This window comes from Equus quagga, chromosome 13 (assembly GCF_021613505.1).
Source record: "Equus quagga isolate Etosha38 chromosome 13, UCLA_HA_Equagga_1.0, whole genome shotgun sequence".
NCBI classification, from domain to species: domain Eukaryota; kingdom Metazoa; phylum Chordata; class Mammalia; order Perissodactyla; family Equidae; genus Equus; species Equus quagga.
Window position 1 is genome coordinate 25689107 of NC_060279.1, and position 140164 is coordinate 25829270.

Sequence of the window (140164 nt, forward strand, 5' to 3'; positions counted from 1 at the left end):
AGAGCAGAAGCCCCCAGATGGCAGCTCCTGTGGGGGGGGGGGGGTTATATGGCTCATATAATTAAAATTATAAAAAAATTTGTCACAAACATAAAAAGTTGGAAGATTTTACATAAAAATCTAGATTTCCCAGTGGCATAACTGGGACTGTCTCTGTCCAGCAACCCTCAGCCAGAACTTAGTGGCTGCTTCCTTTAAAATGAAAGCATGCTCTCCAGGTAGCCATGGTCCTCAGCATTCCCGGACACTCTTACCTCATTCAACTTTAAACAATATTTTTTGGAGCTGGCCCAGTGGCGCAGTGGTTAAGTTCGCATATTCTGCTTCGGCGGCCTGGCGTTCGCTGGTTCGGATCCCGGGTGTGGACATGGCACCTCTTGGCTAAGCCATGCTGTGGTAGGCATCCCACATATAAAGTAGAGGAAGATGGGCATGGATGTTAGCTCAGGGCCAGTCTTCCTCAGCAAAAAGAGTAGGATCGGCAGGAGATGTTAGCTCAGGGATAATCTTCTTCTTCAAAAAAACCCCCAATAATTTCGTTTATTTGTTTGTTTACCTAAAACCTTTCCATGCTCCCTTACTGTAAAAAAGAGAAAGTCTGGCTCTTCAGTATGACATTCATGGCCTTCCAGATCTGTTCCTGGCCTGTATCCCTACAAATGCTACACTCCAGCTAATTGCAGTTTCCTGACTATTCCACGTGGTACCTCTGAACTTTTGTAATGCTATTCTCTTTGCCTGAAATGTCTTTTGCTTCCATTTTTCTATCCAGAAAATTGCTATTGACCTTTAGAGGTCATCTTAAACACCCCACTCCTCCTTTGTGAAGACTTCCTGTGAGGAAGTGCCCAGAAGGCCACATGGTCTAGAAACCCCCAAAGATGCAAATGGTCCCCTTGAGAACAAAGAGCCATCAATTGTTCTACACCTCATAGTTGGTCCCAGGGTCTTTCCAACTGGTGATAATTTGTAAAAGCTCCTCAGCTTTCCCAATAAATGGGGACAAAATATAAACATTAATGAGATAATGTCTGTAAATAAAATTAGATTATACATAAAAAACACATTTGAATGGAGTTATTGATGTTAATAAGTAGTAGGTATTATTCCAGTTGTTATTATTGTTAAGGAAAATATGTTCAGGGAAGAAGAATATATTAGGGCCATAGGGTAGTGGAAGGTAAGAGACGTGGTTGGAAAAGCTGGCTACGGCCGGAAAGGGGCCTTCCAACTGGTCTCCTTGCTTGGGCCTTTTCTCTCTTCTCAAACACAGCAGCCAGAGCAATCCTACAAAACAAGTCACCATATGTTACTCTTCTGCTCAAAAGCCCCTAGTGGTTCCCTATTATTCCCAGAGGAAAAGCTAGTCATTATCTCTCAGACCTCACATCCCAACACCCACCCCTCACTCCTCACTCTGCTCCAGCCGCTGAGCCTCATTCTGAACTCCTTGCTCGTCCTTTAACAGGCAAGGATGCTCTCGCCTCAGCCTCAGGGCCTTTTCACTTGCCAGCCCCTCTTTCTGGAAGGGTCTCCCCTCTGCTATACACAGGCCTCCCTCCATCACTTTTGTTGACCTTAAACCAACAGATATCAGTTATTTCTCCAGCAAAATATGAGTGTATTCAGGAGCAGCAAAGAATTGCACTTCAGGGTCTTCAACCACGGCGAGTCACATCCATGTGAGTCCTGCAGCAGCAAGGGAGGAGAAACTGATGGGGGGAACAGGGAGTTGGGAGGGCTATTGTAAACACAGAGGTCAAAGTGTAGCGGCTTTTCATTGGCTGAGTTGCGACAGTCTCTCATTGGCTGAGCTTCTTGTCCATCAAGAAGACAAGTCTTTTTTCTGTTGGGCTCCGCTATGGAGGTAGAGTGTGAGAACTACCCCTTTTGGTCTCTTGACTCCATTTTAACGAGGTTTCGGTTTATTAGTTTCTACAGTTTCTGAGATCCCTATTCAAACGTCCTCTTCTCCCTGGTGAGTCTAAAATGTTACTTCCCCTCTACCTCTCCCTTTCCTAACTTCCTTCTACTGCCTTGCTGTTCTCCTTAGAACTGAGCACCAACTAACATGCTTCTTTTACTTTTATCTTTTTTATGGTCCGTCTCCTCCGCTAGAATATAAGCGCCATGCGAGGAGAAGTTTGTATCTGTCTGTTTTGCTCACTACTGTATCCCCAGCACCTAGAACAGAGCATGGCACACAGTAGGTACACAGTATACATCTGTTGGATAAGTCAATAAAGTTGCTTGATTCAATGAACATTAAAATCACAGAATGTGTGAATGGATCAGAGTCACTGACGGCTGTAGGATACATTAGAATAGGGCTGGAAGCTGGGGGATAGAGGGTAGTCACAATAGTAGAAGGATGCGTGAGTGAAAGTTTAAACAGAGGACTTTGGTAGGAGTAGAAGACGACAATAGGAAGCTGTAAGTTTCATGAGGACAGGGGTTTTGTCTGGCATATAGTAGGCGTTCAATAAATATTTACTGAACAGTGCTCTGGTCTGGGTCTGTCTTAGAAAACACCTGAACTCTTTTTGCTCCTGACTCCGGGGTTTTCCTGGCCAGGGGTTACATGAGATCAACACTGAGCTCCTGCATTTGAATGTACAGCTTCCCTTCCTTCCTTGATTTGGCTTACCCTCCATGGCGTTTAGTCACCTTTTAGTCCTCGGCTTAGCTCAGACAAAGCTGGAGTTCAGGCTGTAAGAACTGAGGTGGGGTTTGAGCTGTAGCTATCTAGGGGCAGAGATGAGAGTGAGTGACCTTTCTGAATACTATACAACTAAAGTTTTAGACACTGTGAAGAAATTAGTGTAGAAGGGAGCCCAAAGGACTTCCCTTGCCAGTCCAGAGCCACTCAAGAGTAGAAATCCTTACCTTTTCTGCAGAACCATAGGTTATTGGGTCAGAGGCTAATCTAGGTTGAGGCTGGGTATGTGGTGGAGGGGTGGAGGGGTGGGGCTGCTGCTCAGTCAAAGAACCACACTCATTTATACCCTCCCTTGTCTGCCCTTTAGTTAGCCACATCTCCTCAAAGGAATTATTCACTAGGCTCTGAGAGCCACACTTAGGGGATCCCCACAATTAGGGGACCTTGCCCCTAATCCAATTAACAGAAGTGAGATGCTTCGTATCCTCCCTACCCCAAGAAGAAATATATAGTAACCCATTTCTGAATTCTGCAGATTTTTACTGAGTGAATGCCAGGTGCCTAGAACTGTGTCAGATCCTTGCCTAAAGATGGGAGGGTGCAGCAGTGGAGAAAAATAAGATTGGCTGAGACTGATTGTTGCTTCATTTATTTCATTTACTCTAGTCAATCTTGTGAAACAGGGAGTATCCTCATGCACGAGATGAGTAAACTGAGGTCCAGCTAGCTCATACAACTAGGAAATGAGAGAAAGGAAATTTGAGACGTTTTGACTCATTCCAAAGCACAGGCTGTTTTTCCGAGGACATCAGTGCTGCCTCTAAAATTTAAGCATAGAATTAGGAATTGTTACAACTAGAAGGTGATTATGGCATTTGCACAGCTCCTTCAGATAAAGGGGTCCAGGCTCAGATACCAGTGGGGACAAGCTCTGTTGTCACAGAGTGCCAAAGAAAGGTCTGACACTAAGATATCCCAACTTCCAAGTGCTCTTTCCTCAAAAAAAAGTAATGATAATAATAACATTTTTTCTTAAATATTATGTATATCTGCTTTAGAATCAAATAGTACTGAAAGCTTTATAACCAAAACATCAGCCCTCCCCACTCCTTATTTTTGTTGAAGTAATATTTCATCTCCTAATGTTTTTGTTGAAATCCCTCATCCCTTCTTTTCTTCCCTCCCATGCCTTTTGTCCTCTCTTAACCTTGTGAGTTAATATCTTCTTCAATTCCTTCATTATCATTGTACTGGGTGGTCGGGGGAGGGAGAAGAGAGAAAACACATTTGGTCAATCAGTCTCATTGAAAAGAAGTCCAGTTTCTTACTACACTGTCCCCAGAAGATTCTGTATCCCCAGACAAGTCATTCTTCTGAAGTCCACACATTGGCCGGTGCTCATGTAGTTTACCCTGAGCCTAGCCCTGTGCTAGGAGCTCCCGGCTTACAAGTGTTCCTGTCTGGCCTGTGCCTTGCTGCCCTCAGGGACTTGACTGAGGGCTGGAGAGAATGATCTACATGAGGAAACAAAGAGCAGACAGCCGCAGTGATGATCCCTCCTGCCCACAAACCACTTGACCAATTTCAGAGAGCTTTCTCATCCACCATCTCACTTCACAGCAGCCTATGATCACCAAGGTTGTTTGGTGCTGCCCATGAAGTCAAAATCAGGACTCTGCTCTGTCCCAACAGGGCAGCACATTTGAACTCAGAACTGTGAACCCTCACATTCATGGTAGTTGTACTTTCTTATTTGGTTCTTTTGTCGGCAGGGCCAATGGAAGCTTCCTTTGCCAGGTGAGATGGAAGTGGACTCTCAGATTGGCACTGAAAAGGAAGAAGAATGGAGGGGGGGGTCCCAGGGGGGCCACTTACTTCCCAGTGATTTTCTGGGCCTTTTTCCTCCTCCTCTTCCTCCCAAGTTTCGAATAAAGACAGTTTCTTCTTTGAGAACGCTTACCAGTGCTCAGCTTGGTTCAAGGATAAAAAGAGAGTCAGAAATGAATAATTCTGAATACTTTACTGTGGAATTCTCCTAATGTCCCAAACTGAAGTCTGTTTCGTTGCCTGGGTTGGAAAGTAAGATTCATTATGAATTTATTTCTCCCGCAACTTCTGGGGCAGAAATCTCCATGATTCTAGGATTTGGATGCATTCTAGGATGCAGTCTATGCAGGGTAAAGGGACAGAGGAAGGGACAACAAGCAATGCATGTTACAATTTAGGCTATAGTTTAGGCCATGTGTTAGACTCATCTGTAGCTCCAGTACCTTGAAATACTTAGATGGACCCAGAGATAAATCAGAGTGGAGAAAGGATTTGGAGTAACTAGATGGCTCCAAAATGCCTCCCAGAAGGCTGATTGGAGTCTGAGTTCCTCTCAGACAGCACAGAATTGGATTGTTTAACTTGATGTCCCCACCCCCTCTTCAGCAGCCCCACCAACATGCAGCCCAGTCTTGGAGATTATCATCACTGACTCCAAGCACACTAAGCTCTCCACTGTACCGAGCCATTGGGAGAATTCCCAGTTGTCCTGCCCTCTGCTCTGCCAAGAAGAGAGTGGAGTTTGGGTCACACGGCTTTATTGTCACATGTCTGATATTCAGAGGCAAAAGCCTCTGGGTGGTGGAAAAGACCCCTCCTCACCAGGTCAGAGCTGCCTGGGAGCAGGAGAGGGAATTCCCTGATGCCCTGTCGTCGTGAATCAGGGCCCCTGTGCTGAAACATACATCCCACTGCCTGAAACTCAGACTCACAAGTGAGTCAGCAATGCCCCACCTGAGCAGGGATGGAAGGCAAAACAATGGGAACAGCACAGGCCCAAGCCACTCTGGGGAGGTCTGAATCCTGAGAAAGCTCATCTGAGAACACAGAACTGATTCCTCCAGAGCCCTTGGAGGGACTCCCAGGACGTTCTTATTCCCCAGACCAAGCAGATGAGGTGTGTCTCAAGCAAAGAAGAACTCAGGGTGGCCTATTGCCACGTCTCATCGTTTGAAGAACTAGGAAGTTCCTCCTGATCTCTACCTTAATCCCTCTTGCTTTGTCCCCTTTTATTGATTCTTCAGTAGAGTGACACAAGAATTGCGACTTTGTTTGTTCACCATCGTATCAACAGTGCCTTAAATACATGGGTGATTTTTTCTTTCTTTTTTTTTTTTAATATTTAATAACCAGGGCAGCACCAGCCAGAATAGACTCTGGCTGGGGTGCTGAGCAGGGTCCAAATGGAAAGAGTCCTGCGCTTAGGTTCTCTTCTTGACTTTGGGCTAATTTGCTATGGGACCTTGAGCAAATCACTTGACCTCCTTGAGCCTCGGTCTTGTCACCTACAAAAAGGGGGAATTTGGACTAGAGGTTGCAAACTCATATGCCTACAGGGTCAGGCAATTAAAGTAAATGAGTGAATCCAATAGGGTGGGGTTGTCCTGACTGTTACACATAGATTCCCTCTAAATGGGCAGCAGTTGCCAGATGGAACTGCTGACCCAGGCTGTCCAGAGCATTTAACTCTTCGAGAGATGCCGAGGATCTGGATGTCTATGTGAAATCTTCTGGTGTTTAAAATACTGCGTGGGTCAAACAAACATCTCTAAGCCAGTTTCACCCCTAGACTAGAGGATCTGAAGGGCCTGCCCAGCTCAAATTTTCTGATTCTAAAACATGTGTCTTCTGAAGAAGATCCTTAACAAATCACCTTAGTTATCGGGATTTCAGCTAGTGCTAAAGTGAATGCCTGTGTGTGGGCTCATACTTGTATGCCATTGGGCTTTTGGCTCTCCTCAAATGACACTCTCCTGGTGGTCTTCCCGCATCCCTCACACACCTGCAGTGGACTGTTTGCTCGGTCTCAGGAGCCCAGCCCTGGGCCAGATGGAAAATGCTGCTTGTCCAATGAGCTCATCAGCAGTAAAGAGCTGGCTGTGCTGATGAGATAGCCCTTTCCCTGTGTGAAGGGAAGAGTGGCCACAGGCAGTGGCTGAGACAGAGGCTGGCAGAGTTAGGCTCAGGAACTTGCTGCCTTCCCAGGACTTTGCTGGCTATGTTCCTAAGCTGAATTGGAACTAGGAATCAAGTCCACATTATTACCAATGTGGAGCTCTCCAACCTACCTGTATTAGTTTGCTAGGGCCACCAGAACAAGGTACCACAGCCTGGGTGGCTTAAGCAACAGAAATTTATTGTCTCACAGTTCTGGAGGCCAGAAGTCCAAAATCAAGGTGTCTGTAAGATTGATTCCTTCTGAGGACTTTTGGGGCAGGATCTGTTCCAGGTCTTTCTGCTTGGCTTGTAGATGGCCACTTTTTCCCTGTATCTCTTGGCATCATCTTCCCTCTATGCCTGTCTGTCTCTGTGTCCAGCTTTCCCCTTTTTTATAAGGACACTAGCCATATGTGATTAGGGCCCGTCCTAATGACTTCACTTTAACTTGATCAACTTTATAAAGATTATTCCTCCAAGTAAGGTCACATTCTGAGATACCGGATGTGGTAAGACTTCAACATCTGAATTTAGGGGGGATACAATTCAACCCACACCACCTCTCTTCCATGGTCTCTCACTCATTGTTTTAAACTCCAAAACCCAAGGACCCTGCTTATGCCCTTTCTTACTTGTGACAGCTCAGTGCTTCAGGGTCTCATATACAGGCACACAGCTGGCCGTAAGCATGTACTCTACATGGACTGGGGTTCATGCAGAGGGAAAGGTGAGGGAACTCTCATCAAGAACCTTTTAAGGGACCTACAGACCTTGAATTTCAGGTAATAAGAGGAGATATCTTATTCTGTGAGACACTGTCTATATTGGGACTTTTTACCGCGACACCAGTAAAAATTGGACGAATTTATACAACACTTGATAGGCCAAATACTGTTCCAAGCACTTTATATGAGGTAATTTACTGAATCCTCACAACACCCCTTTGAGGTGGATACTATTATTAACCTCATTCAACAGATAAACCGAGGACCAGAGAGCTTAAGAAACTTCCTCAAGTCTATAGTAACTGATGGAGTTGGGGTTTGAATCCTGATAGTTGGCCTCCCGATGAAAACGAGGGAACTATTATTCTCATTGTGTAGATGAGGAAACCGAAATCAAGAAGCTAAGTAATTCACACAGGGTCACACAGGTGAGAGGCAGGATAAAGGCAGAATTCCTGCCCTGGAAGCCACAGGGCTTCCCCCACTGGGGACCAAGTGTCCTGAGTCTCTTCCCCATATCCCACTCCACTCACGCACACCCCCGGGTAGTAGGGCCAATCCAGAATCTCTAAGCCCTTATTTGTGGTTAACTGTCTCCATACCGCAGGGTAATTATGTGGCGTGAAGGAAGGAAGCCACCCTCCCAATTTAGATCCGCCCAGTCGCTTCCAGGTCCCAAGACCACTAGCCCCAGGCTTAATAAGGTCTAGGCCAGAGTCTGGGAATTTTCTGAGCCCGGTTTAGAAGCGAGCGAGGGCGGTGGGGAACAGGATGGGCGGGGCTGGGCCGCTCGGGAACACAGAGTATCAGATTTCCCGCAACTTGCCAATCCGGAGCACGGGAGGGCGTGTCCACACCTGGGAGGCGTGGCCGGGCGGCGGAGGGGGCTGCGGCGTCCTGGGGCGAGGCGCTGACGTGAGCTCGGCACACCTGGGCCCGGCAGGTAAGGGCCGACGCGGGGCTGGGAGCGAAGCCCGCAGTCCCGACCTGCGCAGAGCCAGGTGTTGCTTGCCCAGCCGGTCGAGGAGCGCGGTGGCGACGGGTGATCTTAACTGGGGACTTGGTTCGGAGGGACGTCCGCTTCTGGTAGCCGGATTGAGGAAAGGTGGGGACGCCAACTTCTGGAACCTCACTTGAGGGAGGCGGGACACGCCCGCTGGTGGAGAAGGGTCCGCTCCAGAGTTTGTGGGGTTAGGAAAGCTTGCTTGGGGACATCTGTTTGCTTGGGGATACACTCTGGGGCTGGGTGCCTGTCGCCCTGCTGCAGGTAGCTTTTGGGCGGTCCTGGTCCCGGAGCGTGGGACCCCTCCCGACCCCGCACTTCTGTCGACTCCCTTTCCTTCCCTGCCCAAAGGGAATGTGCTGCTCTCGGCCCCTACCCACCCACCGTGGGATAGAGCTAAGGCGCCCCCACTCCTTCGGTCTTACCAGCTCGCTGGGCCGCGGACCCCTGTGTCCCAAAAAGGGGACTTCCCAGGCCCGCCGGGCCTTGGTCCCGGTGGGTGTTTTGGGACACTGAGGGTGGGGGCGGCCAGGAACTTTAGCCAGTTTGTTTGTTTTCTCTCCTTGAATGTGTTTAGCACAGTCAGGCCCCTCGCCCTGGGCCTGGGAGACACCCATGGATTTCCAGGTAGTCAAGCTAGGTGCTGGGGAGGGTGGCGCCGGGCGTGGTTGCTCTGGGGATGAGGCTCTTTTCGCCTGAAGGGGCTGGAGGGCGGGTGTGGAGAAAAGAGGAAAGTGTCTCAGGACTTGACTGGAAGGGAGGTCCTGGGTGCCCTCTTTACAGGGAGCCTGCCTTGTGGTGAAGGAGCCATCCCTGCCCCCACCCTGCTCCTTGTGGATGTCAAAAGTGGAAGCCAGGGAAGGGAGAGGGAAAAGGCGCTTGAGTTAGGGGTTGGTGAAGGCTAGTGCTGACCCAGGAGAGCAGTTTAGGGTTAGATGTATGTATAATGCATGACAGCAGCACTCAATACCCTGCAGCTCCCTCTCACCAGCCCCCAACTTCGATCCAGCGGGGAGGAAGGGGGTGAGAATTATGGCTAGAGGCCCAGAATTTACCCCTAAGCAGGGTTAACCTACATGGAGGACAGACTGGAAACTTGGAGGATGGCATTTCAGTTCCCTCCAAGGAGGAAGGGAAAAAGCAGGATCACCACAAAGGCCTGTCTGCCAGAAATGGAGGATGTGCTTTACTCTGAGCAAAACCATTGACAACTGAATCTCGGCTGTAGGGTAGCAGTGCCCCTGGAAACTAGTCTAGGCAGGGGCTGCAGAGGTGGCAGTGGGAGTGTTGTAGAGGACCTGCTCGCTGGAATAGGGGTGTGAGAGAGGACAGTTAGTGCCTTGGGGAGGTTGAAAGTGTCCTTGCTCAGTGCCCAGTGTAAGGGGAGTGGATGGGATGGCATCTTTGTTCTTTGGCTGCTTAAATACCTGTTGGAGACACAGGCCTTGATTTCGCTGATAACCAGAGCGGAGTTCGACCAGGCTAAGGTTGTTCTGTGGGCATTGGGATTTGGGTGGTAAGAAGGTTTTGAAAGAGAACTCTGATTTAGGTGTGCTTGAGGGTGGGTGTCGTGCAGTTTCTTCCCTAACCACTTCATTTGTCCTCCATGCTGCTGGGATCTTTGCGGATGTTTTGGTTTACTCTCTTAGTGTCTAGAAGAAAGGAGGGACTTGGAAGGCAGAGTGCAGTGGCAGGAAGCAGTTCGGCACTCTGACTCTGGAGTGTTGGTCTAGGCCTCAGATAAAGCACTTAACTTTTCTGTGCCTCAGTTAACCCAGCTGTAAAATAGAGATGATGATAATAACATTGCCAGATTATGAGGATGAAATCAGATACGTTTAGCAAAACTGCATGTAAAAACTATAAAGCCTATGTAGATACAAAGGGTTGTTGTTATCATGGTCTCATCAGCTGAAGGCCATCTTTTATCACCAAGAAATGTCATAGCTCCCTGTGGCTAAAAAAATACTTGTAGGGTTTTTTTTTTTTTACATTATAAATTGAAACATATCATTGTATGAAAATGTGAACTATATGTAAAAGTATATAGGCAAGTATAAAATTCACCCATAATCCTATCACCAGGTAACCATTATGAATATCTTGTTGCAGCATTGGTATATTATTTCTTTCCCTTTTTAAATTCTGTGTATGTGCCTATGTACTCAAGTGCAGGTTACGTTACGAGATGGAGGTGCTGCTATACAGTCAATACTGTACGCTGCATTTCCCCCCTTTATATTGTAAATGTTTCCCAAAGTCCAATAAAAATTCTTCAGACGCCCCGTTGTTAATGGCCGCCTAATACTGCGGCCTGTGAATGTGTAATTAGCCATTTTCCTCTGTTATTTCGGTTGCTTCCCATTTTTCCCTCTCTGCCTGTTTTTGGAGTCTTCGTTACTGAGTGGCGGGGGCGAGGGGGAGATCTTGGCTTACTTTCAGAAGGTGGAGAGGGTTAGCAGTGATGGAGGTGGGGAGTGGAGGAGGTCAGGCTGGGGCGGGGTTGCTCTTGGGTAGTGCCATCTTGGGAGAACGCCAAGAGCCCAGGTCTCTAGATCCTAATCATCCATCTCTATGGGTGGCTGCTTCTCCTTCCCCATCACTATGTGCAGTTCCTTATATTGACCTGGTTGCTTTAATTTTTTTTTGTTGGGCTATGGATCAACTAGAATAAGCCGTTTTCTTCAAAGTCCACGATCCGTCAAAAGGTGAATTTCACGTGTCTGACAGGCCCAGACACAGGACTTAGCAGTAGAAATTCACGAAAGCCCCTCGCTAGGTTGATGGGTTTGCTGCTTATTTCCCTATTCTCTTCGTCCTCCCCTTGGCCCATCCCCCTTCCAGTATGCTAGGACTGAGGAGGAGAAGGTAGAACTCGCCCTTGGGACAATATGCATTCCCTCCTCCATATAAGGTAAACGTTCTCTGTGGTTTGGTGGTTTGACGTGCTGCCCTACAAAACAACCTAAACCAAGGCCAAGAGCGTGGGGGTGGGGGGTGCGCTTGAATGCTGCATGCCAACCTCACCTGCCCACTGTGAGCTGTGCTCCCAGGGGGAAGGTTTCAGTTGCAGGACTTGGTAATTGGGTCAGAAGGCTCAGGTGAGAGCAGGTCCTGCCTTGCTCTTAAAGTGCCAGAGGCTGAAGTGGGTTTGGGTTTTCCCATCTTTTGGGAATCCGGCTGGGGAAAGAAGAGGTGTTGGGGCCCACCCACTCAGTGAAGCTCCTCCGAGTGGGAGCCTTTGGCTGACTCAACTGGTTTGGTTTCTGAACCACCATCCAGGTGGGGATCTTTCTGGGTGTGAAAGTGACTTTATCATTCTTTCCTCCTAAGGCCATTGTGGGGCTTGAGCAGTTCCAATGTGGATTTCTTCAGGGAGTCTGATGAAAACATTGAGCTTTCGCGTTTAGTAACTAACATAGTGCTTGACACACAGTAGCGATGAACAAATATTTGTTGAAAGAATGCTATTTTGCTGGTGTCCCTTCTCACCTTAAGTAAAAACAAGAGATAAGAACACCAAAAAATCTAAACACAACATCTCAGGCAGACAATTCTCCAGTGACTAGTTTTTCCTTCAGGCACCCAATCTGGGCAGGCCTTTGTCTCCTGCTGTGAGTGCTGGCTGCTGCCTAATGTTACCTGCTATGCCCGTGTATTTTTATGAGGATCAATTGCAGACTTTACCCAGGCTGGCTCCTGCAACCAATCAGTTCACTCCAGCCTCTGTGGGGAGATAAACAGACCTAGGTGAGGAGGCTGTCCTAGCAGTAGAGGACATGTCTTATGGCTCTTTTTAGGACTCTAGGGCTAGGAACTGTGGTATTTAATTATTCTAGGGCTTCTGAGCTTTACTAGACTCAGTTGCAGCCAAGGGTTCTCAGAGCCTTTGTCTCCAGTGTTACCAGCCTTCTCCGAGACCCTGGATTGTCCTGTGGATAACCAGCTCAGACCCACTTTTCTTGGTACAGAATCTTTGGGTGGCCCAGAGAGAGGAAAGCTGACTGAAGGCCCAGCTGTTCAGATCCCTGTGGATATACTGCCTGCTCATCTATGTAAGTGAACACTTTGGAACCAAACTCACCCTTGGCCTACTTCTCTCACCAGGGTGGTGTCATTTCTTGCTAACATATTCCCATTTGCCTTTAGTTGTCTATATAAAGAAAGCGTGCTTCAAGTTCTTGCCTGTATCCTTGCTGTTTCCGTAACTTTTTTTTCTTCTCTCTGCTGAGATGAGATTGAAAAGAGCAATTTCCCTTCTCTTCCAAAGCCCTTGGTACTTCAGGAAGGACTGTGTTCCAGCAGGGATGACATCATCTTTTTACTTTTCTGCTTCAGGATTTAAATAGAAGAAATGTGATCTACTTACATGATAAGTCTGATTTGGCTAGAGCATGAAGTATAAATGGCTTTGGACTAGGAATCTAAAGAACCTTTTAACCTCTTCTTTTTTTTCCCCACCTGGCACAGTTTATTCCCATATTTAGTTTCTTTGCTGTAATCTAATGAAACTGTAGCTCTATCATACGGGAACAGTGGCTGGGAAAAGTTCCCAGCGGCTGGCCTAATTCTCCTGTTCTCCTCACTTCTCCTCCCTCCCCCCAACCCAGATCATGGCCCTCCACCCCCGCAGAGTTCGGCTGAAGCCCTGGCTGGTGGCCCAGGTGGATAGTGGCCTGTATCCTGGGCTCATCTGGCTACACAGGGACTCCAAACGCTTCCAGATTCCCTGGAAGCATGCCACCCGGCACAGCCCCCAACAAGAGGAGGAAAATACCATTTTCAAGGTAAAGGAATTCTTCACCATCTGACTTGAAATGTTTTCCAATTCTCTCAGACCTTTTTGGTTTTTTGTTCTGTTTTCTGTTTTGGCATGAGAAGTATACTCGATCCAAAATGCTGATGCAACTGAGAGAATGTTTATGATGGGGGTGCCCAAACTTAGCAGGCATAGTAATCTCTCTTGTGCTGGCATGTTTCTATAATGGTTGAGGCCATTTATTCTTCCCCATTGGTTGAAGGTACTCAACTCACATCCCAAAGGATCCCAGGTGTGGTTTGCTGAACTCTTGTAAGTGATTGTCTTGATGTGGTTCCAAAAGCTCCCAAGGGTCAGTGTCAACTCTTTCTCTTCATTCACTCCAGGCTCTTGCTGTGAAGAGAGGTGCTTGGGCCTGGGAATGGCTATCTAGACCAGGACGAAACCATGGAGTGTTAGCAGGCTCCTAAAATAGCCTGTTGGTTGGGTATAAAGGGCACTCCACAAGTGTTTCTTTTTATGTTAAAATTGTTTTCCCTATTCATAACCACTGCTTAGAAATTAAAGGAGATTTAATTACCAGTTTTTATTCTATAAATACGTTTTCTTAAATAAAAAATAGCTTTCAGTTATTTTACTTAACTGAAAACAAGATTTAATCACATGGCATTGTGCAAAATGTAAGTGAAACCAAAACTTGACTTAAGACAGAAGTAGGTGGGAAGCTGGTTGCGGGAAGGGGTGTTGTGTGGTTTGTAACTCCGGAGCCTGGGCCTCTGCGCCAGACCAACTTCTCTGTGCTGCTCAGTCTTCCATCTCATGAAGAGCTTTAGTTCCTGCGCCCCCAAGACACAGAAGTGAGTTTATCCTTTTCTTCCCTGACTATAAGCTGGAAGTCAGAAGTGAAATCCAGTCCCTACCCTGGGCATCTCAAGATTGATGCCCCACGTTCTTGCTGAGTTTGGATCAGGAAAGGTGGGCTCACTCCTCAAAGGAGAGCCACCCTCGAGATGTTTCCCACTCAACTCAGTTAAGTCAGGTGTAGAGACAAGAGGTGGAGAGAAAATTGGCCTCAGAGTACATAGAAAGAAAGTAAATGCACTTTTAATTTAAAAACTAAGTAATGATATAAAAGTGATAAGAGAAACATCTGAAAACCACCAATTATGGGAGTTGGCATTCAGTGGGGGATGAGCCTGTCTTGGGCCAGCTGGCCTCTTGTGTGGCCTTGGTCTGAAACAGGACTTGATGTTGAAGTGTTGGTGGTGGCTGGCCATGGGGAAGAGGCTGGTTCCTGAAAGCCCCACTCACCAGAGCGATCTGTTTGCTTAGGGCTTGAGGAAAAGCTGGCTGTGAGAAGCTGCTTTGTCGTATTTATATCTGTATATCCATTTGCAGAATGCTAAGGGAGGGCCTTGGAAGTCAGGAGAAGAGTGACGGTGCTCTCACAGATCCCAAGCTCTGACAGGCCTTTGGCAGGATATGCGGGGTGGGGGAAACAGCACTAGCCTTAAATGGGTGCCTGCTCCATAGCCTAAGTCCATTATCTCATTTAATTCTCAACAGCTCTGTAAGGGAGGTGTTACCTTATGATGTAGATGCAGAAACAGTCTTAGAGGAGCTAAGTAACTTGCCAAAAATCACATAGCCTATAAGTGGTGGGACCAGGATTCAAACCCAGGCCTATCTGCTCCCTTATTATCATGCTGCCCCTCTGACCGGGAATTGGAAGACCTGGCTTCAAATCCTACTACCATCAATTGCATGTGTGGTTTTGGGCAAGTCACATAATCTCTTTGGGCTTTAGCTTCCCCTAGTAAAATGAGGATGAAAGCAGTCTTGCCTGCCTCATAGGACTGTTGTGAGAATTGAGCGAAATAATGAATGAAAAGGGACTTGTACCACAAAAATGCAGAAGTTATTTCCATTTAGGAAGACAAATAAGGACCTGCACAATGACCAGAATCTTTCAGAAGCAAGACTCAGAATGGCTTTGAACAAGTAATGTTTATAAATTACAATGATTGCCATGTCGTGGGTACTGTCCTCTGTGCCGCCTGACTCGGCCCTGGGTAAGGGCTGTGTGATAAGCAGAAAGGTGGGGCTGTGGTTCTGGGTTAGTCTGGTTGCTTTCCTTTGAAGGGCAGGGATTTAGGGAGCCACAGAAATTTGCAGACCTCTGCCAAAGTCAGCATAGCCGAAGCCGGCTGGGTGGGGCCAGAGTGGAGTGGGTGCAGAGGATCAAACAAAAGAAGGGAAAATGTGGCGAGGCAGCAGCCAGGTACTACTAAGTAACTGGAGATGTGCCTCTCAGATGCTAGGGACCAGTGAAGTTGACATCCCCTATAGGGGGTTAGATGGAATGAAGCCTGCTAAGCCACCTAGGGCAGCACAGCTTTGTCTAAGCTCTTCATTCCACACTGAAACAAATAGAGGAACCAAGTCTGAGAAGATGGTAAGAAGTGAATCTGAATTGGATGAGAAGGATTTAGATTAGCTATGGAAGAAACTTCCTCATGATTGTGAGGCTTTGCAGGGAGTGACTGAGGGAGATCAGAAATCTCAAAGAAGGGGCAGAAAAATTCCATTTCAGCTTGAGGAAGAAGTCTATGGTCAGGAGCAGAGGCAGGAGCAGAGGCATGTGATATGCCCTCTTGGCTTGAACAAGTTGGTGTCTGCTTCCTGATCTTGAGTACTCCATTAATGATATGCCCCCTTTTTGCATCAGAACATACATCACACTCTTGAAGAAAGCTTAGAGGTCTGAGAATTTGTTAGCACTGAGGGAGAATGGATATCTGGTGAGCAGAGACAGAAGTGCCTGTTAGACCTGGAAGTCGGGCTGGGTTTCTACTCCCTCCTCTATTGCTGAGGACCTTGTCTACCATTGGAGCAGCCTGGGTTGTCCTTTTCCTCATTGGGGAAGCTACGTTGTTCCCCTTGTCTGGGAAAGCACCGTGAGTTTCCATAAGTGAAAACCAGAGAGGAGCATACAAAGTGGTTTTAGCCCATCCATCAGCCACTGATGTTTCCAGCAGAATGTTTCTAATCAAGTGGGAGTTTGACGAAATAGGGAAAGGAAGGGGGTCTGGGTTTATAAGGAGGTTTATATGAGGCCCTCAGCCAGTGGGGCAAGCTGAACCCTCAGAGTGTGCTTCCTATCGTCCTACAGGCTGTTACTCTTTTTTTATGCATCGGATTAAAGACTGAAGCGGGTAGGGAACAGCAAGGCCAAAATCTTTATATCATATGTCATTTCCCTTTCTCTTATTATTATATAAGTAACTCATGTCAAAAACAAGTAAGCCAAAAAAAAAAAATTTTTTTTACCCAAAATCATGCTATCCAGAGTTACCATTAGCATTTTGGTGTGTATTTTTTCCAGACTTTTCTTTATTTTCACCCCTTCATTATAGCCTTTGTAGTCTTGACAGGTGGTGCTGGTACCTCTTGAGATAAAGCTCCTCTTTTCAAAAGATTGTGTTTGCATATGGCTTAATTTCCCTCAGGCTCTGCCTTGCCTGGTCCTACAGGCAGTGTTTCCTGCTACAGTCTCTGTAAATTGGAGTTGGGATGGTGGGGCCGTCAGACAAGGGTGTGTGTATATGTCCATCCATATGAGAGAGGGTGAGCACACTTTGCAGTTTCTGGGCAACAGCAGGCACTCACTGTAATTTCCTATTCCTCAGGCCTGGGCTGTGGAGACAGGGAAGTACCAGGAAGGGGTGGATGACCCTGACCCAGCTAAATGGAAGGCCCAGCTCCGTTGTGCTCTCAACAAGAGCAGGGAATTCAACCTGATGTACGATGGCACCAAGGAGGTGCCCATGAACCCAGTGAAGATATATCAAGTGTGTGATATCCCCCAGCCTCAGGGGTCGATCATTAACCCAGGTGAGGCCCCAGCTGCTCGGGAGAAGGTGGATGGTCTGTCAGGTTGTAGGCTGGACTCTTAAAGATAAGATAGTCGACTTGAAAATCGTTTGGCTTACAAAGACTGGTGAAACAAGTAAGCCTTTCGCTAAGAAGGACCCAGAGAACAGAAGCTGTAGACTTGGCAAAATCATCTTGCTTACTTAGGGGAATAGTTACTAGCTTGATCGCTTAAAGCATTAGAAAGTGTAGAATTCTACTGTAAAAATTGCTTCCCTCAAGACTCAACACTGAGAGGAGAGGCTGGGTGGTTTAGAAGAAGGAGGAATTAAAACTTAGAGTGTTTGAGTTCTAAACCTGGCTCTTATCACTTCACTACTTGTGGAACATTGAATCAAGTTATTTGACCTCTTGAGCCTCAGTGTCTTCAACTGTAAAATCTGGGCTCTCATCTTTCCTATTTCAAAGGCTATTGTAAGATCAATTGACATGATATGTAAAAGCTATTAAGTTCTCTTTATAAAACGTTGGGTGGGTGATCATTTAGTTTGAAGGATACCTGTGCTAAGAGAATACCACCTGATCCTCCTAGTTACCCAGGGCTTAACAAGTACCAACTAAGAGCCGGATAATTTAGACTTGTCCTCCAGTGAATCCAGTGAGGCCTTGCCATGAGGGAAGCATCTCCTCACATTAAGCTTACAAGGAGAAAAGTTGGTGTCCTTGAGTCCTTGAAAGGGACGCTAATGTGTAGGAAGAGCTTTAGAGTGGGAATTAAGAGATTTCTAGGAGAAGAAAGTCAGGTCTGCAGCTCCTGGATAGGGGAGGTGAAGACAGCTTACATTAGGGCTCTGTAAGAGGAATTAGAACCAGAAGTTAATACACCCTGGGTTCCCACTCTGATTGGCTAGGGTGTTGAGGGTGCAAACTGCATCTGAGAGGCCTCTGTGCTAACAGTCCCCACTTTGTATACTGGGACACCTAGAGGGATGACAGAGCAACCTGAGCAGCTCATGTGCAGGCTTGTGTGTTGGTTTCTCGGGTAGGATCCACTGGGTCTGCTCCTTGGGATGAGAAGGATAATGATGTGGATGAAGAAGATGAGGAAGATGAGCTTGATCAGTCACAGCACCATGTTCCCATCCAGGACACCTTCCCCTTCTTGAACATCAATGGTGAGTGGGAGCAGTGGGTATAGAAGGATGAGGAGTATGTAAGGGGCTTTGATCTTGCAACTGCTGACCCCTCAGCCACGACTGCACTGGGAGTAGTGACCAGGCCATGTGGCCAGGCTGCTGGTCTATTAGCAAGTAGGGGTCATAGGCAAGGGAATTCTGCTGGCCCAGTTATCCCAGTGGGGTGGCTTTTAGGCATAGAGAGCATCTTCTAAATCTTATGTGATAATTTAGAGAAATTAAAATTTAAATTCATTCTCAGTCCCACATACAGATACATTGGCTGTTATAAATTTTGCTGATTTCCTTCAGGCCACATGCAGACATCATTTTCATGAATTGTAGGCCAACTCTTCTGCTATTTCCCTTGGTATAAATTTATTGTGTCATTTTCTTAACAGAGCCTACTCTGCTAAGGCTGTATCATGGGAAACTTGTGGTTTCTATAGCTCTAAATACTCTGCTAGAATTTATCTGCAAGAGACTATTCTTTAATAACTTTTTGAAGTCAGTTTCCCAGGAAAAATGAGTTTAGAGGTTAGAAGGTCACTGTGGGCCAGAGCATGTCCTGAATCTCCCATTGTACATTCTGAGGATGCCCAAACCCAAGGTGAATGCTCTTCTGCAGCATCTTCACTTGACCTGCCACTGAAATGCTCCTAGTCAAATGACATGCATTCAGTTGAGCAACTTTTCACTTGCCCTTCTATTTCTATCTGGTTGCTATTGGCCAAATGAGATACTTGTGCCACATAGAAAATTTTAGTATATCAAGATGATTCTTTAGGATTTTGGAGTACTCTACTCTAGTTGGTGCGCTCACCTTCGAGAATCAGGAAATGACATTTATCATCTGTCCAGTTGCCCTCCTTCACTTACCCTGCCATTTATGTCTTTGCAACTAAGTGATGAGTAAAGAAAAATACAGAGTTCTTTCAGGTCAATATTGCCACATGTTACATTCCCACTGAGTGAAATTTTAAGAATTAGACATCTGGAAATGTGGGATCCTTTCCCAAATCCTTGGCTGAATCATTCTGTTATTCTCACCTCTTGAAAGGATGCAGCCTATTTGCAGATCCTGATTTCCTGTTTCTGTTCATATTATTAAACCTAGTGTTGTGTGGCCTTATGTTATGGGCCACCATGGATCCTTTTTGGAAAGATGTGGGACATATATTAAAAACAAAAATGTGAAATAGGGTACATAGACTTAACCAGACTTATACACAGGGGTCAAAGAAACAACCTCTGTGATTTCAGAGCTGTTGCGGCAGAGAAAGAATTGTTGAAAAATAGATGCTTAAGATGTGAGGCCAGGAGGAGAGATCTGTAGACTTTGGAGCAAGTCAACTTTGACAATAGCAAGGAAATAGGATGGGTTTTTCACTCTTTTATTTTTATTTATTTATTTATTTACTTTTGGTGAGGAAGATTGGCCCTGAGCTAACATCTGTGCCAATCTCCCTCCACTCTGTATGTGGGACACTGCTACAGCATGGCTTGCCAATCAGTGTGTAGGTCTGTGTCTGAGATCCAAGCATGTGAACCCAACCACTGTGCCACTGGGTGGCCCCATTCACTCTCGTTTTTCAAAGCTTTAATTGGATACTTTTGAAGAAACAATACTCGAATGTGGTTTAAAATTCATAATGGTACAAAACAGTAATCAGTTGAAAAGTTTTCCTTCCATCCTGTCTCTGAACCTCCCAGTTGCTTCCCTGGAGGAAACAGATCGTTCCAGGTTCTTGAGTATCCTTCTAGATGTTTTATGCATGTAAAAGTATTTGTTTTTAATGAAATTTCTATACATTAACACTTACTTGAAGCTAATTAAGTAATTCACTTGAGTTCATTTTATGGAAGACAACTAGCTTCCATTTAATTGCTTGGCTCAAATTTTGCAACTGGGAACCTTTTATTCGTGCTCATTCTAATTTAACCCCAGAGAAAACTCACTCGTCTATCTGTTAATCTTCTGCAAATGCAGGTTTTTCAGAACTGGGAGTTTATGGGAGAACTAATATGATTAGGAAGCAGAAGCAGGGGAACCTTATTTCTTATTGTGTTAGTTGTGGGAATCTTGGATGGGTTGCCATGCTGAGTCATGGTCCAGTGTTTGACTAACATCTATTGACTCTGTTAGGTTTTAGAGCCTCAGACCAAGAGCTGTGCATATGTGGTGCCCCCACCTGCTCACCCACATCCTTCTGTTCTAGGTTCTCCCATGGCACCAGCCAGTGTGGGCAACTGCAGTGTGGGCAACTGCAGCCCTGAAGCAGTGTGGCCCAAAACTGAACCCCTGGAGATGGAAGTACCCCAGACACCTATACAGCCCTTCTATAGCTCTCCAGAGCTGTGGATCAGCTCTCTCCCAAGTAAGTGAGACTTGAACTTTCCAGCTGGGTCTTCAGCTCCTATTATAGTCACTTTCCTGCTCCACCTTCTGCTTCCATTTCTTTGTCACATATAGAAATGACCTGTCCTACAGGCGGCTTCCGTGTCTGGTTCCTGGCTGGCTGATGAGTCACCAGGCAAAAATAAAGAAACATTAGCCTATACCTACTTGCCCATGGGGATACTCTGATTGGTTGCAGCTCTAGGTTACTCATCTCTTGGGTGGGTGGAAGGCCTGGGTTTATCAGTTTGAGTAGGGGATTTGGGGACAAGGTCAGTTGTCAGAAAGGGAGGTTAATGGCTATGGATTTGGTCATGGAGGCTCTTGGATTTCGAGGGGCTTGAGGACCGAGAGAAAATCTCTTTCTGAATTGGGGACAAATTGATGTCAATGAAGAATCAATGTCATTGCCCCATCTCCCTTTCTTCCCATCTTCCCATACTACACATGGTGGGGGGTATGAGTGCTAGAATTTTGTCCAAGAGGCTAAAAGCTTTGATAAGACCTATAGGATTCAATGGAGACTTGCTGAGTGAAAATTTACTTTGCTATGAACTATGTTCTTTAATGATATATTATTAGAACAGGTCCACAGTATGTGCTCATGTGTGTAATTTTCAGAAAGATGATTTGATATTTCTTGTTCCTCTGGTTTCTTCAAACAGTGCTCCAAAAATGAGACATAAACGATATACCTTAGTTTTTAGCTTCTTTCAATGAATATTGATGTGAAGACTCAGCCAGTACGAAATGAGGAGAGCAGGACCCAGAAGTTTGCTTGGAGAAATTCTAGCCTTAGGGTGTGGTGATTGAGTAGAGATAGTATAGATAGACCTTGAACTGTTTGCTTCATGGCAGCCTTTTGAGTGAATGTTCCAGGGCTATGTTGATGTCTCCCTTTATTACAGGAAGGATAACTATGGCAGTAGCCTTCCTGAATGCTGGTTGAAAGGTGGCTTGATCTTGATGGAATTGCGTGAGTCTTAGGGATGGACAGGCAGAGGAACAGAGAAGGACTCTCACTATCTTCTCTCACTTGCAGTGACTGACCTGGACATCAAGTTTCAGTATCGTGGGAAGGAGTATGGGCAGACCATGACTGTGAGCAACCCTCAGGGCTGCCGGCTCTTCTATGGGGACCTAGGTCCCATGCCTGACCAGGAGGAGCTCTTTGGTCCCGTCAGCCTGGAGCAGGTCAAGTTCCCAGGTCCAGAGCATATCACCAATGAGAAGCAGAAGCTGTTCACCAGCAAGCTGCTAGATGTCATGGACAGAGGACTGATCCTGGAGGTCAGCGGTCACGCCATTTATGCCATCAGGCTGTGCCAGTGCAAGGTGTATTGGTCTGGGCCATGTGCCCCATCGCTTGTTGCCCCCAACCTGATTGAGAGACAAAAGAAGGTCAAACTATTCTGTCTGGAAACATTCCTTAGTGGTGAGTCTTTTTTCAGAAGGTTGATGGTGGGAACTGCTCCTTCGAAGTACGTCTTCCTCCTTTTCTGTCTTTGCAAAGATCTTAACCAAAAAACTTCTTGAAGTCAAGATGGAAGAGAACCTTGGTTCTGAAAAATGAAAGTGACCTGGGTAACAAAAAAAGTTGTTCTGCTCCGAAGCCATGTACTTGGAAGCCATTTTTAAGTTGGCTTTGACTCCTTTAGTGGCAGAAGAGGGAGACAGTCTTGTCATTACCCTTCACATGCTACCAGCTTATCCTTAACTTTGGAAAGTGACCTTGTTCATCATAATCAGCAACATATATACTTTTCCCATCTGGGAAATATCTGAGTGGTGAATTCAAGCAGACAGATTTAGGGAGAGCACTGAGATGTGAATTTTACAATGTGGTTTAAACCCCAAGTCTTGTTCAATGATGTCCAATAGAATCCTCTGAAAAGATGAAAATTTTCTATATTTGCATTGTCTAGTATGGTAGCCACTAGCCACAGGTGGCTATTGAGCATGTAAATGTGACTAAGGAACTATTTAATTTTAATTAATTTAAATTTAATGGCCACGTGTTGTGGTTAGTGGCTACCATATTGGACAGCATAGACGATGATATTTAGTGAGTGGATATGGAATAACTCAGTACACCAAACTTACTCTTCCACCTTCTGCAGATCTCATTGCCCACCAGAAAGGACAGATAGAGAAGCAGCCACCATTTGAGATCTACTTATGCTTTGGAGAAGAATGGCCAGATGGGAAACCCCTGGAAAGGAAACTCATCTTGGTTCAGGTGAGGAGCTAAGGATGTGTCAGCGACTCTTTGCCTTTTTACCAGTGCTTTAGCCACTAGTTCTGGGGTTGAGCCATGAGTGAGGACCCATCAGCCTGTGTGGATTTTAATCCCATTAGATGGAGTAACAGACTCAAGCTTTGTACACTCTTTACAGCAAGACCATGATGGAGAATATAAGCTCTTCAAGTGGGTGACTGATGTAATGGGGACCTTATCTTTCATTTTCTTACTGACATTAGAATCTTCCTGAAACCTAACAGGATATGATCCTTTCTAGCTCTTTTAGAAAAACCCTTTGAGTTTCTTTTAAGAACCTAACCTTATGCTAGGAAATGGCAGCAAGACCACTGGGTTTGGCCCCTGGATTTGTGCAACGACAGGCAATAGATGAAATTTGGGTAAAAGTCTTGTAGAGTGAACCTTGGTAGAATTGTCCAGAAAGATGAAGGCATATCCTATATCTAGACATTAGAGTAGGGGGCTTCCCCAGGGCCTCAATGGTCCTTCCTTTAATCTTGTGTCCTTCCCGCTGTTTAAAAATACCTTGTCTTCAGTGCATACCTGTGTGCTCTGTGTCCTGAACAGGTCATTCCAGTGGTGGCTCGGATGATCTACGAGATGTTTTCTGGCGATTTCACACGATCCTTTGACAGTGGCAGTGTCCGCCTGCAGATCTCAACTCCAGACATCAAAGATAACATTGTTGCCCAGCTGAAGCAACTGTACCGCATCCTCCAAACCCAGGAAAGCTGGCAGCCCATGCAGCCCACCCCCAGCATGCAGCTGCCCCCTGCCCTGCCGGCCCAGTAGTTGTCAATGCCGTCTTCCTTCTCTTTTTTTACAGTATTGTACATATGGTTATTTTTTATTACTCAGATTTAACCAGCTTTAGGACCTCTCTTCCTTCTAACAATGTTAGTAGTCTGACTCTCCAAATATGCCTAGCTTTTAAAGTTGATTTAATTTATGGAGAAATCGCCCTTTGTACTTTCCCTTTTTTAAACCTCCCAACACTAGTCTAATGTAGTAGAAGGAGATTTGGCCTGGGAGTTTGGACACCAGGGTTCTAGCAGCAGCTTGGCTTCCAATAGTGTGACCTTGAGCCAAGTCATTTAACCTCTGGGCTTCAGATTCATCACTGTGAAGTGAAGGGGTTGGAATGATGCCCGAAATTGCATCCAGCTTTAAAACTCTGATTTGATGACTACATTCTACTTGTATAAGGCAAAACCGCCTGGAACAGAACCCTTCTGCATTGTTCTTGTACCACATTTTTTTCTTGGCTTTCATTAAAGTTCCCTCAAGCACTGATTTGTCCAGGATTGATCTCCGTTTGACCTGTTTTGCTAGTATAGTAAGTTGGCTCCCTGATGGGGGAAGTGAGAGGGAGGAGAGCTGGCTGGTTGCTTAGGAACCAAGCCAGATATCTAAATAGAAATAGGTGCCAAAGTCTGAAAGTCACCTGGCCTGTGGAGTAAAAGCTCATAAATTGAGCTTCTAATGGGAAGCTGTTGACATAGAAGGCCTAGGGATTCTGTAGAAGAATTGGCTGTCAGGTGTTTACCTTGCCACCACTCAGATAACCACTGTGTGTGTGTGGTAGATGAGGGTATATGACTCCGTAGTAGCCTTCAGAGAGGATAGAGCTCTCTTCTTATTTTCTTCTCTGAGGAAGACCTGAGAGTCAGCTGGGCATCTAAGATAAACACCTCTAAAAGGGACAGTTCTTCCTGGTTTGGAGACTTTTACAGTCTTGCTGTCATTTAGATTTTTTGCAGTTGGGACAAATGGGATATTGAGTGTGTTAAGGCCAAGGTAAGGAAGGGCTGGGCAGTGCTTTTCTGGAAAAGGCTCACCTAGTACAAACCTGCTTGTCTCCCTTCCTAGTGGAGGGTATGAACAATTAAGGTGAAGAGTGGTGTAGAACATTGCAGGTATAGCTGCTATGAACTGGTCTTCTCTATTAACTTTTGCTTGGTGCCTGACTCTTTTGCCCCCCCCCCCCCCTTATTTTTTAAAGACGAAATTATACATAATTTAAACTCCAAGACCTAAATGGAAAACAAGATGCTGATCTCTGGTTGCAAGCCCCAATCCTCTTGAGAACTGATGCCTATTTGTGCCAGGCCATATTACGAAAGTGCATATCTAGTCTGATACCCTTAAACCAAACCACCTTCTACTTGCTACTGAAGTTGGTCTAGCTTTATTTCAAAAACTATAGCTCAGCTCAGTCACAGGCAGCAGTGGGACTTATTTATTTAGAATGCTTAAGACATGGTTTTAGTGTCTTTAAGGGACCTGGTGGAATCTGCTGTTACTAAAGTATGACCAAGAGAAATCTGAGTAAAGGTCAGGTGCTCAGCTCTGAGCAGAAGTTGGGCTTTATAAACCAGAAAACATGCAAGGTATAGAAACTTGACGTTTTTTGGTCATTTTGTTGAGTGGGTGAAGTGAGGGATTTGGTTTTGATGTTTGGCTGTCTCTGTCTGTATCTGCATAGCTCAAAGTTAAAAAGAACCCACTGTAGATAAATTGGGAGGGCAACTGTTGGATCTGGGCTGGTCCCTCTCCCTTATTCTGTAAGATGCTAACAACCAGGCTGTCCATCTGGATGGGGGCCTAGATAATGGGAGCTGGCAAAGCGTGTTGAAAATAGCATTCTGAATGCCAAGAAGGATCAAACTTTTAGTATATGACTTTTAGTGAAAAGTTTATGAACACATTGCAGGAAGGGATGAGTGATTTTACGCGGTCTTAACTAGATAACAGTTTCTTGTTTTTTTAATCTTTCAGAACTCTGGGAGAGTGCATGCAGGGCTCTCCACTGATAGCCATCAGTGCTCCTTCTCTGGTTTTGATGGGTAGACACCAGGTGTCCTTTCTTGGAGACTCAGCCTGCTATCTCCTTTGGTGGCTACAACACTCACTCTCTTGGTGTCTTCTACTTCCTTGCCTTCACCTTGCTTAACACTGGGAAGGGAGTTAGTTGGTGTCACTGGCTCTTCTTTTTCTTCTCTGTCCACCCCACCAAACTAGATTAGCTCAAAATTAAAAAGAAGCTACTGTAGGTAAATTGGGAGGGCAAGTGTTGGATATGGGCTGGTCCCTTCCCCACATAATTAAGTCCCTGGTTATATGTTCCCATAACACCCTATACTTCTTTCAGAATAATCAATTCTCTTGTAATTACTCAGCATCTGTGTCCTGTTTGACTACAAATTTGCTGAAGGTAGGGACTGTTTGTCTAGACTTTGCTTCCAGCTTTTAGTACAGTGTCTGGTACATAGTATGTTCTCAAATATTTTTTAGAATGAGCTAAATAAGTCTTTCATTTTAGGGATTTATTGCTAACCACCCTGGGAAAATCAAATAAATAAATATGGGCAAGTATAAAATTAGTTTCTAGTCTCTGTTTCTCTCTCTGAGCTAAGAACCAACGTTAGACTGGAAGTCCCTACAAGCTGGTCCTCCTTCCAGGCTGGCCCCATCTTTACTCCACAGTTGTCTCCTTTCACAGTCTGAAGATATCACCAACATAGAGCCAGGAGTGAAACCTCCGGGGTAGCTGCCCACAGTTCCCTAAGCCTCTGCCCTGCCCATGTATCAGGAAATTTGGGCCATTTCCTTAGATATGAGTTTTCTCAAATTCTTTCCCTTCGTAGTCATATGGCTGGTAGTTAAAGACGTGTTAACCTTTCAGTGAAATAACGCTTGTTTGTCTCAGTGACCTGATTGAAAAGCCTTTGCATTTCTGCTTCTCATTTCTCATCTGAAGTCAGCACACTGAATTCCCAGAACTTGAGCTCCACGAAGATGGGGTTTTTGTTTTGCACGCTGCAATACTTCCAGCGCCTAGAAGCATGTCTAGCACACATTTGTTCAGAGTGCACACTCATGCCCTTCGCACTCTGCTTAGAGGTGACAAACCGCGGCCAGGACAGCACTTGTCCACCCACTTCCCTTCTGAGAATTAAGCCCCTCAAATTTAGGATTCAGGGAGGTCAAAGTCTACAAAAAAAGAAAACTTTGTAGCACCACCCGGAAGTGAGGACATTCTGCAAAACACATCGTTTGTCTTGAGATAAGTTTTGTCTGGAGGGGAAAGGGCACTCCTCTAGACACAAACGGTGTTTTTGCGCTGTGTACTCTGTCCTGACTTCCTGGTCAACTAGGACACCAGACTTAGTAACATACAGGCGCTGCAGGGTGACGACAGCGGCAGGCGCCGCCTTTCGTCCACTTCCGCCCCTCCGCGCTCCTACGCAAGCGGAGAGTGCCGGCGTCTGTCTGGCCGGAAGGGGCCGGGCCGCCGGCATCCACACTTCCGGCACGCGGCGGGGCGGCCTTGCCGGGGGTTCTAACGCGAGGCGCGCGAGCGGACTGTCTGACGTCACGGAGGGCGGCGGGGAGGGGGTTGGGTTGGGCATGCGCAATAGGCTGACTTCTCCGACCCGGAGCCGAGCGGGCGGGGTTTCCAGCGCTGCGGTGGAATGCTGGGGGTTCGCTGCTTTGCCGGCGGTGGGCAGGAATCTGGAAGGGGTTCCTGCGTCTGCCAACCTGCAGCGGAAGAAGAACGTACGTGTGTGATAGAGGGACCTCAGCCTTATTTAACAAGTCACGATAATATGCTCAGGAGAGGGTGTGGGGACTGGGGTGACCCCATCTGCCGAGGGCCCGTGGGTGTCGGCCAGAAGCGGGAGGCGATGCCAGCAGAAGTTAAGATACAGCCCTCCTGCAATTGTAACATTTCCTTTATTTACTTTTATGTCCCAGGGTAAGATGGTTATTAGTCCACATTCTAGTGTATATTAGTTTAATCAGATTGCTAGTCTTGCAACTGTGCTTGGCGGGGAGAGAAGGGGAAGTTGGCCGTGGAAAGAGTGTATTTGGAACCTGGAAGTCTGTCTCAGAAGGGCGGTTTTAGGTGGCGTGCTCTGAATTTTGCCAGAGACTGCCCTGCCTCTTTTCTGCTCCAAACTCCTTAAGTTTTGAATCAGAGAAAGTAAATTACAGCAGGTAAAATTAGAATAGAAGCCAGAGGATGTAAATCTAGCCGTAAGGCCGGAAAGACCATGAATTTGGGACTAAGGGAGACTAAGTCAACCACAGAAATCTGGTAGTGTTGGTGACCCTGTCTTGTCTGGGCTAGGTTAGCATTCCAAAGCAGGGGGAGGGTTGGAATGACGTTTGGAAGATGTAAGACTTAGGGGAAAGCTATTGGCAGCTTTCTTGGTATGTCACTGGCTGGTGTTAGTAATTCCCTGCTACTGCTTTGTTTTTAGGCCCTTCCTCAATTCTCTGGAGCTCAGAGATGTGGCCCAGGGGAGGGGACTGTGGCTAGTTAAGGAGGCCATGCTTGATGTTGCTTCCAGGTCCCATGTCAACACCAAGTCCTCAGCTGCTGGTGGCAGCTGCTCAGCAGACCTTGGGCATGGGAAAGAAACGGAGTCCGCCGCGAGCTGCCTGCCTTCACCTAGCAGGAGAGGTGCTGGCTGTGGCCCGGGGATTGAAGCCAGCTCTGCTCTATGATTGCAACTGTGCAGGGGCATCAGAGCTCCAGAGCTATCTGGAGGAGCTGCTGGGCCTGGGCTTCCTGTCTCAGAGACTTCACATCCTTGAGATTGGAGAAAACAGCCTGATTGTCAGTCTTGAGCACGTATGTCAACACTTGGAGCAGGTGTTGCTTGGTACTATAGCCTTTGTGGATGTTTCCAGCTCCCAACCTCATCCTTCTATCTGCTTCCTGGACCAGCTTCAAGACTTGAAGGCCCGCGTGGCTGAGATTATCATGCATTTGCAGGGGCTACAGAGGGACCCATCCCTGGCCGTCTCCTCCAGCAGGCTCTGTTCCTCAGATTGGAATCTCTGTACTGTGTTTGGGATCCTCCTGGGCTATCCCGTCTCCTATACCTTTCACCTGAACCAGGGAGATGACAACTGCTTAGCCCTGACCCCATTACGGGTGTTCACTGCCCGGATCTCATGGATGCTCGGTCAACCCCCAGTCTTGCTCTATTCCTTTAGTGTCCCAGAGAGCTTGTTCCCAGCCCTCAGGGACATTCTAAATACTTGGGAGAAGGACCTTAGAACTCGATGTGGGACTCAGAGTGACATTGCTGACCTCAGCATTTCCTCTGAGATAGTCACACTGCCGGCCGTGGCCCTCTGACTTTAACTCTTTTCCCATGTAGAAGTTACTGAAGAAATGATTAGCTTTAGGTCAGGGATGGTAAATAGGAGTCATCTCAAGTGGTAATTCTGAGCATCTTGAGAACATGAGGGAAGAATGCTATAATCAGTTGGCCACATCTGCAGTGGGCATGGGAATACATGGCAGTGGCGGTAGCATTGGTAGGACATATTTGCTGTTTCTATACTATGGAGTCCTCTTAGCTGAGTTGTCTATTTTTCACTGGATAGGAGATAGAAGGAAAGAGGTTGTGGAGAAGAAGAAGGGTGCTGGAGGACAAGTAGCTCACCCTTGTATGGTAGTGCTTAAATATACCTGCTGGATGTGGGTAGTGTCTGCTAGAAAGTAGAAGGACTGGGCTTCACTGAGTGTTTATAGTCCTCCAACTGAATTGGACTGGGGAGAGTAGACCAGGATGTTGAAGTGTCTTTTTTGTGATGTGATGTCATTCGGAAATAAACTGAGAGTTCTGAGGAAAAGAGACTGTCAGGTGAAGTTTGTTTATTTATTTTGCAGTAGGGTAAAAAAAATAAAGTCAGAAATGTCAGTCGAGTTGGGAAGATCCACACTTTAAAGTACCCAAACCTTATGAGTTTTTTCTTGAGTTTCTTGCTTCCGTTTTCACCCATGGCAGCTGTCACAATTATTTAGATCATGATGCTGTCCTTGTTGGCCAGGAACACTGCCAGTGCTATAGCAATCATCATCATCAGCATGGGGAGCCATTGGCTGCATTGCCTCTGTGAGGACGGAGAGGGAGAAAAGAGAAAGAGGCCATGGTTGGTTGGAGAAGATATAGGCAGAAACAATCTTCCTTCTTCCCATTCTAGCCCAATGGAAAACCTTGGGTTGGTGGAGGAGAAAAAGCTTTTTACATCACACTCTCTCACTTTGTCACCTCCCGTGGGATAAAACCACTTTACCGGTGGTCACGGGCCCGTAAGCCAGGATCACTGGCCCAGGGAAGGAGGGGGCCAGATACCTAAATACTGATTTGAATAATCAAGGCTGGAAAGTAACTCAGCAAAATTATATTATCCTCTGTTCATATTCCTCAGTACTTTTGCTCTCCTCTCTCTGTCCTTGCCACCATGCTCATAGTAGGCTAAAAGAACACCATTTCCTACTTTAACTGATAGTAAGTCTTTCCCTTCAGGCTCAAGAGTTCCATGAAAATTAGGCTTGGATGCATGAGCCAGTGTTTCTTTCCACTGTTGCTATACTGTCAGTATAGTATAAACCAAGCTGAATGGGACAGGCTGGCCGCATGTCGGCAAGGGCTGATAAAGTTTATCTGCAAGATTTGGCTAAAGGAGGAATTGCCCCATCATCGCCCAGGGCTGTACAGGAGGAGAAACCCTCTTACTCTGCGAGGCTGCTGCTGGCTCTGGTTCAGTTCTTCTCGACAGTGCTGCAGCTTACGCAGGCAGGAGAGGTACTCGTCACTGAGGTTGTCTAACTCCGAATGCAGTTCTCTGCACTGCGGGGGAGAATACCACCAGGGTCATCACCACCAGTTCTGTCTGGGACAGAGCCCAGGGAGGGGAGAAGGCCCTGTGTCAGCTACCCCTTCATTCGTTTGGAATATTTCCCACCATCCTCCCTTCCCAGCCTTTCTTGGAGATTTCACTTTGCTTTTTGTATGTCTCACCTAGTTTGTCTGGAGTGTATTCATTTAAATGATTGCTTATAATGCACATTATAATGTATGTTATACGTGTAAGTGCTTTGATGTGACAGTGTATGTGCAAGAGCTTTGTAAATGAGGACACAAAAAATGAAGTTCTTATAGCACAAAAGACCTGGAAGTGATCTTAGTCCAAGTCTTTCCCAGGAGCTAGTTGCATGCAGATACTTCTGGGCATAGGTATGTTTGTGAATATGTCGGTAGGAAGAGTCTTGTTATTTAAAAGGCACTATATAAAGTTTTAAGATACTCAGTGTAGGACAAAGTTTGGGGAGTTAATATGTTTATTGAATGTGTTTGAGTTTAGATTGACTTTCCAAAAGGTAGCTATTTAAAACCTTGAAATAGGGGTCTGTATAAATAAGGAAGGGAAAAGATTGACAAGTTAACCCGAAAGCAGAGACATTTATGTGGGCAAATGAATAAGTGCGGGCATCCAGTCGCAATTTAAATGTTGAAATCCCTGCTTTCTGGCTGCCTCCTGGCAGTTCCCCTGCCACTGTGGGATGAGCCCCTCACTATCTGAGGTCACCGTCTCACCTCCTTTTCCTTGGCCTGGAGCTGCAAAGTCTTCTTTTGCAGCTCATCTCTGGAATCCCAGTCTTTCTCCTTCCCTGTACCCTCAGGCTCCGCTTCGTTACTGGAGGGCTTTGGACTCCACACAGGCAGAGCCTGATCTAAAAAAGCAGCCAGATTCTCAGTGATAGTGAGGCCCACACCTCTGAGGAAGGGCCCTGCCACTGAGAGAACCCCTAGGAATGAGGAAAAGGGAGGGGAGGGAACAAGAGAGGGCCTGTCCCTGGCTGGACTGCATGGAGAGGAATTCTCTGATCTTTAAAGAACTCCCCTGGGGACCCTGCTCAACCTGGACAGAGAGCTGGCATTCGAGCCCCTTTAGGGCAAGGTGGGCATCTTTTCTTTGTATCCCTAGTCCTCTCTAATGCCGGATACTTCTAGAGAACATTTATTAATCCAGTTTCTTTGGCTGTATGTCGTATCCTCTCTAGTTAGTTTGGTAGGTTTGCTAAATGCTTTGTTATAACCCTTTTTCCCTTCTGTCCTCATTTCAAAGTCTTGAGAATGGCAGTCATATCCTAGAATTCTTCTTTATATGGTTAAAGATGGTTTCTCAGCCACCTGGTAGTCTTAGCCTTGGTAAAGAGAGCACTGGACCAGGAGTCGGAAATTCTGAATTGTTGTCGTAGCTGTGTCCTTAGTTTGTATGACCATAGACCTTCATTTTCTTATCCATACTATGTGGGCATAATGATTTCTGCTTTATATTTTACCCAGTGATTGTGCTAAGAAAACAAAAGGCCATGTGTAGTGGATCAGTGAGGAGCGTTTGCCCCCTTCAGATGCGTGATAGATTCTTCTTAGGACCCTAAGGCAGCAGATACTTAAGGGTTAAGAGTGAGGTGAGTGTTGCATGCAACATGGTTTAGACTTGGGGAGTTGGATGTGATTTGGAAAGCCAAGTGTAAAAATTGACATGAAATACTGAGTTCAAAATCAATTTATTGAAATGTTCAACACAAACATGTTTTCAGAGGGAGTAGAAATCCTTTTCACAGTTTATATACCTCTCAGGATAGGAAGCTAACTAGTTCAAGTGTTCTCAGAGCCACTGATCAGTCCTTTAAAAGCTCCCCCAGGTCCCTAACCTAACACAGTTCCAGAACTGGATGGGACTCCGAGAGGTCATGTAGTTCATCCCCCTGCCTCTAGCCAGCAAGGAAAGAGCACTATCTTAGAATTTGTGGAAGTAAATTTGCTGACCTTTCTTTGTTAAGAGTTTCTCCTGTTCTTGAAGCTGTAAGGATTGATTCTGAAGCAGACCTGTAGGGAAACACAAGGACCTTGTCTGTGCTGGCGTATTTACTGCAAAGAGTGTCTTTTCAGAACTTTGCTTAGAACCTTAATTATTAAAGATGTTCCCATCTGTTATAGGTTGAATTGTGGCCCCCCAAATTCATGTTAAAGTCCTAACTCCCAGCACTTCAGATTGTGACCTTTTTTGGAGAGAGGTTCTTTACAGGGATAATCAAGGTAAAATAGGACATTAGGGTGGACCCTAGTCTAATATGACTGGCGTCCTTTTAAGAAGGGGAAATTTGGACACAGACATGCATAGATGGAAGATGTGAAGAGGCATCGGGAGAAGATGGCCATCTCGAGGCCCAGGAGAGAGGCCAGGAACAGATCCTTCTCACAGATCCTCAGAAGGAAGCAACCCTGCCAACACTTTGATTTTTGGACTTCTAGCCCTCAGAACTGTGAGAAAATAAATTTCTGTTTTTTAAGTCACCCAGTCTGTTGTACTTTGTTACGAATATACCATCCTTATGTCTCTTCCTACCATGTCTTTACCTTTGTCTCTTCTTAAATGTTACCTTAGAAGAAAGACTTTCCCAGATGACCTTGTATAAAATAGCACCTCTTTTCCCTTTAACCTGCTCTGTTTTTCTCCATAGCAGTTATTACTACCTAACACATATTTATTTGTTCATAGAAACTCCGTACTCCACTCTAGAGCTTACTTAGAATGTCAGCTTCATTAGGGAAGGAACCGTGTCAGTTCTGTTCATTATTGTATCCTCAGTGCCGGGTCTACAATGCCGGGCAGTTGGTAGGATCTCAATAAACATGTGTTGAGTAAATGAAGGCACGGTTGTGAAATGACTTCTCGCCCATTCAGCTTCTGCTCTGTAGGTTAAGGTGGTGGGCAACCAGCAGAGCCATTAATTGAATCGGCTTCTCTAGCTTTTCAGAAATTGCCTACTCTTCTGAAAAGCCCCTTTTCCTCTTGTATGTAGTTTTCAAGTGAACTGAGGCATATGTAGTGTGGGCTTATTTTCTGAACCATTCCCAGTGACAAAGGTTTATGTGACATATTTATGTACATAATAAGTTAGAATATATAGAATAAGAACAGCCTTAGAAAACCCAGCACTTGGAAATCTGCAATTCTGGGGGACATGCAGGTGGTTGTCATTGGCATGGAAGGAGAAAAGTAGAAAAGAAAAAAAAGAACAGAGGCTAATCTGTAACTTGTGAAGAGCTATGTAAATGACCTCACTTCCAAGAGGGTCTGAAAGTGCTCAGAGGAAATGCCGAAGACTGGGCCCCCGATCTCTACTCTGGATGCCTTTTGTGAGGCAGGAACTCCAGGAACCCCAAAAAGCCACCTGTACTCCTTTCCGAATCTCGAAAAGAAACTTACTCTGCAACTGCTGTACTTTGGTCACCAGGGCGAGTTTCTCCTCCTCTGACCTCTTTAGTTGATCTGAAAATGAAATAATGCAAACCAAAATGGAAGAACCGACCTCAGACTTAATGAACTGGACACCTGAGATGGAAATCAGTCATAGGGGCTGTTTTGTGCATGCCCTCTGATAGGTGTCAGTGGAAGTTGCTCTTCCTTCTACTTGTCCCCAGTGCCTTGGATTTCATCTGCCTCAACCATGTCGGGTTGAATTAAGGGTTGTATTTGCACACATTTTGGTCCTGACAGAAGCTGTGACTGGGAAACCTTCACTCTGCTTTGTGTTTCAACTGACCTTGCCTTTTTCAAGTTAGAAATGTGGCCTTGACACCTGTGACTGATGAGGGAGCAGCTGTGATCTGGCCCAAAGGGATGGGCTGGAAAAGAGAGCTGATCCTACAAGATCCTTGCATGCATTGAAATTAATTAATTTTCAGCCTTGGATGATTAAAACAGCCCTGCCTTTCCCTCAAGGTAAAATGAAACCACAAAGCCAACCAAGCAAACAATGAAAGACTGAAGCCTGTCTCTCCACCCGGGTTTTTTCCTCTGGGCTCGCTCAGCCAGAGGCCTCCAGGGAGAGGGGTACCTTGTAGGTGTTGGGTGTCTGAGCTGCACAGGTCTCTGTCCCCCTGCAGGCATTCAATCTTGGCCTGCAGTTCCTGGTGCTCATTCTCCAAAAGTCGCAGAGCCTGGTTCATCTGTAAGTCTCTACTGTCTGCTCCCTGTGAGGAGGAGGAGCCGACACAAGCAGGTCAGTGCTGGGGTGGACGTTGGGGCACTTCCCATGGAAGAGGAAAATTGTAGAAAATTGTAGAGCTTTAGAAATAGAAGGAGTATTAGAGAAATAGAAAAATAGGGAAACTTTTTTTTTTTTTAATTCTTGCTCTACTTCTCACACTTATAACAAACAATGCTTTAGATTTTTGGTCGTCACAAGGACTCATTTGGGTAAATGCCCAGATTAAGGAACACCAAATCATCACTTGTCTAGATGTCTTCACTTTGTTTTTACTTTTCATTCTAATACTATCAGTTTTTTTTTTTTTGGGGTAAGGTCATTTTTCACAAAGAATTAAGATTAAAAAGAAAAAGACCATAACAGTTGCCTTGTAGGTGATGTGAGGAAGAGAACAGCAGAGGTTGAGATGTGGATGCGATGCAGTGGGCAGCTGGCTTCGTCCTTTGATAAGACTCACATACCCTGTCTCTTATCAAATGGGCTGTTCGGATCCCTGCTTCAGTAAAATTACAGACTTTTGAGGTGGGTTCTCAAAATTCCAAACCAAGTAAGTAAGCATTGTGCTAAGTGCTCTGCCCAGATTACCTCACTCATTCTTATAACAGTCCTATGATGTCGGCATTGTTATCCTCACTTTAGAAATGGGGAAACTGAGGCTTAGGAGGTTAGTTAACTTCTCCGAGGTAACACAGATGGGAAATGATGGAACCCTTGAGAACGCCAGGGTCTACTGTCATTGCTTTAAAAATACGTCAGCAGGATGTGTTAGTTAATACTTAACCTATAAGTAAATTAGTGACATTTTTTATGTGCCAGTAGTGGGCACTTCTGAACTGGATGCTCTACTGGGCTGGGGTGCAGAGAGTGGGTTGGGGTAAGACAGAAGGCTGATGAATGTTCCAGCCTGGCCTTTTGCGTTTGGAGGGTGACCTTCAAGTGAACACTTAGTTCATTTGCATGAGCAGTGCAGATATCCTTGCTAAACTCAAAATTAGATTTCAGAGCCAAAACAGAGTCTGGTACAAAGTGGGCAGTGAGTGAGGAACTGAAAGTCAGATGCTCTCAGCTGCCTTTGGGGCCCCAACTCAACAGTAGCTTCTCTCATCACTGCTATCATTGCCCCCCTCCCATGACCCTGCCTCCTCTCCCTACTCTCTACCCCCAGGGCCTGGTACCTGCAGTTTGGACTGAAGGACATGGAGTTGGCTCTCCAGCTCTCTGTACTGGGTCCCCAGTGTCTTCCAGTCCTCCTTCAGAGCTTCGTATTGGCTCCTCCACTCTTCACACTTCTGCTCCGCCAGAGCCAGAGACCGCTGAGAGAGATCAGAGGAGAGGGTGGTGTCTTGGAGGTTCCATAAGAGTTGTGCAGCTGGCTCCTTTGTTGCCTAGAGCTGCCCAGGGGTTGCCAGCCCCAAGGATTCTGCAGCATCCCCCTACCTGCGTGCTCTGCAGTTGCTGCTCTGCACTCATTTTCTCCTCCAGCACTTTCTGCAGTGACTCCTTGGCCTTCTGCTCATAGCTGTTTTTCTGGTCTTCCATCTCCAGTAGCACCTTTTTCATTCCCCAAGGGGAGTATTTCTGTAAATGTGATGCAATTCAACAAATATACATTGAGCGTCTGTGTGTCAAAACCTGAGCTGGGATACAGAAATGAAAAGAATTTGGTCCTTGCCTCCAGGGCAGAGATAACAAGTAATCTGGTGGACCTTCTTCCAGGCTAGGGGTGGGCAGAGAGAGTCCTTCAGGTGATGTGAGAGGTGAGTGGGGATACTAAGCTGCCCTAGGAATGCTGGGCCTTCCGCAGGTACTTGAAATTCAGTATTTCCAATGGGAAATCGTCTTTCTAAGCCTGCTTCTTTCTCCTGGGCTTCCTCACTCTGACCAGCATCGTCACCCACCCAGTCTCCCAAGCCCTCAACCAGGCAGTCATCCTTGGCTTCTCTCTCACTTTCTCCCAGTAATCAGTTGGTCCTCAAGCTTTTCAAGTCAACCTCCTTAATAGCTTGTACCTGTCTCCTCTCTGTCCCTACTGCCACTTCCTAGTTCAGACTAATAATACCATTATATGGATCAATGTGACAGTTTCCCTGTCTTCAAGCCTTGCAGCTAGGGAGTTCTTTCTAAAGTGTAAATCTGATCACATCACTCCCTGCTTAAATCTCTCAGTGGAGTGGCTGGCCCTGTGGCTGAGAGGTTGAGTTCGAGTTCGTTCACTCCACTTTGGTGGCCCAAGGTTTTGCTGGTTCAAATCCTGGGTACGGACCTAGCACCACTCATCAGGCCATGCTGAGGTGGCATCCCACACAGCACAACCAGAAGGCTCTACAACTAGAATATACAACTATGTACTGGGGGGCTTTGGGGAGAAGAAGAAGAAGAAAAAGACTGACAACAGATGTTAGTTCAGGGCCAATCTTAAAACAATAAATGAATAAGATTAAAAATAAATAAAATAAAAAAAATAAATCTGTCAATGGATGCTCAGTGTCCTAAGGATCAGGTCCAAACTTGTTGGCATGGCTCCTACTTATAAGCCCAGACTTTCATTCCATGCTATCTCTACCCATGCTGAACTGCTTGCATGTTCCCTAAGCACTGTGCTTTTTGGCCTCTGCTGCTTCTGCCTAGAGCATCTTTACTCACCCTTTTCACCTGGTTAAATTCTACTCATGCTCAAGATTCAGCTCAAGAACCATGTAAATTCTGATAAATCTTGACTAACCATCCCATCCCTCAACTCTTTATGGATTAAGTAGCTTTTCTTAGTGTTCACTTAGTATCTCCTGCATGTTTCCCTCTCTCCAATCTCTTGACTCATCTGTCTCTCTATGGGCTTGTAAACTCCTTCAGGACAGAGAGTATTTAAAAAAAAAATCTTTGTAGCCTCAGGGATCTGAGCAATCCCCCAGTAAACTAAATTAATGTTTTAAAATTAACACATTTTCATTTTTAGAATCCCTTCTGGCTTCAGGATCAAGAGAAACACACAAGAGCAGCTTTGCAAATTCACTAGGGGTCTTACCCTCCCCATGCCTTTCATCTTTATACCCTGTGATTTTGGAGAAGGCAGGAAGCTTTTACTGTCAATTCTAGATTACCCACTGGGTAAGCAGTAGTCTAGACAACACAAATTTAAGGATCAATATGGAATAATTTCCATTTAGCTTTGGAATCATCTGAAAATTTGCATTTAAATGTGAGTGGTCCTGTGTTCTTAGAACAGTCATTAGAAACCAGATACAGGAGTTATTGGTTGAGGTCATACATTAGTATGTCCCAGTTATTGGACTTAACCATGCTGGTCACTGGCCAGCTTTATCCCTCATTAAAAATAAATAGACTGACATACTGGATTATATGTTGGTCTCTTATGAGCTTAGTTGGCGTTATTTAGTTCATAAGAGTCTGACAAAGCAGCTCATACTGAAAATATGAAAATAAAAGCCGTGGATCAGTAAACCAATAGGCTATGTAAATTCTGTTCCCCTGAAAGACCCCACCCGTGCCAGGTCCACTTTATCTCCCTAACTTCAAATGCCTCACCTCAGTCTCTTATTTGACAACTCACCGCCTGTCAGAAATCCATCCTCAAATGTGAAAGCTGATTTCTTTCTATCTCTTGCAGAGATCGTTACTAGATAAAAGTTACCCATGGAATGAAAATCATTTTGCAAGGCTTCATTATAATATCCAACTCATCTGTTCAAAGATTGGACCTGTGAAGTTCTGTCTGGGTGGTATGAATTTTTACCAACCTCCAGGTATCCTCAAGGTTCCCCTGGAGCTGGCAAAGTGCTTGGTGCCAGGGTTCCTTCCCAGGGTGCAAAAGGAAGGACACCAGGAAAAAGGGAGAGGAGGATGGAAATAGTGTTGTGGTGAATTGGGGACCAAAGTGAAAATGGCAAAACCAGAACTTGGTGAGTAGGAATGGGTGCATCAATCTGTCAGGTGGCATTTCTAGGGAGTAGGATTGAGGTTCAAGCATCCTTTAATCAATGATTCTGGGTTATTTTAATTATAAATTACTTTAATTCTAGATTTCTTGGCTGGAAGTGTCCTCCAGAATGCTTACCTGGGTACAGGTATACAGCTGGTTTTCTAAGGATCTCAGTTTGCCTTTCAATTTGTCTTCATTAAGCTGGCCCTGGAGCAAATGGGATGAGTTAATGAGTTTGGGTCAAAATATAGCATGTAAAGAGTTTTGTTCTGAATTCCCAGCCTATTGCCTAGAACATCGTCTGTGCTCAAACAACGTTTGTGGAACTGAACTCTTTCAGGAGGTAGGGAGGAGAAAGGTGACAAAAGATGTTTGGGTAGGAGAGGATCTTTTCCTCTTTCTCTGGAATAGGAGAAGGAAGAATCAGTCTGGCCCTCTATGTCCTCTCTGTACCTTGAGGCTCTCTATCAAATGGCTCAGGGTATCACAGCAGGAGTCCATTTGAAGGAAAGCTTCTCAGCTCTCCTTTTCCTCCCTCATTACCTCTCTCCCCTGTCTGTCTAGGCACTTCTGTACTCCTCATCTCCTCTCAGTCTTGTGCATGGACCTTTACCTCTAAAGTATAGGCCAAGAAGACTAAAGGGGTCTCTTCTCCTAGGGGGCATATACATTCCCTCTCTTACCCCTGTTATAGGCTGAATTGTGTTCTCCCCACCCCCCCCCCCCCCCCCATTCATATATTGACATCCTAACCCCCAGTACCTCAGATAGGGTATTTAAAGAGGTAATTAAGTTAAAATGAGGTCATTAGTGTGGGCCCTAAGCCAGTATGACTGGTTTCCTTATAAGAAGAGGAGATTAGGACATCAGGATACACAGAGAAAAGACCACGTAAAGACACACAGAGAAGATGGCCACCAAGGAGAGGCCTCAGAAGAAACCAACCCTGTCAACACCTTGATCTCAGACTTCTAGCCTCCAGAATTGCGAGAAAATAAATTTCTGTTGGTTAAGCCACCTGGTCTGTGGTATTTTCTTACAGCAGCCTTAGCAAGCTAATACACTCCCCTCCTCGCCAAACATACACACACACACACACACACACACACACAGGACTCAAGATGAGAAATTCTTTAGAAAAGAAAGAGATGGAGGAGAGATATTAAGGTAGTGTGTGGGTGGGGTAGGGGTGGGGGTAAGAGGACTTCGCAGAAAGCCATATTCTATTTATTCATAAATTGGGTCTGTCTAAAGGCATTTTGGACATTCCAAGAGGAATGCTAATGTCAAGGGTGAGGGTGGAGAAAGGCAGACAGGAAGGGTCATTATCTCTTTCTCAGTTTTTCAGTATTTCAGCTGAATAGGTAGCTAACCACTTCCTTGCTGCTTTGTTCATCCCTCCACCTGTAGACTTCCCCCTTTTTCTCAGGTAGGGGTTTTGATCTTCCAGCCCTGAGTTTGATCTAGGGATGTGTATCTGAGGGGGTAGGGGAGAGGGGAGGGTACCATGGATGGGAGCTGATTTCTCAGGAAAAGGCTGTAGATCTCTTTACTGGTAACTGGTATTCATATCCTTTTTCTGGCACCTTCTAACCAGGCCCTTTGGGACACTTATAAGGTCTGGAAATTACATTTCTGCTCAGGCCTGAGACGCCATGGCCCCGCTCAGTCAGGAGGCTTGGACGTTTCCAACCCTCATGAGGTTTCCGGTCTATAACGGCCTGGGGGCAGAGGAGGGGACTCAGTTTTGAGGTCTGTCTCCCTCCCTGAGTTTCAGGGCACCTGGGGGAGGCAGGAAGTGGTATCTCAAGGCTCCTGTTTTGATCTTGTTTGGCTGATTCTTCTCATCATGAGAGCCAGGGGGCGCCTCCACCCTTTCTGCTTCCTGTATTACTCAGCCAAGCCTTGCAAAAGCAAAAGGCTTTGCCAAAAATAATTTTTCCGAGTGCCTCCTGCTATTAATGTTTTCCATAATGTCTCGTGTGAGAGCTGAGACTCAGGGATTTGGCATTTACAGTAACCACAGGCTTTGGGTCAGATAAAAGAGATGGACAAAGACTTCCACTGTTCTGGGCTTTACAGTAACCGGTCAAAGGGCTGCATTCCCCTGAGTGGGCTGTTTATTGTCAATCCACAGGTCCTGAAATCAACTCCCTCCGCACCCCCACCTCCTGGTTCAGATTTCTTTCCAACTCTGCGCATTGTTTCCTCTGCCTAAACTCTTACTATGCAGAGTGCAATCAAACCCACTGAGTTTAAGGTTTATCTTGCTGTAGTTTGGAAAGAAAACAGACAAGCCCAAGGCAGTATTCTTACATTTCCCCAGTCTCCTACCCTTTTTGGGTAGCTCCTGTCTCCTTCCTTAGTATGGTCTAAATCCAGTATTTTGCGTCTTCCAACTGTTTTTGTATTTTAGCTGCACCCCAGATTACTTTTCCATTCATCTTGCAATCGAAGACAATTCAGGATGGCCCCTTCAGTGGGGTTGAAGGACCACCCAAGTCTGGGACTGGAAAATATCTCATCCCTAGTTCTGCCTTCCCAGACTACCCAAGGCAGGCAGGAAAATTTCAGCCAAGTTGTTGCAAATGGGGCATGTAGTTTCCTGGTCTGAGCCCCAGCTCTCCCCACATGAGGCCAGTGTACAGTATGGGGGAAGAAGCAGTTTTTACAGTCCTATTGTGGACTTTTTCGGGCAATCACACCCCAGGATCCCAGAGTTCAGAGAGCACAGTACCCTCCGTTGGAAAAGAGAGCAAAGGGGAGGCCATACACACCTGGTGCTGGTCTGAGGGCTTCGGCTCCTGCTTCTGCTTGGCTTTACCCTGCCTCTGATCTGTTCTCCAGAAACACTACCACCTCACCACAAAAGCACCAGCCCACAGCTCCTCTCTGCTCTAGCAGAGGCTGCTTAGGGCTTGCAGCCAATCCCCCGCTGTGCTGTCATCTCAAGATCTCATTTCCACTTTGCAGAGCTTAAAACCCAAGTGTGCCCTGCTCCTGTCTTTGTATTACTTGATATCGAGAGCTCGAGTTCTCCGCTGCCTGAGTTGTTTCTGCTCTGAAGGTTGGATCCAGCTCAGGAGTCTCAGCAGCCCCAGGGCCTGCTGTATCCAGAAGGCCTAGAGTCAGTTTGGAGCTGGAGGCAATGGAGGGAGCTGATCCTTGGGGTTCTAGCAGAGTTTGCGGTGAGCTTCTCTGCATACGAAGTTAAAGATTCCAATCACAGAGGCGAAATGGAAAAAATAAAGGCCTGAACTGGGCTGAATGTCAGAGACCCAGTTCTGGCCACGTTCTTCCAATTACTTTTCCCAAACAACACAGACTGGGGCTGTGCTTCCATTGAAGTTGACGCATCCACGGGAGGGATAGAGGGTTGAATTGTCTTGTTTTGGGGGAAGCAAGATCTCTTAACTGAGAAATCTGAAACTATTTTTCTTAAAAACAGGAAGCTGGGGGTTGGTGGGGAGGAGGAAGAAAAGAAGGGTGAGTATTGGGAGGGGTGGGAAGAAGGGGGACAGAACCATGGCCAGAGGAACTTGTGCCGGAGTACAGAGGGAAACTGCCCCTCAGAGTCCACCGTGGAAATGGCTCTTAATACATCCTCCCCGTTCCCACCAAGCTTGCTCTGATTCAAACTCTGATAGTGTCTTACCTGGGATATTAGGAGTTTTCATCACCCCACCCCCACCCCTAGCAGGGGTGCTCATTCTTGTCAGAGAACCTTTTAAAACACAGATCTCATCACTCACTTTCAATTCAATTCCAGGCTATTGATTGAGCTTCTTCTGAGGATGCGCCAGACTGTAGGATTTTAACCCCAAATAAAGCATAGCTCTGTTGTTAGCCTGCTTACTGCCTGTAGCAGTGTTTCTCAAACTGGGGACAGCATGCGTTCTCATGGATCTGAGATACATACGTTTTTCATTTAAAAGAGAGTCCATACATTATTTAAGTTTGAGATACCCCGTTCAACAGAAAAAGTTTAAGCACCATAATTCAGAGACTTGTCTGAGGCCCTCCCTGATCTTATCTTTGGTACTTCTCTGACATGATCCCTTCATTTCAGCCACGCTCTGCTACACCCAATGCTTTGTTACACCTTGGCCTGTAATCATTTTGATTCCTTTACCTTAAACATTCTTTTCCTTTCTGCCTTTTTTCCCCCACCATCATTCCTATTTCTGTACTAGTAAACTCTTATTCATCCTTCAGGACCCAGCTAAAGCGGTCCCTGTCCTTTGGAGCCTACCCTACTCCAGCTCAGGCAGAATAATTGCTCCCTTCTCTTTTCCTTGCATCACTTTGTAGACACTGCTATTATACTTTCTCACACTGTATTGGAGTTAGTTATTACATGTCTCCCTCTTTCTGGCTGACATGTGGGCTCCTCAAGAGCAAGGGCCCTACTTCTTTTTGTCCCCATAGCACAGGGCCCAGCACACAGTTGGAACTGATCAAATGTCTGTGGAATAACCAAGTGAGATGATCTCAGTTTAGTTCAGCACCGGAAAACACCTGGCATGCACAGCTCTCTGTCCTAGGCTCCTTGGCCAATGGAAATGACTTCCTTAACAATTAGGAGCCCGGAACATAGACACTTGAATCCAGGGCCAATGACTGACGTGAGGAGGGAGGGAAGTCTCTTTCACATCACTGCAAACTTCTCAGTTTTGCTCCACGCCCTTCTGTTCTCTCCCTCTGTCTAGTACAAGCCATCTACGTGGCAGGGTTAGATGCTCATGGAGGCCTGTGAAGTTGTGCGTTCTCTCTTGCACCTGGCGCTTTATGCTCTGGTGGCACCAAACTGCTTGTCGCTCCCTGGAGTTACTAGTCTAGGGGTTTCATTGAGGAGTCCAAGAACCCCTGGGCAACCCTGAGACACCCTTTCAAGGGATCTGCAAGTTCTTCCTTTTTCCAACTACATATCTGTATGAGGCTACATTTTCCTCATATGCTTCAACCAAAACAATGTATTGGAGCATATTGAATGCAGAAGCAAATATAAGAATCTAGCCGTCAGGGCTGGCCTGGTGGCCGAGTGGTTAAGTTGGCGCGCTTCGCTTTGGCGGCCCGGGGTTTCGCTGGTTTGGATCCTGGGCGCAGACATGGCGCTGCTCATGAGGTGTCCCACATAGCACAGCCAGAAGGACCTACAACTAGAATATACAGCTATGTACTGGGGGGATTTGGGGAGAAAAAAGCAGGAAAAAAAAAAAAAGAATCTAGCTGTCTTCTGTTTAGCCAGACATTAAAAAGATTTTCAAAAGTGTAAAACAATGCTACTCCCTCACTATTTTTTGAAAAATATACTTATTTTTCATAAAAATATGTAATTTAGGTTCACATGGAATGGATTGACTATGGTTATTTTAAAATGAACACGTATTTTAAGACGTTTAAATTTCTAATATGTAAATTCTGATATGGTACATATAAAAAGTTCTTTGGGGTTTTCAATAACTTTTTTTGAGAGTATAAAGGGATCCCGAGATGAAAAAGTTGGAGACCCATTGCACCAGACTGTATCATGCCTCTGGGTCTTTGTGCTTGTCCCCTGCCCAGAACACAGTTACTGCTTCCACATTTGCCAGGCAAATACTTACATAACTATAAACATTTCCCTGGCTCCCTCCTTCCCTGGAGTCATTCATTCTTTCTGGTGTTCTACTATATCCTGAAAACATTTCTTTTATTTCTCATATCTTGGCATTGTTTAGGCATCTGTCTCTGTTACAATACCATAAACCCCCAAAAACCTGTCTAATTAATCTCATTATTTCCAGTGCTCAGTACAGAAATCATGATCTATGAATATTTGTTGAAGGAATGGACCAAAATCAGAAGGTCTGAATTTCAGTTCCAGTTCTGCCTCTAACTAGCAGTGTGACTTTGGGCAACTCACTGGACCTCTCTGACACTCAGTTTCCTCATTGGCAAAATGAGAGAATGAGACTAGGTGACCTCTAAGGACCCAAACCATTCAGACATTCACATCTGGGCTGAGTAGTGGGTGCATGCTGGCTTGGAGTTAATATTGGTGTGAATCCCATACGAAAATAGTTGACGTTTACCACAGTCAGTAATATTAGCTGTATTGGGGTGTTCTTTGTTTCCTTCTAACAAATTAAAAATAGGAATTCTTCCCCCTTTTGGTTCTGGGTCTTCCCTGGGTATGTGGCACATTGGCCCTCAGTTGATGACCCTAGATTTAGCAGAACCCTGCCATATATTTACTGTGTTTTACTGTTTGATTTCTAGGACTTAGCACCATTCCCCATCACCTGCCTCTTCCCACCTCACTCTTCAGTAGTGAGAAAACCTCTTCTTTTGCTAGAAGGATATGGAAAGAAGAATGAGATTGGCACACATAGAAGCCCATGAGCTTTGTTCAAAGATTGCATCCCCTTACCTTCCAAGAGCTATCAGAAGCCCGAATCAGGGTGGACAGTAGGTCTTGAAGAATCACCATTTTCTGTTTTAGAACCAGCTCCCTTTGTAGGGCCTCCTGGGGGGAAAAATGCAAGAGGGTAAGATTAACGTAGAAGAGGAGGGAGAAGATGGATGGAGGAGCCTAGGGGAGAGTTCACATGTTACTTACTTTGAGGTACTCGGAAAGCTGGATGATCTCCTAGAAAGAAAAAGGGCATTCAAGAAGACTCTAGGAGCAGGGGCCAGAGCCAGGGCTGGCTTGTGTTGAGTAAACCTTCTGCCTTGGCTCAGACAGAGTCCCTCCAGCCCCCCATGTCTGTGGTCAGTGCCCCCTTGCCATCTAGGAGAAAAGTGTTCCTCCATCCCAGCCTGAGTTTACCATGGAATTCCAGATGTCGGAGGAGGACATCTGGAGGAGCTTAGATACCATCTGATTCAACCTCTTCAAGGTGAGGATTTTCTTACCTTATCTAAAACTGCAACTCCATAACTGGGAAGAGAAGAAACAAACACAGAAAGCAATGGTTCAGAGAAACAAGCACGTCAGGAGGCAGTGGGTTGATTCCTTCTCTGATCTCTTCTGAAGAGCCAGAAGGGTGGGAAAGGTCTTTCTCTTTCTTAATTAAGGTAGACATTGAAATTCATTGTGTTCCCTCTCCAGATACTTGGTGAGGGTACTCAAGTAAAAGCTTAGAAGAGAGGAATGGATGGGATGTGAGGGAGTCGGGGTGAGGAACATGAAAGGTACTCACTTGGTTTGTTGACTGGCATCATTCTTGATTGTTGGCTGTGTTTCTTCTGCCTTTGTCTGAGTGCCTGAGATGGAGGATGAGGTGACTCAGAACCCACGGGGAGGAGTGGCGGAAGTGGGGAGGGACAGGGACTCTCCCCTGCCAGGTAGCTGGGACTGCTGTGGCAGATTCTCTGTAGGCCCCAGTGAGGGAGGGGGGCTCTGCTCTTACCACGGTGGTATTTGGCTGGCTTCTTGACAGAAGAGTCCTGTGGTGGAAGGCCCCCAGCCTGAGAGGGGAGGTTGTCAGCCAGATCCCTCTGGACACCTGAGGGAGGATGATGCTGGGTTGGAAAGACCTCAGACCTGGTCCCTGCCACCTGGAAAGAAGTGGGAGATCTTGAAAGCCTAGAGCCTCTTAGAAAAAGATTCTCCAGCTGATTGCAGAAAGATGAACCAATGATCAAGTTTTAGGTCCAGAAAATCAAAGCAACCCATTCAAGCCTTCAAAGCTACAAGGTTATCCCTGCTCCTGCCCTCCCTTGTCCTGGCAGGTGGGAATGGCCCTCTTCAGGCCAGGCAAAGGGGGAGCTGGGCTTACCCCCAATTACTCGCTCCAGAACCCCTGTTCTGCCTTGTTTGGTCTCGGCCACTTGCACAGCCAGCGTGGTGATATGGACAGAGCTGAGTCAGGAGTGAGGGGTCTGCCTTTTCTAGGTCTCAGTCTCCTGTCTGTGTAATGAGTTGGAGAAGACGATCACCAAGGTCCCTTCCATCTTCTAGAGAGGCCTTCCTTCCCATTATTAACAGCTGGACTATCGCTGAGCTTTGTGTGAAGAGAAGGTAAAGTAGGGAGTTGTAGGGAGGCGTGCGGTAGTAGTTGTCACAATTTAACCTGCTCTTTTTTATATTTTCTTCTTACTGACTCAAAAATCCCATGCTTGTAACATAACACTTAAAGGCTAGGAAATATCCAATCATGTGGACTAACTCAGTCTCAATAGATAACTGATAGGCTCAGTTATCTATTCTTTAGTTAATTGTGTTTTCTGTTCTTTTTCTCCTTAAATTTTTCTTTCAACAAAAAGCATTCAGAAACCTTGCCTTAGAAAGCGCACAGTTGGTTTTATTTTACCAGTGGGCTCAAGGGTCATTTTTCTGAACAGCACCTCCTATGGTGGACAAAAATACACTAGTTAAGAAGCCCTGGCCGAGCAGCAACTCTGGGTAGGGTTCAATGCCAGGCACTTCCAGGGAATACAGCAGACCCATCCCTGCGGTCAACATGTGCACAACGTGGAACGGAAGACACAGATGGTTTGGCGGCTGAGGTCATTTCGACATGCCCTGATTTTTGCCAAGACTGCTCCTTCCCAGGCCAGACTAATGGGCCCTCTAAGAGTTACACAATCTTAGAGGATTTATAACCTCATAAGGACCACACAGGACAGAGGTGGCCTGAGAAGCCAGGGAAGGCTTCCTGGACCAGATGAGGGCCTTCGCTGAGTGAATTTAATAGCATTGGAACAGCCTAAGAGAAAAAGAGAAGGTGGCTTGGTGCAATAGCCTCACAGAAGAATAAAGGAGAGAAATGTGTGTGGGCACGTGTTTTGAGAGAGGGCATCAAGGGAATTGGCCTGCGTACCTGGCATCCAGTAAGCACTCAGTAAATATTTGTTAAATGATGGATAAATGAATGCTGTGGAAGATATGTATGGATTGCCTAAATTTGAACTGATACTAGGAATTAACTATGGAATTGTTTTTAACATTATTTTTTTCTCCTAAAAGGCAAGTACAAAACAAAAAATAGCTAAACAAACAAACAACACAACAACAGAAATCTCTGAATGAGTAAGTGGCTAAGAAAGACTTTAATATGGCTGAGGAAGAAGGGACTTCATTTAAGCCACTTTTTAGTGACTTTGAGCCCCCCATCCCCCTAGTATCCCTCCACCACATATTCAGAGCAGTGTCCCTCGACATGGCCCACCTGCTGTCTGGAGGAAGAGATCCTCTTGGCCCAAGACAAAGGTTCCTTGAGGTCAGTTGCCTGGCCTGTCCTCCTGGAGGGACCGTGCTCCCTGGCCTGGGAGCTCCGTGCCTTGCCTTCCTCCTCCACCTCCAGGTTCCTTCTTCTGAAGAACTGCTGTTGTCGAGCTCTCTGGAGCTGTTCTCTTTGCTGGGTCCTCAGCGCCTTCTCCACCTGGCGGCAAGTGGTCACGTTGGGGCGGCGGCGGCGGCCTTCACGGGTCTCCTGCCGGCGCTCACACTTGGCCTCGTAGCTCTCAGCCCGGCGGGCCAAGCCCGGGGAAGGCCTGGGGTCTGGGCTGATCATGATGACCTCTTGAACACCTGTTGTGCTTGGTGTCCAGTTCCTGGAATAGCTGCCTGGGTCTGCCAAATGCCAAGAGGGAGGAGAAGGGGAGGGGTCAGGAGACGGGCAGAAAAATGATGATCTCCATGGACAAGAGGGCAGAAATAGCACGGAGTCCCATACATGTGGGTTGAAAACTGAGGAGGTGACAGTGTCAAACTGGGAGTCAGGACTCCTGGGTCCAGTCTCTATGCTAATTTCTGCTTTTCTCTAGCCTGTGTCTCCCCCTCTTTAAAGTAGAAAGGTCTTCCTGGCTGCCACTTCTTCCTTGACCAAACATCTTACTCTGCCTCTAAGTCAGAGGCAGAAGAGAAATAATTGATACAAATCATCATGAGCTTGTAACCTTTTGGATGGCAGAGATGTGTTCATTTTCCAGGGACTTCTAGAGAACAAGTTACTTGGCTCGCTGTTCCCCAATCTAAAAGAAAAGCCAGCATCTTTACTGCTTTCTTGGCCCGGGTTGTTACTAAAATAGGTAAACAACTCTTCCTAAGGCCTGGAGGGATAACTAGACCACCCAAGGTGTGGCCAGCACTGTGACTAGATCTCACTCCTTTCTTCTTAGCCCCTAGCAAGTGGCTTGTGAGCCTGGTCCTGGGCATGGTTCAGGAGAGAAATCCCATCCTAATTCCTCCCATCATAAAGTCCTGATGTTGGCCCATTGGCACCCCACTTCTGGCCTAGGACCGGGTTCTGACTCTTAGGTACAGATCGTCTCAAATCAGTATTGGCCAAGCACCTGCTGCATGCCCAGTGCTGGCCAAAATCCATTTCAGAGCTTCCAGTTCAATAACTCTCCTAGCTGAGGGTTCCATTTTTTGGAATCACCTCCCTGTCAGGACTAAGTATGGTGCCAAGTCTGCTTTCCTTAGCCCAGACACAAAATGTGCATTGAAACCAGCAACCACGTGGATCATACCTCAATGAGGTTATTACAAACAAAAGTGAAACAAACAAACAAAAACCAAACAAAAACAGTAATGGAAAGTCCTCAGGGAACCAGGCTTGGTGTCAAGGCCACACTTGCTGCCCCTTTACATGGCCTTACCTGCTACACACATAACCCCCAAACCCTAATCCCTTCTTCCTTCTCTGTGCCCTTCTTTCACTTTCCTACTCTCCCTTACCTACCTTCTGCAGATTTGTTTATTCTCCTACAACCCTCTGGTAGCTTGGCTGAGTTGGGGCTGGACTTGGCTGAGCTGGATCCTGAGCACCAGAAATTCTGTGCCCTGCTTCCACTGACCACTGGAGTCAGCCCAGTGACTCATGAAGGAAAAGGGACTCCCCATAACAGCTGCCACTTGTCCTCTCTGTCCCGCAACCTCACTACCCACCACCCTGGAAACCTAGTTCCTGGGGAGGTCAGAGAAGGGTATCTCAGCTTCACCAGCCAGCAGGCATTTGCCAGCTCTAGCCCCTTGGGTTTATTTAAGGCCAAACACACTCAACAGGTACCAACCTATCTGCACCTTCATTGGAACTTCACTGCCCATCCTGGCTCAGTCTGGAATTCTCTGCAGGATTCTTACTCTCTCTCTGATGGTACCACCCATTCCCTGGGCTCATGGGTGGGGCAGTCTCACTCCCTGAGAGGGGTCTTACATGGTCAAGCCCTGCATGCTCTCAATTGCCTGACTCTTGAGGTTTCCAGGGGCGTACTTTGGTTTCGGGCAGTGCTGATCCCAAGCAGAACGGTGAGGTTGTCAATGCTTGTCCTCTCATCCCATCCCTGGGTGGTTCTCCCCTTTCTTTAGGCCTTTCTCCTCACTCCTACTCTGTAGGGGTCCCCTAACTTCCCACCTGTTACTTTCTTTTTTCTTTTTTTCTTACAAACTGGGAAACATTAAGTTTGCGAAAAGTAGTATCAGCCGTATAAAGCGTATGCAAATCATTAAGAACAACACTTTGAACTGACATTTAACAAAAGATGCAAGGCAAACCATCAGCAAGTTCAACTATTTTAGAGTTCAACCTAAGGAGCCAGACCCGTGGTCAAATGGTTAAGTTCGAGTCTTCTGCTTCGGCGGCTCTGGGTTCACTGGTTTGGATCCTGGGCGTGGACCAAGAACTGCTCATCAAGTCATGCCATGGTGGCATCCCACACAGAAGAACTAGAATGACCAACAGCTAGGAAATACAACTATGTACTGGGGCTTTGGGGAGAAAAAAAAGAAAGAGGAAGATTGGCAATAGATGTCGGCTCAGGGCCGATCTTCTTCACCAAAAAAAAAAAAAAAAAAGGTGGGGGGAGCTTCTTTCAAAAAGAAGAAAGTTCAACCTAACATGAAATCAATCCAATTTAAATTTACAACAGCAAAGGCATATTAATTACTCTCTCCAAAATTGACAAAGATAATTAAAATTATCATGTTCTATACTGATTAGGTTAGGATTAGTTAGATACTCAAAATTGTTGAAGTTGAGGTTTCATTTTGGTGTATCTTTTCTGGTAATAATTTGGCAGTTATTGCCAATTGTACATAAATCTCTGTACCTAAAAATCTCAGCAGACTCCTGGCATCCCTGGTGTTAAGATCTCTCAGCACCATAGTTAGGACTCCAGTGACTTCTAGCTCCACCGATGACATGTCCATGTTACGAGTCTGAGAAGTATTCTCTTAATCTGTCTGACTTACCTTACTTATCACAATACCACTGCTTTCTTTACTTAAAAACTTAGAAAAGGATCTGAGAGGCCCACCCACATTAAATTATAAATACTGGGTGGAGGGGACTCAGTATCACGTGCAGGTGAGCTCCATGTCCAGAATCTACCCTTGGGGTATCCAAGCCATAGCTCCTGGCTCTTCTGCCATAGATGGGGGAGGAGAGGGAGCCCTGGCTCTGGACTCAGACTGTGCGGATACATGTCCTGGCTCTGTTACCTACTACCTATGTGCTTTCAAACAAGCTATTAAACATCTCTAAGCCTCAGTCTCCTCATCTCTAAAATGGGAAACTACCTCCCAAGGTTATGAGGATTAAAGAGAAAGTGCACATCCAGCATCTCGCACATGGCATACAATAAATGTTAGCTTTCTGTAATAACATATGTAAGCCATGATTATTATTACCCCTGTCCTGCTGATCCTGGATATTGAAGACTCGGTGCTGTAAGACGAAGGCCCCAGGCTAACCTAGCACTTCCAGGACTGAGAACGCTGCATCCTCTAATTCCCCCACCCCCTTTCTCTTTGAAGGGGTACTGTTTACCACATGGAGGGGATGCTGGCCCTGGGTTGAAATCATATTTACTGTTCTGGTTCATCTGACCTCTGGGTGTGGGCTACAAGGAGAAAGAACTTCTCTGTGGTCTGGACACAACCACCGTCTCCATTAGTCCCAGCAGAAAGGCAAAGAGACGGGAGTGAAGAATTGGTGTCCAGCCTGCCAGAATCCCACCATGGAAATGTGGGGCGTTAGGTCCCCACCCTGTTTGGCTCCAGGTAATCCTCAGGCTTTCTAGAGGAGGCAGATGCTCTGATTACGGAGAATCTTCCTGCCTTCCTGCCATGAAGAAGAAAGGCTTGTGGCGGAGGAGATGGACCCTGATAGAAGTTCTCTCGGGGCTCTCTACCAGGCTGTCTATACCAGTCCACTGAAACACGGCTGCCCTGCTTTGCTTCCTGAGAGGCAGACGTTGGGACTTATTACCCAAGTAGGGAGTTGGAGTAGAAATGGCTCCTTAGGAAAGGGAGCCGTCTCAGACCCCCAGACCCTCACACCTGGTAGGATTTGATGCGGCACAGCTGAACGGAATCGCACCCAGCACTCCGGGATGTCTTGACTTTCCGATTTGCTTAAACACAAGAAGCCACGTGGGATGGCTGACTGATGGGGATGGGCTATAGAAGAAAAAGGAACTGGTCCCTGTGTGGTTCAAAGAAAGGTCACTGGGCCGCTGCCCAGGCTTTCTGGCATCTGTGGGGTGCCCCTTGGCAGCACGAGAGAGCCCAACTGGAGCTCCGGGGTGAGGTAGGACTGGCTGGGGGAAGCTCTCCTCACTGCCTCAGGGAGAGATCGGAACACTACCCTTCACCTGACAGTGGTTTTTGTCACCTCTCCAAGACTCTGTTCCTACTTTCTGGCTGTGTTTGCAATGAATGGCTTCCTGCACAGGTCTGGGCTTTGGGATCTCGAGCTCTCAGTGTGAGCTGAGGAGAGAAAGACTTGTACAGTTGCTGGAAAGGCAGCTTCATGTTATGGCGTCCCTGCTTTGAAGCGAACTATGAAAGGTCATTTAATTTATGACTTGGTCATCGGGTAGCCTGAACTCTAAGTCATTTGACTCACCTCTAATCTGATCTAAGGGATGGAGGAGAGAGCAATGGAGGCTGAGCCCCGCGCCTTGGCTAGTGTCCCTGGAAACCAAAGCAGAACGCTGTCTTGGTTACCGAACCCCAAACACTCTTAAACTACACCATTCACTCCTGTGTCTCCCTGTTCAGCCCAGGGAAGCTTGGATGACAGAGTCTTATGCCCCACCCCAGAGTCAGAGATTCCAAACCTGGACATAAAAGCAATCCTCCTCAGTTACCTCGGGTCCCAGGCTCCAACCCAAGCAGCTCAGGAAAGCATTCCAGCTCCTGGGCAGATCTTGGCTCTGGTCTCAGATGGGGCAAGACGGCAGCTGAGTAAAGTTCAAGCTCTCAATTCATGGCTCTGGGCCCCCCTAGCATTTCCCTTCTTGGTACCGTCTTTTTTTTCGGCAGCAGCCTTGCTGAAACAGGAAACAGAGAAAGCCACAATGCTTGCTCACCCTAGTTCCTCTCTTTTGCTCTCTGACATGGTCTGAGTGGGCCCCTGCACCCTTGAGGCCTCCAGGGCTGGGCTCAGGAGCTCCTCCCATCAGTGGGCACCCCAGCCACCCTTCCTCTTGTTATTGGATTGGTCTGAGCTTGTGAACAGTTTCAAGTCAAGATTCCTTTCCAGGAGTGGACAAGGATGGGCCTTGCAGTTTCTATGAGGGGAAAAATGCCTTTTTGACCTTGAAGAGTTGTTCCCTGTATAGATTTTCATCTGTGTCAGGTAGCTCTCTTTGTAAGAATTTTCTTTCCTTTAGTTACTTCTTCCCAATTCTGGTACTGTGAAGACTTTCTACTCTTCTAAGGTACCTGGTGTCTTTTTCAGAATTCTGGAGTGAGGCCAGCTCTGAATTTGCTCCTTTCTGAAGCAATGAGGGTGTGTGGTGGTGGTGGTGGTGTGAAAAGGTGGCCGGGGAACGAAGGGAGCAACAGCAGGCAGAATGTTATAAGAAAAAGTTTCCTAGTCAATTGGACTAGGAAATTTGGGGAAAAACTAAAAGGAACTGATCTGTGTGCATTAAAAGGAAACCATTACAAATGATGTTGTCAGGAAATTCCCAAGAAGTTCGGAATAAGATAGTGCAGAGAGAATTGGACTGGGGCAAGTTAACTGGGTAGCTTTGTAACCTTGTATGATTCATCTTGTCTGCATGGTGCACCGAATGTGGGGGTTAGATGATTTATATGGCTCCCATGAATTCTAAGACTTGACATATGTGAGGCTCGTAACGAGACTTTTAAATAGCTGTGGTAGGATAATATTTACTAACACGTGGGAGTATGTCACAATCTTCTTCATTGCTTGCTACTTCCCCCATTCTCTGAGGAGAAGAGGAAAAGCAGCAGGCAGGGAAAAGCACAGAGGACGGATTCTCAAGCACTAGAGAGCACCTCGTCTGCACGGTGCACTGAATATGGTGGTTAGATGATTTATATGGCAAATGACATTCGCTTAGGAGGAAAGACAGTAGCCCGAGGTCCTGTCTCTGGAACTTGACATGTGGAGATGGGAATGAGTAGAAGACAGAGGGGTTGGGGAGCCCAAGACGGAGAATAAGAGCATTTTATTGGCTTTAGAAGACTAGGGAGAGGGTCCTGGAGTTTAGGGCACCAGAGCATAGGAGAGGACAGGAGATTATAACAGGAGTAACTATGGACCAACTATTTGGACTCGATTAAAAATTAAAAAAAAAATGTGTACGAAGATCAAAATCCCTTTTGGGGCTATTCATTCAGTGGGATACCACAACCACTTTAACTGGGGTTTGGAGAGGTTAACAATGTGCTGAAGACAACACAGCAAGTGGGGCTGGCCCAGTGGTGTGGTAGTTAAGTTCATGCACTCTGCTTCAGTGGCCTGGGGTTCACTGGTTCACATCCCGGGTGCTTGACAAGCCATACTGTGGCAGGCATCCCACATATAAAGTGGAGGAAGGTGGGCACAGATTTTAGCTCAGGGCCAATCTTCCTCAGCAAAAAGAGGAGGATTGGCAGCAGATGTTAGCTCAGGGCTAATCTTCCTCAAAAAAAGAAAAAAAGATAACAGCAAGTGTTGGACCCAAGTTTGCTTGACATCAGAACCTGAGCTCTTAACACTATGTTCTGAGAACAATACAATTAATAAGGTTGTCATACTCATCTCTCTATATGAGAAAAAGACACACACACACACACACACACAGAAAACTAAAAATAGAGACTATACCTTATTTTCAAATGCCCATGAAACATCAAAAAAATTGACTGTATTGATCACAAAGCAAACTCCAGCACATAAAAAAAAAGTTGATCTGTTGCAGTAGAATTCTCTAACCATAGTACAATAAAGTTATAAATAAATAACAAAAGTGGGAAGGAAACACTTAGACCTCTTGGAAAAAACATCCTCCTAGTTTACTCTTGAAATACAGAGGAAACCAAATCTACAATTAAGAACGCCTTGAAAACAATGCTAATGAGAATATTATGAACAAAATCTATGAGGTATGGCCAAGGCATGACCCAAGGAAAATTCATAGTCTTAAATATTTTCATTACTTAAATAAGGAAAATTAAAAATAAATTAGCTATTTATTTATTTTCAAATAAATTTCTAAAACATGGTCAGAAAAATCAAGGAAAGAGAGAGCAAAAAGAGAGTAAAAAGAAACAACAATATAATAAGTTAGAATTCAGAGCAGAATTGATAGATAAATTCAATTATCTATTGAATAACCAGAAGCTGGTTCTTGTGTCCATATGTGGGGAAAGATAGAAATATCAATAGAAAACAAAATCAGTAAAATAAACTGCCAGCTAGCCAAATCAATTTAAAACAGAGAAAGCACATCTGTAAACATTTATGAATGGTACGTGGAAGTAGCCACCACACAGTGGACATGAAAATAATTTTACAGTCATTTGTGTAACTATGCTAACATTTTGAAAATCTGAATAAAGTGGATTTAAGAAAACTTCGATTTACCAAATTAGACTCAAGTAGAGATACACAGTCTAATCATCAGCCTGCCTCTATCTGAGGGTCCCATTCCTTTAGTATAGGCTAGTACAGAGGATTTAGATTAGCCCCTCTTGAGCTGGTCACGTGGCATTTACTGGCCAGCACTCTGTGGTTCTCACCACTTCCAGGTCCGCTGGGACCTCGACTCACTTTGTTGATGGTCACCTCGTGGAACATCAGGACATGGTCTCCTTGACAGATTCTGGGTCCTCTATGGGCTCCCGTGAGAAGTAAACACAGGATAAGCATCACTTTACTTTATAGCCCTGTTGCTTTACTCTTCACAAAATCACACAACTGTGTATGGGATTATCAGATTTTATTGTAGGGTTGGGTTAACTGAAGGGAATTCCAATTACAAAAGGAAAATATTTAAACTGTATGCTACTATCACTTAATATTCCATACTTCAAGAGAGAGCACTAAGAAGTTAAACCCTTTATGGGGCTCCCCACATGGGTGCTACTAGTTCTAATCGTGTTCCCCCTCCCACCCTATTGGATGACTCCCCTATTCATCTTTTGGGAAATGGCAACATTGTCCATAAGAGTGGTTCTTGCCTTTGGGGTTGGCCCCATGGTATAGTGGTTAAGTTTGGCCCGCTCTGCTTCTGTGGCCTGGGGTTCGCGGGTTCAGATCCTGGGCACGGACCTACACTGCTCATCAGCCATTCTGTAGTGGTGACCTACATATAAGGTGGAGGAGGATTGGCACAGATGTTAGCTCTGGGCTAATCTTCCCCAGAAAAAAACGAAAAAGAGTTGTTCTTCTCTTAGAATCCCCCACTACACTCCCTCCAACATTTTCTCAGCACTGCATTCCTTGAGCCTAAGTTACTCATTTTAGAACAACGCCACAGACACTGTCAACAGGATAGTCCGTGGTGGCCTTGTCACCCCAAGTTTTGCAGAAAGTGGCAGGAGCGGGTGGTGAGGGGAACATGGAACTCCAAGTCCTGCAGAGTGGCTCAGGGGAGCACACTGAAGCCTGCTCTTGTGCAAGTTCTCCCCAACCAGTGACTTGCAGACTCTTCTTTTTAGTCTTCCGAGTGTCTCCCTGGCAACTGTTTGATAAGATGTCCACACAAACATCCCAAGGACAAATATTCCTTCTTAGAGGTGACACAGTCTAAAGTCATCAGGAAGAAGATAACTATTTCCCTAACTCCTACATTTGCAAGGTTGCCTCGCTACAGTGGAGTTACGACTGTACATTTGGGGCAGGACAGAGTTCTGAGACCTTTTCTTCTCTTTGGTCACTTTGTGTCATCATTGTTGATAGAGGGCTTTTTACTGTAATGAAACCTCAAAGTTACGCTGTAAGAGATGATCAGTATTAGCAAGAGATTTGTCTGTTGTGTAGATGCTAAGAATCTGAAAGGCCTAACCCTAAGGCACAGCTAACAGTGGATCCATTCTTGAGGGTCCCAGCATTGAGAAAGACAAATTACTTTTCATCTTAGTCTCCTGAGAAGGATGGTCTTACCAGTTTTGACCTTGAAGGGTCTTGACAGCATGAAACTTCAGGCCTGAGGAGGGGCGGGGGAGGGGTGTGTGTGTGTGTATGTGTTATAGAACTGACAGACGGGAAAGAGTAAGGTAGACCAGAAAAAGGAGGGCTTCCCAGGCACCTGTCTCCATTTGGACCAAAAGGAAAAATCCTCAGAGTGACTTGGTTCTTCTCCTTTCATCTTCATTTCAGATTGTGTCCCCTTGGGCCTGCAAGAATATGAAATAAGACTTACTTCTCAGTCAGATATCATACTGACGTGTCCCCTAGGTATGCAATACCGCTGTCTAAACTTTAAAAATTCCTGGTTTTTAAGGATCAATTAAAGCACCATCCTCCTCTCTCCAGTGTGTGTGTGAGTTGTCCAATAAGAGAACTCTGAGAACTCTCAGTTATCACTAAAAACCACGTTATTTATTTAAAAAAGCATACTTATGTAAATTACCCAGCTACCAAAAATCATTTCACAAAAAATTAAAAATATGAAGCTTCCATTCACTAAAATATACTTTCACTTACTTGATTTCTTTATTGTTTTTCCCTGACAGCCTAGGCAGTCAGAACCATTACCTTTGTCTTAAGCCCGGAATTCTGATAGCCCCAAGGATAGCGACTGTACTTGCTGACGCTCTAATCCCGCAACGCTTGCTCTCTAGAAAAATTAGCTTATTTGGTAGTGTTATCCTCTTTCTGAAACTGCCAATTTTCCTTCTTGGTTAAACTGTCATTTTTGCTACAGCCTCTGTTAAACTATCCTAACTATTTAACAGGTGGCCTCACATTGCAAACTGAAATATCCTCCACAGCCTTTTCAATACATTTTACACATTTCTACGCTTACCCTTCCGCTCTGTTCTATGCTCAGCACAATCTGTGATCCGTAACAGAGGATATTTAACTCGATGCAGTAAAATTGAACCCGAACTGATCTCACCAACGTGCTGACACATTAGCTCACTGTCAGCCTGCTCTGCAGAGATCTTCAGGGGCTTGCTTTGAAGATTCAGAATGAAGGCAGATTGGTGGAGAAATGGGTCAGAAAGCATTCAGATTTTCTTTTATTTCTTTTGTTCATTTTTATAAAAATTATAATATGATACCATAAAAGAATTTTTAAAATAAAAAAAAATCTTAATCCTATCACCAAACACAAATTAGTTTCACATTGTTCACATTCCCTTCTAGTTTTTGTCCATATACACGTATCTTTTTCTCTGTCACATATTTTAAGTGTAGAGAATCTACAATTATGTGTTTGTTTTTCCACTTGGGACTATATTATACATATTTTTCATATTTTTATCTCTTTACCTTTTAGTGTTGTCATGATACTTCATAATGTTAATGTACCACAATCTGTTTAATAATTTCCTTATTATTGAACAGTAGCCATGTCTACCTAGCATTCCTCAGGATAATTATTAACACCGGTAAATACAATTTAATAGACAAATTAATAAGAAAAATGAATATGGTTTACAATAATTTCCTGTAATTGCAGTGATTAATTCAGAGTTGCGAGAACTTTCAATTTTGTAACAAGATGACTTTATATATCACATGTGACACTGCTTTCCATGGCTGTTGCTCACTCTGAAGCCTACAGCCTGAGTTGGAAGCCTGACTTCATTATTTACTACCTGTTTGAGTGTAGTAAATTATTGAACCTCTTTATATCTCAGTTTCCTCCTCCATAAAAAGGCTATAATGATAATCCCTACACTACAGGATTACTTTAGGATTACAAGACTTAACATTCACAAAGCACTCAATAAATGTTATCTGTCACTATTGTTTTAGGAACACCTGCAATTTGGAGCATCTGCCCTTGTGACTTATTAATGGTTGATGAGACAGATCTTCACTCAGACCTACAGTTGTAGGAATATGAATGAGTAGCTGCAGTGAATTTTTGTCTGATATAATTTTGTCTGATATAATTTCATAACTACATCCATAGGATAAAAAACATATAAAATCATCACTTCGAAAGATTAATAAATGTGGAACCTCTTCATCTGTAAGCATGGGCCCTCCAGGACCAGTTCAACTGACCCCCTCTTATCAACAGAGTAATTAAGAGTGGTTTTTCAGGAACTGAGACCCCTTGTCCAGTTCAGGCTGGTTGAGGCCACCAACCCCACAACTGGGCCTGCCCAAATTCTCGATAAGTGACCTTTTTGACATCAAGGAGCTAAAAACTCTAACCTCAGATCATGGTAACGCCACCATTTTCTGAACAGACGTCCTATGAAGAAGCGTGAAGCTTGACTACACTTGCACAGATCATAAATTGCCTCACCTCTAAGCATCTATTTCCACTCTTCACGCCACCTTGCCCCCTACCCTATAAATATCCCTGAGTCCCCATTTTCGGGGAGGCAGACCTGAGAGTGATGCTCCCACCTCCTCTCTTGGCTGCCTTTCTCTGCTGCAATCTCGTTATCTTGGTGGTTGGCTTTCTGGGCAATGGGGAAAAACGATCCTGCTTTGGTAACACATCCATGGAATGATGGCAAAAGTTAATATATGTAAGCTTGCAAACTCACTCAACTCAAGTCAACTGACCAAGTTCTTTTAAGAATATGTGTTACACTACCCTACATGAAGCAAAAATATTTAAGGGGCTTCACAGTGTCCACCCAAATAAGTGTCTTGTAGGCCATTTAACTTCTATTTTATATCAGATCAAACCAAACATATTCTGGAATAAATAATGGGAATCATAACAGCTTCTCCCTCCTGGGGCTGTTTTGAGGATTAAATGAATTAATATTCACACAGTAGAAGAGTGCCTCAGCATAGTAAGTACTATGGAAGTGTTTACTAATAAAATGAAGTAAAAAAAATCATCCAAATGTGTTGATACCTTTTTAGTTTTTGCATGATGTGATCAATAATTTTATCCATATGGAGATTATACGGAGGAGTTAATTTTATTTACATGGAGATTTTTGTCATTTCTAATTTTTAGCTTTTACAGGCAGTGCTGCAAATGAGCAATTTCATGAATGCAGTGACGTGTTTTTCTTCTTTTAAAATATTTCCTTTAGGCTAAAATCCCAGGAGTGGATATGCTGGAGCAGTTTCGTGAAGAAGCAGTTTAGTTCTGATGAGACAGTTTTGCAGGAAGCGGGCAGGAAGGAATAGAGCTGGGGTTTAGGGCATAGCTGAAGATGGCGAGGTCAGGAGAGTTGCTGAGGGGTGGGGGGCTCTCCCGACAGCTTGAGGGCCCTGTGTTGCTGGGTGTTAGCAGAGGGGCAAAAATAGGGTGGTGTGGTGGAAAGAGGAATGGTTTGGAATCCTGCAAAATGAATTTTAAATCCATCTACACCTCTCTTTTGAAATGCAAAACTGTTTTGTCCCCATGAGTCTCCATTTTCTCTAAAGCCTTTCTCAGTATTGGGATCTATGAGTCCTTTATTTCTCAAACATTTATCATGTGCCACATACACTCATGCATCACTTAACAACCAGGATATGTTCCGAGAAATGCGTCGTTAGGTGATTTCTTCATCGCATGAACATCATAGAGCGTTTTTACACAAACCTAGATCGTATAGCCTTCTACACACCTAGGCTATATCATACTAATCTTATGGGACCAGTGTGGTATACGTCGTCCGTCGTTGACCAAAACGCCATTATGTGGCACATGACTATATAGGCAAAGATCTGTATTCAGTAGTAGGGATGCAACAATGAGTAAGTAAGTACTTTCACATAGTTACATAACACAATTTTAAAGATTTTATTTTTTCCTTTTTCTCCCCAAAGCTCCCCAGTACATAGTTGTATATTCTTCGTCGTGGGTCCTTCTAGCTGTGGCATGTGGGACGCTGCCCCAGAGCGGCTTGATGAGCAGTGCCATGTCCGGGCCCAGGATTCGAACCAACGTAACACTGGGCCGCCTGCAGCGGAGCGCACAAACTTAACCACTCAGTCACGGGGCCAGCCCCACATAACACAATTTTAAATGTAAATTTAGGCTGTAGTGAACTCAAGTGATAGATAAATACAGAAAATTATAGAGGCACGGGATAGGGGTGAGAGAGCACCCATCCCAGCCTTGAGGGGTGGGCCCTGGTGGAAGGGAATAAACTTTTCCTAAAGTAGGTAATGGTTGAGCTGAGTCTTAAAGGATGCGCAGGAGTTAAGCAGACGATGAGGGGAGTGGAGTGCCTTCTGGGCAGAAGAGATGGCATGGGCAAAGACATGGTGGGAATAGGGTGACTTCACAGGACCAGCAGTTCTGTGTCCTTGAGGAATCAAAGACAGGACAGGTGGCGTGAGATGTGGCTGGGGAGGTAGCCAGAGTCCTTTAAAGAATTTGGGTTTTCTGGGTATCATTTTATGCCAGCCTCCACTGGAAGCCAAGAATCTTTTTTTTTTTTTTAAAGCTTGGCCCTGAGCTAACATCTGTTGCCAATCTTCCTGTTTTTTTTTTCCTTCTCCCCAAAGCCCCCCACTACATAGTTTTATATTCTAGTTGTAGGTCCTTCTAGTTCTGCCATGTGTGACGCCGCCTCAGCATGGCTTGAGCAGTGCTAGGTCTGTGCCCAGGATCCGAACCAGTGAAACCCTGGGCCACCGAAGCAGAGCACACGAACTTAACCCTTGGCTACGGGGCCAGCCCCACAAGAATCTCTCTTGATCTCTTCATGCCTTATGCTGTCTTTGAGGCTCAGAGCACCTCGCTTTTGAGGTTGACCACTAGCTGTCGCTATTGAACAAATCTACCTCCCCACAGCTGAAAGCCAATGGTTTCTTAGCTGCTAGGGCCAGGCGGCCCTACCAGATGCCTGAGTCCTGCCCCACCTCCTCTAGGTCTGTTCATCCGCCCTAAGCAGTGACTCACAAGTAGGCACACTGGGGAGGAGGTGATGGTAGCCTTGGGGTGGAATTTGGGTTCACTGGGGGAAGAAATTGTGGCGTAGTGCAGTACACCACTACAGTCAGCCACTGGGTGGCGCTGCCTCCCACGCAGGTAAAGAGGGAGGCTGGTGAAACGGAAAAGGCTTTGGTTAGGACAGCCTTGCTCTTTGGTCTTGGCATGAGGTAGCTCTTTGTCCACTCCGGATGCCACAGGACTGTTCAAGGACAGTGTGAGGGAGGTCCTGAAGCCCACCAACCCGACAGTCCTGGACAGCCGGTCATGGCACAGAGAAACAGGCCGACACTGCTAGTTCTTGAATCCTTCAGGCCTCAGCCCTCACTGGTGTGGGTCTTTTAATCTGTCCCCAGTTTCCACCCTGGTTCCAGGTCATGCAACTTGCCAATGTGCCCTCCCCTGTGGCTTCCGTTTCCTTATCCTCCTTCCCAGACACTCCCATCTCCAAAGCCTCCCTAACTCAGCGGGTGTTCACCTGGCACTTTTCTATTTTTTAAGAATCCATTTTCCCCTTTCCTTTCTTCTATGGCATTACCTTTTTTTCTCGGTGTGTGTCTTCACCCTGTGTGTTCTGGATCTGTGCAGACTTAATTCTGCTTCTCCTGGCTTTTTTGCCTGTGGGCATTGAGGTTCTAAGTTCTGTTTTACCTTTTTTGAAAATTCTCTCTTTTCTCATCTGGCTTTTCTTTTCACATTTACCCTGTCCCCATCCATGTCCCACCTTCTCCCGCCCTTTAAAAGTGAGAGAATTTAGACACGTTCCAAGTGTAACTAGCGGACTTCTAGGTCTAACACCTGGAGAACTCAGGTTAAGAATTGCTAACAGGGGGAGGATTTAGCATGAAAGGGATATCCTCACTTTCCTTGGCATTCTCCATGAACTGGTCACCCTCTGAGGTGGGAGGGAGATCCAGGGGTGCTGAGATGTTGACACTGGAGGCAGAGTTGCTGAAGACATTGTGAGACATCATGAGCACTGTATTGGGGTGGCCAATGTATTTTTCTTTTCCCTTAATATGGCAAATTAGTTTGGTTTGCGTTCCTCCCTTGAGAAATTAAAGGATGCTTGTGGGACTTGATTAGCATATGTGTCCCAGTGCTCTGGGCTGGGCACTGATGAAGAAGGATGTGGGTTCTTGGCAGATTCCCCGGACAGCAGGCAATGCCAGAAGGGGTGATGAGTTCTACCCTACATGTAGCACCCTGAGTGGGAAATGGGAGCTCACCCTGAACCAAAGCAAGATTTGGCCTGTCACTCAGATCCCAAAGGATTGGTTTGGAGGACAAGATATACTGCCTTCTTTCTCTAACACAACTTTGAGCCAGGTCTCCAAAGGGGACATGTTGGAGGAACTACTGGGGTGTGAGGAAAAAATATTAGAATTTCTCTTTATTTTTTATCTTGTCTTTTTAAGATTTCTAATTTGCATATGTTTTATGCTAGTAAATATTGCATGCATATATTATATAAATAGTAACTATATAGCTATTAAAAATATACACGCCTAATGATTTTTTAATAATGAGTAAACTTTCGGAGACCGCTGTTCTGGAGAGTCTTTGAAGCTTGGCATGGACTCTAGGGGTGGATCTGAGATCCTGGCCCAGAGCTGTCTAGCCAAGCAGAAAGGCTCAGCCTGTGTGAATAGCCTCTGGTGAGGTGGAACTTAACTGTCCTTGGAAAGAGCTCTCCAGGAACAGCAGTTGGGATGACTGTCCCCTGTGCCAATGTGAGTCACTGTCTCCGAGGTCAACTCAGGCTCCCCGTTAATTGATATCTAGGGCCTTTCATTACATTCTTTACTACGGGAAAGGAATCATAGTTTCTCACAGGGAAATTGGAAGAAGTGGGAGGCCTAGAATGTTCTTCAGCATGGGGGAAGCTGTGACCAATTAGGATCATGCAGATGGTCAGTGGGAGTGGATCCTGTCACCATGGTTAGGAGGCTGACATCTTAGGAATTGTGCTCTTCTGTTCTGGTTGTGTATCTCCTTATTTCTGTCGTGATTTATGTTTGTGACAAACACTTCTCGTGGCCTGAAAGAATCCCAGTTTTGTTTGGGGTGGGTGTGTGCTCAGCTGAAAACTTCGTTTCTCAATCTCTCTTGAAGGGAGGGGTGGTCACAGGACATGACTCTAACCCATGGGATGTGAGCTGAAGTCCTGGATGGGGCTTTCTGGTTTGCCCTTTATCAGGGGTCAGATTCAGCTACTGTGCATCTTTGCCCTTCACATTTTTCTTTCTCTTGCCTGAAACACAGCTCAATGCTGAAAGTGGAGCAGCTATCTTGTGAACCCACAGAGACAAGGAGGAGGATGAATAGTTGGAAGACGGTAGGAACCTGGCTCCCTGAAGGCCCTGGTCTGCCCCTCCCAGAATTTTTATCATGAGAGGAAAGGAGATCTCTACTTGATTCAGCTGCTGTCTGTGGGTTATTCACTTACTCCTAGGGGAATGAGTGCTAGCAAACATGAATGTCATGACTGCAGAATTCGCTGACACTTTGGTCAAGGCTGTTGACTTCATGAGAGATGCTGATGCCCTCAGAGATGAACAGTGTAAGCATCCCCTGGCTTTGGGAGCCCTTGCTCCCCCTCCTTCCCCACCAATCGTAGAAACAAGCTTTCCTGTCATGTTCAAGTCCTTGGAGGAGGAGCGAGGCATTGAGCTGGGCCTTTAAGAATAGTTAATTCTATCAGGAATGTGGAAAGGGAAAGTCAGGGTGGTGTGCTGGAGCTGGCTATACAGATTTGAGAGAGCTGATGGGGCATCTCTCTTCTAATACACATTCAGTGATGTCAACCTGTGGTTTGAAATTGGCCATGGCGAGAGTATTTACCAGCAGGCATGGAAGCAGGCAAATTTTACAAATCAGGACTTTTTTCTTTTTCTAGAGAGCCAATTGTAAAACATTTACCAACACACCCTTGGAAAGACCAAAGGTTTAGTTTATTAACTACATAAATACTGTTCCATAGCTTCTCTTGCTTTCCCCATGCCATCCAATAAGTGACAAGTGAGCAGCATCAGGGAGCAGCTGATTTATACTGAACACAGGCTGAAGTCTTAATATGTCTTTGGGCCTAAGGAGAACTAAAAGTTAAAGGTGAAGGCAAAACTAATTTTAATCTGACTTTGGCTGTAAATTTGTCATCTAATCATGCTCGTGTCTCGGCATTCATCTCCTTTCCTCCTACTCAGCCTCCTGCCCCTGTCTGGTTGACAACCTGCAGGGCCTCTGTTCTTACAAACCTGGCTTCTTGCCCCGTTTGTGTCATCCACAGAAGCCCTTGAATCTGGGACTGGAACAACAGTTTATCACTTGCATTCAGACATCTCATGGTCTTCTCTGATTCAGCACCGAAGTGCCAGGCACATAGGGATACAGTGAATTAAGCAGACAAAACTCCTGCCTCATGGACCTGACATTCTAGTAGGGACGGTATTTTCCAAAGGTGGATACGCCAATATATATCCTATTCCACATGCTCCTCTTACGATGTGACGTGACACTTCTCTATCAAGAGGTGGGATCTCTATTCCTTCTCCTTGAAGTGGGGTGGTCTTCATAACTGCTTAGACCAACAGCATGTGGTTGGTCATAAAACACAACACAGTCTCCATCTGGCTCTGTCTCTTGTGGTGCAGTTAGGTCTCTCCTGCTCCTTTGCACTGAGCATAGCCTGGGAAGGCTGTCCTTCTAGGAAAAGTCCAACCATAGTCACAGTCTTCGACCCAGCTCCTTGTCCACGTGGCTGGCAGGCTCCATGGACTCCAATCTGTTCTGCTGCTCAGCCATTTAGGTTAAGAGGCAGGAAAAGGAAATTTCCTCTACGCTTCCAAGTCCATGTCTTGTGTTCCAGCATCACTTACCATGGAAACCCTACATTTGGGACTGTTGCTTCATGCTGGATATATTCCAGCTGTTCCTCCAGAACACTCTCCATTTTTTTCCATCTGCTCTGTGCATGAGGAAGCTGACCTGTATGGTTTATATCAACCTGCTCCCTTGCCCCTCTGTTCAGCTAGTAGGAAATACCAGCAAGAAATCAGAGGGAGGGAAGAGAGCGAGGCTGGGGTATTTATTCTCCCACATCCCTCCTTCACGATCCTTGGTGAACTGGTTGCATCCCTTAACTGAATGTCAAAACTCCTGTCCTGTGGCATTCTCCAGTTCTTTCTGTCTCTGGGTTCTCATAACAGTTCTCTCTTGTCCCTCTGGTGGGTCTCGGGTTGGAAACAGCTGCAACTAGCAATGAGATACTACATTATCTCTTGTGATTGCCCTATAACCCTGCCCACACTTTTGTAAATAAACCCCTTTTTATTAAACTTTACTAAAATCATTCAATTTGCCATCTGTTACCTTTTGTGGACCTGACCAATATAGCGATTTGGTGGGTTGTTAATATAGCTGATGATTTATTTCCTATTTGGTTGTAGTCAGGTGATGCCCAGCGTGTGTTTGATAAATATTGTTGAATGAATGAATGACTAAATGTGTGAGTGGCAGGATTTGGACTCCAACCCCTTCTGTCTGAACTTCTAATGTACAGTGGAGCATTCACATGTAAAGTGTTGATGTTTGATCCACTCTGAGTGTAATCACTGGGCATAGGTTCTGTGGCTCAAGTTTCCAGGGACTGCCATTTCCGTGGGTTAGCCCTAGTGAGTTATAGCCCGGTGTTCTCCTTCCCGAAGGAGCATAATAAATTAATATAAAGAGTATCTGAAATATAGAAAATGGTAAAGACATCATGTCCACTAAGTGAAGAGCAGGGTGATTTCCTCAACTCAAGAAGAGACAAAAAGTTCGGACCACAAAATAAGAAATGAACATTGAAAAATTTCACTTGTGTAGGTTATGGTTTTAAAGGAACCATACTGAATGATCTGAAGTTATAGCTACCAGTTATGAATGTATAAAGTTTAGATGACCTTTATTATAATTAATATTGTATTAAGCATCGTAACACTATTATATATGAGGTAAATTTGATATAACTATCTTGTAATTATACCTATGGTCACTATCAATTTTACAACTGCAGATTCATGACATTCATTATAATTACATTTCCACTGTACAAGTGTTAGAGGAACTCCTTCAAATTGTGAGATGTGACACATGACTTGCAACTCTCTGGGGACACTCATTTATCTCTCTGGCGAGATGCCTTCATGGATGGAGCTCAGATAAATATCAGGCAGAACAGTCCCAAGCTCCCTCATCATGCCCAGCCCTAAGGAAGTGCCTGGTTGTTTATAAATTTATCCATATTGTAACTTCTTAAGGAGAGAAATTCCAGGATCCTCCTCCCTGGGTTTCGCAGCAGGAGAAAGGTCCAGACTGAGCTGCCATAATATACTTCCTCTTGGCGCAGAGCTCCCCCTTTGATGATCGCCAGGGCACATTCTTCCTTTGGAGATGCATTTGTGTCAAGTATCCCAGAAACTGCCTTCATGGCTGTCTCTGTAGAATGACAAGAGAAGAGTAGAGTTATTCAAGACTAGTAGAGTCTACGTGTTGGAAGGCCTACAGACACCAATAGCTTAGCGGTTAGGGGCTATTTGCTAGTGCTTGCTCTGCAAAGCCCACAGGCCCAATCAGGAATATGTGGAGAGGACTGGTTATGTTTAGGGACTGTTGGGCAAAGAGAGGCTTCATGTTAGTACAGGCCTTGTACTCCTGGGTGATGGTTTTTTGGGGACAGCTAGAGGTGATTAGCTGAGAGATTTGAATCATGCTCTTCTCTTGGATGTTTTGGTTGGAGTAAGGGAATAATGTGGGGGAACAGAATGAGGATAGAAGTTATATGATGACCCCATAGCTAATGGGAGGTGTCACTGGGCAAAAACAGAGTGCTGTATGATAATGACTTACTGACTTGTAAAAGGAAGTGATGGACAAGTGCTCCCTTGTTAACACTAACCACTTTCATTTAGAAGGAAACTCTGTCGTTGCCTTTTCCTTCCAAATTTTCGTGTCCTTACACAGCTTTTCTCTCTCTCCTTCTTGTTTCACGGTGTGTCTCTGTCTTTTTCTCTCTCTCTCTTGTTCTGTAACTACTACTCAATTTGCTCCACTACTCTTTGAATAAAGTTTTCTTATCCTATCTGCCACATGTTTTAGATAATCTTGCATTTGGACTTACAGAAAAGTTGTAAAAATTGTGCAGCGTATTCCCTTATATCCTTCACCCTGCTTTCCCTAATCGTAACATCATACATAACCACTGGTACAATTATCAAGAACAGGTATGACAGAATTGGAACAATGCTACTAACTAAACTATAGACCTTATTTTTTCACTAATATCCTTTTATGTTCCAGGCTATTATCCAGGATTGCACTTAGTAGTAATTTCTTATTTTCCCTCCAATCTGTGACAGTTCTTCCATCTTTCCTTGGCTCTCATGGCCTTGACACTTTTGAAGAGTACTATCAATTGTTTTGTAGAATGTACCTCAGTTTGGGTTTGTCCATTGTTCTCTTATACTTGGAGTGAGGTTCTGCATTTTTGGCAAGAATACCATAAGAATGATGCTGTGTCCTCTCAGTGCATCCTATCAAAGGGTTCGTGATATAGGTATGTCTTATTACTGGTGATGTTATTGAGAAAAACAAACTTGTATTTGATCAGTCTCATATGTAATGGCCATTGAGTGTCCATGAGGACATAAGCTGTTCAGAATAGGGTTAGGTGATGAATGTGGTGTCACTCAGCATACTCGGTGATCAGAATGGAAGGAAAGGTCAGAGAGCAGTCAGAGTCTCCACCAGTGAGAGAAGTGCTTCATTAAATGAGGACTAGTGCTCTCACTGGTTTTTAGTGTTTTATATATGAGTCAGAGAATTCAGCACCTTCTTTACTCAAAATAATAAGGCAGACAGTCCATCTGCAGGCTGCTTATTCCAGTCTCTTGATCTTACCTGTGTTTATGAGGCCGAGGATGCAGAGAGTGATCGACACATTGACCTTGGTCACTGAATATTCTTCCCTGATGGAGGAGAAGAACCCATCCAGAGCAAACTTGCTTCCAGAATAGGGAGCAACAAGTGGATTAGCCATTTTCCCTAAATGATAAAGAAATGGATTAACAAGGTGACCATTTTCGGCTTTTGACACAGCTGATCTTTGCTTTATCTATAACAGGATTTTTAACCCCTGTGAGGTCCTTTTACCCTTTGAGTCAGTTTCTCTCTACTCCCTATAGAGATTATCATGCTGTGTTGAACTTCTGAAAGAAAAAAATCATTAAGGTATCAAAGAAACTCCCGTTGAAAAGAGTTGGGTAGGGTGTGGGATGGGCTGCCGGAAAACCTTCATTGAAGAATTGGTTTGATTTAGTAAGGGTGGTAAATAAGTGGGACTGCAAAATAGCCATGTAATCCCACATCTGCTATCTCTTCTACTTCTGACCCAAGAGAGCTGGGCATCCAAGGGTTTGGCAAGAGCTCTCTGCCAACACAGTGACCTATCATTGATTTACTTTCTACACAAGGGGAATGAAAACTCCTGTCTTTGCTTTTCTACCTAAAACTACCTTTCTTACTTTCATCAGCCTGGTTAATTTTCAGCCCAGTTTTTGGGAGGACATGTAGACATGTGCCTGATAGGATAACCTATTCTTTATACCATTTCCAAGAAGAGGGAGTAGAAGTGGCCTGAGACCTTAGACTCTTGGCTGAGCATTGTGATAATAGCTACTTTAAAATCCTTATCTGCTAATTCCAAAATATGGGTCATTTTAGGATTGATCTCCATTGATTGCCTTTCTTCCTGAGTGTCAGTCACATTGTCTATCCTTGTATGTGCAGTAATTTTGCATTCTATTCTTGATATTGTGAATAAGACATTGTACAGTCTCTAGATTCTGTCAAATTCCTCCCAAGAGTATTGATTTTTATTTTTTTTAGGTGGGCAGTTAACTTGGCTGGAACTCTGTTTCTGTCTCTTGCAGTAGGCAATAGCTAAAATCTCTGTTTAATTATTTAACCTTAACTGGGCTTCTTGGTATCCACACTGCTGCTGAGTAGTTCAGGGAACAAATAGAGATTTGAAAAGAATCATATAGAATTTGGAGCTCCTCCACTGTGGCTCTTTCCTTTCCGGGATGTCCCTCTTCACTTTCTGGCTGCTGCAGAAACCCCACCCTCTTCCTTCTGGTTCTTCCGGGTAGAAAAGGTGGCAGGTTTCTACTGCCGATATGGCACTGATTGAGGTCTGCACTTAGGCATAAGCTATAAAATTGGGAAAGTCACCTAGTGTCATTTCATCCTTCCAACGGTCAACAATTCTTGAGTTTCTGTCTGCTTTTGCTTTTTCTCTCCAGTGCTTTCAATGGTTGTTTTCTATATTTTGTCCAAATGTTATCGTAACATTCTGCCATTATTGGAATTGGAACCTCAATAAGTTTTTAAATATAATGAAGTTGCATGCCAGATCAGTGGAGAAGGGATGGCTTATTCAATAAAGATGCTGGGAAAGTTAGCTAACTAATTGGAAAAAATTGTTAGTTCCTTATTTTATATCCTATGCCCAAAAAAAAAAAAAAAATTCTAGAAGGGAAACTATGGCCGGTGATGTTGTCTACCCAATACCAATTCCCCCTTTTAAATAATAGAATCTGATTTTGCTCAGGACAGCAACGTGTTCAGATAAAAATATTTACCCCCTCAAGATTCTTTTGCTCTTTTGGGTGGCCGTGTGATCTACTTCTGGCCAATGAGAAATCTAACAAATGGGATCTCCAGGAAAGATATGGATTTCCTGATAAAATTGATGGATTCAGGTGACACACAGCTCTGACATTTTGCCCTTCCCCATTCCTCCTAAATGGACTTCAGGTGTGATGCCCAGAATGGCAGCAGTCATTCGTGAACTTGAGGAAAAGCTACATATGAAGGATTATCGAACAGAAATGTGGAATGAGCTTGGATCCTTGAAGATATAATAAGTCCACCAAACCAGCCGTGAACATTTCATTACCTGAGAAAAAGGAACTCCTATTAGGTGTGAAGTGATTGTAAGCGGAATTTTTGTTACGTGTGCAGCAGAATGCGTCTTCTGACTAATAAAAAAATAATTCAATCAGAGAAAGAGGATAATATAGGTGAATATTTATCAGATCCTTGGTTAGGAAAGATTATTCTACCAGAAAAGTTAAAAAAATATGTAAAGGCAAATAATATTTGATATATAAAGTGTAAAACTTCCATACATCAAAACAATAACTATAATAACATCACTATAAAGGGAAAGGGTAAATGATAAACTAGAAAATCATTTGCAATGTATTAGACAAAAGTTTAATATCCTCAATCCCTGATGTATAAAGAACTCTTAAGAATAAAAAACCCATACAAATCTCTTCAGGGAACCACTCTTACTCCATCCTCATCATGAGTTTTGGCTTGGGATGACTCTACAGTCAAGTTCCAGGAATGGGTGTGAGACACAGAATGTCCAGCCAGAGTTCTGATACCACTGGACTATTATCTAGTACAGGGCTGGACCAAAGACCCAGGAGGGACTGCAGGACACGTTTTTGGTGGCCTAACCAGAATTTAGTTCCCTTTTCTTCCTCTGTAACAGAACCATAGTTGAATTCATGTTTCCACCTGTTGCAGAGACTGCTAGTATTCTCTCAGTATATCTTCTGCCCTTCCTTAGTATACGACCCCTGATGTGTGGCTCGGTTTATAGCTATCCAGAATAAAGTCCACATTTCTTGGCTTCTTTGAGCCTGATGTTGCCAAATGACTAAGTGCCGTCCAGTGGATTATAAACACTGAAGTGTATCATGTGTTTTCTGGGATATGCCCTTAAAAGCAGAAGTCAGCCTCTCTTTTCCCAGTCCTTCCTCCTTCTTGGTGCCTGAAGGTGGATAAAACGGCTATGGCTCCAGAACTATCTTGGACCATGAAGCAGAAGCCACATGTTGAGAATGACAGAGCATTGAGAAAGAAAGAGGGAACTTGGGTGACCATGGAACTACCATCCTTACCCTATACTGCCTGCTTCTAGACTTGATTTAACTTTTAACTTATTTAATCCACTGTTATTTTAGGTTTTCTGTGTTAGAGAGCTGAACCTCATCCTTACTGATAGTCTTCCTCACTTTTATGTAGTCCGTGGGCCAAAGGAAAGCTGATACCATCTCAAGCTCTAGGGGTGGGTTTGTGTAATTTATTTAATCCCATCCTCCTTGCCCATGATTGAGACAGGATTGAGCACGTGACCCATTTTGGACCAATGGACTTGAGGAGAATTTCATTGGAGTCTCTGGGAAAGTTCTTTGTTCTTCTGGGAGAGTTGCTTAAAGTAGCAATCCTGTTTCTCTTCTACTGGACATTTTTGTGCTGCAGCTATCTCACTGTGAGCCTGCGGATGAAGCCACACATGGAAGAGAGCAGAGCCAAGAGAATCATGAGGACACTGAGCTTAAGCCTAGTCAACTGTGAAGTGCTTCTGGACTTCCACTTATGTCAATAATTTTCCTTATTATTTAAGCCAAGAATAGATCCCAAGCCAAATTATTTATAAGACTAGCATAGTGCTTAAGAGTATGAGCTCCAGAGTCAGATGATGTGAATCCCAACTATGCCATTTCTTAGCGGTGATATATGGATAACAATACTTCTAAGCTGAATAATGCATGTAATATACTTAGTACAACTTCTGGCACATAGAAAGCATTTAGTAAATACTATTATTCTTAGTATTTAAAATTGGTGATAAAAGTATGAGCTATTTGAAAAATCATGATGCTAGCTACTTGGAGAAAAGAAAAATGCCATTCTAACTAAATTCAAATTACATTAGAGAGTATATGTGGAAATTGAAATAATAAAATATGGTAAATATATAATCTCAAGGCAAGAGAAACTTTTTAAAGCATGAAATCAAAGGCTTATGCTATGAAGGAAGATAGAAATAAGCTTGAATATATAAGACTTAAAAAGCTTCAGTGTGGGGGCTGGTTCCGTGGCCAAGTAATTAAGTTTGTGTGCTCTGCTTTGGCAGCCCAGGGTTTGCTAGTTTGGATCCTGGGCATGGACCTACACACTGCTCATTAAGCCATGCTGTGTGGCGTCCCATATAGAAGAGCTAGAATGACATGCCACTAGGATATACAACTATGTGCTGGGGCTTTGGGGAGAAAAAAAACAAACAAGAGGAAGATTGGCAACGGCTGTTAGCTCAGGGCTGATCTTCCTCACACATGCACAAAAAAGCTTCAGTGTACTAGAGATGCTTGCCATTGCCTTCCCACACATATCCCCTTCAAAAAGATTTTGCCATCCCAGCCATAGAAGGTCAGGCCAGTGATAGTTAATATGCAGAATGGCTTGAATACACATCATGGTCTCTCTCAAGAAACTGAAATAGTGGGGCCAGCCAGGTGATGTAGTGGTTAAGTTTGGGCACTGTGCTGTGGTAGCCCGGGGTTCTGGGTTTGCAGGTTTGGATCCCGGGCACGGACCTACACACTGCTTATCAAGCCATGCTGTGGCAGCATCCCACATACAAAATAGAGGAAGATTGACATGGATGTTAGCTCAGTGACAATCTTCTTCAAGCAAAAAGGGGAAGATTGGCAACAGATGTTAGTTCAGGGCCAATCATCCTCACCAAAAAAAAAAAAAGAAGAAAAGAAAAGAAAAGAAAGAAACTGAAATAAGCAACATAAGGATTCTAATTAGCTGCTGTTGGATATTGAATTAAAAGGTCACATAAGGTTGAGACAGGGGTAGCCATTTCCAGCTATGGAAAAGCATAAGTAAGCAAAGACAAGCAGCCACACAGAACAGAGAAAACAAAATAATCTAAAAGTTGGAACTAAATAGGCGCTAACACTTATTTGGCTCTTATGTGCTAAAGTCTCAAGGCTAAATAATTGCCTAAAGTTGTATGGTTAATGAGTAGAAGAACCAGGACTCAAATCAGGATTCAAATTTGGCTCTAGAGGCCCAGACTTTTAAGTATTAGGTGGGATTTCCTCTAAGAAGCGGTATTTCTGCTGTTCTTTATATGAGTGTTTTTCAGGAGCCATGTGTCAAATTCAGCCATTCCTGAGTTGGAGAAGATTATCTCTGCTTGACAAGCCCCCAAATAGGCAAAGTTTATGAATAGCAATATTATTTTCACTTCTGAGCTGACAGATGAGGGTACCCACAAATAGATAGGGGCAGTCACTCCTAGTCTGTATTAGTTTCCTAGGGTCGCCATAACAAATTACCACAAACGAGGCAGCTTGAGACGACAGAAATTTACCCTCTCATAGCTCTAGAGGCTGGAAGTCCAAAACCAAGGTATCAGCAGGGCCATGTTCCCTCCAAAGGCTCTAGGGGAGAATTCTTCCTCATCTCTTCAAGCTTTTAAAGTCTGTTGCCAATTGTCATTCCTTGCCTTGTAGCTCCAATCTCTGCCTCCATCTTCATATCATCTTCTCCTCAGATTTTGTGCATGAGGTTTATATATAATAACCTATGTATATAGCAATCTATATTGAGTTGATGGTTTCTTTAGTTTGACCTCTTTATAAAAGCTCTGCTCTCTAACTCCCCTTCTCCACGTTTTATGTTTTTGATATCATATCTAGCTTCTTTTTCTATGTGTGTATATCCTTTACCCTCTTATCATTGAAATAGGTAATTTTAGTACTTTTGTCTTTTGACCTTCATAGTCTCTTCGTAGGTGGTTGATCTGCTACCTTTACTGTTTATTTGCCTTTACCAGTGACTTTATTGCCTTTTTTTTAAAAAAATAATTTTCTTATCCTTGTTTGTGATTTTCTCTTTCCCACTTAAATAAGTCCCTTTGGTATTTCTTATAAAACTGATTTCTTGGTGATAAACTACTTTAATTTTTGCTTGTCTGTGAAAGTCTTTATCTCTCCTTCCACTCTGAATGATAACCTTGCCAGATAGAGTATTCTTGGCTGTAGATTTTTTCCTTTTAGCACTTTAAATATATTGTGCCACTCCCTTCTTGCCTGTAAGGTTTCTGCTGAGAAGTCAGCTGATAGCCTTATGGGGTTTCCTTTGTATGTCACTTGTTGCCTTTCTCTTGTGGCTTTTGGGATTCTTTCCTTATCTTTAATTTTGGACATTTTAATTATAATGTGTCTTGGTTGGGCTTCTTTGAGTTTAGCTTGTTTGGTGCTCTCTATGCTTCCTGTACCTGGATGTCTGTTTCCTTCCTTAGGTTAGGAAAGTTTTCAGCTATTATTTCTTCAAATAGATTCTCTGCCCCTTTGTCTCTCTCCTCTCCATCTGGGACACCTATAATATGAATGTTAGTGTGCTTCATGTTGTCCCAGATTTCCTTTAGATTGTTATCATTTTTTTAATTCTTTTTTTCTTTTATTTGTTCAGCTTGGGTGATTTCCTCTAGTCTTTCATCCAGCTCACTGATCCATTCTTCTGTGTCATCTACTCTGCTATTGAGTCCCTCTAGTGAATTTTTCTTTTCTTTTTCTTTTTTAAGGATTGGCACCTGGACTAACAACTGATGCCAATCTTTTTTTTTTTTTTCTGCTTTATCTCCCCAACCCCCCACCCCATACACAGTTGTATATCCTAGTTTCAGGTCCTTCTAGTTGTGGGACGTGGGATGCTGCCTCAACACGGCCTGACAAGCAATGCCATGTCCGTGCCCAGGATCCGAATCCTGGGCCGATGAAGTGGGGCGTGCGAACTTAACCACTTGGCCACAGAGCCGGCCCCCTCTAGTGAATTTTTCATTTCCAGTATTGTATTCTTCATTTCTGATTGGTTCTTTTTTATATTTTCCAGTTATTTGTTGATGTTCTCATTGTATTCATCCATTCTTCTCCCAAGATCAGTGAGCATCCTTATGACTTTTTGTTTGAACTCTTTGTCAGGTAGATTGTTTGTTTCTGTTTCATTTAGTTCTTTTTCTGGGGTTTTGTCCTGTTCCCTTGCTTGGAATGTATTCCTTTGCCTCCTCATTTTGCCTCTTTCTCTATGCTTATATCTATGTATTAGTTGGGTCAGCTATGTCTCCTGATCTTGGAGAAGTGGCCTTATGTAAGAGATGCCTTATGAGGCCCACCAGTGTGCTTCCCTCTCATCACCAGTTCCAAATGTTCCAGGAGTGACCTCTGTGTGGGCTATGTGTGTACTTCTGTTGTGGCAGGGTTTCTCTTGTTGCAGGTGCTCAAGGAGGCAAAGCTGTCTTCCTATCTGGCTGGTTGTAATACTTAGCTGCATGTGGCTACTATGGACCCTTCAGTCACTTTATCAGGTTTGGGGAGCCCCAGCACAATTGGCTGCAAGGTCTAATAGCACATTCCTGTTGCAGTTTTTCTGTTAAGTGAGTATGACCCCAGCATGGCTGGTTGCTAGGCTCAGGGGCTTACAATTGCTGTTGGCCTCTGGCCTGCAAGGCTGTTGTCAGCTCTTTCAGGATTGCAGCTGAGTGGGGCTGGCTCCATGCACAGGAGCACCCAACTGCTTTGGGCTTTGGAAAGTAGAGCTGATTCCCTATGTGGCTGTTTGAGAAGCACAAGTCTTTTGCTGCAGATAAGCCCCACAGCCCACAGGTCCACACACACTGTCAACACAGTCCTGAACTGTGTGCATGTCCTGACCCCCTGAAGCAAACCCAGTAAACCCATTTGCCCCACTGCAGAGGCCCCCCAACTCCACCAACACTCCACACACTCTACCCATTACTCATGCATACCCTACCCCACAGAGGTGGACACATCTTCCTGCCTGCAGAGGATCCAGGCACCCTACCTATATAAGCCCACAAGTTGCCTGAGTGCTTGCTGTTGAGTGGGGCCAGTTGCTAGGGCAGGCTGCCTGGCCTGGCTGAGCTAGATTAAATTGGTCCTCTAGTGGGTGGGGCAGACCCTGGGCTAACAGGCCAGGGGAAGAAGTCCAGTGGTGTCCACCAGTGTCTGTGTCAGCACACCTGTACTAGGTCACAATAATGGCTGCTGCCAAAGTCTCAGTCCCTGAAGAGGTCTCACCTCTCACTGAGATGTGCCCAGAGCCCATCAGGTGAGTCTCTTTTCAAGAAAGGACTGTGCACCTTTCTTTCTGATGATTTTAGATTACTTTCCAAAATGGGTGAATTTGTGCATGGACCCTTTAACAGCAGGCCTTTTTCAGCTTATGTCTGATAGCTTTTCTAGGGATATTCCCCATTGTAGTTAATAGCCAGCAAAGCCAGATATTATGAGACTCATCTCAGTTGTGCTGAGTCTGAAGGATGCTTACAGTGGTAATGCTCCCCTGCTCAGGTCCCCTCCTCTTCCAGGGATGGCTGTGTACCTTAGGATTAAGATAGCTTTTTTTCTCTCCAGAAAGGAATTTCTGCCTCTTCCAACTCAATCAGGAGTGTCCCTTGTTGCAGGGGTTCTTTTTATCCAGTTTTCAATTCTCTCTCATGGGTAATTGTTCCAAGAATAGTTGTAAATTAGCTGTGTCTGTGGGAGAGGTGAGTTCAGAGTCTGCCTATGCTGCCATCTTGACACCAACCCCTTTTTTTTCTTCATTTTTCTTTTCCTCCGTAGCTTTTTGGAGTTTGGAATTGTAGATAAAGGACTGTGAACCAGTCTAGGCTCACTAAAGCCAAGCTGGAATATATCAAAAAGTAGAAAAAAGAGAAAAGAAGAGAGAAAATTCTCCTAGGTTCTCACTATTCTGAAACAACCTTGGTGCATCTCATTAAAGTCTGTTTTCCACTCATAGGACTATTCTTAAACATTTTCCCACATAGCACTAATTAGTTTGTGTGAGGGAACCTCTGAATTCTGCTCTATGTAACATATATTTAGAAGTTTCAGAAAGCCAAAAAAAAAAAAAAAGGGCAAAGTCTGTCTAAAAACCCAGATTTTTATTTTTTTAAAAGATTCTGAGTTAAGTAGCCCTAGTCAAAATGGAATAAATAATATGTAGCAGGATGTTAAAATTTGACTTGTTTTGCTTTAGTTTCAGCTGAGGTTCAAAAGCTGAGAACATAGTAATTGGCAAATGCCTCCATATCCTGAAGGGAGGCTCCAGATTGCCTGTGCACCTATGTAGGATGTGGTAACACAAACAAACAAAAACTTCGCAAAAACAAAAATGAGTTTCCAACACGTAGATCCTCAACTATCCCAAGCTGAAGGTGAAGAGACCAGAGGATGGTAGTTAGGGCAAGGAAATGAGCAGTGTCCCAGTGGTCTTCCAAGAAGAAGGGGTGGGGGCTTCTCCTCAAGTCAATCCTTGTGTGAGGAACTTCAAGGGCACCTCATGGAGAGATTGTTCCAGGAGTTTGAGGGGCATCAAGGACTGGAGTTTGACCCAAACTGAGAGGTTCTGGTTATGGGCAAGGCCACTGCAGTGTTAGTGCAAATGGTGTCATCCAAAAGGGAACTCTGTCTCTGGGGGGCCTGAAATCCAGCTCGCACTATGTTCAACACTCTATAGGCCTTGTCCTAGGGCTTGTCTCTTCCTTCTCCCCCAAAGTCATTTCCAATCCTGCCCCAAAGGACAGCCTGAAGTGATGAATATAATCGCCTGTATTCCCAGGGCCTGAGGGACGTAACATAAGCAACTGTTGCCCAAGTCACAGGAAGAACTACCAATATTTCAGCAGGGGCCTCCAGAGAATCCATGGAAGCACCTAATGCAAGAGTCAAATGTGGGCATCCACCCATCCGAGAGAGCATGAGCTTTGAACATGCACCATGGCCAGAGGAGACCAATGCTGTGTTAGCTGGGTGCCAGCCAGGTAAGAATTTCCTATCCTGATCTACCATATGATCCAGCTATCCCACTGCTGGGTATTCATCCAAAGAACTTGAAAACACAAGGGCATAAAGATACTTGCACCCCTATGTTCATTGCAGCATTATACACAATAGCCAAGACTTGGAAGCAACCTAGGTGCCCATCAAGGGACGAATGGATAACGAAGATGTGGTATTTATACATGATGGACTACTACTCAGCCATAAGAAATGATGAAATCCGGCCATTTGTGACAACATGGATGGACCTTGAGGGTATTAGGCTGAGTGAAATAAGTCAGAGGGAGAAAGTCAGATACCATACGATTTCACTCATAAGTAGAAGATAAAAACAAACACATAGCATTGGAGATTGGATTGGTGGTTACCATAGGGGAAGCGGGGAGGGGAGAGGGCAAAAGGGGTGATTAGGCTCACATGTGAGGTGATGGACTATAATTAGTTTTCGGCTGGTGAACATGATGTAATCTCCACAGAATTCGAAGTATATTATGATGTACATCTGAAAATAAACAAATGAATGGAAAAAACAAAACAAAACACAAAAAGACTTTCCTATCCTGAACTTCTCTTCTTCCCTGCGTTTTCCTCTTTCTTTTACACAAGAGAGGCTACAGAGAGCCAGGTGAGTGAGGAGGAGATGAAGAAGGGGAGGAAAGGCTGAACACATCCCTCTTTCTTATGCCTGGTTTCCTACCACAGCAGGTTTGAGCTTGATGCGGAGAGGAAGCTTTAGTTAGTTAGATTACATGTGACTAGACATCTTAATTACTGAAGTGAGCCCTTTCTTGAGACTGGAAGCAGCCAGAGAATCTTTTATTATCCTAGAGTGTTGCCATCTGCTCTAGATGGCATCCAAGTGCAGGGAAGAGCTCACCCATAGAATAGGTCTGAAGGAAGAAATAAAGTTGTTTTCTGGTTGCACCCTGCAAGATCCACTTGTTCAACTACCAGTTAACAAATATGCCATAGTATGAGCTTAATTAAACCAAATGAATAAATAAAGAAATGGGCTGTTTTCATATGCATGAAACAGTCATGAAAGTGAAGGGATTAGGAGCCTGAGTGCTTGTGCTCAAGGTCAAGTTTTGGTTTATGTGGGGGGAATGGAAGTATCACGGCAGAATACATATATAGCAGCTAGAATTCTCTACTGGGAAGTTTTAGACCACAAAGAAACAGAGCTATGGTACCCATATTATCTGAAGCAAAATATGAGACATGGAGTCTGACAAATAAGAGCGCAGACTTGGTGATAAATGGGACAGACGGTTTGTAATTAGCTCTGTTCCAGAAACGCTGAGACTTAACCATTGCAGAAACAGCAAGAGGCAGAGGGCTGGCAGGTTAGCTGTGTGCCAGAGCTTGTTAGCTGAGCAGAAGAGGTCAAAAGCAGGCCTCAGTGCTTTTGTTCATCCATTCCATGCCCTCTAGCCCCAACTGCCTTGCTGAGATTTTAAAATTGTTTCCATTTCAAAGGAAGATTTTAAACTGCTTTAATTGAGAGCTCAGAAAGAAAGTACAGGATTGAAAAGCTTCATTCCTGCCTGCATGCCTTCAGACTTTCAGAGTGACCCCAGGCAAATGCGCCATAACTTCCATTAAGCGTGCCCCAACTTGAGCTTCACCAGGCCACCACGGCCTCGAGGCTGGGAACTCATCCTGGATCCTGCCCCCCTTTTTCAGCTCTTCCTAAAAATCTTTTTTCAGTCAGGACCCTCATGGTCTAAACTCTTTAGTTGTTTGACTGGAGTCGAGTTCTAAAGATAAACCCATCTTCTACTCTAGGCTTTGGAGAACCTGAGGTGTTGTCATAAGTATTGAGACAACTCACATCCGACGATAATTGAAGCAAGGGGAATGGATGGGATTGCCCAGGGAAAGTATGTTGAGTGAAAAGAGAAGAGGGTTTAGGATGGAAAGAATCCCGAGGAATCCAACAAAAAGATTGGGAAGATGAAAAATCCTGAGAAGGGGCAGTCAGAGCAGCTGGAGGAAACCCAGGGGAGTGTTTTGGCCGAAGACAAGGGAGGAGAGTATGGTGTTGAAATAGCACAAAATGCTGCAGAGATAAGTCAGATAAAACTGCTTACTAAATTTCAGAAGCTGATTTTGGCAAGAGTGTTTCTGTGCACGTATGGGGTCTATGACACGTGATTCCTCCTGTTGTCTCAGAGCGTCAGCACAGCTCCCAAGGCAAGAATAGATTCTAAGAACCCCCACAGTTAAAGGGTGGGCCCAAACCAGTTCTGCCAGCATTACCTAATCATTCACATCCATCCAGCCTAAATAGTGCTTGCAGAAGGGAGAGTTGTCTGTCTGTTGATCCACCAAAGGGCAGGGGCAGCATTTGCACTCCCTTCACCTTAGCCACAGGAGAGCGACTTCAAGAGGATTATTTGGAGACCTTTGCAACTGTCCCCTGGAATTTAGGGGTTGCTATTTGATTCACATTTGAAAGTCTAAAGGCAAAAGGCAGGGCTGGAACTGCCCTAGCTTGAGAGCGAAGCTGAGTGAATGGTGGGATCAAATATATCCACGAGCGGCAGGCTTCCCAGAGACCAAATGTGGATCCTGTGGAGGGGGACTGGCCTGGGGTCATCTGCCCAGGGATGGTGGGTGGACTGGGTCAAGAGGGCTGGGCTGATGGAAGCCCTGGAGCTGAGGAGGCAGCTGCAAGGAGTGAGCTAGAGGAAGCACTGTTCATGCCAAGGGTGTCTCCTTCAGGGGATCTCCATGGAACCCGTGAAAAGTCCCAGAAAATCCACCCTCACCTCCTCCAAGTCACTAGACACCTAGGATGGGGATTTTTTTTCTTTGAAATAATTTCAAAGTACTGAAAGAATAGTACAAGTGACCTCCTCCCACCCCCGCCTTCCTGAATTATTTGAGAGGAATTCCTATAATTGAGATAATTGCTGACCTGCTGTCACATTGCTCCTGAATACGTTAGCATGCATTTCCTACACATAGGGACATTCTCCCACATAACTGTCAAAATGAAGAAGGTGCTTTATTCATTTCCTAGACCTGCCATAATAAATTACTACCAGCTGGGTGACTTAAGACAAGAGAAATTTATTTTCTCACAGTTCTGAAGACCAGAAGTCTGAAAGGAAGGTGTTGGCAGGGCTGCACTCCCTGAAAAGGCTCTAGGACAGAGAGAATCCTCCATTGCCGTTTCCAGCTTCTAGTGGCTGTCAGCATTCCTCATGGCTACACCACTGCAAACTCCTCTTATCTTCACATGGCCTTCTCCTCGTCTCCTCTGTCTCTGTCTTCTTTTCTGTCTCTTATAACGACACTTGTCATTGGATTTAGGGCCCACCCAGATAGTCCTGGAGGATCTCATTGCAAGATCCTTAACCCAACTATACCTGCAAAGACCCTGTTTCCTAATAAAGTCACATACACGGGTTCAGGGAGTTAGGATGTAGACATATCTTTTTGAGGGCCACCATTCAACCTACTACATTAACAGTGCTATATCCTTGCCATCTAATTCACAGACCCCATTCAAGTTTTGCCATTTGTCTCAATAATATCATATATAGCAAAAGATCTAATCAAGGATTTCATGTTGCATTTAGTTGTCATGACTTTTCAGCTTCCTTCAAGCTGGAACATTCCCCAGTGTTTCCTCAACTTTCATGACCTTGACACTGTTGAAGAGTACTAGCAATAATTTTGTACACGGTGATATGCTGGAGTTGGCTCATACTGAAGCGTGACAACAGACTGTTCGATTTTCATGAATTTTGCAAGCAAATTGATGTCATGTTGATATGGCCATCATGAGATTATTTATGCCACAGAAATGTTACAAATCAGATTTTCTATTTTCCCCTTCTGGAGGACTAGTTGTTAAAGATTTACCAGCACACTGCGGATGAATGTCCCTTAGTTTGGATTTTTCTGATGTTTCCTTATGATTTGATTCAGGCAATGCATTTTTGGCAGGATCACAGAAGTAATTGTCTTCTCTTCACTGCGCATCCCATCAGTGATACATGATTTCAATTTATTCCATTCGCAGTGATGTTAATTAGCTTTGATCATTTGATTCTGTCAGGTCTCTCCACTGTAAAATTATTCTTTTTTCCCTTGTAATAATTAAGTATTTTATAGAATGGTACTTTTTTTTTGACTGTCTTAACCATTTCTAAGTGTACAGTTCAACGACATTAAGGACATTCTGATTGTCGTGCAACCATCACCACCATGCATCTCCAGAGCCCTTTTCATCTTGCAAAACTGAAACTCTATACCCATTAGCAATAACTCCCCATTCTCCTCTCTCTCCAGCTTCTGGCAACCACCATTCTACTTTCTATCTCTGTGATTTGATATACTAAGTGTCTCCTATAAGTGTAATCATACAGTATTTGTCTTTTTGTGACTGGTTTATTTTACTTAGAACAATGTCCTCAAGGTTTATCCATATCGTAGCATGTGTCAGAATTTCCTTTCTTTTTAAGGCTGAATTGTCTGTGTGTGTGTGTGTGTATGTGTGTGTGTGTGTATGTGTGTATATATATATGTACACCACATTTTACTTATCCATTTATCTGTTGATGGACACTTGGGTTGCTTCCACATTTTAGCTATTGTGAATAATGCTGCTATGAACATGGGGGTGCAAATATCTCTTTGAGATTCTGCTTTCAATTCTTTTGAGTATATACCCAGGAATGGAATTTCTGGATTACATGGTAATTCTATTTTTAATTCTTTGAGGAACCTCCATACTACTTTCCACAGCAGCTGCATCATTTTACATTCCCACCAACAGTGTGCAAGGGTTCCAATTTCTCCGCATCCTTGCCAACACTTGTTATTTTCTGGGTTTTTTTGATAAAGGCCATCCAAACAGTTGTGAGGTGATATCTCCTTGTGATTTTGATTTGCATTTCTCTGATAATTAGTGGTGTTGAGCATCTTTTCATGTATTTGTTGGCCATTTGTGTGTCTTCTTTGGAGAAATGTCTATTCAAGTCCTTGGCTCATTTTTGAATTGGGTTGTTTGTCTTTTGCTGTTGAGTGCAGTGGTACTTCGAGACTATGTAAATATTGTGTTTCTTATTAAACTTTTACCCACTAAGTTTAGCATCCATTGATGCTCTCTGGGTGAATTATTACCATGATGGTTGCCAAATGGTGATTTTTCTAATTTCATCATTCCTTCCATATTTATCATTTGGCGTTCCACTTCATGGAAAAACCTCCTCTTCTCATTTATTCATTCGTGTACTTATTTATGTCATTATGGAATCTCATTGTACAAAATGGTTTACAATCTGTCATTATCATTATTTATTTGAATGTCCCAGTGATCCCAGATTTGGCTAGTGAAAGCCCCTTAGGGTTTCTGTGTCCTAGTAACATGTCCCTATTATTCTTTGAGCAATTCTTTACTTAATGGCACAACAAGATTTTCAGCCTCATCTTCTATCTTTCCTGCCACCGCTCTGGACTCAATAATTTCTCCAAGAAGTCTTGGTTCCTTTTAGTGGAGAATGATATTTAGAAACCAAGACCCGGGTGCTAAGTGTGCTCCCAGGTCCTCTCAGTGGGCAGTTAGGGAATATATGCACACATACATAGATACAGACATCTGTATTTCTATATCTATCCATGTACATTAAAAACTGTTGATTTGTACCGACACCTCTGATTCCAATTCAACATCACAAGGGTTCATTTGAATTTTCTTCCTTTTCGTATTTGTAACATTGACAGTGAGAACCTAGCTTCCATTATCCTCAACATACATTACTTATTTGATTAATGCCCCCTGAATGTGATTATTCTTCAGTTGCTTCTGTGCCCTCTGTGTGGATGCCCTTCTCCTCTCACCTGGGCTCTGATTCCCTGTGCCAGGCCACACGGATGACCTCTTCACTCCACATCGGGCTGCCCCATTGTAGCCCTATTTGCAGATGCCCTCTTCACCTTTCTTAGTTCTGACACTTCATGCCAGGTGCCACATAGACACCCCCCAGGCCCATTTGAGCTCTGACACTTCACACCAGGCTACCATTACTGCCCTTGTGTGGACCTCCTTCTCATCTCAGTCTTGATATCGTAATTCAAGCTGCCACTCCTGCTCCCTGACACAAACCTGTCCCATCAAGTTTGAGAACTCGCGCTGACAGAAGCAACATTTAAGGAAGATTATCCAAGTGACTCAGACACGTCTACCATTGCCTACCCTGCTTCTAACCTAATTCTGCCCTCCCTGTGGCCTTTCTGATTAGACATGGGTCAATGATTGTACCTCTCTAGGCTGGTGATCATGAATGGCTTGGGGGATTGACTTGTAAAATTCAGCTGAGCCAGTAAGATACCTCTTCTTGGGGGGAGCTTGGAATTGGGAGATTGAAAGACTAAGAGAGTTGGCAATGGGGCAGAAGTCAAAACTGTATTGAGAGTTGTTATGCTGAGAGACGGACTGTGGCAGCCAGGTCGAACTGTGTACCAAATGAAGCAGAGGCTAATAGAGAAGAAAGAGGAGCAGATGTACTGAGGGAAGCAGGTATGGCATGACCATGCTATCTCCGGGAGATCCTGGGGTGGTCTTATTTCCTGGTGGCTTCTCAGCTGCAATTCCCATAAGGCCAGCTGTCTCCCCAGGGATGGACTGAGACAGATGTGAGCCAGTGATTTGGCACTCCTTCAAAATGATGTTCTTCAAATATTGTTCAACATTTATTTAGAGAGCACAAGAAAGAATAATTTTCTAATGCTAGGAATAAAGGATTTACTATATGCACTTATTACATGGGAGTTCCTGAACCAGATAACTTCTTGGAAAAACATTAAATAATTTAAAGCCCATATAATAAAATCGACTATGCCGGTAGATTAATTGGATTCTGACTTTCAGTTGACTGTGATGGCTGACTTCAGGCGTATGTTAGTTGACTATTTTTAGCATTAGTAGCTTTGCTTGTAGGTTCATAGACACGTTGAAAAAAATCCTAGATAAACATTCTTGTACATATATCTGTGATTGGACTGATGATTACTCCTTGATAGATTCTTAGCATTATATTTTCTGGGTGAAATGATGGGAACACTTTTAAGGCTATATGTATCATATTGCCAGATTGCTTTAGATAAAAAGAAAAATGAAGGACTAGACTTTTGAAAACAATAGTGAAAACCAGTTAATGAATTAAAAAACCACACTCTTTCCCACCAGGAGTATATGAAGGTGCCCATCTCACACCTACTTTGTGGAGTTAAAGAAGTTTTCAATAATTGATATTTTTGTAGGCAAACAAAAAAAACAAACCCCCCACCCCAAAACAACAGAAAACTCACCCTCATCTCCACTATGGTATTTAGTAATTTGTATTGGGTATTTTATTAGTTTTCATCATTTGAAATTTTTTGTTTACTTGTGAGATTGAGTCCAATCTCTGTCCTCCTGAAGTAAGCAATCCAGAGAGGAGAAATATTTCATTTTTGGTTACCATATAGAACTCTATCCCTTACTTTTCTTTTAAAAAATTATTCTAATAAAATTCATACCATGGTCGTTGTACAATAAGCAGTTCTGCAATGTGTATAATGAAGGGTAAAAGCCTTTTTCTTTAAACACTGTTGAGTTCATACTATATATACTGTTCTTTAAATTACTTTTCCTTTAAACATATGATTTTTATAGTCAGTATGTATAAAAATATATACAGTTCAACATCCACAAATCAATCAATGTGATACACCATATTAACAAAATGAGGAACAAAAACCACATGACCATCTTAATAGATGCTGAGAAAGCATTTGACAAGATCCAACAATCATTTGTGATAAAAGCTCTCAATAAAATGGGTATAGAAGGAAAGTACTTCAACATAATAAAGACCATATATGACAAACCCACAGCCGACATCATACTCAATGGGGAAAAAACAAAAGCCATCCCTCTGAGAACAGGAACAAGACAAGGGTGCCCACTCTTGCCACTCCTATTCAACACAGCACTGGAGCTTTTGGCCAGAGTAATTAGGAAAGAAAAAGAAATAAAAGGAATCCAAAAAGGCAATGAAGAAGTGAAACTCTTCTGTTTGCAGATGACATGATTTTATATATAGAAAACCCTAAAAAATCCATTGGAAAGCTATTAGAAATAATCAACAATTACAGCAAAGTTGCAGGGTACAAAATCAACTTACAAAAATTGGTTGCATTTCTATACTGTAATAATGAACTAACAGAAAGAGAACTCAAGAACACAATCTCATTCACAATTGCAACAAAAAGAATAAAATATCTTTAAATAAATTTAACCAAGGAAGTGAAAGACCTATACAATGAAAACTACAAGACTTTACTGAAAGAAATAGATGACGACATAAAGAAATGGAAAGACATTCCATGCACATGGACTGGAAGAATAAACATAGTTCAAATGTCCATACTACCTAAAGCAATCTACAGATTCAATAGAATCCCAACGACATTCTTCACGGAATAGAACAAAGAACTCTAAAATTCATATGGGGCAACAAAAGACCCTGAATTGATAAACCAATCCTGAGAAGAAAGAACAAAGCTGGAGGCATCACAATCTGTGACTTCAAAATATACTACAAAGCTATAGTCACCAAAACAGCATGCTACTGGTACAAAAACAGGCACACAGATCAATGGAACAGAATTGAAAGCCCAGAAATAAAACTACACATCTATGGACAGCTAATCTTTGACAAAGGAGCTAAGAACATACAATGGAGAAAGGAAAGTCTCTTCAATAAACGGTCTTGGGAAAACTTGACAACTGCATGTAAAAGAATGAAAGTAGACCATTCTCTTATGCCATTGACAAAAATAAACGCAAAATGGATCAAAGACTTGAAGGTAAGATCTGAAACCATAAAACTTCTAGAAGAAAATATAGGTGGTACACTGTTTGACATCAGTCTTAAAAGGATCTTTTTGAACACCATCTCTTCTTGGACAAAGGAAACAAAAGAATAAATATATAAATATATAAAATATATAAACAAAAGAATATATAAAAAGAATATAAACAAGTGGGACTTCATCAGACTAAAGAGATTCTACAAGGCAAGGGAAACCAGAGTTGAAACGAAAAGGCAACCCACTAACTGGGAAAAAACATTTTCAAATCATATATCTGACATGGGGTTAATATCCATAATATATGAAGAACTCACACAAATCAACAACAAAAAAATCAAACAACACAATCAAGAAATGGGAAAAGGATATGAATAGACATTTCTCCAAAGAAGATATACAGATGGCCAATAGGCACATGAAAAGATGGTCAACATCACTGATCATCAGGGAAATGCAAATCAAAGCGACACTAAGATATCACCTTACACCCAATAGAATGGCTATAATAACTAAGACAAAAAATAACAAATGTTGGAGAAGTTGTGGAGAAAAAAGAACCCTCATGCACTGTTGGTAGGAATGCAAACTGGTGCAGCCACTATGGAAAACAGTATGGAGATTTCTCAAAAAACTAAAAATAGAAATACCATATGACCCAGCTATCCCACTACTGGGTATCTATCCAAAGAACTTGAAATCAACAATTCAAAAAGGCTTATGCATCCCTATGTTCATTGCAGCATTATTCACAATAGCCAAGATGTGGAAGCAACCCAAGTGTCCATCAACTGATGATTGGATAAAGAAGATATGGTATATATACACAATGGAATACTACTCAGCCATAAAAAATGACAAAATCGTTCCATTTGCAACAACATGGATGGACCTTGAGGGTATTATGTTAAGTGAAATAAGCCACACAGAGAAAGACAAACACTGAATGATTTCACTCATATGTGGAAGATAAACAAACACATGGACAAAGAGAACTATTTAGTGGTTACCAGGGAGAAGGGGGCTGGGTGGGTGGGCACAAAGGGTGAAGGGGCACATCTATTTGGTGACTGACAAATAACGTACAACTGAAATTTCACGATGTTGTAAACTATCATAACCTCAATAAAAAAATGCACATAGTATTTCACTACAATTTAGGAACCTGTCACTAGTGGTGGATATTCAGTTACCCTCAGGTCTTTTATGACCATAAACAGCGTGGTACCGATTGGCTTCCACTAGAATGTCAGCTCTATGTTGTCTTTCTTCCTCACTGCAATAGTCCCAGCACCTGGCACAGTGCCTGGCTCAGAGGGGATCCTCAATTCAAATTTTTTGATTAAATGAATGAATACATTTGGGGAGCACTTGCGCAAGTTTATCTGTAGAATACATCTCTCAGATGTAAAGTTATACTCTCTCCCCAGCCATTCCTCCTCTTGAAGTACCGTTAGTGGACTTCTCCTCAGTGAGATCAATACTTCTTTCAACAGGACTCCTCCTTGGGCCAAGGTCAACCATCTAAAGCTATATGTTCACACCATGTCAAATTCACCTTTCACTTTATTGACTTTATATTTAGCTGTGTTTCAGCGATATGTCTTTGTCAAAGTCTACAACAAGAAGCTGTATATGAGCTCAATTTGCTGCATTTATTGTTAGAGAAGTTTTGCTAACATCTCAAGGAGCAAGGACATGGAAAAACAATTCACAGAACAAAAAACATAAATAGCCTATAAATACGTGAAAATGGAATTCATTCACTAATTACCATTATTAATTAATGAAATATGCCAGGTGCTGTTGTAGGAATTAAGGATATAATGGTAATCAAAAACAGAGTAGCATTACTCTCAAGGGGACAGGGCCCTCATGTTCCATCTCACAAGTAAACAGATTCAAATGATGACTACTAAACACCTCTTTCTTTTACCGACAAAATTGTCAATCACTGAAAGCTTTGTTAACTCTGTCAAATGGGTGTGAGATGAGCACTCATATATTTACTCAGGGTGGGAAGAATCTCATATTCATTTAAATTGATTTTTATTTTTGTTTATTTCAAAGTCTAATATTTTATTTTTCATTTTGTCTAAAGCAATTTTGAAATATGTACCAAAAGCCTTAAAAATGTTCCCATCATTTCACCCAGTGAATATAGTGCTAAGAATTTATCAAGGAAATAATCATCAAATTAGCCACAGATTTATGTACAAGAACATTTATTGTAGGATTTTTAAAATAGTAAAATATAAAGATCTGGCAGTAGGAAAATAAACTGTACTATATTTATATCTATACCCATTTCCATATCTATAGCTATCTGGAAGGAAATTCTCCAAAATATTGGCATGACTATGGATGATTTTTATTTCAGCTTTATATTTTCTTCATTTTCCAAATTTTCACAGTATGTACGTATGTGTAACTTTTATAATCACAGAAACATTTAAAAAAGTTGTTGCGGGTATTGCTCTTTCCATTACTTTGTGCCTTCAATTTACCATCTTTTATGAGGAATTTATTTCTGAAATTATTTGTTTCCTGCAGTACTTCCTTTTTTTGAGTATAATCTTATCTATATACCAATCTTATTCTTTTTCTTTTTGTTAAGAAAATTCAAGAGCCAAATTTGAAACTTAAGCACAGCATCTATGTTGAGTCTAATTTTGGCATTTTAATATTTTTCTGGTCTTAAGACCGTGTTTTCTATTTGTATATTCCCAAATACAGTGTATTTGTCATAAGCCTTCTCAAACCCCTTGGCCAGTAATAAAGACATGAATCGTGGTGGAACACTGCTGTTTGCATCAGGAAGGGTCTTGAATGAAATCGATTGTCTAGCAGGCTTAAGTAGCCTTGACTACTTAGGCTCCACCCAGCTTTTCAAGGGGGAAATGTGGGGCGAGGGTTGTCACAGATAGCATTGCATTGTTCTCAGCCTGCACTAAACTGTCACTGTCTCCATCAAGGAGTCTTTTCTTCCCTGTTCAAATCTCCTCTTGCCCCTCTTGGGGGTAGATACGACATTGAACTCAAAGGTGAGTCCAGCAGGTTCTGTCTCAATCCTTCAGGTTCTGCCTAAACACAATCTCTTGAATTTAGGTGACAATGACTCCTGGAATTTTTAGGTTGTTGATTCTTACTCTGATCTCCTTTGTGGCCTTCTTCCAGGCCCCATAGATGACATATCTATACACACACACCTCCCCTCCCCATGTTTCTCCCCATTCCTCTCCAAATAATCCAAACTTGCAGCAGCCTTTCCCCCTACCTACCCCCTGCAAATACCTATACTCACATTCATAAGCATTTCCACTCATCTTGGAAATTGTGGTTTCCAAAAATTGTTTCTGAGGTGATTAGTTTTAAGGGTAAAGATTCATCTTTTCTGAGAAAAATTAGAACAATTGGGTGAGGGATAAATCACCCCTTTCTACTCTAGTTCCTGGGCCCCTTTGCATCCTAGACCTTGACTTTGCCCCCCTTCCGCATCCCCACTGGACCCCAAGTCATATCCACACATTGAGGCATTGGTCTACCTTTCAGGAAAAAGTGAGTATGCCAGAACTGAAGGCCAGGATGAGATTAGCATCTGTGTATCCTTGTGTTTATGCAAAACACCATTATGGATATTCCAAATCCTGTTAGTTGACAGTGTAGTTGAGAAACCTGTTTTTGTTTTTCCTCTTTGTAATGTTGAATTTTTGAAAGAGGTTTAGACCACACAGGAAACCCTCAACTGACAATTAGATTAAGGTCCAACGAGTGACTTCATACATTGGTTTGAGTTTTCCCACAAAAGCATTGTCTTATGAGATATTTGCCCCTGGCTAGTCAGCTCATATTGTGCCTGCAATAGTACACATTTACATAAAAAAATAGTATGAAACCATGCTGGCAATGAATAAACCAGAAAAGGAATGTATTTGAATAAGACTTAAAAAAAAATGTGTGTCTATACATGTACTGAAAGTTGATCTTTTTAAACAATTTACTTGGAGAAAAATGAATAGGTAACTGGAGATACTGAGGGAGCTTCCAAAGAGAGGCCTGAGAATTCAGAGGTTATTGGCAAGATTCTTTTATTCCTTTTGATGTGTTTTTCATTTTGAACATTTAAAAAAACCCAGTCTTTTATTATGTCTAGTTTCACTTCAAAATACGCCTTACACTTTTCTTGATACAGAAGAATCGATATCCCCACACTTATCCTGGCCCGGTGTGGTTAGCATTTGTATCACAACTGTTGTTAGTAGTATTTGTATCATTGATGAAGCCAAAGAAGAGAAATAGAGAGGAAGTAGGATTCCTAAAGGTAATTTACCAAAATGCAGTAGATAAGAGGAAGAGGAAACGTTTAAAGGACTCTGGTGAGGATTGAAAAAGACTCCATATGAGGTGAGGATAAATGGGTCCTGAGAAGAGAAAGGGGCAGAGGAATCACAGACTTTGTCCATGACTGCCCTGAGAGGGAGTGAAGGAGGGGCAGAGAAGCAGTGTTAGATGCTGGGTTCTAGCTGCATGTATGCCACTGATGTGACGTGGCACAGTTATTGGGTTCACAGAGCCAAGGGGCGTGAAAATGAAATTACTTTACTTGTCTAAAATTGAACTGAAATCAAGAAGATCCATTTTAACTAATGGTAGATAAACTTGGTCCAGATATTTTCAAATTTTCTCTGCCCAATTGAGTAATTTTTTTCAAATTGTGTTATTAACATCTCTGCTCAGTTTGTTTCACAAATACCGTCTAGGCATTCTCTGTCCATCCTTTCAGCTACCCCACCGTCCCCTGCACCACTGCCTAATGGGAGGGGTTTTGTTTTAGTGATGGACCTTGAATGTGAGAGAGATTGGGTCTAGGGTGGGTGTTCATGGTATGGGCAACACCTGTGGGGCGGCCTGGAGGGAATATTGCCTTCTATTCTTAGGTGCATCTTGGCATGGGTGATGTCGGGGAGACTGTTAGTTGTTTATCAACATCAGTGTCTTTTATAGAAACAGAACCCATGATTTTCAGGTGGACATAAGTCTACTTTGCATAAAGACCACAATTGCAGCCAGTTGTGGCAGAAGAAAAGGGTACAACTTTCAGGTTATATCTTTCTTCTTTCTCAGTTTTCTCTAGCTAGAATTCTGACAAGATAATGAGCCATCTTGGATGCACAGGTGAGGATAACACCCCAGGGATAGTGGTTCCGAGATAGAAAGTTTCCTAGACAACTTCGTGGGGCAGAACTGCCATATCAGCTCTGGACTGCTTACCCCAGGCTGTTTCATGAGTGAAAAATAGATTTTGACTTGTTTAAGCCATTGTAAATTTGAGTTTTTGTTATAGTAGCTCAACTAATGTTCAAACTAGCACATGGTGGAAGGAGGGGAGACTAATCTATGTAACTAGATGTTACGTATACATAGAAACTTGATCAGTAAGAGTCAAAAATGGTGTTGAATGTGGATGGATGTGGACTGTAAAGAAGTTCCCAGAGTAGCAATACTGTCTCTATTGACGCAAAAGAAGTAGCTAAGCCTTCAAAGAACATACTAAAAGTATAGGATTTCCATGTAATGCAATACCTGGAAATGCGCTGGGGGTAAAAACAATTGCTTATCACTATAATTCAAAAAACGCCTTAGTGCATTCCCTGAAAGGAATGATTAAAAATCTACCCCAATACTCTTTGGCTGACCTTAGGATCAATTTGAGGTTTGGCATCCCATGTTTGTGAAATTCCGATTTTAAGCAGGAAGGATTAATGAACACGTTTGCTGACTGTTTAAGCGAATATAGCATAGAACAGAGAAATTCTTCAGTTAGGGAGAGAAAGAGAAGTGTCTGTACTTTGCAGATTCACAGACACACTTCAAAGCAAACAGGCTGAACTCTTTTGGCTATTCAAAAACAGCCACTAAGGGTAGTAGTTCAACTAGATTCCCAACTCTCAGAGTCCATGAAAATTATCAAGTGACATTTGGTAGGTTTAGAAGATGTGTAGAGATAGAGGTTATCAGAATTTCATCCTGCGCCTGGACTTTTACAGTAATTCTTGCTCCTTGAGAGGATATTTAGACTGTGTGTACATCATAGAAAGTTAAATTCTGTAGCCAAAGATGAAGCACACCCTTTGCCTAGAGTGGATGTACTATTTAATCAACTGAAATCATTAAAGCTACCTACTCCATGATTGATGTGAAGGGTTTTGCTAATGCCCTAGGATGGAATGGGGATGTGCCCAGCACCCTCCCACTCAGTATGCATCTAGAAGCTCTCCCTTCCTTTCAGCCCAGAGAGAGGCTGTGTCTGGAGAGGGGTGGGGCATCTGTGTTGTCTGGGAAGCACAGGGATGCATATCAATCACCCTGTTTGGCGGGTAGCACAGACACACTGCCCTTTTATCCCATGGCTATGCAGAGCTTTCCCGTCCAGGAAGTAGAACCCTTTACAACATAGATGGTGTTCTTATTACAGTAATAGCTAACATTTGTGAAATACTTAAGAATTTACAGAGCCCTCTAGGTTATTTGTTTTTATGTTGGGAGGAACCACATTGAGATGTGGTTTTGATCCTGGTGTTTGCATCTTCTAGCCACATCCTCCTAACTGACTCATCAACAAATGAGTGTAGAATTTCTCTCCTGGACCCAAGATGAAATGGGCCTACGACTCCCCCAAGCTAGAAACTCTCTGGCTTTTTACTGGTGATAACTTCTGATGTTGCCACCCTCCAAAGCATCAGGGATCTCTCTTGGTCGCACAGGGTTCTCTTCAGGAATATTTCTCTGTACACGCTCTCTCTCTCTCTACCCTATGGGTTGTTTAAATTGGACTTTTAATGTAGCAAGTTCAGGCTTTGGTGAACACCTCCAACTTAGGCAGGTCTGTTAATATGGCGTGTTTTTTTTTGTTGTTCATTTCATTTTGCCTTAGCTTAACCCGCTTATCAGGCAACTGTATGTTGTTAAAATATTTCACTTCTCATTTTCACCTTTGCATCAACTAACTTCACCAATCTACAAGTGTTGATCTTGGAGGAAGCAAAGTCCTTTTTATCCATCGTGACCAGGTCTCTCCCTTAGTATCAGGACAGGCTGTACCTCCAGCATTCTCCCCAGTGTCCTTTTGGATTTCCATTTGTAGATCACAAACCACCAGGCTTCTGGTGGGCACCCTGCCCTGCTGCTCTTTCTCTGTAACTTCCAAAGATCTTGTAGCCCATTTACTTTGAACAATCCCTCATTTTTTATGGTCCCACTTGTTCTTAGCAGTGTTTTATACTTGGCATGCATGCTCCTCATTGAGTTTACATACCAAATCTCTTATTCATATATCTACCTGTCCACAAGTAGGTAGCTGTTAATCAGCTTTTGCTTAATATCACCGTGAGCATTTCAACTTCTAGTTTTTATTGTGTTACTTCTCTGCATGGAAACTGCAAAAATTCATCTTCACTGCAGAGCCCCCAACACCATCCCTGGCACTTCTCCTGCTCCTACCTTCCACACTGGTTCCCGCCCTACTCACCAGCTGTTGAAGAGACGATAACAATGCTTCCGTTGCTCTGCTTCAGCATGGGCAAAGCAGCAACACTCAGGACCACATAACTGAGGAAGTTGACCTCCATGTTTTTGCGCACGAGGTGGATGTCATCACTAAATAGATTCATAGAATTGTTGGTGATGTGGTTCAGAATGAGCATATCTAGTCCCCCTGCAAGAGATGGCTGTGTTGAGAGAAATCATCTGGGGTTGATACTTCCCCCTCACTCTCCCCTTCCCCCTTCCAAAAGCCCCCTGGTGATCCATAGAGCAAAATCCGGAAGAGGACGGAGGAGAAGCAGCCTTACCCATGAGCTTTCCAGCTTTGGCAACAAATTGCTCTGCAAAAGTCATGTCCTCCATGGTGCCAGCAATGTAGTATGCTGAGGCTGCTCCAAGCTCCAGGCAGCGGGATACCACCTTCAGGGACACAGCGGCAATGGTGTCACTTTTGGCTGCAGACTTTTGGGGGCAGTCTCTGAAGTAATGGGAGTTTAAATGGGAGGTTGCTGACAGCCTTGTTTTGATAAGAAACGGTGGTAAGGGGGTGTGTGTGTGTGTGAGTGTGAGTTCAGTGAGTGTGTGTGTGTTTGTGTGTTGCTAAATGCAACCTGACACAATCTTTGTCCTCTGTCTGAAATACTTTCTGGAAGTATTTCGGGTAGGGTGTAAATGGACAAATGATCACTGTGCTCAATTTTAAGTCCGCAATTTGTGCTCATGCGTTTCTGTGAATGGATGTTTCTGAATGCATTATTGGCATGGAAGCTAGTTTCTACATGGGTAGCTCTAGATTTGTGAATGTATGTATATCCTTAGGTTTGTGAATCTGAGTATATCAGAGGGGCTGTGTCTGAGAGTCCGCATGGGTACAACAAGATGAATTCATGGGTAGGTATTGGAATTTGGTATCTGAGCACACATCTATATATCTGTGACTCCATGTGTAAATGTGTGTGAATAGGTATGTCTGTGAGATATATAGCTCAAGAACTTTGTGTCTATATATGTGTGCCTGGGAAAGAATACTTAAATGTGTATTTTTATATTCCTGTGGGTGTTTGAGCCTGTATGTATGTGTGTGTGTGTATGCATCTGTATATGGATGTGCCAGCTTCTGTGTGTTGGTATATATATGTGAATATATACAAGAATACATCTGGGCATGTGAGGGTACATGTGTCTGTGGGCACAGAACCCTTACCTTCTTTAGAGTTTCTTCTGACCTCGCTGTCACCACCACATGGGCTCCCATCTTCGCCAGATGATAAGCTATCTCTTCCCCGATCCCCTTGCTGGCCCCTGTGACAATCACTTTCTTTCCTTTGAGCATCTCTGGGGAACCCCAAAAGGAAGTGAGAAACATATGCGACTTGGCAGCAACATCCCTCCTCCCTCTCTGGATATGGGCAGCTTTATGTCAAAGTCTAAAGATTATGAGCCCAGATCAACTTATCTCAAAGTGCATAAATCAATGAATAAATAATTCAAGTCTTACATAAACATGCTCTGAAATGGGAATTTGGCTTAGTTGCTCAAAATTAAGACTTCCTCCTGTCCTTCCTAAAATCCTCCATGGACAGAGGTCTCAGCTAAAACACTGGATTTCCACACATTTCTGGACTCATCCAATTTTACTCAATTGGAATAAAATTCAAAAAGTCATCAAAACACATGAGCTCATAGAGATTCCAGGGATTTTCCTTCACTTCTAATTAGTTATCAGCTCCAGAGTCCTTTCTTGCCTCCCACTTATCAGTCTCTCCATGGAGCCCAATTATCTGGCTGAGTTGTAAATATTGGAATTACCCTCATGTCACAGAGGATCTGAAATTGCTTTACATTAAGAGTGCCAAGTAAAGCATGGACTACTTGGCAATCTTTTGGCTCCATGATTATCCCTCCCCACATCCCTATTATCTGTAGCCTGTGGTTGGAGGACACAGAAAGACAGTCACACCTCAGGGTCCCCTCTTGTTCAGCAATTTTGAGGATCAGGAAAGGTCCTCAGAAACACTCCAGCCATCCCCGTGTTTTTTTAAATCAATTCCTCCAAAATTAGACACAGTGGTCCTTACCTGGTCTGAATTCCTCATTCGCAGAATAGTAGTAGTAGGCCAAGAAGATCCCCAGAATGGGGAGGAGATATTTTTTCATAAAAGCCATCAGACAGGAACCTGGCCCGAGGAGCCCTGTAGGATACACAGAGAGAACCTACGGAGCTTTCTACAACTTCCTAGGCAGGCGGCAAGCTCTGAACCGTGACATCAGGGACGGGGGAGGCTGGAGTAGTCTCAGGCAGCACTAGCCAATTTCCCTGTCAGAGCAGCGATTGGCTTTGGGTAGGATCCCATTTGTCCCTGGCAGCCTGTGTGGTGGATTTCATAATGGACAATGTTTACTCCATTTCATTGAGCAAGAAGAGACTTCCAGATGGCCAAGCTCATGACGACAGGGCTGAATTCCTGAGCATCCCTACCCAGAGCCCATCTTCCTCTTAACACCATTTATACCAGGAATCAACGGCCTTTCAAAAGTGGTATGGCAAAGGCAGAGAGAAAGCGTGTGTGGGGCTTCTGGGGAAATGTGAGTAATAGCAAAGAGAGCTAAATTCAAGCCAAATCTTGCTCTCAGCCCCACCTCCCAGTTGAAAGCAATTAAAAATAACAGCACAAAACAGAAAAATAAGCTTAAGAAAAAATGCGCACATCTTGGGGGAAAAAACGCAAACAGGCCCTATAAGCCCCACACTCAAGTTCAATGAACAAGTATTAAGACATCAAAGGGGGATGCAAGCCAGCCAGAACCCAGATGGCGGGAAATCCAAGACCGGTTCAAGACTCTCAGGCAAGTGCAACGGAACGTACAGTTATTACTTTAACAGCAAAGAAAGAAGAAATAACGAGTGCCAAGAAAGAAAGAAAGAAAGAAAAAGGCACTAAGCTATTAAACTGGGTCTTGTAAATGCTATAGAGAAACAAGAAACATGGGGAGGATGCTGGGAAGAGAAGACCAGCAGCAGCAGAAGAAAGAACTTAGCCCCGCTGAAGCAAAACTAACCTGAAAGGCCACATTCAGCTAGAAATTGATCTAGTAACAATAAAAGGGCTGGGGTGGTGGTGGGGAACACCCAATAATTTAGAATTTATCATAGAAATAACCACCTTGGTATGTCTGTAGCAAGAATTCATTAAGGAACAATCCTTAATGAAAGAATTTAAGATATATTATTGTTAAGTTTGTCAACTGACAATCATCTAATCAAACAATAAAAATTATCCCATCACAGAGCAAATCTAGAATTCTGCAAGTTACCAATAGAGCCAAGAAAACCATTTAACTGTAATGATAGCAATGGGTACCAGTGCTTTGGAGGAGTAACATGGGTTGACGGTGGGGTTAGGGTATTCATACAAGATTAAGAGAAATCAAGTTATGACCCCAAGTACAGTATCTGGAAACACTCACTGAATTTTCACTTCAGAAGAAGGGAAAATAATTTAAGGCCCAGAGGAGATGAAATAATGTCAACAAAGGCCCACAGCTGTGAAGTTCACTTCCAGAAAACAATGGAGATTTGAGAACAGTTGAGGGCTAGATAAAGTTCAAGGCTCGTGGAGGATAAAATAGGAAAAAGATAAATAAAATTCAAGAGGAAAATTACATACTGTCAGAACTTCAAAATATATATGCACAATTTTATAAAGGACTTTATGCTACCAAGATATGTTACAGACTAGATTCAATTTTCATCTCTAGAGGGGAGGGAATTTAAGTTTTATTTTTTTAACACTATCCTATTAGCAGTAGAATTATAGGAAACAATGAAAAATTGCTTTCAAATATGACAATGCTGAAATGACAGAAAGATGGGCAGACTAGGGAAGTTTATTGTCTGACAAAAAAGAAAGAATTTTAAAGTGCACTACAGAAAACGTAAATTTAAAGAAAGCAAAAATAACAATGAGTAAGATAAACTTTAGGGTGAGAGAACATAAAACAAATGAATCAACTATTGCTGATTGTTGGCTGTTTTAAAAAACAAAGTCCAACCTTGTGCTGTCTCAAAAGGCACATTTAAACACAGACACACAAAACACAAACAGATTAATAATTAGATGACCTAACAGCTATCACGCTAGAAAATAAGGACAGAGAGAAAGTATCCAACAAAGTAATTTTCATGGAATTAGATGAAATAATTTTTAATCAATAAAATGCATTAATGAGAAATGAGGGCACTACGTAATGGTAGATGATACATTGTCTTAGCAGTTCTCAAAATTTCTGATCTCAGGATCCCTTTACAATCTTAAAACTTATTGAGGATCTCAAAGAATTTTTTCCTGTATGGGTTTTACCTATTGATATTGATGTACTAGAAATTAAGACTGAGAATTTTTTAAAACTCAAGAATACGTAAGCATACACGTATCATGCTCTGTATTACCACACATCCTGTAGCCTCTAGAAAACTCTTGAGAAAATGAGGGAGAAAAAAGGCAAATAATGTCTTAGTATGACTGTGAAAATTGACCTTTCAAACCCCCAAGAGGGTCTCAGGAACCCATGGGGACCACTCTTTCGCCACATTATGTAATCAACGCCCATCCACTGTTTGTCCATATTTGCATGCCTGGTTCTCTCATTAGCTTGTAAACGGCTGGAGGACATAGACTATATCTTTTTCATCTTTGCCTCTCCGCTTCTCCCTCCAGCTTTGCTTCAAAAAAGGCATTCAATGAACTTTTGCTGTTTTAGTGTTTCTGAGGTTCTGTGGCAATGAGAAAACTGCTGTCTTTCTGGAGCCTGATTTAACCCAGGGCGATCACTGGGATTCAGCATTCTGTCAGAACCTAACAACCCCACTCCCTAATCCTCTTCTACTGGGTCTCAACAAATTAAAAAAAAAAAAAAAAGACAAAAGGAAATATGACTGTTTCACCTAGCATTTGTTTTGCATCAAATTTTTATCAATCAAGTCAAGTTCCTTTGACTGCCATTGCAACGAAGCTAGCTGTTAACCTCACTCCTTCATTGTAAGGCGTTGACCGCCTACATCTTAGAGCAGGCTTTCAGTGAAATACCTAAACATGACCTGGCAGTTTTCAAAAAAATCCACAAAGAGTGTGTTCCTCTCAACTGGAGGGGCACGTCAGAGTCTAGCCAGGAACTCTCTCTGATTTGATCATTCCCACCTGAATGAATGGGGTCCAGAAAAAAACGACAAGGTGAGAAGAGCACAGGGCTTGAATGAGAAAGGGACTATGAGGGATGGGCCAGATCTGGGAGGACAAATAGGAGATGGCAAGAATGTGCGGAGGAGCAGCCAAAGGGAATTTCCATGCATTTGGCTTGGAACGTGGGCTGTGAAAGGAGCACCTGTCATTTCTGAGGCGGCAGCAGCTGTAGAGCTTTTCAGGACTGTTTAGGAGCTCTGCTAAGAAAGTGGCCTCTTACTTTTGAAAACTAATCCTGCCAGTGGAACAGCGGGCAGACCTCAGAGTAGAGGGTGGGTGAACGCTCTCTATTAGGAGGTTCTGCCTTTCCCAGGAAAATAACACCAACATTTGAGACAGGAAAGGATCTGAGCTTAATATTAGAATATTAGAATTCTAGAATATTAGAATGCATAACATTCTCCCTTTCCCTTCACCCCTCCCATCCTGTCCCCACCCCAGGCCAGTTCTTTAGGTCTGACTTTTTTGGAATTCGGAAGTCTGTGCCTTGGCTGCCAAAATCTGTTCTCAGCTATGGAAACAACTATCATTTTAGATAATAACATGGACTCCTTCTCCCTTGCCCACTCCTCCTTTTCTTCTCCCTCCCCTGGGGAAGAAGTTCTCATTTGTCAATCCTTCTGCACCACCCTGCTCCTAAGGGACAGAAGTACTCATATTTTCCAACTAATGGAACCTCAGATGTGGGAAAAGGAACTAGAGGTGGGATAAACTGCACTGTGTGTGTTGTCTGGTCCCGACCTGTCATGTGCAGTCTGTGGCAGGGGACTGGTGGAGCAGTCCACCTGGAATCTATTTGCCTGAGAGCCAAGTGCCTCTTGGGAAAGAGTGAGTGAGTGTCCTAGTGAGGCCCAGAGCTTGGCCTGATGGCCTGTCAGTAGGGAGAGGGGTGGAGACTGTTCTAAACGTGTCGTATTTGCGGTTTTTCAAGTTTTTCCTCTGGTCTGGCTCCCGTGGACTTGCATCTGAGCATGGAGGAGCTGCGGGCCACACAATGACTGAAAAAGATACTCCCTGGAAAGTTTGGTGAAACCTTGGTGGCACAAGGGAGCAATGGGATTCATTGTTTCTCTGAACTGCAACAATTCACTGTTTATCTGAAATTCAGATTTAACTGGGTGTCCTCTGTTTTATCTGCAATCCGAGAAGTGGCACGAGCTTTGGGAACACTGGGAAACTGTGCCTTAGTTGTGGACTAAACATTCTTGACCGTGGCTGCTGATAGGAGAGGCAAGACCACTTCATCTATCTTCACCACAATGGTACTCACCCTGATTTTGATTTATAGATTGGTTATGGATTATTTACGTCGACATGCCTTATGAATGAAAAAACAAAGTGCTTTCCAAGCCCTAGAAGACGACAGAAGTGGAAATAAATGAAATGTATGAAGTGTTACCCGTACTTTGATGGAAGTCTCTGGTAGGGGTGTAAAGAAGGAAAGTAGAAAATTAAAAAAAGGCTTCAGAGGCAGGTTAACCTTGATCCATATTGAAATGAGAGCAGGAATGCGCCAGGTAAATGAGGAAGTTTAAGAGAGAGCACTGAGTTGGGTTCCAGGAGCCTGATGGGGAGAGAAGAGGGTTGGTTTGTGGAACACTCCATGCGGAGGAAGCCATGTGAGAAAACAGAAGGAAGTCTGAAAGAGAATGGCACATTTGGGAAACTGCAAACAATTCCATGTGGCAGGATCACTGAACTTTAAGGGGTGGGCTTATACGGTGAGAAATCAGCTTGGAGAAGTAAGCAGGAACCACGTCTTTGAGGGCCTTAAATATCTACTACTGGAATCTGTAGTTCTGAGCATTTACTTCCGGTCATGAAGCCTCTGCACCCTGTGGTCTCTTCATCGCTGTCTCAGAACTCTGCCTGTTCACTGGCCTTTTGTATTCCCCCATGGCCTTATGCTGCAAATTCTGGATCCCCTGCACTCCTCAGGCTCGTCAATCCAGCCCTTCTCCCTCCATCAGCACTTCACTCTCCCTGGATGCCATGCTGGGTATCGCCTGGTCCTCTGGAGGCTGCTGCCTATTGGAGCTATGCCCAGTGATATTACTGGGCTCTCCTATACTCAGCCAGATTTTTCTATCTTGCTTTCTACTTTTTGACTCTGTTTACACTTACCGGATTTCGCAGGACCCCTTGACACTCTTGCCTCTCTTCGCTGCCCTAGAAACTCTTCTTCCCTTGGATTCTGTCCATTTATAATCTCTGGGCTTTCTTCCTACTTCTTTGATTGCTTCTTCACAGTGTTCTTTATAGACTTCTCTTCCCTTTCAGGTTCCTTGGATGTTGGAGTTGGCCTTGATTCTGTCCTCATTCTTTCCTTCTCTCTCTACCTTCTCTGGGTGATTTCTCTCACTCTTATGGCTTCAGTTACTATCTTTATGTCGATGAGTCTTAAAAATCTCTATCTCCCGTGCAGCACTGTCTCCTAAGCTTCAGGTAGTATAACCACCTGTTTACTCAACCTCTCCTTTTGATTGCCTCCTAAAGGCCTCAAACTTGACATGTAGAAATTTACCTGATTTTTCTTTTTAACAGCTTATTTGAAATATAGTTTATATACTGGAAAATTATCTCACGGTAAGTATACAATTCAGTGATTGTTAATACATTTGCTGCATTGGGAAGCCATCAGCACAATCCAATTTTAGAACATCTCCATCAGCCCAAAAAGATCCCTCCTACTCATGTATAATTACTCTCTATTCCCATCCCAGCCCCACATAACCAATAATCTACTTTCTGTCTTTTATTTTAGTGGAATCACATAATATGTGATCTTTCGTATCTGGTTTCTTTGACGTTAGCATGTTTTTGAGGTTCATCCATATTGTAGCATATATCAGTTCTTTGTTCCTTTTTATTGCCAAATCATATTCCATTATATAGCTATGCCACATTTTGTTTATCCATTCACAAATTCACAGACGTGTGGAATTTTCCACTTTTTGGCTATCATGAGTAGTGCTGTTATGAACATTGATGTGAAAGTCTTTGTGTAGACATATTTTTATTTTTCTTGGGTATATACCCAGAGTGGCATTGCTGGGTTGCATGGTAAATTCATATTTAGCTTTTTAAGAAACTGCTAAACTGTTCTCCAAAGACTTTGTTATTTTTATTCACCATCTCCTCGATCTCTCTTTCAGTCAATGGCTTCATCATCCATCCAATTTATACTCTAGAACCTTGGAAGTCCTTCTTCACTCCACTCTCCATATCCCCATATTCCATTACTCACTAAGTCCGGTCAATTCTACTTCCTACATATCTCTAGAACCATCTCTCAGTCTTTACTCTCACTAGATTATCCTAACTCAGGCCACTGCTATTTTCTGTTTTAGTAACCTCCTCACTCTTCTCTCTGAATATCTCACCTTCTCCAATCTATTTATTCTTTTAAAAAAGGGTTGTGAAACATTTGATATGCACAAAAGAATATATGAAGCCATAAATAACTTATAAGGCATAATAATAAAGTGAAAGCCTTATGGGCCTGCCATCCACCTTAAGACTTGACCATTGCCAACACTGTGGAAGAGCCCTGTGGGCTCTAATCCATCCAATTCTTCTTCAGTGGCTCCCTATTATTCTTAGGATAAAGTCCAAACTCACTATTTTAGCTTTACAGGTTCTTCGTAAGTTTTGAGATCCTTTCCCAGGAACCTCTCACCACCCCCACCCCCGCTCCTTCTTATCCTTCAGGTTCCACCCTTCAAAGTCACCCTCCTTTGGCCCATGTAAGGTGGCCCCTAACACTGGGCATTTCTCTTATCATAGCTCCTACCACTTTTTATTCAAAGTTGCTAATTTGTCTGTTTTTCCCATTTCACCCAGCTCTGGGAGGGCAGAGGCCTGGTCTCTCTTGCCAGTGTATCTCCAGTTCTTAGCATGGTGCTTGGCACACGTAGGTGCTCAGAAAGCATTTTTTTGAGTGTTTAATTGAAATTGATTCCTATACATCCAGATAAAGATGTCAGTAGGTATTTGGAGCCCAGGAGAAAGGTCTAGGCTAGAGATATGGATTCGGGAGAATTACATCATGCAAGTTAAGATTGAAACCGTAGGAGTAGGTGAGACCACCTATGAAACCACAGGAATAGATGAGAGGGTGAAGGCTATGAGGGGAATATTACACTAACATTTATGGTTCAGGGAGAAGAGGAGAGCCAGTGAAGAAGAACAAAGAGAAGCAGGGAGCAGGAGGACCTGAGAGAGCAGGGAACTGGAGTGTGTGTGGGGGTCTCAATGAGATGCGAGAGGTCACAGCTTTGAAGCTTCTGAGAGGTCAAGGAGGATGAGAAGTGAAAGAATACATTGGGCCTGGAGTATAGGACTCCTTGGAGACGTATGTCAAAGAGTTCTTCAGGAGCTACAGGTGGAATGCTCTGGGTTGAAGAGTGAAGGTCAACGAGGAAATACCATGTTAGTGTGAGCACAGGCGGGTGCTTGTGAGGAGCATGAGACGTATGCAGATCCAAAGGAAGGTTTTGATTTTTAGGATGGCAATGAGTTAAGCTTTCATTCAAATATTTTTGAGCATTTTCTCCATGCCAGACACTGTGCTAGGCTGAGCGTGTTTTCAGCTTTTGGAAAGACCCGATAGAGTCCACAGACAGGATCATTGGAGGGGCATGATTTTTGGGGTCTATGATACAGCACATGGCTCTGGAAAAGGAAAATCGAGAAAGTAAAGGGAGAGTGGATATTGAACCCTTGTTTTCTGCTTCCAAATTCAGTGAGCTTTTTAGCCTAATGTGTTTCCTTCCTTTGATTTTTGGGAGGCAGATGGATGTCGCTTCGCCATCCATCCCCCTCTCTTGGGGGAGGATGAGGAAGAAGAAGGCAGGGAGTAGAACCCCTTAAGGTCTCCTTTTCCTCAGGCTTGACCTTCATATGTACGTCTCATCCTCATTTCTGCCTCTTCCTGCTCCCTCCTGATCTTTATATATTCACACCTGTAAGGCAAGGAAGTCTTTCCCAGGTTGGCTGAATTTTCCATTTTCTGTCTGATGGGAGGGCTCATAAAGTGTGAGGGCTTTGAAAAAGCCGGGGAAAATGTCCTAATAGGGAAGGGGAGGAGGATTTCCTGGCTTAGGATGCTGAGTTTTAACAGGGTTCTGCCAGCAGAGGGAGCCCCAGGGCCGGGAGAGAAAGCTCAGACTGCAGGGGTTTAAAATCACAGGGAGGAGATCATCTCTGACAATGTTGTCAGCAGTCTAGAGGGATTTATGGGTTAAGTCAAGACAAAGGAGGTCAAAAGAAGGAGGAAGACAAACTCAGAATACATTGTCATATACACAGAATTCGTTACACACCCACAAAACACAAACACACACCCCCCCCCCCTCACCCCTCTCTACCCACACACACAATTTCTGCTCTTAGTTCAGTGGTTCCTAAAGCTTGCTGTGCCACTGAATCATCTGGGGAAACTAAGGGCAGATTCCTAGGTCCCATGAAGGCCTGTTGAAGCAGAACCATTAAGGGTGGGACCCAGGAATCTGTATTTTCACAAAACTCTCCAGGCGATTCTGAAGTAATGGACAGGCTGGCAAACTGCTCTGGGTAATTAGGTAAAGACCTTAACTATAGCTTGTTTGACACTTAAGTTAGTGGCTGCAGGCATCAACATGTTGACTGGTAAATAGAATGCAATCTCTGGGAGATTGTTATGACTGAGCCATATTTTCCTTTTTTTAAGATAATTTTTATATTTATGAATATAATAGATGAGGAAGGTTTACAAAGTCACATGGCATCAAAAGGCTTATTAAGAATAATAGCAATCCTTGTTCCTCCCTTCCCCACACCCTAGTCCCACTCAGAGGCAATGACTTTTTTAAATCTCATTTTTTCCTTTGCGAATCAACTCCATATTTTTAAACAATATGCTTTTACTGCTATTTCTTGATTTTGCAATTTTAGAAATTATTTATTGATTTCCTCCTAAGGAATGCTAGGGCTTCACTTTTTTTTAAAACGCACTCAGATACTCATTCCTGTCCTTCTATATTCTTTTTTTTAAAGATTTAATTTTTTTCCTTTTTCTCCCCAAAGCCCCCCAGTACATAGTTCTATATTCTTCGTTGTGGGTCCTTCTAGTTGTGGCTTGTGGGACGCCGCCTCAGTGTGGTTCGATGAGCAGTGCCATGTCCGCCCCCAGGATTCGAACCGACGAAACACTCGGCCGCCTGCAGCGGAGCGTGTGAACTTAACCACTCAGCCACGGGGCCAGCCCCTCCTTCTAGATTCTTAATACTATTCTGTCACAATTTTTAATTAACTCAACAGTCAGTGTTCATATTATTATGACTAATTGTTTTCAGCTCAGCAACGTAATGTACTATGATTGCATTTCTTTTCCTCTATTCTTCCTTTCCCTCTGGGAGTTAATAATCACCTCATTTTTGTTTGTGTGCTTACTCAGCCATCCGTGTTCTCCAAATCCTCTGACAAGAGCTATAAAACTCAAATAAATCAGTCAAATTAATTGGATAATCCATCTATTTTCTTCCTTGGAGACATCCCCCCTCCTCCGGGAGCTGCTACTCCTCCTGTTCCAGTCTGGACTAGGTCCTTGATAGGCTGTCTTCTGGCGCATCTCTTTGCCATCCACCTGGGAACGCAACTTTTCTCTTTCTTGGTTGACTTCCTCCTGAATGGCCGGGAACTTTTTTTGAGACCTCAGATGCACAAGTGCTATTTCATATTTAACGTCTTTCCATTGGCTCTAATCCTTCAGGGCCTGGCCCCATAAACCCCGTTGTGGCAGCTCTGCCTGCTTGTTCTCACTTACCCTGAATCCTGGGTAAGGATTTCTAGAATGGAGATTATTTTCTCTCGAAATTGGAAGGCTTTGCTGTATTGCCTTTCAGTTTCTAGCTTCCAGTGCTGATTCCGAGAAGTCCAGTTGCTGATCAGGAATCTTGATACCCGATCCTTGGTTTGTGAATGGTTTTTCCTCTCTCCAGAACTTTTGGGATCCTTTTATTCCTGGGGATCTAACATTTCCAATGGTGTACTTTCGGGAGAGTGTTTTTTTCATTCATTGTGTTGGGGTACCCACTGGGTCTTTTCAATATGGAAATTCAAATCTTTCATTACAGGAAATTTTGGGAGAAATTATCTTTTTGGTTGATGTATTCCCCTCCATTTTCTCTGTGTTCTCTTTTTGGAATACTTATTAGAAGATGCCGGAGCTCGTAGATGGATGCTGTAAGTTTCTTATCTTTTTTGTCCTATTTTTCATCTCTTTCCCTTTTTGTCCTACTTTCTGGGAGATTCTGTCAATTTTATTTTCCAGTGTTTCACTTTAATTTTTAAATTTATAGCTGTATTTCTATTTTAAAAAGCTCTTTTTCTTTTCTATTACTTCTTAAAAACGTTGGTTTCCTAAACTTCATTTGTGGATGAACTGTCTTTCCTTTGCTCTGGGGGGATATTGATGTTGCTGTGGCTGTTGTTTATGGTTTCTTCTGCTCTCTGGATTACCTCTGTTGGGGTGTCCTTCTTTAATATCAGAGGCTTTCTTCCCATGCCTGGTGGTCCTCAGAGTCCATTCCTTGGCTATTGGAAGCTTTGAGTGTGAGAGCAGGGCTTGTCAATTGTTGGACTCTACTATAAGATAATCCAGAGGGCGCTTGGCAGTTTCATTGCGGGGTGGGGGTGGGGGGTTCCCAAATACCAGTGTCTGTAGTAGTTTTTTCTTTGGTTGAGTACCTTCTACAAGAAATTCTTCTGCCTGGTGTGAGCTGGAGGAGGGTGAATGGAGAGGGGTATATGCCAGGCTGTTTGTGTCCTGGGAGCCTAGCCAGTATAAGGGGCTGGGGAATCTCATCTTTCAGTATGGAGTCTTTCCCTAATCACTCTGTTTCTAGCTCCATGCCTAATTCCACCTTCTGCTGTGCCTGGTGTCCCTGAGCCTGGTGCCTCTTTGGCCAGTTTCTTCAGAAAGTAAACTTTCCTTCTGCAGTTGGAGGGTAAGAGAGGGGCTCTGGAGGGTCTCATCCTATTTTTGCCCCATTTTTCCCTCTGTGTTCGGAGATCCCTGAGATTCTCTGGGCTCTGTGGCTTCTTGTCAGCTTCCCATCACAGGCACTTGGGCTTCTGCATTCTCCAGTTTGCTAAGTGACTTATCACTCATCCATCCACTTATCATCTTCCAAAAGGGTGTTGGCATCTCTCATCTGCTGTTTCTCTGTTCTGGTTCCTTTTGTCCTTGTGGTTTATTGCATGTAAATTCTTCTGTGGTAATCAGTGCATTTTGTAAGGAAGCAGAAATTCATATGTTTGTTCAACTGCATGTTTAACCCTAGATAGCTCTTTTAAATAGGCTGCCTGGCTTGAAACGAGGGGAAGCTTACAATAAGGACATCTTCTATTTCCCGCCAAGTTACCCAAGAGTCAAGAGCATGGGAACGAGATTTTTTATTAAATCATTTTAATGGAAGGAAAGTAGGGGGCATATTTTATTTGTTCACATATCCATTTTTCAAACACTTATTGAGCACTAAAATATGCTCATATAAAAGATGAACAATACAGTCATGCACCACATAGTGATGTTTCAGTATGTGATGGTGGCCCCATAAGATTGGTACCATATAGCTTAGGTGTGTAGCAGGCTATACCATCTAGGTTTGTGTGAGTACACTCTGTGTTGTTTGCACAACAATGAAACTGCCTAGGACGCATTTTTCAGAATGCATTCCCGTTGTTAAGCTACACATGATTGTATTTGGTGTCTTCCTTCAAGGACATTGTAGTTAAGGTGGGCAAGTAAATCCAAGCTCATAATATACTCTGATAGGGGTGTGGATAGGGTGCTACAGGAGTACAGAGTAGGGCATCCAAATCAGACCAGGGCAGTGAGAAAGGCTTCCGGAAGGAGGTGGCCTTGGAGCCTAGTTTTGAAGGATAAGTATGAATTATGGAGGTGAAGAAGCTGAGGGAAGGGCATTCCAAGCAGAGGGAACTGCCTGTGTTCAGGCAGGAAGTCTAGAAATAGCATGGTATGTCAGAGAAACCCCAAGTAGATTGAAATGGTTGGAGCAAGGGTCCATGTTGGGGAGTGGCCTGAGTAGAAGTGTAGTGGTCACTGAACTATAAATATCCATATTAGTCCAGAGTGTGATCCTGGGCCTCCTAATGAGAGATGCAGAAATAATAATATCTTATTCCCTCTGTGAATTTGAGCAAATTAGAAAAAAATGTTATTTGTAAAATGAGGATACTAGGAGATTATATAAAGAGATGAGATATGTAAAATGCTGGATCAACGGTAGGAATGTAAAATATTCTAATTCTTTTGTGATAAACCTGCCTTAAATCCTTCTACTCTCTCTAGTCCCCTAACAGTTATAAAACAGATTTTAGAAAAGCTTAACTATTAGGAAAATCTTTTCCCTCTTTCCATTTCTTCCAGGCAAGGATTACTTGAGCATCTTTAACTAGATATTTTATTTAATCAGCAGATACAGTGTTTATGATTTCTTGGACGTCTGGGCTACCTTTCTGTAAAGTTGGGGTAGTTTCTTGAAAGGCCCTTGGGTGGGACCAGGAGAAGTGAGTTTGTCTCCCCTCCACCATTGACACATATGTGACCCTGGGCAAGGCCCTTCCCCTGTCTTGGCTTCAATTCCCTCACCTGGCAAACAAGAGGAATTAAATTAGATTACTTTTAAGATTTGTTCCAGCTCAGAAATTGGATGCGGGGAGCTTTTAGCTGTACTGAAATCAGTATAAAGAGCAAGCTAGGATTTTTGGATTTTATTTTCATTTCATGCTAAAGAGGGAAAGGCAATTCCTTTCAAATCTTGGCAAGCAAGCAGATGCGAGATTCTTCCATCTCTCCTTTACCTCTCCCGCCCTCCTTTCAGCTTCTGACTATGATTTACTCACACAAACCCCAAAGAGAAATACTGGTACTAAAAACAACCACCGCAAGTGTGTCCCTCTGAATTGTTAAGCTCTGTTGGAAAAGTTGGGGGAGCAGAACTCTTAAAAGCCAACTGTTATGAAAACTCATCATCATCATCTATGGACGCTGTCCCAAGCATGAGTCTAGCTATTTTAATCCCTCCAAGAGGGTCAGTAAACTGCAAGCTTCTGGATGATACTGTCTACTGATGGCAAGTGGGGGTTTGGGTAAATGGTGGGGGGTGGGGAATGGCATTTCCTGTTCCTGTCAGAGTTTCTCTAACGGACCTGAAACAAGCACCTTTGAATTCTCCCTGAACAGACCGTTTTAAGTCTCAGAAGGTCAGTATCCTAAGCAGCCAGGCTGGTCTGGGATTAAGGACTAGATGAACAGCGCTTGAAGAATTTTCATTGACAAATTTAGGCCTCCCTTGGTCCATTGAACAAGACATCTTGAGATAAAATAAACCTTCCTTAAAGCTCCAGATCTCAAGATTAATAATATTAAACTAGCTGATGGTTGGATGCAAAATGCAGATCAGCACTCTTAGCAATTCCCAAGATACAGCGTAGCATTTGTACAATGTCATCACTTTAAAGCCCATTTTTAAAAATGCTCACGACCTGCAACCTTTGTATGATTTCAAAAGAGCAAGCAGACATTTTTCAAACAATTTTTGAAACTCTTTTGTTCCAACTTAACTTTCTGTCCCAAAATGATCAGAATGCTCTCAGTGCCAGTAACAGACGTCTGGTTCCATCTGTGTCTTATCCTATCTTCCCTCCTACACATTTCAAAGCTCATCAGGCAGTTCTTTTTGTTTTTTTGACCAGCATTTGACATTGAAAGCTCTCTTCTGCCCAGCCCTCCAGTTTATTCCAATAGGTGCATTATTTCAATAGCGGTTTTTTGAGGACCTACTATGTTCTAGGCCCTGGCACAAATGGTGATGCTATTATATATAATATGATTTTAAAAAGTCTTACCTTGGGGTTTCAACCAAATTTGACTCCTTTTTATTGATCTCGTTTTCCCTTTTGCTTCTTTTCTCCCTCTCCTTCCTCTTCTGCCTTCCCTTCTGTTTCATTTCACTCTTCCTCTGCGGTTTCCCACTCTTTGGGGAGGGGCAGGATTTCCTGCTCAGAAGTTAGTTGGTTTCTGGGAGGAGTCAGAAGACCTGATTGGAGCCTGGAACCAGCTGGTCTGCCACCTGATACAAGAAGGTGAAACCCAGGCCAAGGAAGAGGGCCCTTATGCTAGGCCGGAGCTTGCAGCCAGGAGGTGCCGGGAGAGGAGCACCAAAGGGAAGCCAGAGTGGGCCAGTCGTGGGAGGCAGGCATCAGGGCTCCCCGAAGGACAGAGGACCCTTGAAACAGTTGGAATGCTTTGGAAGTGGTCCTGGTTGCCCTGGAGACTTATCCATTACTATTGTTAGCTCTAAACTTGCCAGAGGCACACCAGGCAGAGCCCCTGTCCCACCCTTAGCAGGCGCTCACTCTCAGATTCCTGGCTTTGCCTCAAAGGAACGTACTGAAACAAAACCTGGGGTTGGGCAGATTTTTCTTCCCCACCAGGAGAGACTCTAGCAGCTGAATGTACTCTGTGAGGCCTGAGTGTCTACACATTTCTCAGTTGTAAACTCCTTAGAGAATCACCTATGTGACTTATAAACCATTATGGTGATCATATCAGCAGGAGCATGGAGTGGATGGTAGAGGGGAGACAGGAGCCTGCAATAGGATCCAGATGGGGTAGGGACTCCATAAGTAGGGACAGTAATTCCAGCCGGATTCATACCAATTAATGGAGGGTCACACCCCAATTCAGAGGTTTTCATTCTTTTGGACTAAGACGTAGACAACAGTGTGTCAACAAAAGTTCACTATCTTCATCCATTTATGTATTCATTCTTTAACAAGTATTGAATGAGCATCTATTCCATGTCAGGCCCTGGGCTAAGAGCTGGGGATAGAGTTGTGAGTCAAACTAGACATGGCCCTGCCCTGATGGAGAGAATAATTGACATGGTTGCACACTGGTCTCTCTGAGATCTGGGAAGGAAATTTAGAGGAAGGACTAGAATTGTTGGGTGTTAATGTCTCCCTTGGAGCAGCCTCAGGGGACAGATTTTGCATAGTCATCTTTTGGTTTCTTAGGAAAAGTGAGACATTGGTTCTTTCAACAGCCCTTCTGATTGCAATATCTACAAGTATTCTTGTCTATAGGCTCCCAATTCCTAGAGGATGGAAGACTTTTGAGGCTTATTTTTTCTTTCAGGAGCCAGTTGTTTTATCTAGAGAACCATAAGTTCTGTTGATTTCTAGCTCATTTACTTTCTAAGGCTCTCTGAAAATGTCTAGCCACATATTGGATATTTTTAATATCCAGTTTGGGATTTCAATTAATTTTTTTTTCTCATTAAATCCCCTAATTCATATTTGAGCCCACTGAAAGAAAAAAAAAGAAACAACAAAACAGACAAGTCTCCCTTGCTTCAACTGTTGGGTCTACTCCAGTATCCTCTTTGAAAGTTTCCTGAAATGTTTTCATCTTTATTTAGTTTATAATTTTGAATCTTTGTCCAACGTACCTTTAAAAGAAAGCCTTCTGGAATTGTCTTTTTGTACTGTATTTCCTATTTTTTCTTGCCTTAAGAAGGCACTTAAAAATTTTTTTATACAGCTGAGTTATTTAAATTTTTCCTTTCTTACCCTGCTGCTTTCAAATATTTTTCTCCAGTTAAAGGACTAATAATTAACCGAACTAGTTGGTACAGATCTGTAGTCTAGACCAAGTGCCTAATAAAATCCTGAATTATGTAACAAATTTCTACCTGGCTTCCTGGGGTTTAGGAAAATCTTTAATTATGACCCTTAATATGGATCCAGACCAGAGTTGAAATTTAACTTCTTTAGGGCTGCCTTCTGGTTTAGTAATTTTACAATGTGATTGCTTTTTTTCCAGGGAAAACTTGGGAGAAAGGGTGGCTCATATAGAAGGTCAGGCAAACATGAGTGGAAAGAGAGAGAAACGAAATGAGAGTGGGTTTCAGAAAGGTTATATTGGAGTTAGAATTTTCTCTTTTAGGTCTCAGTATACTAATTAAAGAAGCTAACTATTGACTCGTTAGATTTCTGGGGTTTCTCTTAAAAATATTAATTTATTCTGGGGTTCCTCTTAAATGAACTAGTTTATTAAGTTTGACATGTCAAAAGTTCTCCATGATGGCCATTGTTATTCCAACTCAAAATTTTTGCTCTTTGCCAGAGTAAGTGCAAGGGATAAGATTATGGTACAACTTAATATGGGAAGCAAGAGTTCTTCCAAGAGGAGGCTGCACTTTAGACATAGAAGAATCCAAGAGAGACAAGAGAGACCACTTAGAAAGAGTGTGTGCCTGTGAATGGTATCTTGGGATTTCTTTCTAAGCAAAGGTTAGGAACGGGCCATGCAATCAATGACCTGACAATCTTTGACACCAGAATACAGACTAAAAGTGACCTTCATTCACACGTTGACAAGACAGAGAGTGCTCTAATGAGAGTTTTGTAGGGGACTCAAAGCTAACTTTGACCAATTGCCTTTGCCTGAATTGGTCACCAGTCTAAGGAACCTCCAACTGATATCCCTTAGGACCAGTTTGGATTGGATTTGCCACTATTTGGACCATTCCATATGGAACACCCCCTTAATCATATATCAGAAATAAGGCATTCCAGAACAAAACAAAAACACATAAGATAAGACTTTATAATATAGACAAACAAAAGCAAAAGCAAAGTAAGCAGCAGGGGAATAAGCAGTTTAATGGCAAAAATAGTTATCAGACGGTATACTTCCAAAACAAAGGGTCTAATGAACTATATAAGACCTATGTCTAATTACTCAATGGTACACCTCCCAACCAAAATGCCTAATGACCTTATGCAAAGACCTAGTTACAACTACTTACCAGAATATACCTCAGTAAACTAAAATTTCTACAAGACCTGAGGTCTAATGGTTTTTATACAAAGGCCTGTTTGGTTACAAATCATAGAAGCAGTGAGAAGTCAATGAATCTAGTCAAATTCAGGTTATTTTTGAGACTGACTTACCTGGCAGCAGATATGAAGGACAAATGGAATTTGGGCACAAGGAGCCCAGTAGGAGCACTTGTTGGTTTTGGGAAGCAGGCAGTTCACGTAAGCGTACTTTCCCAGACGTAAGTGGGCTGACATCATCTATAGAAGCATGTTTGTTTGTTGATTGGCTGGCACTCTGAAATATGTTTATGGAGTGAGTCAGTTCCTGGTTGACTGACCATCAGAAGTGAGAGGCTATCACTGATTAGTTGGCTTACAAAAGTGTGTTAATGGAGGCAAGTTGTCATTGATTGAGCCAATGGGTTTAAAATTGGTTCTGGATACCAAGATTAGAAAACAGTCAAACTTGTCCTAAGCATATGGAAAGTTTTTAATATTCTCACAGGTGGCACCTACTGTTTGTTTTCACTAGAACGTAGCACGAGTTGGTATCTGATGTAGTGCAAAATTATATATTTATTTATGTTAATAGGTCAGACTCTTGTGGTGTTTTGTAAAGAGCAGGGTAACTAATAAGTGTTTTACTATGAAAAAATTTGAGAATCATTAGGTTCAACCTCTAGGTTAAGGCATTTTCTAAAAGGCAAAAGCATTAGTTAGATACAGTTAATCAGGAAAGGATTTATTTTTGGAATTAAATTCATTACTTGTAATAGTCATCCAGCAAGAAGGAAAATATTTGTCAATGTGCTGAGAAAAAGAACAAAGAAGCATTGGAAACATAGAGAAGGGGAGGTGGGTTCCAGAGAAGTAGGCTGGAATGGGAAATATCTCTCCTATTTGGTGGTTGTACTAAACAGAATCCTAGCATCTTATAATTGGATGGGACCTCAGAAATGATAAGATTAGCCTCTCTCCAAGTTCAGAAATCTCCTCTCCAGTTTATACCATCCTTGGCTGGTGATTTCCAACCTCTGCTTACAGGCTTTTAGTAATGGGGAGCTTACTATACATCACAAGGCAACCCATTATGCTTTGAATTACTCTGATTTCTTAATCACTAAGATCTGCTTCCTGTACTCCTACTTGCTAGTCCTCATTTTGCATTTTCAAGCCACATAAAATGACTATTTTATTGGACTTTATTGGACCAGTACAGCAGCCCTTCAAATATTTGGAGACAATAGTTACGTGACGCTATTGTATCTTCTGTTCTCTAGTGATCCATTTGATTGTTCTGTATGTGACAGGGTTTCTGGACTTTTATCTGCCCCAGTCACTCTGATCTAGGCAAGTTTTTGTTTGTCAAGATCTCTCTTGAAATATAACAAGAGCTATCATTGGCTGAAAGCTTACTATCTGCCAGGTACTGCTCTAAGCACTTAACATGGATTATCTCCTTTCATCTGCAAAATCATCCCATGAGGAAGGAACTATTTTGTAGATGAGGAATGAACTCAAGTAACTTGAGGCAGAGAGTTTATAAGTAACCTGTCCAAGGTCTTAGAGCTAGCGGCAGAATGCAAACCCAAGCAAATCCAGGCGGTCTGACTTAACTTCTTTGGTTTTCCACCTGCCAGACTGCAAAGGAAAACAAAACTACCTCCTCTTCCCTTTTTCTGTACATTCCATGTCTACTAATGAGGGGTTAGTTTGTTTTAGCAGCCCTGTCACAAGCTCTTGTTGACTTATATTGAGCCTGTAATCCGTGAAAATGCCTAGGTCTTTTTCACACTATCTTCTTCTAGAATAGGCCTTTGTAATTCTGTGGTCATGCAACTGGTGTTTTGGACCTCAGTTCTTTACTGTATCTTCTTCCCTATTCAGTTTCAATCGGTCAGCTTCAGTCATGGTTCCAGCCTATTGAGTGGTTTTGAATCCTGACTCGACAATCTCAGCTCTGCATCACCAACAGAACTGGTAAGTACACCTTCTGTCGCTTCTCCTAGGTTGCTGATAAAATTGCCAAACAGGATAGGGCCAAGGACCACTTCTGTCCCAGTGTTGGGAGAGGGACTCAGCATGTTTGATCACAACTAGGCATAGTCTTGCGAGACTACCTCAAAATCTTGATTCTGAAACTATTAAGCAAACCCCTTTCCCTTACTTTCCTTTATCCTGGGGTTTCTTAACCTCAGTTCTACTGACATTTTAGACTGGAGAATTCTTTGTTGTGGACAGCTGTCCTGCATGCTATGAGATGTTTAATAGCATCCCTGGCTTCTACTCACTAGATGCAAGCAGTGGTACCTCTCCTCCCTCCTAGATAACCAGAAATGTCTCCAGACATTTTCAAATGTCTCCTGGGGAGACAAAATTGCTCCCTCTCTTATTGAGAACCACTGCTCTAACTTCATAAATGGATGAATTGAGCAATCAAGCACTCATTAAAAACCTACTGTTTGTCTAGGACTTGATAATTTCTGTGAACACTCAAGGGGAAGACATGGTCCTTGAGAAGATTATACTCTGTCCCTGGAGGAAGTGGACTCAGTTCTGTGACAACCAGTCTTTTCTCCTTCTAAGCTAAAGCTTCTTACTATAATTCAGGTTCATGAGGAGGAAACTGGGTAGAGCTAGATATCCATTTAGGGGTTCTTGGGAGCTTGCATCCCTCTTTTCCTACCAGATTCCTAGCTTTTTTGCTTTCTTTCTCTCCTTCCTTCCTTCCTTTCTCTCTCTCTCCCCCCCCCCCCCCCATCTCTCTCTTCCTCTCGCTCTCTCTCTCCCTCTCCCTAGAATACTGCTCTGTAAAACAACTGGAGAAAAGGTCCATTACTGAGTGATCCAGTATGAGACCCAGACTGGAGGACCTGTAAGAATTCAGAGAAATGAGAAGATCAGAGAAGATTTCAATAGCTTGAGCTTGGACTTGACTGAGTTGGGTAGTTTGAACATATATAGGTATGAGACATAACTTTGAAAATAAAAGTATATAGGCATTACCTACATATTTAGGCAAATATGTAAAAAAGACATTTTTTTGTAGATAGGCAAACCGAAAAATAGACATTACCTTCTAAACCAAAAATTGGAGTATATGATTTGATATATAGCTTGACAATAAGCAGACTATTTGAAATCATATCTCTCTTGGAGAATTTGAGGTATATGTTTTCAGAAGGCGTGGAGAATGTGGGTGGGAGGACATTCAGGTGGCAAAAGTAATGTGAACAAAGATGCAAAAGACCAAAAGGGAATAGGAGGTACCAGGGCCCAAGCTGGGCAGCCTGAGAAATCAGGTGAGAAGCTGGAATGGGAGCTGATCACGAACATACTGAAAAATCTGGCACGGGAGTTTGGTCTCTGACGTTTCTCGAGTGGAGGAGCAGAAGGGTGAAACGTATTGAAGGAAGAACAGTCTAGCAGAGGAACCATTTGGGGAGAAAGTGCTAAAAGGTGCAGGAGGAGGTTTGAGCTGTCGGGAGCTGGACAAGGTCATGGCCAAATGGGTGGAGGAATATGACTAGAATAGGAGAGGCATTTTGGAAGAGTAAGATTGGATGAATTCTTAAGAAGGTTTTTGGACATTTAAGTTGAGGCTATGTCTTAATAAAGGGCCGAATTTCCCATTTTTGGAAACTGGGAGAACAATGGTGCCACTGACATCCTTTTCCTCCTTTTACGATGTCGCTTTTCTCTTAATCTCACCCCATTCGGACGCTCTTCTGTTTGGAGTGAGGATAGATATCAGGGAGAGATGGCATTTGATCAGGGCCAGGAATGCTGGATAGGATTTGAGCCGACAGAAATAAAATGAAGGAGGGTGTGTGTGTGGGAAGGGAGTGGTGGTGGACACAGTCTGATCAGAGGCAATGGCACCGACCATTGGTATGTTTGGCAAAAATGCACAGTCATTAATGACAAGAGTGAAATGTCTGTATCTGGTTAGGGCAGGAGACATATAAAATCACAAGGAGAGTGGCATTGGGTCCGTGACCCTAACTACCTCTCTAGGAGCCATTGTTTAAAATTTCCTTTGCTGAGCCCTGTAGAGCCACTGAATTAGTTATTACCACAGAGCAAGCTCTGCCTCTGGAGGAAGAGGTCTGTGACAACCAGTCTTTTCTCCCTCTAACCTAGAGCTTCTTACTATGATTTGAGTTCATGGGGGAAGAAGCTGCGTAGAGTTAGACATCAATTAGGTGTTCCTGGGAGCTTGCCTTCCCTCTTCCTACCGGCTAGCTAGTTTTCCCTTTTGCTTTCTTCCTTTTCTTTTTCTTTCTTTCTCCTTCTTTCGCTAAAATACAGTTAGGAAGAAAGGGGTCCCAGCCATAGGGGCCTCTGCTACACAGGTGTGAGATGGCAAATGGGTGTTCTGCCCTAGAATTACTCATTATCTCCCATTCACATACTGTAGCTCAGAAGTTGATATATCTTCTGATCTTAAAAATGCTAAGTCTGGTGGGACTTAAAAAAAAAAAAATTCTCTCTTCCTACCCCTAACATGAAACAAAAATAAATCCTGAAGAGACTTATAAGCATGTCATATGAATATCTGAGTCCCCAGCAGTGAAGTAAGTGTTGCCTGACCTTCAGGAAGCTGCTCTCTCCACAGTGCTCAAGTAAGACCCCCTTCACCAGCATGCCCACCCTCCCTGCTGCCCACTCCAGGGCACCATGCCTGAATCAGATACTGAGATACAGTATAAAACGTTTTTTATTTCAAAATGCAAAATGGTGGTCATTGTAATAATAATAATAATAACAATAATAATATTAATATAAAAAGCATTCCCCTCCCTCTGCCCCAGTGCAAAATGGTAGATGCACTCAGATAGCTTAAAGATACATAGTTTTGGACATATCTTTCTGTAGTGTCTCACAGCAGCAAAACTCAACCCCAAACTCCTTTCGTGGATCTGTGTGGTAGTTCAGTTCTAGAAGTCAGTGGCTTCTCAGAAGGAAGTCCAAACAGCACAGGACTCCTGCTGTCTCCCACTTGAGCCTGACCTGCGCTCGCTTGCCCTCTCTCTCTGTCTCTGTCCCTAGCTCAGTCTCTCTCTCCCCCTCCCTCTGCTGGTCTCCCCGGGTTCTTAGGAGCCATGCTGCCGGTTGCGGAGGATGGCCTCCTGCTGCTTGCCTTTCTCCAGCAGGGCTTGTGTCTGGAGGGCCTTTCGCTCACGGGCGGCCTGCAGCTCGGCCACAGCTGCCTCCTCCTCCCGCAGGCGGCTGGAGGCCGTGAAGGGGCTGCACACAGTCTCCACCAGGCCTAGCACCACACCGAAGAAAGCCAGGACGCTGCCCAGCACGTACAGCTTTAACAGCTTCCGGTTGGGCTTCTGGGCCATCATCTCCTTGGCCAGAGGAATCAGCTCCTGGACCGTTTCCATCTCGGTTCTGGGCTCTCTAGGCTGTCCGGGGCGGGAGTGACCTGCAGGAGGAGCGGAGCAGGAAAGGGGGACGTTTAGCCACTGAAGGACAGCTCCAGCTTTCCCGAACACCCCTCACTCAGCTGTCTTGGGGGTGCCCCCGCGCGCCCCCGTGCCCGCGCCGCCCGGCTCACCTTCGTGCTTCGGCGCGAGCAGGAGGCAGCGCGAGCTGGGGGCGGCGGCGCAGCGGCGGTCGGCGCGTCCGTCGGTCGGGCCAGGCTCTGCGTTCTCCTCCTCGGCAGCCGCGGCTCTTCCAGATGGAGACTCCGCAGCTGGCAGCTTGTCAGCGTCCCGGGGCCGCTTATATCTTTTCTACGAGACCCGCCTCCTGGGTTCCCTTGGCTGGGGCCAGGGCAGCCCCGGCCAAAGAAAGGAGGAAGAGCAAGGGGGAGGAGGGGGAGGAGGGGGAGGCGGCCACGAGCAGTGCACGCCCGGGCTGTGTGAGCTCAGGGTCCCGGGACGGGGAGATCGCTGCGGGGGCGGGGCGGCAGAGAGCAGGCCTGGACGGCGAGGTCCCACTCCGGGTGCTCGCAAGGGTCAGGACCCGGAGCCCGGAGAAGTATCCGTCTACATTTCCGACATGACTCTGAGTGGTGTGGGTGGGCACACAGCTCCCCTCGTCCAGGACACCCGAGAAGGACCCCTGATGAGGACATCTGGGGGTTCTACCTAACTGAAAAATCTTTAGTTTTTATTCAGATGGGTTGTCATCTTCCCACATGTATGAGGTTCGGAGGGGAGAAGGCGAGGGGGAGGGATCTGGGTAAGCAACAGAACAGGTCTCCAGGCTCTGCATAATACTGTGCTTACTGTTTCTTTCCGGCCTGACTGGTTTTATTCACTGGTGCTTGCATTGCTAGGGTCACTTGATAGATAACGATTCTTTGAAGGTGCCCTTCTGTGCACAGAGATGTGGGTATGTGTGTGTGTGTGATGTCAGTCTCTGTGCCTGCAGGTGTATGTATATGCACTTCTGCATACCAGGGAACTGCCATTAAATCCAAATTGTCTCCGCTCGCATCTGAGAAGTGAAGTTGGGGGCTGGGGGAAGGGGAGGATGGAAGGGGGGCTGTTAGTAAAACTTGCTGGTTTGGAATGCAAATATTTCATGCTCTCCTCCATAATTGTTTGCCGCTTCCCTGGATCTGTGGGTGCCAGCTCAGCTTTATCATAGAAACAGTTGAGAGTTTAAGGCAGAAGGGTGAGAGTTGACAGTTTGTGTAAGAAGCTAAAGAGTGGAGGGTGCTCTTGGAAGCGTGAGGAGAGTAGGATTGATTGTGACTGGGATTAAACATCATCCCTTTGGGGAGGTGGAATAGTTTTGGTTATCCATAGACCAGAGTTGGCAAGTAAGGGAAGAGGAGAGACAGATAGGCCAAAGGGCTTAAAGCAGGGAGAAGAAGAGGGCAGGGGGAGGAGCGGGAAATCAGACTAGCCAGAAGACTGCAAAGGTCAGTGATGCAATCTTGCAAGAGCCTGCCATGGTCAGCTGGGCTGAGCCCTGCAGGGAGGGACAGGGAGGGGGCTGCTTCAAGGATCAAATTTTGAGTCATTGGAAATTTTAACAGTAATCTGTCTTTGGCGTCTGAGGCAATTTCCAAGACAACTCAGTTAAAAGAGGCAGCAATAACAAGCACCCTTTGCTCTGGCTGTTAGTAGGGATCTGTGTGTGCAGACTGGGCAAAGTTACCTGAATAGCTGATTTAAAATTCTGTGTTTTAGTTTGTATAAAAGCAGTCAAGATGACAAGGGGCCAAATAGAGATTATTCCTGGAGGATTGTGTTTCCTGCCTATTATTCTTTTAACCTTGTCAGGCAGGAAAATTCTGTAATAAGGGAGCAAGCTGAGATTAATATCAGTCTTGGCATTTTCTGTGAACCTTGTTTATAATTTTGGAGAGGTCTCTAATAAGTGGCAGAGATGGTTTGTGAGTTTTCTCAAGATCTGTGAATGTTCCAAACATTGTGGCTGCTGGAAGAGCATATGATGTGCGCCCTAAGGTCAGAGCTTTCTCCTGGTTTCTGCTTTGAAGGTGAGCCAGTCCAGACTGGGACCCAAAACTCCGAAATTGACTTGTTGGTAATCATTTCCGGTGTTTCTGTAACTCAAAGACGCAAACCACACGTCTTCCACGGTCAGTAGGCTGTAATTTACCTGGGGTTCCCCTTTCTTGTGATTTGCTGTGGTACAGCACATCACCACCTCAGATGAGTTCCCCTCATTCAGTCTTTGATAATCTGACCTTGACCCTCCCCCGGCCACACTAGCTTGCTGTCCAGGGTTGGACAGAAAGGTCAGCAACTGGCCTGGATTGGAGTCGCTGGTGGATTTGATGTTCCTGGTTCAGGTGATAGCTGGAGCTGAGTGGGAGATGGTGGGAATAGAAGGCTGAGGAACCCAGGGTCACCCCGTGCTGAGGAATTTCTGGCACAGCTCCTCTGTCTGGATGGGGAAGAGAACCCAGCTTCCAGGGTAGGGGGTTAGGTAGGGCTTGGGAAACTAAGCACGTGCTTTAAGCACACTGACGTCACTTTAGAGATGTAAAGCCTTGTGTTGCATCACGCAGGTCAGACACAGGTTATAGCTATGAAGGTCAGATCAGTCATAGGGTGACCAACTGTCCTAGTTTGCCTAGGGCTAAGGGGTTTCCCAGAAACGCAGGACTTATGGTGCTGAAACTGGGCAAACTGGAATAGTTGGTCACCCGACCCTTGAGTCTATCCCAACATTTATTTCTTGCCATTCCTAGGAAGGCAGGGAAGGCTAGTTAAAATTTTTTTATTTTGCTTTTCAAATCTTTTTCTGCTAAACCTTAAAACACCCAGAGCCATCTGCAGAGGAAGCAATCACGGAGGGGCAACAGGTAGTCGAAGGGGTTAGTGCTGAGGAGGGATGGAGCTGTGGCGACCACTGTGTCTTGGGGTTTGAAGGAACAGGGGACAGAGCTCTTTGGATGGTTGGTTGTGTATGAGCCTCAGTTATTAGTACTATTATTTCGTCACCAGCTACTTGCTGCCAAGCAAAGTCACTGCCCACCCCTGGAATTCTGGGAGTCTGGAGGGAGGGCATCATCATAGGAGATATGATAAAACTTTTCGAATATCTTACACTCCCTTTTTTTCCAGTCCTTTAGTTACTTTCATTTCATGTAAATTAGTTTCGGAAAGAAGGTTTCTTATTCCTCAAATATCAATGGAAGAGTTTAAAATTTACGTGTCTAAACTTTATCTTCCTCTGATCTTGTGGATTAGCATTCTAGAGTCTAGACCTTTCTGTGCAGATATCCTTCTTTCATCACAAGCTTGACACACTTCTTACAACAAGACTCCCCACTTTCTCTGTACAAACTAGGTCACCTTCTCAATATCCTTATTGCTAGCAGTGGCATCTCCATTTCACCTGTTCTCTGGGTTTGAAATATTGTGGCGTTTTCTTGGAGAGGGCTTCCTTGAAGAGTCTCATCATTCTCTACCTAATGCCCTGCTTTATTTTTCTTCATGGCACTCAGTACCTGACTTTATATTGATATGATTATTCGTTTGCTTTTGTATTATCTTCCATACTCATTGGAGGATGAGCCATGAGGGCTGAGACTTTGTTTTGTTTTTCCCTGTGTCCCCAGGGCCCAGTAAGATCCTTGGCATATAGTAGGTTCTTAATATATAACTATGGGATTAATGGACTTCCCCATTGGACTATGACACCTGGCTGGGGAGGGAGCATGACTATTGTTTGCATGTAGTCAGACTTTTAGTGGATGCTCAAAGAAGCATTCAGGGTTTTTTTTTTTTGGACGGTTCTTTTGCCTTTTGCCTTGTCCTCTCTAATCCATCTCAAATGCTACCACAAATAAATCTTTCTAAAATTAAATTTTTATTCTTTATTGCCTGTTTAAAGCCCAAATTTCTGGTTGCCCACATGATGAACTCCTGGATCCTGCGTGTTGAATTTACTTGACCAATGTTCTTGGAATCCAGGACCTCTCTGATCTGATCTTTCCTACTCATCTAACTTTCTATCCCGTTCTTCTCCAGCAAGAACCCTGTGCTCACAGATGGGTTTCTCATAGCCCAAGAAACAACTTATTTGGATTGTTGCTGCCTCACTTTTGCTTATACTCTTCTTCCTCCCTGAAATGCTGTTCTCTTTCTACTCTGTCTTTCTCCCTTCAGTTCATTTGCTCCAAGAAGCCACCACTGCCCGTGCCAGTACACCCTAATCTCTCCTTTCTGTGAATTTCAGCTGCCTTTGTGGCTCATACTGCACAGGTTGGCCCTGCATTGTCTGCTGTTTTCTACAGCTCTCTCATTGTTTCCTGTGGACTCGCCCTGTCTCTGTGGAAGACCAGATTTTTGTACCTTTCATGGTGCTAACATTTAATAGGGGCCCATTAATACTAGTTGCATTGGCCCAAAAGTCAGTACTGGGATAGAGATTGCAAAATGATGAGTTATGGCTCTCGTGGGAGATTATTTTAGGCACAGTGGCTTGTCCTTGGCTGAGAGCCTTAGGACTGAAATTGCCCAAGACCTGGCAACTTGGCCTAGTTCCCTGCACTCTGGCTTCCTCACCTTTCACTTCCACTCCCAACTTAGTGTCTGACATTGCAGCAATTGGTTCACTCTTGGGCACCCCTCCAACCGGCTGCTAGGACCCAGGGCCTTGACAAATCCACACTATGAGGAACAGACCCTTCATAGACATTTTGCTTTTGTCCCTCATGGCTTCTGGCCAAGCAGAGCCACTAGCTGCTGGGGCATGCAGGATGTGCTGGGGGGCTGGGGTAACCATGCACACTCTGCTGCCCTCATACCCCTCCTGTATTGTAGTACTGTACTTTACGAGTTTGAATGAGCACAAAGAACTTCCCCAGGCTCAAATGTGAACTCGACTTAAGAATATAGGGCTCCGGAGTTGAACAAGCTTGGGTTTATTCAGGGTCAGGGTCTGACTTTGGACAAGCAACTTAAGTTCTCTAGCCTCCATTTCCCCATCTGTATAGTGAGGTTGATGAGCACCTATCAAACGGGGTGTGGGGAAGTCTGCATGACCTAGAGCACAAACAAGGGCTGAACAGTCTGGCTCAAATGATGCAATCAATAAATGTTATTGATTCAGTTATTGCTCAGTTGTCTTTGCTCCCTGCTCCATCTCAGCAATTCCCATGGTCCTTTAGCCCAGTCCAGGACATTCGCATTCCCTAGGTGACATGTAGGCAGCAATAAGGTGCAAAAACATTCACTGAAGCCAGCCATGTAAACTATACTGTGTTAAGTATAGTTACAGAAAGCAGAATACAAAATTATCCTTACCCTCAAAAACTTACAGTCAGGTAGAGGACATAGATATGTAAATAAGTTATTACAGTGTACTAGGATAAGCACACTAATAGGAATATATATCAGGTAAACAGAATAGAATGAGAAATATATTGATTCAATTTGGGAAGGAGGTGGTCAAAGAAGACCTAAGAGTGGATGATCCCTGAGCAGCTTAGCATATTAAAGGATGGATAGCGTTCACCAGGTGACTCTGGGAGGGAGTAGGGCTTCAGGGTTGGGGAAGCCTGGAATGAAAGAGGACAGCGTATAAAAAGGGGAGGATGCATGAGAAAGCATAGCATGGTATAAGAGAAGTTAGGCAAGATTGGTGGTAGAGCATAAAGGATGGCAGGAGATAGGAAGTAGTAGGGAAGAACCAGATATTGAACAATTATGTAAACGATCAACTGCACATGCCATGCCTAGGAGCTGTTGACTACTTCCTTCTTCTAGGAACACTTTCCCTTTGACTTCCAAGATATCTTATTCTCCTAGTTTTCCTCCTACTCTATTGTGGACACTCCATTGTTTTCCTCACTTTTGCTTTTTATCCAACCTCTAAATGTCAGCATTTCTCTGGACTTAGTCCTGGACCGTCTTTTCTTATTCTGTACGCTCTCTTTCAGTGATTTAGTTTACTCCCAAGGTTTCCATTACTGCCTCTATGCAGATGACATACAAATTGAACTCCAGACCTGTATTTCCCCTGGCCTATTCTACATCCTCATTTGGATATCTTGCAGGTATCAAACTTACCACGTTTATAGCCAAATTCAATATTTCTACCCCATAAACTTGCACCACCATCTTTTTTAGTCTAGGCTTCACCGTCTACCTAGTAGCTCGGGTCCTAAGCCTGGGAGCCATCCTTGACTCCTCTCTGTCTGACACCTCTCATATGTAAACAATCACCAAGACTTGTCATTCTGCGTCTTAAATATCTCTTGATTTTATTTGCTTTTTACAACAATAAGGAACTGAATTATTCTACAACTGCATCAGCTGGAAAGAAGACTCCAAGCTCCAGAGGAGAACTCAGCCCACCGGATGCTTTGATATTAGCCTTATGAGCCCAGAGCTGCTGTGCCCAGACGTCTGACCTACAGAAGTGTGAGCTAATAAATGGATGTTCTTTTAAGCTATTAATGTTGTAATTTGCTATGTAGTAATTAAAAATTAATACTAGCAGCATGCTAGGAGCTCCTGCTGGGATGACAAGAGAAGACCCATTCAAAACTTGCTGAGGACTGGAAAGACTAACCAGGGTGGGGAGAATCTGCCTTAGATTCTATGGTCCATTATCATAAGCACTTCCTTGCAGACGCCTTGTGCTCCCTTGCCCTTCTCTGTTTCTTCATATTTACCCAGGAAGACTTACCCATGGCTGGAGTCAGCTACCTGCTCTGTATCAATCTACACCCAAGCAGTTTATCATTGTTGGAGAAAATTACCCAACCAGGTTGACTGTAAATTTACAATCACAAATCTCAAATGGGCAGTTGGCTATAGTTTGTTATGTTTTCCAACTCAGTTATTTTTATTACCTTCTCAAAAGATTTTCCACACTTTCTCCCTCTTCCCAAACAGACTATATCTTCCTCTTTTCTGACAGTTCATGCTCTTGTAAAATAGAAGGAATCAGACAGGAGCTGCTTCATTTTCCAACCACCAACCCTATCTGCTCAGTACCCATGTGCTCCACCTTCTGTCACACTCCCAGGGAGGAAGCATCCCTGATTCTTTCTACATAGAGCTCACCCTCCATCTCACCCTGATTCATCTATTTAAGGTCTTGGGAGTCCATGAATAACTTAAGTTGCTTTAGGCTACAAGTAAGAAAATCGAATTTCAAAGAGTTTAACAATAAGGAAAATATATTATTTCACAAGACAGAGATTTCAGGATTGATTAATTCTGTAGCATAATATCAAGAACCCAGGCTCTTTCCATCTTTCTTCTCTGGTATCTTTAGCATGGAGACGTTACAGTCTAGCTCACATTATGGTTCCGATATCTGGTTCCACAGTCCCAGGGGTTGTATTCAATATGGCGACATCCAGTGGAAGGAGAGAGGCTATTCTTTTTCTTTTATCCACAAAAAAAATCTTTCCTAGAATCCCCCCAGAGACTTGCTTTCATTGGCCACAACTGGGTTGAATGCTTATCTCTAAGACTACTTATGAAGGAAAGGAGTATCATCATGAGCTTAGACCAGTGGTCTCAAAGTTTCTCCCTGGGACCAGCAGCAGCAACATCACCTGAGCACTTGTGAGAAATGCAATTTCCTGAGCCCCAGGCCAAACCTACTGAATCAGAAATTCTGCATGCAGGACTCACTGTCTACGTTTTTAAAAGTCCTCTAGATAATTCTGTTGCATGCTAAAGTTTGAGAACCACTGGCTTAGGCTAATCTGTGAGCTGAGGAAAGGACAACTGCCCTGAGAACCTGAAAAACACTGAAGACCTTTAAGCAAGGAGGAAGGAGGGTATGGATTTTGGCCAGGAAGTCAACTTCCTGCCAGATCCTCCTCTTTCCTGAGTAATCATTTTCTCCTTCTTTATTACAGTATTCCATCAGCATACAAACATACTCTGATATCTGTATCTTCAAAAAATCTATTCCTTGACCTCAAATCACTATGTAGCAGCTGCCAGAATTCTTTGATCCTTTTTATAACTAAAACTGTTGGCTATCAATTGTCTACAATCACTGTATCTATTTTTTCATCAGCCATTCACTCTTTTACCCACTCCCATCTGGTTTCCATTCTCACTACTCCACCAAAATTTAATGGGATGTTTATTGAATGAACTGAATTTTAGTATTCGACAGACGTAGCCATTTCTTCTTTCTGGAAACACTTTTTCTCTTTGCTTCAACAGTGCACTCTCCCACTTTTCATCCTACCATATTAGTTTCTTCTAGAGACTCCTTTGTTACATCTTTCTCCTCTATCAATCAGTGGTTCTTGACCTTGAATGCACATTAGAATCACTGCGGAGCTTTCAAAACTTCTGAAGACTAGGCTGCACTCTACACCAATTAAATCAGAAATCTTTCCAAGTAGGACCTGGACATCAGTAATATTTAAAGCTCTAAAGGTGATTCCAGTGTACAGCCAAGCTTGAAAATCACTGCCCTTAATTTGGGGGTACCCCAGGGCCCTACCATGATCCCTCCTTATACCTACATTATTTCCCTAGATCAGTGGTTCTCAGCCCTGGCTCCACTTTACAATCATTCTGGAAGTTTTAAAAACTACCGTTGCCTAGGAGTTCCCCAAGATGAACTGACTCTGAATTCCTGGGGTGATTCTTTTTTTTTGAGGAAGACTAGCCCTGAGCTGACTACTGTCAATCCTCCTCTTTTTGCTGAGGAAGACTGGCCCTGAGCTAACATCCATTCCCATCTTCCTCTACTTTATATGTGGGACGCCTACCACAGCGTGACTTTTGCCAAGCCGTGCTATGTCCACACCCGGTATCCAAACCTGTGAACCCTGGGCTGCCAAGAAGCGGAACGTGTGAACTTAACTGTTGTGCCACCGGGCCGACCCCTCTTGGGTGATTCTAATGTGTAACCAGAATTGTGAACCACTTCTTAGATGATTTCCTACAGTTCCATGTGTTGAGACTCAGTGCTCTCCTGTAGAACTTTCTGCAATGATGGAAACGTTCTGTATCTGCGCTGTCTAGTATGGTAGTCATGAGATACTTGTGTCTGTTGAGTTCTTGAAATTTAGCTAAAGTGACTGATGAACTGAATTTTTAATTATATTTAATTTTAACTTATCTAAATGTAAATTAACCCCATAGGTGTAACAGTGGCTACCATATTGGACAGCACAGCTCTTGTATGCTAATAACTCTGAAATTTGCTTGTCTGTCTTCAGCTCTAGGCTTCCATGTTAAGCTGTCTAATAGGTATCTCTTCTTGGATATCCAACAGGGTAGCTTTAACTTAATACATGCAAGATGAAATTCTTGATTTTTTTTCTTCAAAACTTGTTCCTCTCCTGGTCTTCCCCATCTTGGCGAACGGTATTACTTTCTATCCAATTGCTAAAGTTCCAAACATGGAAACCATCTTTTATTCCCTTCTTTTCCTTATGTCTCTCAACCAGTTTTTCAGCAAGTCCTCTTTGTTCTATTTCCAAGTATATAATTTGACCCCATCTACTTCTCTCCATCTCCACTGCCTCCAACCTAGTCCAAGCTGACATTATCGCTCACAGAGTGTGGTCAAAGCTAAAAGTCATGGCATCCTTAACATGTGCTTTCCAGGACCTTTATATGTATTCACTTGTTAATCCCTCAACCGACCCTCTGAGGTGGGTAAACTATTACCTCCGTCTTCCACATGGGGGAACTGAGGAACAGAATGCTTAAGTAACATGCCTCAGATCACACAGCTAGTCAGTGGCAGAGATGGGATTCAAAACCAAATAGTCTGGTTTCAGGGTCCATATTCTTTACCATTCACTTCTCTGTCTCTCTGACCAAAGACCCATGACAGTGGTTCTTCATCTTGGCTGCACATTGGAATCACCTGAGGAACTTTCAAAAATACCAGTTCTCACAATCCCACCCCAGATGAGTTCAGTCTCTTGGGGTAAGGCCTAGGCATCAGAAATTCTCCTACATAACCAGCTTTGAGAACCACTCCCTCTACAAGACCAGGCCTCTGTCTGCCCCTGTCAGCCCACCTCAATCACAAGGCTCTCACCCCCTTCCTTCCCTAGAAGAGGCCAAGCTCTTTCTGCCTCAGAACCTCTGCACCTGCTCTTCCTCTGCCTGGAACGTCGCTTTCTGATATCTCCTGGGCCTTGAGTAAGACTTTAGAGGTCCTAATTCATGAAAAGATCGAGCCTCCACCTTGCCCATGTAAATCAAAATAAAAACAATATTAAACTTTGAAATATGTGTAGGAGGGATGTACAGCATTCTAATTTTGCCCAAGGTGTCTACTTCTATGTCTTTAAAAAATATTAGATATAAAAATTTTCAAAAGAAATTGTGGTTCCTCTACTTTGCTGGCACCTTAAATGCATGTTGAGCCTGCCTTGGGAAGTCCAGCTCTAAATCTTTCAGGTTCATCTCAAGGATCATCTCCTCGGAGAGACTCCTCTTATCCATTTTTTTAAAGTGGCACTTCCAACATCCCGAGACCCCCATCTATCATAGCATCTGTTTTTAATATTTCACAGATAGCATTGAAATCTGTAATTGTCAGATTTAGATTCTAGTTTACTTGTCTATTGTTTGTCTCTTCCATGAAGGCAGGTTCTTGTCTGTCTTATTTGCTGCTGTCTTGTTTGTTCTCACCTAGCACATTGCCTGGTGCAAAATAACTGCTCAGTAAATATTTCCAGAATGAATAAATGAATGAATGCCTGCAGGCTGATGTATGGCAAGTAGCAGGGAGTAAATGAATCCCAAGGCGGATAGGCCAGCGTGGGTTGCTACCCTGGGAAAGGCTATCTTCATGGGGTAGGGTGAGAGAAGTGAGTTCACAAGAGGGAGGACTCCTGACTGGTTACAAGGAGGATCCAGCAACCTGGTGAAAGCTTAGAGCTAAGGAGGGAAATGGCCGCAGGAAGATGCTATGATGTTGGGTGGATTCCGAGGGCAGTCAAAGCTATTATTTATTTTTAAGTTGTAATTTTCCCGTGTCAGTAAAATTTCTTAAACTCAACAGTTATGTGTTTTGTTCTTTGGAGAACAGAAGGAGGACTGTTTGTTTCTGTTTGGGGCCAAAATAGGCTGGAGAGATGGGTGCAGCATGGAGAAATGGTTAACAAAAAGCTAGGCTTGTTTGAGGACGAGCAGCAACGAGAACGAATTTGTATTATGTGTTAGCATCTCCCTAGAATTCTCAGAATTACGTGACCCTTTCTTTGGATAGTAGAGGAAAGAGTGACTCGGATGGCTAAAGAAGTTGAGGTCACTTTTGTTGCATAATTAATAAGTTATTTGGCAATTTTGTCTAATGTCTGTGTTCCCTGAGACGGTAGTCTCCCTCTGGACAGTGATTGTGTCTGACTTGTTTACTTCTGGATGCCTGGCATTGGGTGGGTGCTCAATAAATATTTGTTTTGTGAATGAATGGTTCTGAATGTTTTTGTGTTTCTGGGTCAAAAGTCAGAAGGGTCTGCTGGGCTGTGATGAGGAGAACTGGAAGAGAAGCCCAGACTCTGAGGACGAGGACCAGGCAGATGCTGGGGGTGGAGTGGTTACAATATGCAGACTGATTTGTGGGAGGATTCAGACTTGAGGTCAGGCCCTTGGGACAACTGAGTGGGGTGACAGGACACTGTTGATCCCCAGTCAATGGACTTAGAGAAACAAATATTCCTGGGCCCCATTTGGTTGTAGGAAGGGGTTTCTTAGTGTACCAGGCTTGGTGCTAACTGACCAAGGGTTAGGATGGGCCTGAAACTACCGTGGGAGACATTGTCTTTGGTAGCACAAGGACAGGCAGGAATTCACAGACGTTTTGCTACACATGTTCCCTGATTCCCTGTGAGTGACAAGGAATCCTTAAAACATGTTCAGGAAATCTTGCTTCCTAAGACCCTCCTTCCATTTGTGCCTTCCTCTCCCTGGACCCACATTTATTCCTTTCGTTACCTCTCAAGTTTCTAAAAGCTGGGTCTTGAATGCTTTGAGGACCTGATACATAGTCTGACCGCAGAAGTATTCAAGTTACAAATACCAAAAGTACTGCCAGTTTGATTCCTGGCCTTTGCTTCCCCAAGTCCCAGCCATGGTGGATGGAACAGGAAGGGCGGCTTCAGAAGCCTGCTGATCAGTTAATCAGCTCATCGTGAATTTTCTCAGGTTCCAGTTCTTAGAGGAAAAAATATTTCTTTGTCTGAATGATTTTCTCTCTGTGTTGTCTCGAGAGGGAGTTACTGGGTAATATTCATGGCATGATATTCTTCAAACACTTTTTGTTAGATTTTCCCTTGCCCCAAGGATCCACACTAATAAATCAGCATCTGTTTATTGAGCACTCACTGTGTGCAAACACTGGACTATGCACTTGTTAGGGGATAAAAAGAGTGACCAAAGGTTGTCTCTGTCCTCAAGGAGTTTGCAGTCCAGCTTTGGGGGCAAATCACAAAATAACTAAAAGTTGAATAACCATAATTGTGTAAATTTGAGATAGAAGGGATTTACAAAACAGAACAGAACTGATTACTAATTGAATTCTGTAAGTAGGGTCTGCTGCTGGAGTTCGGGAAGAGTTTACACAGACCAGCAGAGAAGCCATCACTGATCCAGGAATCTGATCTGAGTCTTGGTTTTGGGATTTAGCCAAGTACACAAGAGGTGGAGAGGGCAGTGTAGACAGTCAGAGCTGGATGAACGAAGCCTAAGTGTGGTGAAGGGAATAGAATGGTTGGATCAGAGCCCCTGTGTGAAGGGGCGCTGCGTGAGCTAGGGCCAGAAAGGCAGCCTTTTTGGCAGGACCCTGAGAGCCTGGCTGTGGACTCTGGACTTTAATTGGGAGATGATGGCAAGTGTACAGGTCAAAGTGCGTACCAAATCCGACTCAGCAAAGGGAGGACTAGGCCAAAGCTCACCAGATGAAATGCAGTAGGAAAAAGTGCAAAGGCATGTGTATGCATGTGTGTGTGCATGTGCATGCACGTCTTAAGAACAGCACAGATTCAAGATGAGGCCACCCTATTTTAACGGTATTTGACTTGAAAAACATGGAGGTGTTAATGTGTCTAGAAGCTCAACATGGGTCCGTGGTATGATTTGGCTGCAAAAAGCCTCCTGTACATCAGGCTGCAGCAGCAGGAGAGTCTCCGGAATAGAAGTGGTATTGGCATCCGTTTCTTCCCCCACGTCCACGAAGAGGGCTGCCTTGCTAAGATGGGCCAAAATTCATACAGGAGCGTCCCGAGCTCTTTCCTGTGGGAGAGTTTTATTTTCATGTGCTGTATATATCCAGGTTTTTCTTAGATTTGGTGCCAACTTAATTTTCTCAGATCATTGCACATCTTCACATAGAGTTTACTGAGCCACTTGAGGTGACATTTGCAAAAGTTGTCTAGGAGAAAAAGTATCAGTGTACACCCAAGTGACTAAGCATTTGTCTGAGACCGAGGGTGTCCTGGGATGTGGAACTTTCAGACCTAAGATGAGAAGAGTCCTAGCAAACTGGAATGGTTGTTCACCCTACAACATATGACCACCTCCTCTTTCAAGATTTGCCCCCACCCACAGTGGTTTTTTTTCTTAGAGACTGGAGTGGCATACCTATCTTATAGATATTTACCCTCTTGGTACAACTTGCAGAGATCTCATAGTCTATGTTTCCAATGTTTTCCAGGGGGACAATCTTGTGATGTTTTAGATTTTGCAAACCTAAACATTCACCGTGGCTGTTTTTCCTACCAGTTTCCTTGAGGTGTCATAGTCTACAAATTATCCTGTATGACTTTTCTTTTTCATGAAAAACAAATTCCCCTCAAGCTTGGGAAGGTCAAATCTTGTAAGGGTACGAGCATGGACTTTAGAAGCTTAAAGATCTGCCATTGGATTCTGGGCTCACCATATACTAGTTGTAGTAGACAATGCTATGGGTTCATCACATCCTACTTCATTTTCGTCTTCTGGGACCCAGGAAGATCACTTAGGAGCCCTATGAGCTGTGCTGGCCAGTAGGTTGTAAGCAGAATGACTGTGTTCCTTCAGAGCTGAAGCACGGAGTAACAGGAGAGAGTTCCTCCATGCTCCTCTAACCTTGCTGTCATGACCGTTAAGCCTATGTGTCCTGGTTGGTGCAGCTACAAGATGGGGAAGTCCCTGAGTGACTGTAGAACAGAGGACCTCTCCCCTCACCACTGTCTTGTATCTTACTTTGTATGAACAACTAAATGTTTGTTGTGCTAAGCTGCTGAGATTTTGTGGTTGATTTATTACTGCAGCGTAGCCCAGCCCAACTTGATTAAACACTAGCTCTGTATCTTGGTCACTTCAGGCTGCTATAACAAAATACCATAGATAGGGTGGCTTAAGCAACAGACATTTATTTCTCACACTTTTGGAGGCTAAAAGTCCAAGATCACGGTGCTAGTAGACTGAGTTTCTGGTGAGAGCTCGCTTCCTGGCTTGCAGACAACTGTTTTCTTGCTGGCTTCTCACCTCGTGGAGACAGGGCTCTGGTGTCCCTTCTTCTTATAAGGGTACTAATCCCATCATCGGGACTTTACCCTCATGATCTCATCCAAACGTCATTATCTCCCAAGGCCCTCACCTCCCAGTACCGTCATATTGGGAGTTAGGCCTTCAAGATATGAATTTGGGGGGGACACATTCAGTCCATAACACTCTGTAACCTCGTACGTGCTACTTAATAATACTGAGGCTGTGAAAAAGGGAATAGTAATATCTCCTTCAAAGAGCCATCTGAAAGGGCTGCTGTGATGCTTAAATGAGATATTGTGCTCCACTCATAGCAAGAGCTGGAACTGCTTTCTTCCCTTCTGTTCTCTTAGGGAAATACCTAGCTATTTCTTTCTGGAATAGCACTTTAACAAAGGAGTAAATTCGACCTATAGTGCCCAGAAAGCAGACATATAGTCTCCAGACGATGGAGGGATTAAGCCCATCTTTGCACTATTGTTTCAGCTCTTGGTCCTTCACTTGGAGCGGTCTTTGATAAAGGGGCATATGCCCAGAGGATACCACCATGATGTCAGGCATCTGGACACCAGGACCCCTGTGTTCACTTCTAAGCATCATGTTTTAGGAAGATTATTGACAGATAAGGGAACTTCTAGAGGAAGATGACAAGGTTAAGAAAAGTCTGGAAGCCATGGGAATGGGAGAACAACATACTACAAGTCAGGTTGCCAGATTTAGCAAATCAAAATACAAGAATCCCAGTAAAATTAGAGTTTCAGATAAACAATGGATAATATTTTAGTATAATTGTGCCCCATGCAGTGTTTGGGTATTTGGGGCCTACTTACGCTAATAAGATATTCCTTGTTTATCTGAGATTCAAATTTAACTGAAATCCCTGTATTTTATCTGGCAATCCTAGCTACACGGAGCTTTTGGTCTCTGATTGGAGACATGCACACACATGAGGAAGGGATGTAACTTCACAGTCATAAACACATATGTGTATTATACTTGAACACAACGAGCTGCTGGTTATACGCATTTCTGAGTAAGCAATGGTAAAGTTAGAATTAGGTGACGTTATCCTGGGAGAGTTGCGTAGGAGAGGCAAATTTGGGTGAGAGTAGGAATTTTAGTTATCCTCATTTGTTCTTTCCCCTCAAAATATAGATAAATGAGAACCGACTCTATTTCTTTCCTTTTGGTTTGTCCTAAGACACACAAGCAAGAAGATTAGATGCTGGTAGTTACTTATTACACTGAGTGCCCTCCCTTCTTTCTTGTCTTTCTTTTCTTCCTCACGCATTCGTTAGCGTCTACATTTGAGGAAATGTGCTAAGTACTTTCTTGACATAACAAATCTAACAGCCGGAAGAAGCAATACTTCTCAAGAAGGGGAAACCATGTCTTAGGAAATCTATAATGACTTAGACAACTTGTAGCAAACTCTCCAGCGGTCTGCGGATTTAGTGGAAGGAGTCCCAGACGAAGCCGGGGGCGAAGAGAGGAAAGACTGTAGGCGGAAAAAAATCACTTTCCACACTCTTAAACTTTTTACTTTCTTTTGACTGATTATTCTAGTGTAATCCCCTCATTGTAGAAGATGAGAGCATATAGAGAAATATAAAAAGATGGGAAATGTTAACATTTTGGATATTTTCTCCCTGTCTTCTAGTTTTTTTTCTTTAAAGTTAAGTAGATTTTATGTACTTTTGTTTTTAGTTTTTTTTCCCCAGTTAACTATGTCTCCGAAACATTTCCCCAGGTTATTAAAACCTCTTTCTCAATATTTTAGATCATAAGGGGGCCAGTTTTGAATGATATTTTAAGGAGAAGGAGTAAGGTTGGATAAGGGCTCATCACCCTCGTGTGATAGGATGTTGACCAGACTTTGATCTGTGTAAGCAGAGGCCCCAGGAGAAGAAAGTGCCTTTTCTCTCTAGCCCTCAGACTGCTGGGCAGTTGCCCTGAGTTAAGTATTAAACTTGCCATCCAGCCCAGCTTTGATTCCTATCTTTCTCAGGTGTCGGACTCTGGTTTTACTAACTCTCAAGGTCATAAAACAATGTCATGCTTACGTTTGTTCCTCTGTCCTCTGTGTTTGTAAACACCATCTCCCCACCCCCATCCCCACTTTGTCCTTCTTTGTTTAGGAAGGCTGGAAGCATCACCTTGCTCTTGGAGACCTTAGCTCTGTTGACCCTGAGTGACCCCTCTTCCTTTCTGGTCCAGGTCATGGCTTCTTGGGAGTCTGCAGCCCTCAAGGAATAGAGCAGAATGCACCAAGCGCAGATTCTCAGGTTGGGACCTGGGCCCCTCCTGGTGGAGGAGGAAGGTAGCAGGCCAGGTTAGCTCACTGCCTGGTAGGTGAGCTATGAAACATCTGGATGGGAGTGATATTTGCTTTTTGTTAAGCACAACTGCAAAGACAGCTGATCGTAGCCCCCAGTTCCTGCATATGACGCACACAGGGGAACAGACACCCTTTATAGAGCGTGTACCTAGCCCTTTGCTGAGACTTATATACTCATTGTTTCCTTTTGTCTTCCAAAGACCCACGAGGTAGATTGTCATCATTCCCACTGCAGGCAAGTAGCTTGGGAGGTTTACTAAGTTACCCAAAGTCACACAGCTGATGAGTGCAGAGCAAAGACTGGCACCTTCATCTCTCTCATTCTAGAGTCTAGGCTTTTAACTGCTATCCTAAACCACCACCCTTGAGAGCAGAGCATCCTACAGCTAAGGGGGCTTCAGAGGCGCTTTGAAAGCATATTGCCTCTCTGCCTCTCTGCAAGCCGATTAAGTCTCTGGGTGGGGCCAGGGCTATGTCTATGAGTTTATAAGTTCTGCAAGTCATTCTGAGGGGCAGCCTGGGCTAAGAACCAATGAAATCTAACACTTTTATTTATAGATGATGAAACTGAGGCCTAGAGATGGACTTGCCCAAATTCATGCTTCTACTGAGTAGCAGGGCTGGGGCTGGGTCTAGGAGTTAAGAGCCGTTCAAGTCCACACATAGACCCTATGTGGCCACAGGCTCTACAGGGAGGTGCTGATTAAAAGCCTTTAGGTGAGGTTGTTTCCAGACATGAAGCCAGACACACCCATACTCCCTCCCTCAAACCACAAGGTGCTCATTTCTCCATACTCAGTCCTCAAATGCCAATTTGAGCATTAGGAGATTTAGTTTGTTTCTCTGGTGGCCCTTTCAAGAGTCATATTTAGAACTTTAAAGTCTGTGGGGCTGCCCTCTGCTACCGTGGGGGGCAGATCTGATGCAGGTGCCTCACATCCCTCTCAGCCCTTCTTTTGTGTCCCTCTTCCCCAGATGCTCTTGACCTGCCATGTGGCTGCATGTTGCTCCCTTCAGGTGTCTGTCTCTCTTCTTTCAGGTGAGGCTGGGCCACGGCCACATGGCCAGCTCCACATGGCAAATCTGTGGCCAAAGGTCACAGAAGTTGGACTTAGGTCCCGAGAACCTAATTCTCAAAGGGCAATGGTTGGATAATAGAGGTAGGGGTGGTTGGGGGTGGAGGAAGGGGCGTAGTCATGGGCTGGCCTGTCTGCCAGAGGAAGATCAGGAATTTGGGACAGCAGTGAAGGTGGCAGAAATGCCAAGATATTTCCCCTTCATCTCTGGGGAATCAGCTAGCTATGAGCCAGCCATGACCCAGCATTGATTTCACGAAGCTGCAGGCTGCACCGGGCTATACTCCTCAGGAGGGAGGGGGTGCGACATTTGGGAGGTGCACCCTGGGAGTTAGAACAGAAAGAGCTGAGGCTCCTGAGGAGGCCCAGGAGCCAGACCTCAGGCGAGGGGAATCCCTCTTCCTGTGGTGAGGGGGAAGTTGTGTCATTCTCTCATCGTGACCTTTATTCAATCCTGTCAGCTGACTACGAAGTTTGTCTGGTACTTTTCTGTCTTCCCACTCCTTATAGGGTGCTCGGGCCCTCACTCAGAGCAGCTCCCTGTTGGTATGATGGGGAAACCCCGCTGGAATGTGCTGGAGCCTCTGAGATGGGGGATCTGGAGGCCAGCAAGCACCTTCTCCATCTGTGCTCACACAAGAAAGCCTATCAATATGGAAAACACACAAGAAGGCATCTAATGCTGTCTGTTCTGGATGTTTCTACAACATCTGTGTCTCCCCAGGAGCCCCCAGCCAACATCAGTGCTCCAGGAGTTGGAGCAGGAGCTCAGACAGTCATTTTTAGATAGTGGGTCTCGATTAGGTTTGGGAAACATTAAGTTCAGAGTCTGCTTGACTTTGGTCAAGGATTGCCAAGGGTGGAGACAGGAAGTTTAGGTGACCTTGGGCTCTAAGTAATGGCTAAGAAAATGAGTGCTGGAGCAAACTGATCTGGGCTCAAATGACCACTTACTAGCTGGGACCAAGTTCTCGAAAATGTGCCTCATTTTCTTCATCTGCACGGTAAAGATAATTAAGGGTCTACCCCCACGGAGATGTAGTGGGTATTACATGACTTCATAACAATAAAGGGCTTAGGACAGTGCCTGGCACACTGTGAGTGCTTGGTAAAGGGTTAGCTGTAGTTAGTTTAGGCAGACTGCCTGATTTCTCCCAGACCTCATGCCCAGGCGAATGCGCACTGTTGTCCTTTGGGCAGACATTCAGGTTGGGGAGGTGAGAGTGGGAGAGGGAAGGGAAGGCATAGAGTTACCCATGATGGGCAGCCCAGGCTCCTGTTCTGCTTACTGCTGGCCTCTGCGTGAGGCTGGGCTCGTGTCTGTGCTCAGTAATATAACAGACTCACCTTCTCTCTCTGGTTCTTGGAGAGGCACACAGAAGAGTGACCAATTGTCTGCATGGCTGAGCCGTTGTGCTGGAGGGGAGGGCCACGCCAGCCTGAGTCACATGGCAAATCCCCTGGGCTGTACTTGGAGCCTACCCTGTTCCACAGACGAGGACTCAGCCATGACTCAGTGTATTCAGGTGGTGTCTGAGCCTTAGTCACCTGAAGCCCCTTCCTCCAACACCTGAGGCTGAGCATCCACAGCCTGGATCAGGCTCTCTTGTCCTTCTTAACCTCTTCTCTCCTTTCTCCCTCCTTCCCTCCTTCACTTGCCCCCTTCCCCTTGATCTCTCATTCATCAGATTTTGGCTGATTTCCCTGGCCACTTGGATGGTTTGAGGATGACAGATGGATACTGGGGACAGTAGCTTCTAATGCCACCCCCACACCCTGTCGGAGACGTTGCCAGGAACGACTGATAAGCAGGCTGAGAGGGATGCTGCCTGTATCGACAGGGTGACGTGTCTGTAATCTGGGGGTAGGTGCCTCCAAAGAGACTCCCCTCCCCCTTGCTGCTGACTGATGCATGAATTTCCACTATTAACCATCCATTCTGGTGACCAAAAGCCCAGACTGTCCCTTCTGAGCATGCAACTGCACCTACCGGACATGGGGGACTCATTAAACCCTATCATTTACTCTTCAATGTGAATCGGTTCATTTCATAAATATTAAGCACTTACTGTGTGTCGGGCACTTTTTCTAGGCACTTGGAAAACAGTAGTGAACAAAATAGACAAAAATCTCTGCCTTCTTGGACATTACATTCTGGTGAGGGGGAATAGAAAATAAAAATGATAAAAAGGTAAGTTGTATAGTTAGTTAGAAGGTAGTAAGTGTTGCCAAAAAATAAAACAACAAATGAATGCAGCAATAATGCAGGGTAGTGGGGTTGGGAGGGCTGGGGGTGGGGGACAGGGATGGGGCAGGGAAGTTTGTCGCCATTTTAAATGGGGTGGTTAGAATAGGCCTCATGGAGAAGGTAGCATTTGAGAAGACTTAGAAGAGGGGCCTGCCTGGTGGCGCAGCGGTTAAGTGCACACGTTCCGCTTCTTGGTGGCCTGGGATTCGCTGGTTCGGATCCCGGGTGTGGACATGGCACCGCTTGGCACACCATGCTGTGGTAGGCGTCCCACACATAAAGTAGAGGAAGATGGCCTTGGATGTTAGCTCATGGCCAGGCTTCCTCAGCAAAAAGAGGAGGACTGGCAGTACTTAGCTCAGGGCTAATC

General features: G+C 44.0%; 5 protein-coding genes across 9 annotated transcripts; 2 read left to right on the forward strand and 3 right to left on the reverse strand.

The window, feature by feature from the left end:
- The first annotated feature begins 8243 nt into the window (after positions 1-8243).
- IRF6 (interferon regulatory factor 6) lies at positions 8244-24129 on the forward strand. Of its 2 annotated transcripts, none has more exons than XM_046681703.1 (9): positions 8244-8311; positions 12343-12426; positions 12982-13158; positions 16820-17024; positions 18050-18178; positions 20398-20556; positions 21619-22011; positions 22697-22815; positions 23404-24129. In XM_046681703.1, the coding sequence occupies exons 3-9, from the start codon at positions 12985-12987 to the stop codon at positions 23626-23628; spliced, it is 1404 nt and encodes a 467-aa protein (XP_046537659.1). In that variant the 5' UTR covers positions 8244-8311; positions 12343-12426; positions 12982-12984; the 3' UTR covers positions 23629-24129. The 2 variants fall into 2 exon arrangements, with proteins under 2 accessions (XP_046537659.1, XP_046537658.1); XM_046681702.1 differs by lacking the exon at positions 8244-8311 and adding an exon at positions 8318-8473.
- Positions 24130-27273: 3144 nt separating this feature from the next.
- Positions 27274-29490, forward strand: C13H1orf74 (chromosome 13 C1orf74 homolog). Its single transcript, XM_046683168.1, has 2 exons — positions 27274-27396; positions 28104-29490. The coding sequence occupies exon 2, from the start codon at positions 28181-28183 to the stop codon at positions 28988-28990; it is 810 nt and encodes a 269-aa protein (XP_046539124.1). The 5' UTR covers positions 27274-27396; positions 28104-28180; the 3' UTR covers positions 28991-29490.
- Positions 29491-29628: 138 nt separating this feature from the next.
- Positions 29629-52842, reverse strand: TRAF3IP3 (TRAF3 interacting protein 3). 3 transcript variants are annotated; one of them, XM_046683166.1, is made up of 16 exons: positions 52725-52842; positions 47798-48201; positions 46037-46184; positions 45827-45890; positions 45540-45564; positions 45244-45273; positions 45055-45150; positions 38778-38849; positions 36143-36283; positions 35881-36018; positions 34553-34688; positions 33922-33984; positions 32478-32537; positions 31239-31375; positions 30378-30491; positions 29629-29751 (listed from the first exon to the last, which is right to left on the reverse strand). In XM_046683166.1, the coding sequence occupies exons 2-16, from the start codon at positions 48140-48142 to the stop codon at positions 29659-29661; spliced, it is 1662 nt and encodes a 553-aa protein (XP_046539122.1). In that variant the 5' UTR covers positions 48143-48201; positions 52725-52842; the 3' UTR covers positions 29629-29658. The 3 variants fall into 3 exon arrangements, 2 of the variants coding, with proteins under 2 accessions (XP_046539122.1, XP_046539123.1); XR_006891645.1 differs by lacking the exon at positions 31239-31375; XM_046683167.1 differs by lacking the exon at positions 31239-31375 and having other exon boundaries at positions 29629-30491.
- Positions 52843-66817: 13975 nt separating this feature from the next.
- Positions 66818-111330, reverse strand: HSD11B1 (hydroxysteroid 11-beta dehydrogenase 1). Of its 2 annotated transcripts, none has more exons than XM_046683814.1 (7): positions 111238-111330; positions 97162-97275; positions 96288-96418; positions 95392-95503; positions 95070-95255; positions 68829-68972; positions 66818-67367 (listed from the first exon to the last, which is right to left on the reverse strand). In XM_046683814.1, exons 2-7 carry the CDS (start codon positions 97247-97249, stop codon positions 67138-67140), a joined length of 891 nt encoding a protein of 296 aa, XP_046539770.1. In that variant the 5' UTR covers positions 97250-97275; positions 111238-111330; the 3' UTR covers positions 66818-67137. The 2 variants fall into 2 exon arrangements, with proteins under 2 accessions (XP_046539770.1, XP_046539769.1); XM_046683813.1 differs by having other exon boundaries at positions 97162-97297; positions 111238-111272.
- Positions 111331-118918: 7588 nt separating this feature from the next.
- On the reverse strand, positions 118919-119991 carry G0S2 (G0/G1 switch 2). Its single transcript, XM_046683815.1, has 2 exons — positions 119783-119991; positions 118919-119650 (listed from the first exon to the last, which is right to left on the reverse strand). Exon 2 carries the CDS (start codon positions 119607-119609, stop codon positions 119313-119315), a length of 297 nt encoding a protein of 98 aa, XP_046539771.1. The 5' UTR covers positions 119610-119650; positions 119783-119991; the 3' UTR covers positions 118919-119312.
- Positions 119992-140164: the final 20173 nt, after the last annotated feature.

What these genes read in the sequence shown, in the direction of transcription:
- IRF6 (XM_046681703.1), top strand. Translation starts at nt 12,985, where the DNA reads ATGGCCCTCCACCCCCGCAGAGTTCGGCTGAAGCCCTGGCTGGTGGCC. An exon ending in GGGGTCGATCATTAACCCAG is followed by an intron (nt 17,025 to 18,049) that starts GTGAGGCCCCAG and finishes TTTCTCGGGTAG; the next exon opens with GATCCACTGGGTCTGCTCCT. An exon ending in CCCCTTCTTGAACATCAATG is followed by an intron (nt 18,179 to 20,397) that starts GTGAGTGGGAGC and finishes CTTCTGTTCTAG; the next exon opens with GTTCTCCCATGGCACCAGCC.
- C13H1orf74 (XM_046683168.1), top strand. Translation starts at nt 28,181, where the DNA reads ATGTTGCTTCCAGGTCCCATGTCAACACCAAGTCCTCAGCTGCTGGTG.
- TRAF3IP3 (XM_046683166.1), bottom strand. Translation starts at nt 48,142, where the DNA reads ATGATCAGCCCAGACCCCAGGCCTTCCCCGGGCTTGGCCCGCCGGGCT. An exon ending in AGCTGTATACCTGTACCCAG is followed by an intron (nt 36,284 to 38,777) that starts GTAAGCATTCTG and finishes TCACATTTACAG; the next exon opens with AAATACTCCCCTTGGGGAAT. An exon ending in TCCTTCAGTCCAAACTGCAG is followed by an intron (nt 34,689 to 35,880) that starts GTACCAGGCCCT and finishes TCCTCCTCACAG; the next exon opens with GGAGCAGACAGTAGAGACTT.
- HSD11B1 (XM_046683814.1), bottom strand. Translation starts at nt 97,249, where the DNA reads ATGGCTTTTATGAAAAAATATCTCCTCCCCATTCTGGGGATCTTCTTG. An exon ending in GAATGAGGAATTCAGACCAG is followed by an intron (nt 96,419 to 97,161) that starts GTAAGGACCACT and finishes GGGGTTCCCCAG; the next exon opens with AGATGCTCAAAGGAAAGAAA. An exon ending in CCTCGGCCTCATAAACACAG is followed by an intron (nt 67,368 to 68,828) that starts GTAAGATCAAGA and finishes GTCATTCTACAG; the next exon opens with AGACAGCCATGAAGGCAGTT.
- G0S2 (XM_046683815.1), bottom strand. Translation starts at nt 119,609, where the DNA reads ATGGAAACGGTCCAGGAGCTGATTCCTCTGGCCAAGGAGATGATGGCC.